Here is a 122,123-nt window from a genome sequence, read left to right on the forward strand (position 1 = left end):
GACTGCAGGCAGTAGCAAGGGTGCTCTCTGCCTAGGCCAGAAGTGCAACAGAAACTGGAGAATGGGTTGCCATTGGCAGGGAAGGTTTAATGGTAGTTGTCAGGACTTGGGCTGATCCTTGAAGGATGAGCAGGATTTAAATAAATGACGAAAAGAGGGTGTCCCTGGAGAGAACCCTGAAAACAGGCAGGAGGTAGGAACGAGGATAGCAAGGGCAGAGGAGTGGGCGCTGGCCATTGTCACGGATGGTGCAGTGACAGAGCGAGGCTCGGGGCCCCACACGCAGGCGCCTCGCTCCATCTGCCTCCACCCCACCCGCCCCACTCTGGAGGCTGGTCCAACTCCAATAAGTCTACTGGCAGCTGGTCTTCATGATGGAAATAATTATTGTTCTCTGAGCCCCAGACTGACAGCTCCCAATCCTGCCTGCTCAGCCAACTTGGATATTTTTTCACCTGGCTTGTTAGTAATGGTTTGTTGTTTGGCAGCCTGAAGTAACTCCCACTTTTCCTTTCCAATCTCAAGTCAGAGGAGCTCAGTTCTCCAAGAGCTGAGTGTCTCTTGAAGCCACACAGGGTGGTTATGCATTTCCCAGCGGCAGCCAGAGCAAACCGGCATGTTTTGTACGGTGCTTAGTCATGGGTTCCTCTCCGGGTCCAGTCAGGGTCATGACCAAATAAAGAATAGCCGTACCTTGAAAAAAGATTTCCCTACCTTGGAAATCTTTAGTTTATAAGCTTGTCCTAACCAAAGGCTCACCATTTTTTTCAATGCAGCTGCATCTGTAGGTGCAAGAACAGGAAAGCGCACGTGCAAAGGGCCTGCCATTTGAAATGGAACCAGTATTTATCGGGTTTCCCAGCACTGCCATAACTAAGTGCCACTAACTGGGTGGCTCATAACAGGAATTTATTCTCTCACAGTTCTGGCGACCACAAGTCCAAAATCAAGGTGTCGCAGCGCTGGGATCCCTCCGCAGCCTCTGGGAAGGGTCGTTCCTGGCTCCTTCCAGCCTCTGCCTGCCCCAGGTGCTCCTTGGCTTGCGGCAGCATCACTCCAATCTCTGCCTCCATCTTCACAAGGCGTTCTCCCCGCTGCGTCTGTGTCCGGATTTCCTTCTTCTTATAAGGACGCCAGTCATGCAAGGTGGTGTCACATAAGGACGCCAGTCATACTGGACTGAGAACCCACCCTACTCCATCCACGTCACCTTAACCAATTAGATCTGTGATAACTTCATTCCCAAATAAGGTCACATTCTGAGGTACTGGTGGTTACATTTCAATGTATCTTTCTGGGACACAATTCAACCCACGACACGTCCTTATTATAAAGCTATATTCCCTGCTGAATTCCACCTTCTCTTTTCCAGGGCTTTTTTTTTTTTTCTCTGAATTAAATCAGAATAGTGACCTGTTTTAAATAAAATGAAAACCTAAGTATAAATGGGGCCCGAGTCTCAATGTCAACTGAGAAGTGGTCAAACACTTGTCCGCCCCATACCTATTAGCCAGTGATGTATCTGCAAGAGCTAAATAGCAAGTTGGCGGGCAGATTATGATAGCTGATTCCTTTCTCCTTTCAACATATTTGAGGCCCTTCTCTGTGCCCGGCACTGTTCCAGGTGGAGGACACAGCAGTGAACAAAACAGACAGACACTCCTGGCCTCTCAGAGCGTACCTCCCAGCAGGAGGACACAGGCAGGCAAAATAAATAAAAATATGGTTTGGGTAGATAGAAAAAAAAAGTGAGATGAGTATGAGTGGGATTTGCAATTTTAAACGAGGTGGTCCGAGAAGGAAGGGCCAGGATAAGGCCGTGGGCAGGGAGAGAACAACACGTGCAAAGTTCCTCAACATTAGCCTCTGTGAGAACTCTGCTTCTTGCCTAGTGACAAGAGAAGCCACCGCACACTCCCAAACCTTCATCCTGGCGGCTGTGTGGAAACAGACTTTGGGGGCGAGAGCCAAAGCAGGAGACATCCAGTTCAGACGGGGTGACATCTTGGCCTGGGTGGCAGCCTAGGAGACGAAGATTGCCAGACTCTGGATGTGTTGAGGGAGGAATGGGAGTCTGGCCTCGAGATGCAGGACAGCGCAGACGCCGTGCGCTGCAGTGGGGGAGGACACGTTAAGTGTGGGCCACATCAACTCTACCATCCTAGAAAGAGCTTTCTAACTAATTAAGTGGAAATTGGTTCAAATAAATGTGGTGCCGAAAGAATATATTCAGAGGTATTCTTGGTACAAACTAGTCAAAATTGCCTAGAGGGAATAGAGCCACTAAGGTGGTGAACAGAACTAAGAGTGACTTGTCAAAGATGTGACTAGCAGCCATGAAAAGGGAGCCTTTTAACGCTTTGTTTCTCGTTGTTCTGGTTAAAAGAAGTTACCTCTGGAGGGGAATGTGGGGGGAGGGAGGGTCTTTTCATTGATACCTCCTGTACTGTTTTAATTTTTATTACCATATCCATATATTAACTTTATAACAAAAAAATTGGCAAGCATTTTAATGTGGTTTTAAAAACTTTGAGTCTAAGCTGAATGAGGTAGACTTCTACGCTCTTATATAAAAGAATGTCCAAGATAATAAATGACTTAAGTGACTGAATAATGATATATATACCATAATTCTGTGCATGTGTGTGCATATGTGTGTCCATGTATTTGTACAAAAAAAATGGTCTGGAAGGACAGATATGAACTTAACAGTGGTTACCCCAAGAAAGTGAGAGTGAGAATACCAGGGAACTTGTGATTTTTACATTATATTTTTCTACAATTTTGCTACTTTTAAATGGAGTACTTTCTACATGTTTTAATTGAAGGTGAAGGCCTTTCCTTGAGCAGGAGCTCAATTAAACCTCCACACAATCCAAACAAGAATTTTTGAATATTTTACAGAAATAGGCAACAGAAAAAAAAAAAAATAGAAACTTTTTAGTCTCCCTTAGCTCTTATTCCTGCTAGAAATAATGTGACTATATAATGTTAAGGTCTATTTAAGGTTTTTGATTTTTTTCAATAACAGTGTCAAAATGTTTTGTTTTTAAAGTTAAGCATGACTCTTGTAAGAATATAGGATGAAAACATGACAAATGTTTAACTCATTAATGAGAGAACCACCAGGGTGGTAAAAGAGCATTTGAAGAACTGAGTACTTACAGGCAATGAAGAAAGAATTTGGGAATAAAGTTGTTAGGTTAGATACAAAACCCATTATTGTTCTTCAGGGCAATAAAGCCAAAAACTTTGGGGTTATCTTTTCCACCAGACAGAATTTATTTGCAGCTCCTCTAGACAAAAATCTATAAGTTACATGTAACCCCACAGAGTCTGGGCCCTAATCAAGCATAAGTAGAAAATCAAAGAAAAGCCTCCTAAAAAATTTAATATAGTCTTTGGGTGGGTCTGTGGGTATGATATTGAAAGGACATGCAAATCCTCCTTTTGCCTTGTTTCTAAGTGTTGGATGCTTTTTCTTAACATAAGATACAAATTTACACATTGGCAACCATGGCTTTCAAGTTTCCAAATGAAGTTTGCTTTTAATATTAATCTGCTTTTCACCATGTTTTGTGTCTGTTTTCAATAAGGGAGAAAAATGACCAACAAGCAATTCTAGCATTGCAATAATGTTCCATTATAAAAATTAAACATATCTTAACATTGTTTTGATATTCACCTTGACGGGTACAAAAACATTTTATAAGCAATTTAGATTTTGTATCAGGACAAAAAAAAAAGCCCACATTATCTGCTTTCAGTTGATGCCAGCAGCAAAAAATTGATACTAATTGAAGTTTCAAATGTTTATATGGATTTTGGACATAACTTTGGGCAAATGAATTTCTTAGCTTCAGCTTCCTCCGTGAAAAATAAGACCTTCTTCACTACACTGTTGCATGCATGATTGTATGCTGACATATACAAACCTAGGATTATACTGTTGGACTCTTATTTTACTGTTATACTGATTAATGAATATATGCATATTCATAATTTCTGGTTTTGGACTTCCTTATTGGTTTCTTATTTTTATCATTTGTCTTTTGCTACATGGATGTGTGTGCTTTTACCTTCTTATAATTTAAAAAGCATCGGCCGGGCGCAGTGGTTTACACCTATAATCCTAGCTCTCTGGGAGGCCGAGGCGGGCGGATTGCTCGAGGTCAGGAGTTCAAAACCAGCCTGAGCAAGAGCAAGACCCCGTCTCTACTATAAATAGAAAGAAATTAATTGGCCAACTAATATATATAGAAAAAATTAGCCAGGCATGGTGGTGCATGCCTGTAGTCCCAGCTACTCGGGAGGTTGAGGCAGTAGAATTGCTTGAGCCCAGGAGTCTGAGGTTGCTATAAGCTAGGCTGACGCCATGGCACTCACTCTAGCCTGGGCAACAAAGTAAGACTCTGTCTCAAAAAAAAAAAAAAGCATAAACTACTTTTTGTAAAGAGTATAATGATATCTTTTGAAGTCCCCTAACATTGGATCTAAAATTTAACAAATCACTCTTTCCCTGTCTGACCAGGTGCCATTTTAAATTATGGGACTTCCATTCCTATAATTTATTGTCACATTTTCGAGAAATGCAGAAAACACCAAAATGTGAATTCATATAAAAGCTGTTAAAATTACACTTAGCTCACAACTATTCAATCAGCTTTTCAGTAGGCTCTTGAAAAGTTAAACATTTGTCAACAATTACTTTTTGAAAAATAACTATCTGTTAAACCAAACACATTAAATAATTCAACATCACAGTGTCAGACAGAGATGGACCCTCTGATTTACTTAGCACAGGCTTCCAGTCAGAGAGTATCACATGAAACACGCTGGAACTATGCTACATATTTGGATGAAACCAGAAGAGGTAACATCATTTAGAACTCTTAGATCTGTTTTGTGCATGTGCTGTCATGTATTTTGAAGCACTCTCAGGTTTAGCTTTTAATTTGCCTATAAGTGTTTTCTGTTATAACTTTATTATTAAGTGCAGTTTGCATGAAAGACCAGGAGACCCAAAAAACTTGAAAAAAATGGTTTTCAAAAATGGTGCAAAAGCAGAATATACTTTAAACCTACTGAATTGTACATTTTAAGTGCGTGAATCATATGATTCATGAATTATATCTCAATAGAGCTGGTTTCTTTAAATACTTTAAAAAGAAGAAAAAAACATAGAAAACATTCATGCTATTACAGTTTATATTGAAGCTGTCTACTTTCAAACTGCTGTTACTTATCGAAACTTGTTTTCATTGCTCAATTATTTTTCTATCTGTGAAAAGCAGGTATCGTGGGATAAAATGGAATTCATATCTTTTCCAATTAAAATTAATGGAAATATTTTTTTCATTTAACAGTTTTTCATTTAGCAGAAGCAATTCCAAGACAAATTAAAATAATTAAGCAAGAGATAAGTTTAATTACTTGAAACTGAGTTAAGTGGTCTAGACTTGGCAGAGAGGGATACACTGCGATGAGGATCGGTGTAAATGCTGACCTGATTTGCCCTGAGAGGAAGAGTTGAAATATTATTATATCCATGGAGAAAGATTTAAGACCTGAAAAATGGTAGGGAGCCAAGACTACATTTAGGATTGGGAGGGTAGAGAAGGCAGTGAAAGACAGAAAAACCAAGAAAGATAAAGAAAAGAGAAAATGGATGACTAAAAGCTGGAAATTTAGTTTGCTATTCCACCAGTTGGACTGTAGTTTGCTATTATTGAGTTCCAAATTTCAGGAAAAAAAACAGCTACATGCTCAAAAAAAAAAAAAAAAAAAAGCATAAACTACTTTTTGCAAAGAGTATAATGATATCTTTTGAAGTCCCCTAACATTGGATCTAAAATTTAACAAATCACTCTTTCCCTGTCTGACCAGATGCCATTTTAAATTATGGGACTTCCATTCCTATAATTTATTGTCACATTTTCGAGAAATGTAGAAAACACCAAAATATGAATTCATATAAAAGCTGTTAAAATTACACTTAGCTCACATAGCAACTATTCAATCAGCTTTTCTAAAGCTGAGTAATTTTTAGGAGTAATTTTCTAAACTCAAAAGTAACTTAAACCCATTCATTATTTTACCTAACTTTGTGAAAGACAAACTTTATAACAAACAACATTTCTTTTGTTTTTGCAGAGAAAAAAAAAACTGGAAAACAATTTAGTTTGAGTACTTTTCTCATAGAAAAGGAAAGAACTCAATAAATAATGAAATATGGGAAACATGAATGTTATCATTCATAAAGAATATCTTTTAAGGTAAATATCAAAGGTATTGGTCCACCAGAAACTTAGAATCTGACTGTGTAATGCCTAAAGTTTTGAAGCTAAATGAGGTAAATGTATCATTCTTTAATTATTCCCAGTAACATGACAAGAGAAAAATAAGTGCCTGGGTCCCCAAATCAGCAAGTGCTGATTCTGAACTTCAGGGATTTTTTTTCTGATAAAACCAAATGAAATTTTTAAGCAATTTTTCCTTTTCATAGTACATCTGACCCCAGTCAAGAATAAGAGAATAAGAGCCAAGAGAAATTTATTTAAGTATTAAGTACATGATTCTTGGTCTAGGGAACTTGCTTTTTTAAAAAAGTTTTCCTAAAAAGGATTATTCTACATTTTCATGCAACTTTATAAGTTCCTTTGGACATTTCTGACAAATAGAAAGATAAATCATTTTGGAAAACGTGAATAATTCCAGAAATATAGAGATTTTTCATTTCTAGGCCATCAAACTTAATTTCTTAATATTCATTCACCTGCAGCCTAAATTCTCCACTTTATTTTGCCAGATATCACTTATTGACTACAAACAAGGCAATTAGTTTTTCTGCTTCATGAGATCACTTATATTAAAATAATTTTTTTACACTGACGATGGTGACTGTATGTGAGAAGGCCACAGATATTACTCTGAGCCTTCCTCTGAAGACACAAAGCAAACACACTTTCCTTTCTCCCGATTAGGGTAATTTCCATCCTACACAGCTTTCCACAGCAGTAATAAACCAGTTTAGGAGATCCTGAGATACAGGGTCTGAATCTTTGAAAGCCAGACCACACCAATAAAAACCAAAAAAAAAAAAAAAAAAAAAAAGGAGATGGGATATGGCTGACTTTGGCTTATTCTCCCTTCAATTTATTTCCAGTTCTTGACAGCCTCATCAGAGCCTAAACATTTGGTGGAAGTACCCAAATAAAATTGACTTTTTAAAGCTTCTATTTTTGTCATTTCCTAGCCTCTCTATAGATTCCCCCTCCACCTCTAACTTATTATATAAAGAGCATGAACAGTGCTTGGCTTGTAGTATGTATTCAGCAAATGTTGATGATGACAATAATTGTCATTACCCAGAAACAGAAAACTGTTCACTATTTAAACCTTAAACTATCTTCTCAATGATTTCTAGAGAAAATTCAAGTGTAAGTTAGATTCTTTCAAACTGCTCTAAGAAACTTGTTTATTTTCAAGCCCAAATGTTATGTCTCTCTAGCCTAGATATATAAAACAGCTTTACTCTCAAGCAAAGACTATGGGGAGAAAAGGGGCAGGGGACTAGACTAGATTAAAAGAACTCAAAGAGACATAACAAAATGCAATGAAACTTGATTGGCTCTAGTTCCAGAAATTAAAATCTACCCATTTTGGAAATAATTGGGGAAATCTAAATGTGAGCTAGACATGGATGACATTACAGAATTATTAATTTTATTAGGTATTTTAATGGTATTGTGGTTATAAAGGAGGATGTCTTCAATCATACAAGATGTGGGCCAAAATATTTAGGGGTGAAGTGTTGTGATCTTTGCACCTGATTTTCAAATGGTTCAGCAAAAGTTATATATTTAAATATAGAGAAAAAGCAAATGTGGCACAATGTTAACTGATGAATCTACGTAAAGAATTCATAGATATTTATTGTATTATACTTCCAAATTTTCCATAGATGTAAAATTTTTTAATAAACAATTAGGAATAAAAAATTTGCAAAAAAAATAGTTTTACTAAAGAAAATACCCTATGTTTCCTTAAATATTTTACTGTAATAATATGCACTTATACATTGATATTATTTATTTACACTTTACAAAACACATACCTATTCAACCTGGAATTAACTACCTTAAACACATTATTTAAATTTCAGTAGTAATCCATGAATCTCTTTATCTTAAATATAAATCAAAATATCTCAATAAAATATCTCTATTTTAAATTATACAACTAAATGAAGGTGTATGGATCATGCTTTAGTATTTCCATAAAGTTTAAAATCTCAATAATTATTTTCAATATTTCTTCTTTGTTTTTCTTCCTTGTCTAGAATAGTCTGTTTTAAGCTCAAAGCAGCATCTTGAAATCCAGGATTTATGTCTAATACCTTCTTGAAATCTTCCAAAGCATCATCAAAATATCCTGTAACCAGAACCCAAGAAATGGAAAAGAGAAAAAAAGCTGAGTATTTTTATATATTATTCATAGCAGAGTTTGGATATACATACTTTTGCTTTTATATTTACAAGCTTCCAACCATTCCTAGTAAAGGGATTTTTTTCCTCTTAATGATGATGATATAGGAGTGTGTATATCAAAGTAATTTTGTGTGCCCTTATGGAATAATATACCTAAAATTAGCTATAGGCTTATTTTATTGAGATTTAACAGATAAATAGCATAAATCACAAAAGTTCAACAAGACTAAACCACCTATGGTTACATAATTGCAGTAAAATTAAGAAACAGAAAATTTTCTTTTTTTTAACACTTAAAATGAGAAATACTACCTATATAGTCCCTTTAATCCAAGGATCTTTTAAACTTCACTTTCTATTGTCTTGTGTGTCTTCAAAGAGTTTAACTCAGAAAAGTTTTACAGGCGACCATCAGCATTACCCTCATTTCACAGCTGGGAATGCACAGGCACAATGGAATGGGGTCACCCCCACTCCTGCGCCCAGGTCCAATTCCCACCCCAGTGCTCTGCTGTGATTCATGCCTATGGAAAGCCTAAAATAAACTCAGGTACGCTTCCTTTGTTCCATGCTGTAAGCCTAAATTTTGCATAACTTTAAAACTTGATTACCACATTAGTTTACAACATTTGAGAGCTCTGAAATAATAGAATACAGTCAATGACAAAAGCAAAAAAAACAAAAAAAAATTCTTACCCAGCCTATACAGTATCAACCCTCTGTTGTAATACGGAACTTCAAAATTGGGTTGGACTTCTATGGCAGATGTGTAGTCATCCATGGCTTCATAAAAATCAACCCTGAAGTACTTGATTTGCCCCCTGTTGTTATATGTAGTAGCCAAATCCTCAGGGCTGCATTTGCTTTAAACAAAAAGTTCACATTAAAAATACCGTGTTACCAAATTCCTCTCATTTCCACTTTCATTCTCTTTTGGGTATTGTCAAACTTCATAGGCTGTAACATGCAGTATCTACACTGAAAAACCAAGCTGAAGAAACAAGGTACAAATAAATAAACTGAAATCCATTTTTGTTTAGCCCTGTTATCTACTTTTGTAGTACTATACCACTACACTGTCAATCTGCAAAGCACATTAATTTTATAGAGTGTTCAAAGCCCCTGTTCACTGCCAACTTGTTTTGCTGGATATTAAAACGATTGTTCATTTTCTAAGCACACAGGGCAAAGACAGATCAGACACATGCTGAGCAAAGGGAAAGCCGGACCAAAGTTCGAGTTTGTTATGGACATGTCACAACGTGAATCAACTTTATTCTCAAATGTTTAAGTGACCTTAAAACAATGAAACTTGAAATCACTTTCTACCATTAAAGAGAGTTAACCGTAGGTGAAAATTCAGCACACTGCTCCCCAGGGAGTGATCTCCACAGGTATAGAGTTGCCCTCCCTCTGGCCTTAGCTGGGATACTCCCAACACCAGGCTGGCTTCTTCTGAGGAGGGTGGGCCCTTTTAGTCTCCCCAGGACTCTGGCCCACTTTGGAGGTCCTGCATGCAGAACTGGCTCTGCACCTGAGGGCTCTAGAGACTGCTCAAAGAGCTTTAAATCAGCAGACTTTCCTGCAAAGGACTGGATCCCCAGGCAGCTCTGACCAGCCACCAGCTCAACAGGTCACAGTCCCTTGCTGCCCAGAACCTTTCTTTACACAGGACAAATAATCGGCAAAAAGAACATTAGAGACTTTGCTCAGTCAGAGACGATTTTGTTTCCCTTTCTTTTTCTCAAAGTGATTCTCAAATTTGCACCAAACAGAGAAGATGCAGGTTAAATTTATCTGTAATTTCTTTATTATACTCCATAGTGCAAGGTATAGTCCTCAGAAAATGTAACTATAGACAGTGTTACTATAATAAAAGCTATTTCTCTTAACATCTCAATCCTTGAGATTTCAGACAGGAACTGTAACTACTGCTACATAAGAGGTCCTCACAGCCCAGGAGCCCCTTTCAATCTAAGTTTGCCAATAACGGAGAGAGACTGTCGCAATTTCAGAAAATTTTCCTTCTGTGGGCTGTGACTGAGAGAGACTGGGTACAAGGATACTTCTGGATGCCACTAGCACCTCTGTTAAAACCTAGAGAAGAAGAGGGCACACTTCCTTCATCTACCTGTGTTATGACACTAGTTAGTTATACGCTGCCCAGGAGACTATGAAGAAGAAACCAACCTTAGGATGCCAGTAAGGTTTCAGCCATTCAATTTCAAGCTTCAAAACTGTTATAAATTCTTAGTATTAACTATGTGTTCATTATATATTAATTCTTAATATATTCAGAGGCTCACAGAATGTTAGATTTAAAATTAGATCTCATTACAACAAATTCTACAAGCCTACTTTCTGTGTGGAAATTCTGTTTCATATGTTAAAGAAATGGGCTAACAGCTGAAGCTAAATTTTTTTTTATAATATTAAAATCATTGTAATGATAGTATTTCTTATATGGAATTTAACCAGGTTACCTAATCCAAATGTGGATTTTTAATATCTGCTAACTTTAACAACCACAAAAAATTTGGAAATTAGGTTTATGGCTAAGGCTGTGCTTTTGGATATTAAAAGAAAATGTTAAAAACCATTCAGAGTGAAAGGCAAAGATTGAAAATACTGTTTCAAAATGATTCAATGACCCAATATTTTAAAAATCAATGTAAACCCCAAAAGACAAATTTAAGGGAAAATTTGAAATGACAAAATTCAATTTCAATCCATGAGTTCCTAGAAGAATTTTAGAACTGTAAGGAAATTGAAGGCTCTTTTTACAGGTGAGAAACTGTAGCTGAGAAAAGGTACAAGTCATGTGGCAGAACCAAGACTGGAATTCACGCAAGCTGAACTCCCTTCTGCTAAGGCACAGCAAATTTTCTTTCCCATGCTGATAAGGGGCTAGTATTACATTTGCTACAGACACTTATTCCAAGCCTGAGATGTGTAAAGGAGGACTAACAAGACTAGACCTCAGCAAGATACCTGTTGCTGATAAATACTTTTTGAAAGCTACTACTAGATAAGTTTATTCTTAGAGCTTGAAACAAGGATAGGAAACTAAGTTTTCTATGTTTACTAATCTCTTCTTTTGGGAGGGGTGCATTGAGACAAAGATGGTGGTACCATCTTACTGCCTGTTCAGAAACTTCTATTAGTTAAATTCTGGTGTATCATTGAAATAAGAAAGCAATTTCATCTTTCTGGTTTAACTCCAGTTTAACAAACAGGGTAAGAATCAAGTCTTTAGTGTTTAGTTAATTAAGCCTCATACAAAAGAAAAGCTGGCATCCTGTCAAGAAAAAGGAAATCCTTGAGTAGAGAGGAGAGTAATGGTGCAGATAATTCAGAACTGTCAGAAAAAAAGAAAAACAACAAAAAAAAGCTGTTCAACCAACCCCTCTCTGTTCTTTCTTTTTACATCCTGGTCCACTTCATACCATCAACAAGCACAACAAAGGTAAAACTTGAAGCAACAACAAATGCTACACATCCGGGCAAAAACCACAAAGATGCCTTAGGCAAGCAAAATATTAGCAGGTGGGGCTCTTAACATCACAAAAAGAAAGACAACCAGACATTATATGCTTCCTGGTGGAAGTATCTATAAAGTATTCTTGCCATGTATTTAATCTGAATTGGATCAAATCTCAAGATTTAACTACCAATTCACAAGCAATATGAAACAGATGACTGTATTAAATGACATCAGAGAAATGCATTCAGTAATCTTAAATATGGAAACACTCAGGCCAGACAAATCGGGTCTCCTCAACAAATAAACTGAAGGGGAAAAAAGGGGAGGGAGGGCCTTATAGATTAAGAGAGACCTGATGTGTATCCTGACTTGAACCACTGCTAAACTAACCGAAAAACAAAACACCATTTTAGTCAGGAAAGTTCCAACACTGACTATTTGATATTAAGAAATTATGTGATAATACTGATGTCATGGTTTTGTCTTTTTAAGAATCCTTAGCCACAAAAAACAACGGTGAACTAACACTTTTTGTATTATCCTGGATGGAGCTGGAGCCCATTCCACTAAGTGTCACAAGAATGGAAAAACAAGCACCACATGTACTCACCATCAAATTGGTACTAACTGATCAACACTTATGTGCACAAACGGTGGTAACATTCAACGGGTGTCCGGCAGGTGGGAGGGGGAGGTAGGGGATGGGTATATTCACACCTAATGGGTGCGATGCACACTGGGGGGGGGGTAGGGACACGACTCGGGTCCAGCAAAGGCAATATTTATGTAACCTAAACATTTGTATATCCATAATATCCTGAAATAAAAATAAAAGAATCCTTAATATTTAGCAATGAAACATCCATGGAAGAATACTACGTCTGGGAGAACTGATAATGCTTAAGCCAAGTGGTAAATACCTGGATGTTCATTATACTCGTCTCTATATACTTAACTGTTTTTCATAACAAGTGAAAAACAAAACCAAAAGCCCTCGCTGAGGTTTTGGTCGGAGTCGCGGTACTGCGTCCTAGCGCGGCACCACCCGGCCGTGTCTCCTTCCCCTCCCCGGTCTTGGATACCCCGCCTGTTACAGTGACGAGTGGAAAAGCCCCGTCGGCTCTAAGTCTCTGGATCAGACAGTGAGCAACGTTGCAGGCAGGACACCGGGGCGAGAGGCAGCGGCCCGTGGCGGACAACCGCGCTGGGGGCTCCGCTCGCGGAAGCTCCTCGCACCGTCCCCGCAGACGGCTCCTTGCGGGTGGGCTCCCTCCCCGCGTCCTCTGCCAACCCCATCCTAGGCCTCGCCTTGGCCATTCTGGGAAAACAAGCATGCAGGTGCTGGGTCAAGACAGGTGAACTCAGGTGGACGAACAAGAGTTCCAGGCGACAACACCCGCGCACCCACCCGGGAAGACACGGAGCCGCCCCCCTCTCCGCCCACTTCTCGCGATAGTTACCTCCCGGGATTCGCGCGGAAGGAGGCCAAATAGGCGCACTGGCGAATGTAAACGGAGTACAGCGCCTCAGCCTCGGTGTACTCGCCCTTTTTGAAGTGAGCGTGGGCAAGTGCTAGGGTTGCGTGGCTTTCTTGGCCCTGCTGCCCTTCCATAGCGGGCGAAGATCTAGCTTTCGGTGTGGAAAGGGGGCTGATTTCTGAGCGAGAGGCGGCACCACGAAGCCACTTCCGCACCCCGGAATTTAACTTGACAGCAAAATTTGGGCGCTAGGTTTGTGCCTTCTGAGGACCCGTCCTCTCGCGAGATAATTGGTTGGCTGCTGGCAGAGTGCTTGGGAGTCCAGAGTAACTTTTACCGTCTTCTGCGAACTGTATTTTTATCGTTATTACCGTTGGTTCCGACTGCCCCGTTTCTCAGAAGAGCATCAGATCCACAGTAGCAAAGTGGGTTCCAAATCCATTGTCTGAATCGCTAAGGCGTCAGCCCTTAGTTATAGCGGATTAGGGACTGATCATGCCGGAAGCGGAAGCAGCCACGGTTTGTTTTTGAATGGCTAATTGGCCTGCGAACTTTTTGTAGCTCCAGGGTTCCAGTGTCCCCATTTGGCAAAACACCGCTTTTAGGGTGTTCTGAGTAGGCTTGGCTAACCTGAGACACTTTGTGTCGAAATTGCAAGAGCTTTATTGTCCCACAGCCCTAGGTTCGAATTCAAATTCTACTGTTTATTAGCTCCAGAACCCTAGAGGGCAAACTCTCCGCCTTTTTGACCCTCTGGAATTGTGTTAGGATTAAATAGTATATTGTGGGAGTCGAGGTCTATGATCTTAGTTTACATTCTCTGGCTGTTTATGCCAAAGGGAAATCCAAATAGTAATTCAGACGTTTCCTTCAAATTAAAATTATGTAAAACGTTTTGCTAACCGCAGTACAGAACCTACATGCTGTGTGCCTTTCCCCGGGTCCCTCAATTCTGTTTTACTTCCCAAACTACTTGAGGTCCTTTCCGTCAGAAAAAGTGAAGATGAAAAACAGTTGGGGCGTGATATTTGCATGATAAAGCCTCACCTGCGAGCAAGTCGGGCAGAAGAAACAGCAAGTGTAAAAGCTATGAGGTAGAAGATTTGTTTTGTTCAAGGAATAACAAAGATATTCATGTCTAACACCCAGTGATTTAAAGGGAAAATAGCAGGGTATGTAGTAAAGATTGGGAATTGGGGAAGAGGTGTTCTGGATAGGAGTAAAGTTTTTAACCCTTTTTGTCCCATGGCCCCTTTGGCAATCTGGCAAAACCTGTGTCTCCTAAATGTTTTCAAGTGCATTTAAAATATAGTATTACAAAGGAAACCAATTATGTTAACACATTTCATACCGCATAGAAATCTCTAAGTTATACACCAGGGACCGCACGTTTTGGAGCAAACTGCACGTTATTTAAATCATCATAACTAGAGAAAACTCGTGAGCGGTCCTTAACAGATGGCGCGGGGAAACCCAAGAAAACTCGTGAGCGGTAGGAAAGGTGTTAAAACACAGTTGCTCAACGTCTCTAATCATCAGGAAAATGCAGATCAAAACTGGGAGATATCACCTAACTCCAGTGAGAATGGCTTTTATCAAAAGTCCCAAAACAACAGTTGCTGGCATGGATGCAGAGAGAAAGGAGCACTTATACACTCTTGGTAGGAATGAAAACTAGTACAGCCTGTATGGAAAATAGTATGGAGATACCTCAAAGAACTTAAAGTAAACCTACCATTTGATCCTGCAATCCCACCACTGGGCATTTACCCAAAGGAGAAAAAGATATTTTATAAAAAAAGACACTTGCATTCGAATGTTTATAGCAGCAGAATTCACAATCACAAAGATATGGAAACAATCCAAGTGCCCATCAATACATGAGTAGATTAATAAAGTGTGGTATATTTATACCATGGAGTATTACTCAGCCATAAAAAATGGTGAACTAATACCTTTTGTAACAACCTGGATGGAACTGGAAACTGTCCTTTTAAGTGAAGTATCGCAAGAATGGAAAAAAAGCCACGTGTAATCACTTAAATTAGAACTAATATATCAATACTCATGTACACAGATGGTAGCAAAATTCAATCAAAATCAAGCAGATGGGACCAGGGAGGAAGGGATGGGTAAATTGACACCTAACAGGTACAATGCACACTATATGAGTGATGGACACACTTAAAACTTTGACTCAAACTGTACAAAAGCAATTCATGTAACCAAAACATTTATACCCCCATAATATTCTGAAATAATACAATAAAAAAACACAGTTTTTATAAACAAATTTACAAGACAGCAACATATACTTATTCACACATTAAATATCAAGACCAGTGGCAAACCCAAAGCTAGCAGAGGAAAAAAATAAAAAACATAAAAGCACATAAACCAGAATAGAAAAACGAGAAAAAAATCAACAAAACCAAAAGTTGGTTTTTCAAAAAGATTAACAAAAATTAATAAACTTTTAGCTAAATTGACTATGAAAAAAAGAAAAGACTCATTACTAAAGACAGAAATGAAAGTGAGGACATTACTACCAATTCTACAGAAATAAAAAAGGATTATAGGAGGGTACTATGAGCAACTGTATGCAAAATAATTGGATAACCTAGATGAAATCAACACATTCCTGGAAACAAAAAACCTACCAATATAAAATCATGAAGAAATAGAAAATCTGAATAGACCTGTAACTAGTAAAAGAGTATGCATCAGTAATAAGAACAAAAAAAACCTGACAAAAGCCCTGAACCTGATGGCTTCACTGATGAATTCTACCAAACATTTAAGGAAGAACCAACACCAATCCTTCTTTAAACTCTTCCAAAAAAATTGAAAAGGAGAGAAAACTTCCCAACTTATTCTATAAAGACAGCACTTCTCTGATACCAAAGCCAGACAAAGATACTAGATGAAAACTACAGACCAATATCCTTTATGGCACTGATACAAAAATCCTCAACAAAATATTAGCAAATTAAATTCATTAACATATTAAAAGATCAAACACATTGATAAAGTAGAATTTATTCCCAGGATGGAAGGATGAGTCAACACATGAAAATCCATCAATGTAATACAGCACCTTAACAAAATGGAAGAAAAAACTATATTATCATCTCTATTGATGTAGAAAAAAAATTGACAAAATTCAAAACCCTTTTGTGATTAAAAAACACTCAAGCCAGGAATAGAAGTCTACCTCAACATAAAAGCCATATATGAAAAACCCACATTGAACATCACATTCAATGATGAAAGACTAAAAGTGTTTCCTCCAAAATCAGGAACAGGGCGAGGATGCTCACTTTCACCACTTCTATTCAATGTAGCACTGGAAGTTCTAGCCAGAGCAATTAGGCAAGAAAAAAATAAAAAACATCCAAATTAGAAAAGAAGAAGTAAAATAATCTCTATTCACAAATGATATGCTCTTACATATAGATAACCCTAAAGAGTTCACCAAAAAATAAAACTATTAGAATAAATGAATTCAGCAAAATAGCACAATACAGAACCACATAAAAATTAGTTGCATTTTTATATACTAACAGTGAAAAAGCCAAAAAGGAAATTAAACAATTCCATCTAAAATAGCATCAAAAAGAATGAAATATTTGGGAATTAACCAAGAAGGTGAAAGACCTGTATGAGGAAAACTACAAAACACTAAAGAAATTTAAAAACAAAAGATATTCCATGTTCATGGATTAGAAGACTTAATATTGTTAAAATGTTAATACTATACAAATCAATCTACAGAATCAATGGATCTTTGTCCAAATCCCAATGTTTCTGTAGAAATAGAAAAATCCATCCTAAAATTCATATGGAATTTCAAGGGACCCCAAATAACCAAAGTAATCTTGAAAAACAATGAAGTTGAAGGATTCACAGTTCCTGATTTCAAAACTTACTACAAAGCTATAGTAATCAAAATAGTGTAGCATTGACATAAAGACAGTCTTTTTAACAAATGGTGCTGGGAAAACTGGATATCCACATGCAAAAGAATAAAGTTGGATGCTTACACCACATACAAAAATTAACTCAAAATGGATCAGTGACCTAAATGTAAAACCTAAAATTACAAACTCTTAGAAGAAAATGTAGTGCAAAAGACTCACAACATTGAATTTGGAAATAATTTTTTGGATATGACACCAATGGCATAGGCAACAACAAAAATATACTGGATTTCATGAGAATTTAAAACTTTTGTGCATCAAAAGATATATCAGAGTAAATAGGCAACCCATAGAATAGGAGAAAATATTTTCAAATCATATATCTCATAAAGGTCTAACATCCAAATATAGAGAGAATTTCTAGAACTCAAAAACAACAACAAAAACAACCCAATGCAAAAATGGGCAAAGGGCTTGAAGAGACTTCTCCAAAGAAAATACTCAAATGGCCAATAAGCACATGAAAAATGCTCATTAATCATTAGGGAAATGCAAATCAACACTACAATCAGATACCACTTCACAACCAATAGGATGGATACTATTAATATTAAAAAGATAGAAACAAAATAACAAATGTGTTGGTGATAATGTCAAGAAATTGGAACACTTTTGCATTATTGATGGGAGAATAAAATGGTGCAGCCACAGTATTCCTCAAAATATTAAAAATAAAATTATGATTCGGCAATTCCATGTCCAGGTATATATACCTCCCAAAACTTGAAAGCATGGTCTTAAAGAGCTATTTGACACCCATGTTCATAGCAGCAGCATTCACAACAGCTAAAAGGTAGAAGCAACCCAAGTGTCCATCAACAGATGAATGGACAAGCAAAATGTAGTACATACATTCAATGGAATATTATCCAGCCTTAAAAGGACAGAAACTATGACATGTGCTACAACATGGATGAACCTCAAGGACATTATACTAAGTGAACTAAGCCAGTCACAAAAAGACTGCATGATTCTATTTATATGAGGTACCTAGAGTAGTCATAGTCATAGAGACAGAAGTAGAATGGTGGTTGCCAGGGGCTGGGGTGAGGGGGATTAATGAGTTTACAGTTTCAGTTTTGTCATATAAAGAGTTCTAGAGATGGATGGTGGTGATGGTGGAATGTGTATAATATGAATGTACTTAATAAATGTAGTTAATACCACTTTAATTGTACACTTAAAAATGTTAAGATAGTAAATTTTATGCTATGTATATTTTATCACAATAAAAAAATCAAAAAATTTAGTGTGAATGCTGTAATTTTGAGATCTTTGCAACAACATTGTGTTGAAGTCATTATTTACTGTTTCTATACTGTTTCTACTGCTTCATAAAGTTGGTTGTTATGTGCATAGATATTGTTATATCTATGTCCACAGATATTCTTACAGGTTATATTTTTATTGTAAATTGCAGCTTTTAGCATTATAAAGTATTCTTGGTTGTGGTACTGTAATTCACCACACCAATGAATTAAAGAAAAAAATATCAATACATGTAGAAAAGACACTGAATAAAATTCAATGCTTTAGCAAACTAGAACCACAAGGGACATAATTAACTTATTAAAACCTACCAACAAAATAGCTACAGCAAATATAATAAGCAGTGGCAAAATATTGAAGGATTTTCTTTGATATTAGAAATAAGACAAGGATGCCCAATATCATCACTTCTATTATTCAACAGTGTATCAGGGATCCTAGTCAGTGCAATAAGGTGAAAAAAGAAATAAAAAGGGTAGAGATTGGAAAGAAAAAAAGAAGCAATCATCAAACACCAATTATAAGATTGTGTAGATAGAAAAGAAGTACAAAGGACCAACAGTAACAAATCATTTTTGTAGAAGAAAAACAAAATAGAAGGACTTCCTCTACCACACAGAAAGACTTATTATAAAACTATAATAACTGAGGCATTATGCTTTGGGCACAGAGAAAGACAAATGCAAAGACAATGGAACAAAAAGAAACCAGAAACTGTTTGTGTGTATGTATATATATATATATATATATATATATATATATATATATATATATATAGAGAGAGAGAGAGAGAGAGAGAGAGAGAGACTTGATTTTTTGAATACAATTGCACATCAGTGTGGAAAGGATGGACTTCAACTGAGTATCCAAATGGAGGGAAAAAAAATTGACCCTTATCTAACATAATTGACAAAAATCCACAGTTCCATGTGGATTACAAATTTAATTGTGAGAGGCAAAAGAATAAAGTTTTTAGAATATAGTATCTTCAAGACCTTAGGATAGAAATTACTTTCATAAAGTAATTTCTTTCTTTCAAAAATCTTCTATATCCTTATTTTTTTGTCCATTTCTATCAATTACAGAGAGAGGGGTATTACAATCTCTAACTATGATATGGATTTGCCTTTTTCTCCCTTTAGTTCTGTCAGTTTTTGCTTTGCTTATTTTTACTAGGTATATTAACAATTAGAATTATTTCTCTCCCTGTTGGATTGACCCTTTTATCATTATGAAATATTTTTCTTTATCTCTAGTAATATTCATTGTCTGTAAGTCTATTTGGTAATAATAGAAACACATAAGCTTTCTTATCCTTGCCATTTGCATGGTACATCTTTTCTCATCTTTTTACTTTCAACCTATCTCTGTTTTCAAACAGACTCTTGCTTTCAAAAATCTATTATATTTTGACAATCTCTTTTAATTAGAGTATTTAGTCCATTTACATTTAACATAATTATTGATACAGCTGGGTTTAAGTCTGCCCTGTTATTTTTCTCATGTATGATTTGTTCTTCTTTTTCTCTTTTCCTGTATTATTTTAAATTAACTAGTTAATATTACATTTTTCTCTATTAGCTTTGTTTTATTAATCAGCTTTATTGAAGTATAATTTACATTAATTTTTTAACTTATGAGAAATCTCTTTTTAAAATGTATTTCTTATTATAAATATATAATACAGCAATATATTCAGTTTCACCTGTTTATTTTTCTTCTGTTAAATTCAATTAAAATAGAAATGCCTTATTTTAAAAAAATAAAATTACCAATGTTAAGGATATAATTTGATGAGTTCTGACAAACATATATCCAGGTAATTACCATCAAAAACAAGATATAAAGCATTTATATCATCCCAAAAAGTTCCTTTGTCCCCTTCCAAGTCAATCCCCTATGCTTTTCCCTGACGTCAGGCACCACTTTCTATCACCATGATTCTATCTGTTCTAGAATTTCATATAAATAACATCATACAGTATGCCTTTTATGTCTGGCTTCTTACACATAGCACAGTGCTTTTGAGGTTCATCCATGTATCAATAGTTCATTCCTTTTTATTCCTGAGCAGTATTTCACTGGATATGGATAGTCCACAATTTGTTTACATATCCACATGGTGATGGATGTTTGGCTTTGTTCCAGTTTCTGGCGATTATGAATAAAACTTTTGCACATTTGCATGCAAGTTTTTGTGCAGATGTGTTTTGATTTCTCCTAGGTAAATTCCTAAGAGTGGGTTTGCTGGGTCTTACAGTAAGTGTATGTTTAAATTTAAAAAAAACTTTCAAACTTTTCCAAAGTGGGTGTACTATTTTGTATTTCTGCCAGGTATGTAGGAGAGTTTCGATTGCTCTCTATCCTCACCGACATTTGTCTTGTCAGTTAATTTTAGCCATTGTGGTAAGTGTATAGAAGTATCTCATTTTTATCTAAATAAATTTTACTCACTAGAAATTTAAACTATGCCAGATAAGAAATCAATAGTTAAATAAAATAATAACCCTAAGCTCTTAATATCTACTTTTTTATTTGAGTTTAGAGAAATCTCTTAAGAACAAATACCTTGTTATGAAAAAACACTTATAATACATCAGTTTCTTCACCTCAGTGTTTTTCTCCTCTCAAATCCAACTAAAATATAAATTAATGTTGTTATTTTTAAAAAGACAAGACTATACTTTATCATCTATAATCATGTATTTTTAAAATTTTCTACCATGAACATTTGTTATTTTATACTTTTAAAAAAATGTTAGTTTCAGTCTACGGCCACACCACCCTGAACGCGCCCGATCTCGTCTGATCTCAGAAGCTAAGCAGGGTCGGGCCTGGTTAGTACTTGGATGGGAGACCGCCCGGGAATACCGGGTGCCGTAGGCTTAAAAAAAAAAAAAAAAAAAAGTTAGTTTCCCAAGTGCCCATCAATACATGAGTGGATTAATAAAATGTGGTATATGTATACCATGGAGTACTATTCAGCTTTAAGAAATAATGGTGATACAGCACCTCTTGTATATTCCTGGATACAGCTGGAACCCATTCTACTAAGTGAAGTATCTCAAGAATGGAAAAACAAGCACCACATGTACTCACCAGCAAATTGGTATTAACGGATCAACACCTCAGTGGGCATATAGGAATAACATTTATCGGGTGCCGGGTGGGGGGGGATGGGTATATACAAACATAATGAGTAAGATGTGCAACGTTTGGGGGATGGTCATGCTTGAAGCTCTGACTCAAGGGGGAAGGGGGGCATGGGCAATATACATAACCTTAACATTTGCACTCCCATAATATGCTGAAATAATTTAAAAAAGAGTGAATAAGCAGCACAAAAAAAATAAAAATAAAAGATAGTCAAAAAATGTTAGTTTCTTAAAGAAAAAAGTTAATTGAGAATAATCTTAGACAGTAGGGGCAACATATATTGCTATTTTCATTTTAGAAACTCAGTAGTAAAATCATAGAGCTACAATATCATCAAATTCAATACATACTCTTGATTTTCTCTTAAAAGTCTAATAACATATTTTCTTCCTTCATTTCTAAATGAAAACTCAGCATGGCCACTAAGAAGTAATTCACTGCAACCTCCAATAATCTGACATTTGCCTAGTATCTTTATAAGGTCTTTAGAAGGGTTTTTTCCCCATTTGGTAGCAAAAGTGGTATTGTACATCTATTGTACCTCCTGCCCCTTCTCCCTTTACCCCTCTGAAGCTCAATACCCTCCTAGACAAACACCACCAAAATATTTAAATGAAGACTAAGCAAACACCATGTTATCCATAAGTTATAGATAAATGAAATTTGGAACAAAGGCAAGTCAATTTTTCTTCAATATTTATTATTTTTATATTTTTTCACTTAATGCCACATAAATCCTAAGATGTCAGCTCTTGGAATACAGACAGATAATTTCAAATATTTTAGCCAAAGAACTTATAATGAAATTAGCATTTGTGAATTATAGCAGGTCAACAATGCTATGCTGCTTGTTAGGCACATTGCTTATCAGTCAAAGCTTTATCAGTCGGTTCCATCATTTCAATGCTTTGGCCTACCACGCTACTTTGAAACATAATATAATTCAGGGCAGTTTTGTGATAAAGAACAACTCAGCATTACTCAAAGGGAGTCAGTTCATATTTACTGAAAAAATAGAATATAACTGTTTCATTATGCTATTTTTGATATACTAATTCTGCCTTTCCAACTTTTCTCCAAGTATTTGTTTTATATGGTCAATTTTCCTTCTCTTTGTCCCTTTTAATAGGGGAGAGTTTGTTAGTGTTGTTATCTTGAAATTTCCTTCCTGTTTAATAAAACCAAGTGGACCAACTCATACTATGAGTTCTTTCTCTAGTACCAATTTCAAGACAAAGGTCCCCAAGACATTATGGCAGATCATTAAAGCTTTCACAGATATAGATCCCAAAGAGTCTTAAGCTTTTACAATAGTAGAAAAGATGTATCTGTGTGCATATATGCATGTGTATATACACACACATACACATCATATACACATATGATAATTAGTTCTACAAAGTATCAGAGGTTGTTTTTAGATAATTTTTTTTCTGGATCAAAATTTAACAAGAAATATCCCAAGCAAATCAGGACCAATCTGAAATAATCAGTTGGAGGAAAAATTCTAGAGCTTAGGCAGCATGAACTTAGTGACTAATAAGAAGGCTCCAAAAGAGAGTTCCCCAAAGATATGTCAGGAGAGGTCTGAGAAGTCAACAGGTGATTCTGGAATTGAAGCAAATGGGAATATAACCAACAGGCCACAATAAGGGCTAGCAGCAGGACAATCTAATGAGTTCTCAGCTAATTCCTGTGAGAGTAAAGGGACAAGGAAAGAAGAGACACTCGGGCATTAAACCATGGACCAAGAATCACAACTCTGAACAAACTGTCCTGAAGGAACCTTTCACACAGGCAGAGCTAACAAGTGTGCTATCCCTACAGACCTGAAAATTTCTCTTTCATTGATTAAGCAGAGAATAGTCTTATCCCTGAAAATAGATAGTTCTATAGAAAGATGTAAATGAGTTCAATAGGAGAGATATTTTCTTAGATAGACCTCTTTGTTAGGATGTGATTTTTTGATTTGGGGAAATATTCCATTCTGGTATAGAAGAAAACAAATGAAATAGATGAAATTCATTGTGTTAAATTTAGAGAAGTTAGTAACTTATGAGACATATTAGACAAAGTAGAGCATATATGTGTGACCAAAGATAGAAGAGGACAGAACAAGAGATACCAAATATTCATGAAGCACTAAAAGTATGAAGAGCAACAAAGATCCTAAATATTCACGATACAGTAAGTATGCATGAGACATATAAAGCCCTCAATATGTGTAAGGTCTTTATTCAATTACTCATTGGTGACTTATTCTGGCCTGTCCTCTACAGTAAAATTCATGACTGCTTAGCACACTAACTGGCAAGCTACAGCTATGGCCAAGTGTACTTGCCCCTGAGCCCCTTCTATAGAGCAAGTGTGTATCGCTGGCCTCAGGCACGGTTCATCTGATTGCGTCCCCTGGCTCAAACCTCAACCCTGGTCCTCTTCATAATCCCACTATCAGTGGAAAGCTGAAGTGACAGAGTGGGAGTCAGGACATGAGAACATTATCTAACCCAGGAGTCAGGTACTATGGTCTTTCTAATCCACTGGCACCCTAGCCTTCTTTTTATCTTTTGTTTGTTTGTTTCTTTTATTTTGCTTTCTTCTTTTAGTGTAACCCTCTGACTGCACACTGATTTTATATGTTTATATATGTTTTTCTTCTTCTTTCTATTTTTTTTTAATTTCTACCCTATCCTAATAGTGTTAATCTACCCCATCACTTTCTCCTTGTTCCTCACTGTGCATTCCAAATTGATTTAAAAACCAAATTGATTTTGAACATCCTCATTTGGTTTGTAAGCCTCTCTGATCCATGTAAGCCTCTCTGGAACAGCTTGCTTGGTAGCGTATTTGGAGGCTACCATCGTACCAATGTCATTGTCCACAAGGCACATGAACAGAGACAGAGACTTCAAAGACTTCTGTTCCTCCCATTTATTTAGGCACTTGAGCCCACTATCTATCCTAAGTTCACCTAGGCTCTAAATGTGTCCTTACAGCTCACTTCTCAAACTGTAACAGGTTTAAATTGTCTCCACAGGACCAAAAACATGTCACATTGAGAGAGTGAACTAATCTAAGTATCATAGCTGCAATAACAAAGTTTAATATTTCTTTCCATTTATTGCCTCTACTAAACATCAGCCAAACTTCAGAAAATCATCTTAATGAAATAGCGCTAAAGTCTGGTCTTGAGCCACAAAATGGGAGCCCATGAGAAATAAACAGAGAATGTTATTAGCTATATAAAAGAGGTAAGAAATTATCATTACTGATCATAATTTTTCTCTTTTAAATTAATAATAATAAATCAAAACACATATATGTCAAGAAAGAATCACTCCCTATAACAAGAGAGTTATCTAAATGAAGGGTCCAGCTTGGTGACAATGTTTCAGCAAAACTATAAGTGAATATTTTTGTATAAATTCTTATCATTATAGATAAAGCCAAGTTTTCTACACAAAGGCATGAAACAGTAAATGCCAAATGCTATCCTTTGAATGAGACTAAAAGGGTAGATTTTGAAAAAGATGAAGAATAGGATATTAGAAACAATTCAAACTGTGAAAATTGTCTTAAAATGCCATCACTTCACTTTTGGAAATAAAATATAGATAACATTCAATACTTACTTACTTAAAGTAAATACCACTAGAAAGAGAGCTCATTTCAGTATTACAATTGTTTAGCCTCCTAGTAAAGGTTATGTCAATTCTCTAAATTGATCTTTGCTCCACTCCCATACTTCCCCCATCTCCCACCCCTCCCTCAAGAATTTTTAATGAATTAGGATCCTTGACACTCTGAGAAAAACATTTCTTATTTGGAATATTTCCATGCTGTCTTGTAAACAACCACAAGATAGATAAAAGACAGACAGAAAATAAGGTTGATTTTGATAAGTTTCATATGAAAAACAGCCTTTTATTGCATAGTTGAATTTCCACACAAATATTAATTATTTTATTATAATATATATTTTGTGTAGAAATACAACTATAAGATGGTGAGCTTGATTTTCATATAAAACTTAGAAAAACCAATATTACATATACAGTTCTAGCTATGTATATATGTGCTACATATATTTTACAATTATATACAGATCATCACTCCTTTATGCCACTGAACTGTGGCATAAGGGACAGAAGTTGTAGTTACTAATTTCCTGAGCAAGAACACAGTGCTTGCACACACTGCACATCCAGAACTGATACTCAGTGATTGGGCTCCCTGTGGCAACGCATGTTGGCAGTTTTCCTTCTCCACTGTAAAAATAAGAGGAAAAATAATTAATTATATTTTAAAGCTTCTAACTAGTCTAAATTTATTAAACACACTTTAAAAACTGAAGAATAAAAAAATTCAAGATTAACTTCCAATAAAATACTTTCATTTTGAAAAGTTTTTTCAAGTAAAAATTTTTACAAAGAAAAAAATAAAACATTAATACGCTCATAAGACTAAATAAAACAGGGTATAATGTTAATGTAAATTGCTTAAAAATGTAGTGCTTTAATTCCTATATTATACATTATACAGACAGAAATACAAGCTTCTATTAAGGTAATCTACTAATTACAATCAGCTTACCCTTCCAGAAGGCTATCCAATTCAGATTTTCTGTTATCTTTTGGAGTATGTTTGGTGAAGATTTCTAGAGCAAGGTCTTCATATTGCTGTTTCTGTTCTGTACTGAGGGTGTCTAAAGATTCGAGTTTAATGAATGCTTTGGAACAAGTACCAAAAGCTCTGCTGGCACATGCACAGAGTGCTAACAGAGAGTAGATCTCAACAGCAGGGATAATGTCTTCATAGTCTCTCAGGTGAAGAGCTAGGAAAAAGAGGACAATTTGGGTTTTTAAAAATAATCAAAATATCATGGACATATATGGAAAGAATCTATGTTACAATGTTTTAGTTTAAGCTACATGAACTTTAACAAACTTAAAGCAAACAGTGTAGAGATGAGAGCAACAGTAGGAAGAAGCAGGCTACATGATCTCCTAGGTTCTGTGAAGCCAGTTAACAGCTCAGGTCCTCTGAAATGGTGCACATGGCTCTGCCAACTTAGAAATATACAATACACACAGATGAAAACAATTTTGGGGTCAAAACACCCTTCTTTTATTCCATTAATGTTAGAAATTTCTGTGGCATTCCAGAAAAAGTAAATTAATATTATAGTACGTTAGTTGTAATTCTCAAAATGATATGTTTCTTTTTGTAAAAAAAATAAATAAAAAAAGCAAACTAGTAGTGAAATCTTGTGTTGTGTTCTCTCTTTGTTTCTTTAAAGAGATTATTGCTTTTCTGTCTTACTGAAACAATAGGACCTTGAGAAAAAAGAAGTGAAAGTGAGTTTCTAAATGTTAATTCAGATAATTTATTTTGATTGTTATCACACCTTATTTTTAATTTTTCTATACTGGAAATATAACCTTTCTTAAAAATATATTATAGATTTAATATCATATTTGGAACCAATTTATATCTTTTTCTTCTCTAGACCTGGCAATCATAAAAATATCTTATTATAGTATATTGAAAATGTCATAAAGCAACTTTAAAACAATATATTCATGTATTTTATAATTAGATTTCTATAGGCTGGGCACAGTGGCTCACGCCTATAATCCTAGCACTCTGGGAGGCCGAGGCAGGTGGATCGCTAGAGGTCAGGAGTTCGAGACCAGCCTGAGCAAGAGCAAGACCCCGTCTCTACTAAAAAAAAAAATAGAAAGAAATTAATTGACCAACTAAAAAATATATATATACAAAAAAACTTAGCCAGGCATGGTGGTGCATGCTTGTTGTCCCAGCTACTCGGGACGCTAAGGCAGTAGGATCTCTTGAGCCCAAGAGATTGAAGTTGCTGTGAGCTAGGCTGACGCCATGGCACTCACTCTGGCCTGGGCAACAAAGTGAGACTCTGTCTCAAAAAAAATAAAATAAATAAATAAAAGATTTCTATAAACTGGTTCTCAGGTAAAGTGTTTACAACAAAGTTTAGTGGAAGAAATTTATATGAAATACAATCATTCAATTATACTAAACAACCCTCTAATTTCACATATGGAGCATAATAAGGTCACAGGTAATAACTTACAAGGCATATATTGTTTCAGATCATTTTATCACTAAAACCAAAAAAAAAGAAGCATATGGATATCTTCACCCAGCAGGTAAAGTATCTCAAGTTAAAGATCGAATTTTTATTTTAATATATAAGTCTATAAATGTTGTATAACTTATATAAAAATACAACTATAATAAATAATATATAATTTAATAATATATTAACCACAAAATTAAATGAAGGTCGGTTATAAAATAAACATATAAAAATAAAAATCATTTCTATATAACTAATAACCAATGAGAAAAAAAATTGTACAGTCCCATTGCTAATGACAACATAAATAGGAATAAATTGCAAAAGAAATGTTCAGAGCATACAAGAAGAAAACTACAAATCTTTAGAGAGAAACACAGATAACACAAATAGGTTTTTAAATTTATGTTTCTAGAATGAGAGGCCAAGGCAAGATGGCTGACTAGAGACATTGTTTACCAGATGGTCCCAGAAGGAAGGAAGGGTTTCAGACAAAGGAGAGGGGAAAAAGGACACAGTTCAGGTGTAGGTCAGAAAAAGAAGTACGAAAGCCCACCAGGGACCTCACAGAGGGAAACTGCCAAGCAGAGGAGGAGGAGGAAAAAGGAAAAGAGGATATCAGTGAGGATTAAACCCAGATGGGCTCGGAGCCCAGTGAGTGGTAAGGGGGAATTCCTTGCTCCTTCCCATACTCCAGTGATCAGCAGGCTACCAAATTACCTGGAAGCTTTTTCACTTCCAGGAGCCCAAGCACTGGGGCAACCATGGAATTGTGAAGAAATTGATGTTTCTGATGAACATCACATATTCTTACTCAGATGTGTGAGCTAAAAAAGTTGATCTCATGGAGAGTAGAACGATGTTTACGAGAGGCTGGGAAAGGGGTTCAGGGAGCAGTGAAGGCAGGTTGATTAATCAGTACAAATCTACAGTTAAATAGAAGAAATAAGTTCTAGTGTTTGATAGCACAGTAAGGTGACTACAGTTAACAATAATTTATTGTATATTTCAAAATAACTAGAATAGAAAACTTAGAATGTTCCCAACATGACCGGGCACGATGGCTCACACCTGTAATCCTAGCACTCTGGGAGGCCAAGGCAGGTGGATTGCTCGAGGTCAGGAGTTCAAAACCAGCCTGAGCAAGAGCAAGACCCCATCTCTACTATAAATAGAAAGAAATTAATTAGCCAACTAATATATATAGAAAAAATTAGCTGGGCATGGTGGCGCATGCCTGTAGTCCCAGCTACTCGGGAGGCTGAGACAGTAGGATCGCTTGAGCCCAGGAGTTTGAGGTTGCTGTGAGCTAGGCTGATGCCACGGCACTCACTCTAGCCTGGGCAACAAAGCAAGATTCTGTCTCAAAAAAAAAAAAAAAAAAAAAAAGAAGAATGTTCCCAACACACATGAAAAAATGATAAATGCTTGAGGTGATGCACAGCCTAATTACTCTGATTTGAGCATTACATATTGTATGCATCTATGACACATTGTATGCATATCACATGTACCTCTTAAGTATGTACAATTATTATGCATCAATTAAAAAAAAAGTGCAACATTTTAAATGGTGCTCCTGGATGAGGAAATCCATAAACATATAAATGATCCCAATATTCATGTATTAAATTAATGCAATTCTAATCTAAAATTCAGTGGGACTTCATTGATTGAGGTGTGACTTCTCCCACCCTCAGAAAGGTTGTAAAGTTGCTCTGGATGACAAATACAAGAAAATACCCAGAATTTCTTTTCAAAAAGAGGAGTAATAATGGAGATCTTAAATACCAAATATTAAAATGTAAAAGTAACGTGACTAAGAGGATACTACTAGAATAGAAATACATGAATAGAAAATAATGGTCTGGTAGGAAGGAATTAAGAATATGTATAGGCCGGGCGCGGTGGCTCACGCCTGTAATCCTAGCTCTCTGGGAGGCCGAGGCGGGCGGATTGCTCGAGGTCAGGAGTTCGAAACCAGCCTGAGCAAGAGCGAGACCCTGTCTCTACCATAAATAGAAAGAAACTAATTGGCCAACTAATATATATAGAAAAAATTAGCCGGGCATGGTGGCTCATGCCTGTAGTCCCAGCTACTTGGGAGGCTGAGGCAGGAGGATTGCTTGAGCCCAGGAGTTTGAGGTTGCTGTGAGCTAGGCTGACGCCATGGCACTCACTCTAGCCTAGGCAACAAAGCGAGACTCTGTCTCAAAAAAAAAAAAAAAAAAAAAAAAAAAAGAATATGTATAAATTTAGTTTCATGAAGGTAGAATTTCAAATCCATGAGGAAAGAATAAATTCTTAATAAATGGTTTTATGATAACTAAGAAGCTATAATAAAATATAATATTTAATAGCCTTGACATGATGCACTTCCTAAGCATAAGCCCTAAGTGAAAAATATGAAGTAAAAGGCTGACAGATACGACTCTAACAAAACACACTATTTACATCATCATCACAGCCACTTTGAGGGCTCATGATGTCCAGGCAATAATAAGTGAATTTTCTTTCAGAAATTTCTAACTTAATCATTAAAACAACTTTAATTCCCACTTGACACAAAAAGAAACTCAAGCTTAGAAAGGTTAAGTAATTGTAATTTATAAATGCTAGGGAAAATCAATATATACGAAAGAGCTCTAATAGAAATAATGAAAAAATAAAAATCATCCCTATAGAATTCCAGAAACAAATATTAATAAAAGAATTTCTCTAAAAGGTTTTTTTTAAAGATTATGCCATTAGAATACAGGTTCATGATCTATTAGGATTAGGGTATGACACGCATTTGACAATGATCTGAGCAGCAAGTGGATGGTTTCACCAACGTGACAGAGGGAGGATGGGGTGGATCGTGATAGTGCCTGCGCTGCTGCCGTGGCCACGCTGAAAGAGCAGTGATGGTTCAGTCATTCATATGCTTTTGTTTATAATACAATTCTCATAATTATGCTCTTTGGAGTTAACACATCTAAACTCTAAAATACTGTTATTGTTAAGAAGAAATTAAAATCCTGATGCTGCATGTAAATAATCTTGTATAAATTATAGTACAAAAATACTATGGATGTAGCTATTAAAAATGATCATATAAATCTGAGTTTAACAATGAGGAAAGAAACTAGAACATACTGTTAAGAGTAAAAAGCAAGCTCTAACAAAAATAGGAATATTGACCAGTGGAACAGATCTGAGAATCCTGATATAAAACCATCCTCATATAGCCATCTAATCTTTGACAAAACAGACAAAAACATACGCTGGGGAAAAGAATCCCTTTTCAATAAATGGTACTGGGAAAACTGGATAGCCACTTGTAGAAGGCTAAAGCAGGACCCACACCTCTCACCTCTCACAAAAATCAACTCACGCTGGATAACAGACTTAAACCTAAGGTATGAAACTATTAGAATTCTAGAGGAAAATGTTGGAAACACTCTCCTAGACATCGGCCTGGGCAAAGAGTTTATGGAAGAAGTCCCCAAAGGCAATCACAGCAGCAACAAAAATAAATAAATGGGACATGATGAAACTAAAAAGCTTCTGCAAGCCAAAGAAACAGTCATGAAAGTAAACAGACAACCTATAGAATGGGAGAAAATTTTTGCATCCTACGTATCCGATAAAGGGCTGATAACTAGAATATACTTAGAACTCACGAAAATCAGCAAGAAAAAATCAAATAACCCTATTAAAAAGTGGGCAAAGGACTTGAACAGAAACTTTTCTAAAGAAGACAGAAGAATGGCCAACAAACATATGAAAAAATGCTCAGCATCTCTAATCATCAGGGAAATGCAAATCAAAACTACAATGAGATATCACTTAACTCCAGTGAGAATGGCCTTTATCAAAAAGTCTCCAAATAACAAATGCTGGCGTGGATGCGGAGAGAGAGGAACACTCCTACACTGCTGGTGGGACTGCAAACTAGTTCAACCTCTGTGGAAAGCAATATGGAGATACCTTAAAGTGATACAAGTGAATCTACCATTTGATCCAGCAATCCCATTGCTGGGCATCTACCCAAAAGATCCAATGACACTCTACAAAAAAGACACCTGCACTTGAATGTTTATACCAGCACAATTCATAATCGCAAGGCTGTGGAAACAGCCCAAGTGCCCATTAATCCAAGAATGCATTAATAAAATGTGGTATATGTATACCATGGAGTACTATTCAGCTCTAAGAAACAATGGTGACATAGCACATCTTATATTTTCCTGGTTAGAGCTGGAACCCATACTACTAAGTGAAGTATCCCAAGAATGGAAAAACAAGACCACATATATTCACCAGTAAACTGGTATTAACTAAGCAGCACCTAAGTGGACACATATGTACTACAGTAATAGGGTATTGGGCAGGGGGGAGGGGGGTGGGTATATACATACATAATGAGTGAGATGTGTACCATCTGGGGGATGGTCATGCTGGAAACTCAGACTTGTGGGGGGAGGGGGGAAAGGGCATTTATTGAAACCTTAAAATCTGTACCCCCATAATATGCCAAAATAAAAAAAAATAAAAAAAAAAAAGCAAGCTCTAACATGGAGAAATGTCTAAAAGGAAACTTATCTAAATTTAACTGATTATCTCTCAGTTATAGGATTTATTATAAATTATTAGATTATTTTACCTTTTTCTTTGTATTTTTCTGTTTTGGTTGAAATTATTAGATAATTTTTATAAAAACAAGATAAATTGTATGGCAATATATATGTAAAATGTGGAGATACTTTACGGCATATTATTGTTTTAAAAAAGCACTCCCAATATTGTAAAAAACAAAATTATTTTTGAAATTATTTTAAAATAAATATATTTAAAAATTAAAAATCTTAAAAATATATGTACAAATATATCTCCAAAAGGATATGAACTTGATTATTGAGTGTTTAACTTTGAATGGCCACATGAATGTTATACATGTTCTTTTTGCTTATCTAAAACTTCTGACATTTCTATGAACTATATTTATTGTTTTCTATGTATTAAAAAAATAAAAAGAACTTCAAACAGTGGAATGCACAAAACAAATTGTACATAGCATAATCTCAAACATATAAAAATAAACTCACAGAAAAAATGTTATTGAAATTAATATAAAGGCAAATTGAAAGAGCTGGTCTTTCATACTCAATTTAAAAATTTTCAGACATACTATATACATTAGGTGACATGCCCACCTGTCTTCAATGCAGTGTCAACATATCCCTCATAGAGCTGCCTCTGTGCAAGTATAAAGAAGTGGTAAGCCTCAGCCCCTCGCCATGCGTTATCTGTGAAGCGACTAGTTGTAGACAGAACTTCCTCTTCCAGCAAACCAGCCAAAGCAGAAGTGGCCTACAAGTAAAGCCAACACCCACTTTCTGTCAGCACAAACAAACGCACACAGTATCAACTCCCACATAACAATAGTCATTACAGTTAAGTCTGTAAATTTTTAGACATTAAAATATATAAATGAGGAGGGAAAAAAATATCTAAATGAGCAGATTTTATCATTATATAACTGTCATGACTGATTTAATTTTTTATTCTAATTTATATTTGTTAAACTGGTATGATCAAATTTTAAAATACAACTGACTAAACTTTAAGTTAGTAAGAAATTTATTTATTAAAATGGTATACATATTCTATTACATGAAAATTTTTAAAACTCACTTATTAGAAAGGAGATTTACCAGGTAACTAAAATTTTTAACAAAAATAGGAAATTAAAGCAAAGACTACAGATTAGTATTGTAGAAAAAATAATTTTCAATATTGCTAAGTAGAAATTTCTAAATTTGAATAATAATTCTAAGTCATTTATTTTCTTCATATCATTTAAGGAAACAAATGTAGACATACAAATTAAATGACATACCCATAAAGAAAAGTTTGGTAGTTTTGTTTTTTCTTAAATACTTCAGATGATCTAATGGTATAAAATGCTCTACCTTACCTCTGAACTCTTTCCTTTAACTTTTCCTCGTTGGGCATTTTTCATTTGTTCATGGTATTGCTCTATAAGTAAGGCTGAGAGTACATAGAGCTTCTTAACACGTAAAGGTTTAGTTCTTTTCTTTGCCTCTTCATCTGCAATCTAAACATTTAAAAAATTGGGGAAAGATACTTCTTAATCTATATTTGTACAAATATAATCATTTCCAAAATTAATTGAAATTTCATTCTCTAAAAAAAGAGGAAAAATCAATAGGATGGTATATAAACACCACCTGTTTATGACAAATATTTTTAAATTCCTTTTTATTTTCCTTAGTACATATAAGTACTTAGTTCTTTCCTTAGTATTTAGCCCTTGGAATTAGAACGCATATCAATCTTAGAACATAACAGGTGCTGTTAAATAGCTAAATCAGAATGAAGAAAGTGTTGATAAAATGGCTAGTATTTTCCACAACACAGAGATTTTAAAAATAATGTTCCAAATACACAAAAGCACAATGGTGTTAACATGGTGCATCCTCCAGAACTTTATATTTATTTAAATGATTTTGAGGGAAAGTTTTCCTTTTTTCATTAAATCAAATGGGAAAAGAATAGAATAGAATGTAAAATTTGTATATATTAATACTGTACTATTAATAGTGACCTTTCCTCCAAATTGATACTATGTAAAGTGTAATATATAAAACTTGTACATTTAAAAGGGCTCAAAACTCTATTATCAAAAAAATTTAATTCCCACAGTTGTAGGAATTTGTTCTTTGTGGCCCAGCAAATTCTTTAACTCTTTGTTAACTTTAGTATTAAATATATAATTGTTTAAGTATCAATAAGTTGCTAGCATTAGTAAAATAGCCTTGTTAGTAAAAGGTAATAATACTAAAATAATGCATAGTTCTAGTAGTAATAAAACCAGAGGGGTTTTGCTGTAACAAATATTTGTTTCCAAAGAAAATGGAAAATGTATACATAAAAAGATTTGTAACTAGAAGAAACCAAATACTCACCAAGATTATTACATTACCTTAAACATGAGTTTAGCAGCATCAAAAAAGTAATTGGCTTTCCGATAAAGTTCTATGGCATCAAGAATTTTATTCTTTTCCAGCAAATGAGATGCATACCTAGCTAACAGAGATCCAATTTCTTTCATACTATGATTTTTAGCCAATTCAACAGCTTTGTTCCACTAAGAAAACAATTATACCATTTGGTCACCCAAGTATTTACAATCACATATGTCATAAAATTCACACAGTAAAGCTTTAAGTTTATAATAAATACTACTACTTCAAAATTAAAAACGGGTATGTTTTTATAAATCACATAACATAGAGTAACATGAGTTCTATAAGGTAAATCTGTGTCAAATGATTAAATGAACTAGGACTCTGATTTGCTTAAGAAGTGCATCTGAAAAAGAAAGTTCCAAAATTTATAATTATATTAATCTTATAATTGCATATTTACACAAACTATGACCAAGAAAAAGATACACTTGTTTATATTTTATAGTAAAACAAATATGCAATTTCAGTTAAAAGATGTCCTATCAGATTTAACATTTAAAAATTATTTTTATAAAGCAAATGGGGCTTTAAAAATACTTTAAGGAAAATATTAAAAGAATACATTGATAGTCAACAGTTTCCATAATAATTCTACACTTTAATTTTATTAAATTGCAGCTCTTAAAAATATCAAATACATGTTTCCTATAAAGGGAAAGGAAAATATATTTGCCAAAATAAATATTGATAAAGTAACTCAATTCCTTCCTCAGGCAAGGACTGACCATTAACTGGTCCTTCTTTGGAAACAAAACCCAACCCTAATAAAATGCAGAAAATTATGAAATTACTTCCAGACAAAAATTTGCCAGACTAAAAGCACAGGATCTGTTCATGCTCCCATATTGAGTTAGTTATGAGTGGGTCACCACTCATGGTAGCACTTTAAGAGGAAAGTGCAAACTTCACCACTTTTTCAGTCCTCAACCTTATGTCAAGCTCTCTGATGCTTTACATTAGTAATAATCTTTAAAGGATGACTACTGTGACTTTAATTTTGCTTTGAGTTAAAATATACCTAAAACACCAAGCTGCACAGACAGTAAATTTCAGTTCCTTACTTGGTTGAGATGTACACAGGTATCTACAGCTGCCTTTGGTTGATTACATTTCAAATATGCAGTCACTGCTTGTTCACACATTCCAACTTTCACAAACATTTGTGCTATTTCCTGAAAAACAAAACAATATTATCAGATTTCACAGACCAAGAAAACCACTTACATTTTAATTGACCAAAACTCCATAGGGGCATATGAATATTAAATTTTCTGGTAGTTACAGATTTTTCTCGTAAACAGACACAGGGGCAAAGGCTATAAATCAGAACGGATGCTCAGGCATCACCTTCTATAAAACCATAGCTTCACAGGCTCAGGCTGTGGGTCTGATTTTTAACCAGGCCCTGAAGACACTACACTTCCTTCTTCTCTTGGTTAAGTAGCTAGTGTACAGGTATGTGAAGCTCCAAAACAAATCCCACACCAGTGGGTGAAAAAAAAAACTTTTACAGCAATTGGTGATATACTCCATGTTAACCATTAATTAGAGGCTTAAGGGAAACCTCTCAAAGAACTCTATAACAAAATGCCCAAGAGAAGTCCACCATTCATCAGTTCAGGAAGCTAGACCCAAAACAGAGCTCCTTTGGAGGGTGGTGGCAGGGAGAACCACCACTGCCACAAATCTTATTTGTTCAGCTGCATTCTCCATTTTCAAATCAATTTTTTTCTTTCAGAATATCTGATTAGCCAGAGTTTTTCTCTCCCTAAACCCCTTTCTACAATATTTTTGGAAATATAAAAGTATATTTCATATCCAACTATCTTCTTAAAAGTAATGCTTATATTTTGCTGATTATAAAGTAATACATTCTAATAGTAAAAAAATTTGCAAAACATGAAAAAGTAAAGTTACTCATAACCTTACCATTCTCAATATTCTGGTGTGAATTCTTAACATTTTGTCCTATGAATATATATGCATGTGTGCGTTTGTGTAACACTGTGATCATACTACATATAATTTTGTATCCTGCACTTCCTGCTTAAATACTACGTACATCTTCCCATATTATTAAAAATGCCTCTATAACTAGATTTAAAATTTATAGTACTAACACAATTTTTTTATTATTTTAGTTATTTAATTATTATTATAGTTATAATTACTTATTATTTACTCAGTAATATTAATATTCTGGATACTCTATAACAAAATCTTTTTCTGCTTCATCAGGGACAGCTAACAGAAGACACAAATGTGGGATACACTATTCCCCATAACCAGGGTCCTAAGTAATTTCAGTTCTTTCCTATATAAGAAAACACATAGGATTGAGAATGAGTTTGAGTTAAAATGCCATTATTAGAGAGAAAACTGTTCTAATTCACAATAGGGAAAAAATGAATTATCAAAATTCCGTACTTATCTAATAATTAACAGACAAAATATTTGAGGCAGAACTTACAACTGATGTATGTCCAGACTCTGCAGTTGAGAGGTACAGTTCAGTAATTTACATATTAGATAAACAAATAAAATACAAACTCATTTACAGTATTCAACAATTACTTAAAAGAGGCTTATAAAGAACATTCAAAACAAAGTTAGTGAACATTTTTAGTTTTTCTTTTTTAACATTAAATACTTTATTGTTAATATAAGCTAATAAAAGTTAAGCTAGCTTTTTAAACTGAAGTTATAACAAATTTCAAACAAATCCAGATTATTTTGAAGCAAATCCCTGACAACATATCATCTGTAAATATTTTCTGTATTCAGCTAAGCTTTAAGAGCAATTTTATGAAACTGAAAAAACTACATGAGACTGTGTCAGTAATAGGAATATGACTGATTTTTCCCCTCCATTTTCAAGCATTCCATAATATTGACACATTGTTTTATAATTAAAATAAAAGCATCATTTCATGTCTAAGATACTGTAAAATTATAGATTAATTTTTAATTTTCTTTATTCCAGAGGATATTTTCTGATTCTAATAAATCTAATAAATGTTATAAATGTTTCTAATATTAGATTCTAATAAATCTAATAAATGTTATAAAATAACCTAACAACTCCAAAAACTAAAATTTGCAATACCTACTGGAAGCAATTTGTGGTTTTCTGGAAGTGAGCTGGCAAGATTCTCTAATCCCTCATAATCTTCTAACATAAAATAACATTCAGCTAAGCGTGCCTGGTTCCGGCCTTGTACATAATATTGTACAGCATTCAACCTATGGAAAGAAAAAAAGAAAAACTTTTAAAACTAATGTGAATCTCTTGATCAATAAGCACTTTCGCCAAAAATATTCCTTCATTAGAATTACCTTTACTAGTATTACTCTGTTCATCATCTTCCCTTACAGAATAACTTTGAAGCATATAAATTATGAAAGGAACCCTAAAAACTGTGTAGCATATTCTAGTTGTGGCATTCTTTGAATATTGTTAAGAAGCACTGTTTTAATCCAATGTACAGTACTCCCAAACACTGACATAAATAGGTATATTGACCAAAATAAAGAATAAAAGCCAATGATTTCTAAAAATAACATGTAATATTAAAACAACCAAATATAAAACACTTTTTTTACTTCATTCAGAAATAAATCATATAATGTCTTGGAATTGTTCACTATAGTCTCAAATAGTAGAAAGCTGCCTGGGGCTAAGTGTAGATTTTATGTTTGTAAACTCCAAAGTTTTACAGTACTCATCTCACAGCTACAAAGATCTCTGACTTTCCAACCTGAATCCTGAACTATTTGAATTTTAGGATCCAGGAAGATGATCTTCATTTTCCCAGCATTATTTCCTAGAGGAGTACTTGATTTGACTAGCTACTAAGTGTTGCATGAAAGCATGAGGTGCTCCAGATAAGTTACATACCACTTTTGTCGATCAGCAAAGTAGTCTCCAATGGCATTGTGGGCTTGTTCAAGGAGACTGTCATCTGCATCACCAGATCCAGTTTTCAAGAGCTGGAGTACTCTAAACCAATCTCCCAATTTCAGCCGGAGGCCAATAGCAAGATCTCTATAAATAATGGCATCAATTCATTCATCTATCCAACAAATATTTATCAAGTGCCTACTATGTGCTCGGTACACTTCTAGGTACTGTGAATACAAACGTAGCACTTGTTAGACAGACAAGGTAGCTCTCTAAACATTTTAGAAACAGCCTGATCAGGTAATAGGTGGGTAAGGAGGATTCAGATGTTATGGTTTGAATGTGTGGCCCCTCCAAAATTCATGTTGAAACTTAATCTCCATTGTAGTGGTATTAAGAGGTGGGGCCTGTTGGGAAGTCCACCCTTATGACTTGAAATTGCCCTTACAGAAGAGGTTTCAGTTTGCCAATTTTTGCCCTTCTGCTTTCTGCCATGTGAGGGCACCGCATTCAAGGCATCATCTTGGAAGCAGAGCCAGGCCCCTCACCAGACACCAAACCTGTCCTCACCAAAATCTTGGACTTCCCAGCCTCCAGAACCATGAGAAATAAATTTCTGTTCTTTATAAATTACCCAGTCTCAGATATTTTGTTATAGTAGTCCAAATGGACTGAGATATCAGAAAAGGTAAATGAAAACAATGTTCTGCCTTTATCTTCCTGAACTTCCAATTTATTTAGCAAAATAATGATTTAAATAATAATCACTTCTTTTCTGTAATTTCTTATACATGATCATGTTTATTTCAAAATAAGACACATAGCATCATAATCACATGCTGGTTTTATGTTTCTTTTCAGAGCTTAATTATATTTGGGCTCTCCTGGAAATATAAATAACATTAATGGAAATTAAATATGTTTACAGCTGAAATGAAATTCATACATTATTTTATATACATCACAAATAAAATATAAAAAATAAAATTGAATCCTTAACTACTTTTGGTTTTTATTTTATGCTTCTTGACAACAGAAAGTTAAATAATGGCCTAAACCAAAAAAAGAACCGGAACAATGAGCTGTGTAATAAATGATAAAAGCCCTCAGTCTCTGGAGTCCTATCACGTTTTTCCTACCAAATGAAAAAAGATCTCCCACAGAAAGCCATTATTAGATGTAAAAACAAAGATGAAAGCTGCCCCCAAATTATAAAACATAAATTAATGAGGGGCATGTGGAATATCTAGGTTGTAATCTAAACTGAGAATTAATTTCTAGAAGAAATGTTACGATACATTTAACCTATTTATATTCCCCATTTGTAAAAAAAAAAATATGACTCTAGAAGTACTTGGGGATGACTAAGCCATCATAACTTACCTTCTGTCCATATCAAGATACATTCTTTCAGCCTCCTCGAACCTGCCAAAGTAGGCAACAACTTCAGCCTGCTTCATTGAGTCACTCTGTAGATTGCTCAAGCGCTTCACAAACTTAATGCCTTGATAATCTTTGCAGCGTACAAATGCTTGCTCTGCAGTGTACAGGTCCAGTTTCTGAAGAGCTGCTTCAGCCAGTAGGTGCCTTTATTAAAAAAGAAACAGAAAAGCATATTGCAAATTACTGATAAACTAGTCTTGAATCAGAATTCAATTATCATACCTACTGTTTCTAGTGAAACATGGTGGAAAGTGATTATTTTAACACATGCAAACATTTTTCATATAATATATTGTTTATATCAAGACCTTCCAAATCTAAAATGAGTTTCTCCATTTCAAAAAGAAGAGTAAGAATAGGAGTCTATTTCCATCAGGACACTAGTAGGGGAGCAGGACATGACAGAGTTGAGACTTTAAAACCCTACACCTGACATCTTGGGAGGTTTTACTTTTTTAAAAATACCAAAGTCGGGGGTGTGGATTGTCCTCTATGAATTGAGATGCATCTTCAATTCCAACCTTCTCAATCAGTGCTCGACTGTCTCGCAAGGACCGAATCTCAAAGTTAATTAGATAATCTTTGTTTGGATGTTCTGGATTCTAAAAGTAAAGATGAAAACAAATTCAAATAGTTGCCTTTAGGGTATTTCTTTTTTACAATTATAAACAAAACAAAATAAAAAAACGACATCATATTGTGAGCAAAACTAAGGAAAAAAGAAACCCCCGTGGTTAGGTCTTTTAAGTTATCAAGAAAACATCCAAAACCCACAAGTCAAGTTCCTCCTGAGGCAGTCAGGCTGCCTATGGGGAAGAGTGGACAATGGTAGACGGGGTCCTGCTTCCCTTGGGTCAAACTAGGTTTTCCCCTTAAATGAGATAACACATCTCAAACACTCAGTGCAATGCCTAGATGTACAATTCACATTATTCATAGTCTCAGAACTGACCTAATGCTCCCCTACTTTAGAGCTCTGAACAGGTATACCTACTGACTGAATCATAGCATCCCCAACTCTTTTTTGGTTGCTGAATTACTACTTGCCCATCCTGGGGCCAGGAACTGTGTCTTACTGGCTCTCAATATTTTCTAAATCAATGAATAGATGAACTTTGGGTAAATCATTTTCCTACTGAGATCCTTCCTCATCTAAAAAGCTTCAGAAAAGTCAATATGATCATCAGGGCAACACCACCACAGGTACTGTCAAGCAGTCTAAAACTTAAGGCAATCAGCACTATGAGCCTTTCTTGAAAAATACTACTGATGACAAAATCCATGCAACTAAAAGGTTAAAAAAATTAAAAACTCATGTATAGAGAAAATGTAGTAAAAAACTAGCAATAGCTTTGAATTCATTTAAATATAACTCTAAACAACTGGAAATTAGGGTTACAAAACAAAATAAAATGTTCTAAATCTTGACAATGTAAAACCAATAATATGGCTAAAAAAAGAGAAAAAGAGGGAAAAAATGTAAGAATGCCATCTTTTAGAGTGCAAAGTCAATCAATACCATTAAAAAATAAAATATAGTTTAAATTCTTTAGTTTTTCATAATTTTTCTTCTTAACACAGGAAAATCATATTGTTTATGGTTAAAAATATATATATATATATATATATTACCTAAAGGTCTAGAATTCCTTTCAACTCATTTTCAGGTTAATTAAAATTAAACATTTAAATTGGGCAATGATGCTATTTTTATAAAATTACTTCTTTTCATATATCTAATCTATCAGTCTTTCTCTTTCTCTTCTCTCTTTCTCTCTGTCTTCCTTTCTTTTTTAAGAGATAAGGTCTTGCTATGTTGCCCAGGCTGGCCTCAAACTCCTGGGTTCAAGCAGCAAGCCTCCCTCAGCTTCCTGAGTTGTTGGGCCTACAGGTGCACACCACTGCGTCTGGCTAAATCTATCTTTCCATATACAACTTACAGCTCAGATTCAGACTCCATTGTTGATGGTTGACTTTTAACCTCTACCCCTCCTTCTTCCCCTGGTGCTAAACCTGGAGTAAGCTGATATAGAAAGCCCAGCGCTCCCTCCTTTGGGGCCAGTGAGGTTCAACAACATAATAAGCCCCTACCCATGGAAACCCTCACCCCAGATGCACCCCCTAACTACAAAAAAAAAAAAAAAAAAAACTCAAGCCAGTCTCCTTTCCCTATTCTTTCGAGTCATTTCAGACAGCTTAGGAAGCCTACCTTTTTCCCCCTCAAAAGCCTCATTGTGGAAGATACCTCCCTGATATGTCCCTTGTATCATCAACCTTGAAATCCAAACCAAATTTTGGGTGGGGGCTTATCCTGCTGCTGCAGGGTGGTTACAATACAGAAAAATGAAACTGGTTCACAATAAAAGGGCTGCAATTTACATATCAAACCAAAATACAAAAACAATCTTCAAGTTGCATCTAACTTCTAGAAATTTAAAATCTACTATCCCAATTCCAAAATATATATATATAGTACATTTTAAAAAGTAAGTGCTTTGGATAAAATGAATGTAAAACTGCTCTCAATATATTCTTAGAGAAAAGAAGTCTCAAAGGATGGTCAATGAAGGCCAATGTAGAGGATCAAAAAGATATCTGTTCTGTATTTCTGTTCACGTATAAAAAAAAAAAGATATCTGAAGTCAAAAAGGATTATTTTATAAACCTCGAAAAAAATGGAAGGATACTGGATCTCCAAAGAAAAAGTTATTCAAGTATCCTAGAACTAAAAAAAGGCTAAAGTAAACTTTTAGATATTTCTTCAGTACCTCTTTATTATTACTGTAAAAATGATGACATGTAGCAACCATTTTTTGAGCTCTTACTTGGCCTTAGCACTGTGCTAAGTGCTTTTCACACATTATCTTTCTAAATAACAATCATAAAAATACTGTTATTATCCACATTTTATAGAGGTAAAAACTGAGGCTCGTACATTTTTATCAACATTTTACAGGAAAGGATAGTGAAGCTCAAAAAGATGATGGCCCCCACCTAAAGGCTGCACAGTAACAGAGCAGAGCTGGACCTGAGATACATCTTACTCCTGGGTACATGCTCCTAACTGGGACACTACACTGCTGGTTCAGAAATGAAAGCTCCCAATCTACTAACAGAAATATAACTGTTTTTAAAGAATTACCTTTAATATCTCATCCAAAAGAACAGATTTAATTTCTAAATTCTCAAAGTTACAAATATATCCAGAGGTCTGAATGGGTTCCTTTAAAGACAAAAATAAATGTTACATTTCATTATACAAAATTTCCTCTTCTTTAATGAATCATGATTTGACGGTTTACTATCAAAATTTTCAAACAAATAGAAGAATACAGAGAATGTCATTAACACCCATATACCCATCACCTAAATAATTATTAGCATTTTGATAAATATACTTCACTTAATTTTTTGGCTGAAGTACTGTGAAGTAAATGTAAATTACAGACATTATGACAGTTCACCCCTAAATACTTCAGTACATATCTAAAAGATAAAGACATTCTCCCACATGGCTACATTACTATTATCACCCCTTAAATAATCCATATTAATTCCCTAAGAACATCTAATATCTAGTCCAAATCTTCCTAATTAATATAAAAATGCCATATATGGCTTAATAATTCTAATTCATGCAATTTAATATTAAATTCATAGTAAAATTGATAAACAATACATTTATATCTAAGTACCTCTATCAAAGAAATCCTATGCCTTACAGAAAAGTCTCTCCTCTGTAACATGAGCCAGAGCACGTTCCTGATATATTTTGTACCTAAGATTTATTTGCCGATATGTAAATACATGAGTCTGTTATATGCCTGTCTCTTATCCTACATTATGTATGCTTGTAAAAATATAATATAAGATATGCATATTACAATGTAAAGCAACTACTCTAAATCCTTACTAGAAAAGATATAAATATTATATAAAAAATAAACTGCCAATATACTTAATATCTGTAAGAATACTATAAAAAGAATAGGATAATACTGTCTGATAATAAAAATAATACCAGAATATAATTTAAAATATATATATATATGTATATCATGATAAAGTAGAAAGTAACCAAGATCCAAAGGAAATAACGTATCAAATTTATAACTGAAAGTTCGTCCTTCACATATGATAAAAACTAGAAAAATAGCTGGGCACAGTGGCTCACACCTGTAATCCTAACACTCTGGGAGGCCAAGACCGTCGGATTGCTCAAGGTCAGGAGTTCAAAACCAGTCTGAGCAAGAGCGAGACCCTGTCTCTACTAAAAATAGAAAAAAATTAATTGGCCAAACTAAAAATATCTAGAAAAAATTAGCTGGGCATTGTGGTGCATGCCTGTAGTCCCAGCTACTCAGGAGGCTAAGGCAGAAGGATTGCTTGAGCCCAGAAGTTTGAGGTTGCTATGAGCTAGGCTGACGCCATAGCACTTTAGCCCGGAAACAGAGTGAGACTCTGTCTCAAAAAAAAAAAAAAAAAAAAAAAAAAAAAAGAAAGAAAGACATCTGATATGTAATCAGATATTTCTTACAAATTATAAGAGCTTTCATATACTTTGATTATTTTTCTATTGTATGTAAACCACAAATACCTGTATAAACATGTTTACCATTAGAAAAAGTTTTTAATTTGTTGGGTTAGATAATGCAACAAAACTACTTAGTCAAAAGATAAAGTCACAAAAGATAATCTGTGGATATAAAATAATACCAAAACAAAGAAAAAGGGAGAAAGGTAAAGAGAGGGAAAAAAATTTTTTTTTTGAGTCAAGGTCTTGCTCCATCACCCAGGCTGAAGCACAGTGGTACAATCATAGCTCACTGTAACCTTGAACTCCTGGGCTCAAGAGATCCTCCTACCTCATCCTTCCAAGTAGCTAGGACTACAGGTGCATACCACTATACTTGGCTAATTTTTTTTTTTTTTAAGAGATAGGGTCTCACTATCTTGTCCAAGCTGGTGTCAAACTTCTGGCCTCAAGCAATCCTCCCACCTCAGCCTCCCAAAGTACTAGGATTAAAGGTGTGAACCACCACACCTGGCCTAATTTTCTTTATTTTTAAGAATTCATTAGACATCTATCCAACATTTCATTTGTATAAGAAGTTTTATACCTGTGGTCTCCAAAGCAGGGAGCACTTGCCTAAGCAGTATGCAAGATACTTCTTTTTATCAAAAAGTATCTAAAGCTTTACTAATCTACACCAAGAAACACTGGCCCATCTATTCAGCACACAAGTTAGAAGGCCTCATAATAATATGTACAATATAACTGATATCCTCAAGTACCCTTACTTCTTCAATATTAGCATACTGTAATGTAATGAAATTGGCATACACCTAATTAAGTGGATTTAGGGGTTACATTATCTAATTTTGGCTAAGTCTCACAAATTGGACAGGTGGCTTAAAAAGCTTTTAGTAAAGAATTTGTGAATGAAAAGTAATAGTGATAATGCAAGCACAAGCAAATAAGAAAAGGCAGAACTGATATCTCTCTTACTCCTAGCACAAATTCTTGGGTCAGTCACATTACAGTGTGAAAACAATGACAACCTACTCAAGTCCTACCAAAAAGCCAGCTGCAAAGTCGCAATTATCAAGTAGAATATTTGAACCATGGAACTTGTATCCACTAAGTTAACAAAACCTCACTCTACAATGTGCATTATGCTGATATACTAGCTAATCGTAGTATGAACCATAACAATTAGCATGACATTTAAAAATAAAGTTTATGTCACCCTTCAAAATTTCTCTTCGTGGAACATGATTCATAACATATCAATATAGTAGGTCATGTATACAATTTCTAAATGTATATCTGAGGGTATATATTCAAATGTTTAAAAGCCTCTGGTTTATAAAAGATGCAAATGTACAAAGATGAGAGCCTGGTTGATAATATGATATGAAAGAAATATGAATATGAAATAGAAGAACCAATGAGAGGGAAGAGCCAAAAAAAAAGAATAAAAGAGCTCGATCAGTACCTTGAGAGGGTCACTGGAGATGACAATGATCAGGCAGGGAATAGCAACATTACTCATTTCCTAATTCTCAAAGAAAATGTGCTTTATCAGTGAATTAAAACTTTGCACATAGGTGGCATCTTTTTCTCACAAAGAATCTGAAGAAAGATTTGCAAGTTAAAGTGTGCATCTAGAGTTTGTAATAACTCTCAAATGGTTAAAAATATAGTTATTAACCATCAAACAATAGCTTTTCTCCAGAATAATAACAGTGTCCTGAAGGAACATACTATACTGTAGCTATGCAGATTCAAAAAATTCTGTTTTGAAGAGTATGTTCTTACATGATCAATAAGCAGCTAGAGGAACGAAAGCAGAGTAGCCAAACAAGCAGGACTACAGTGAGCCAGTGTCCTCATGAATGAAAAAAACAGTACAGCATCATTTATAAAGTGAGAAGGTTGTAAGAAATCCATCTAGCTCTAAATCTAATAGAAATTGAACTACATGCCAAGCCAGTAAATAAACTCATATAAAAAATAATGTTTTTTAAAAAAGAGTTGTTCTGTTAAAGCCACTTAAGAAACACTTTCCACCAGGCAAAGATTCCACTTGGTATTAGACTGACGATGCGTGCAACACACACATTATGAGCAGCCAGATACGACAAACTCTCTCTTCTCCAGGCATATGATAGTATGAACAGGGCCAAGGATAGAAAAAGGACTCTAACATTCAAAGCATTCTACTCCCATCCTCCAGGTTATCCTGAGGTTACCTGCCAAATTTTCACAACTGTTTTGTGGCAAAGGTCTTGGACTCCTGAAAGAAGCCCATGTTCATGGGCAAATGCAGCAGCCCTGAATGCATTTCCTTTGAATCATTTCTCTAAGAATTACAAGGATCCTAAGACTCCTAAAAGTTTTGACATAGCCTTTGAGAGCAATTTACATCAGGTCATTTGCCAACCCAAAGATCCTGAGCAGAGCTCAAATGAGGAAATGTGAAAACAATTTAGGATATTAAAGGGGCAAACAGTTTACCCCTAAATAAATTACACCAGAAGATCTCTGGCAGCTCAGTGGCCCAAGCACGCAATTTCTTCCCAAGAAGGAAGCTTACAGATGAAAACAAATGGAAATCAATGACATAAAGCATTTAAGACTATTTACAGTAGTAGAATACAGAAGTACAGAAAATTCCAAATTGAAAATCCATTACTAATTCAAAAATCGTTTAAAAGATTTATCTTCTTAATGATGGTTTGATTAGGTTATCACTCAAATCATTTCGTATTTCATAAACACAACAGCTAACAGCATGTCCAGAATAGACTAACGGGAAGATCCAGAGTATGAAAATTAGCTGATGTGAGGCACAAACAGAAAATCAAAATGTAACCTTAAAAATGAGTGGAAAAGCGGACTCCTGATATCTAACAGTCTGCATTTACATATTCATAACAGTATCTGGGTTAAGAAAAAACATAGGTTGGCGGATGATACAGTGAATGTAAATATTAATATAAATAAGGAAAGCACAGAATAAAGTTAATAGATAGGCAGAAGAGACAGAAAGGACAAGGCAATGTCAAAACTACACTTTTTTGGTTAGGTTGTTTTAAGAAATTTTGGTAAATAAGACTACTTATTTTCTTTTTTTTTAAACTTTGATAAATAAAAAAAACAAACAAAAAAAACTATGTAGTCACCATGGTTCCACCTTTTAAAAAGAACAAAGAAATGCCTAGGAAGTACTTTTCAGAGAAAGCAGAAAATATTTAAAAGATATGTATTATTCCCAGTTAAGACCAAATATTTCAAAAGCCTACAGAAAAGTTTCTATTTATTTTCAGAAAGTCATGCAGCCATGTTGGTATGGCTGGTGTTCAACAAACTTCTTAAAGAGACAAAGGGGAAATATCCAGGTTTTTATATTTGGCCCATTATTTATGGACTGTTAACATTCATTTCTTGTTTTTACCTCAGGATCCAAGTTTCTGAAAACATACATTCTTGTCTTCTCCATCATGGCAAACAAATCAGGATTATCTTTGGCCCACTTCATATCCCAGACATCTTTTCGCTCCAAGTTTAACAACTCGCCAATTACTTGCTGTCCTGTACTGTCTGTTACTCGAGCATCCAAGTCAAAGAAAGTTAGAATTCCTGAGATGTCTATGACAGCAAGACGACTAAAAATAATGCAATTGGAGAAGGGGAAAAAATTGTAAAATTACTATCAGTGATCGTAAGAATAATTACCTATACTACTGTTTTTCATAATCCATTTATCAGAAACCTGAAATATGATATGACAGAAATGGCTTTTTAAAAATTTTGTTTTGTAAATTTGATAGAAAATATAGAGTACTCTTCATTTTGCTCCCTTGCGAGGAAAATGTATCCAAAGAGATTAAACCAACTGGTATGAAATATAAAATAGTCTCAATACCATTAAAAGCTCTAAAGCTGTTTTACTGTTAATAGAAAAAAAAATGCATTACAATTTCTTTTTTTTAATTTCAGAACATTACAGGGGTACAAACATTTAGGTTACATATATTACCCTTTCACCACCCGAGTCAGAGCTACAAGCATGTCCATATGTCCAATTACAGAAAGACATTTAAACCAAACACATTATAGTAAAACCACACTGAATTTTAAGACAAACAATCCCAATAAATAACTGCTGAGTCTAACATCTATGGGAAGAGAGTTTTCAGGCTTACCTAGAATTGCAATTCAAGGATAACTGGTAGGCTCGACAATTAAGGGAATATTTTTGAATCAAACCAACGTTAGGAAGACTGTATCTCTGAATGGTGCCAGATTCACGACCCTAAGGAAATTACTTTTGATTACCAAAGCATATTTGCCATAATAACATTAAACTACAACTATAGGTCTCTCTGTATGTCCATATATTTGTTTTAAAATCAAAGTGATAGGATCATAGCAAATTCCCAATTCTGATAATGAAACGTTATTAAGTACATATTTATCTAGTAATTTAATTAAAACCTTTTTTAAAGCAGTTGAAGGTGGTCTAACTTTTTTTTCATGTAATGTTCAAGAAAGAAGTCAGAAACATAGCTCTTTGTTAATACACAAATTTTTATATCACAACGTTATTTACAGCTTTTGTCTAGGTTAATATTCAGGGTACATTAAAAGCTAAAACATACAGCACTTGAATTAAATTTCACATACATATATGAAAAATCAATAGAAGATCATGATATGAAATAGTAGGGTACTGAAAGTCTAGGTTTTTATCCTATTGCCATCTATCTGATACTAGTTTTTGGCAAGGAGAAGATGATCTGAAAGCAGTGATACCATGAGTATTAGTTTAACACATTGACTGCCACACTAGAAAAAAAAATTTTTCCTTGGGGCCACAGTGTTTTATTATGAAAATAGAATGAAAACTTTGAAAACAAAATGATTCTTTCTAATTGAATGAAAAATTTGTTATTTTTTGTTTTTTGTGTGTGAGTTATATGCAACTTGATAAATAGTTCACGCAGCTCAAAGTAAAGAGATGTGTGTATTACATATGTTTCATGAAGCCCCGGGTTCAAAAATAGTGTGAGTTAAATACAACTCACATGGCAGTTAATGTGTTAAGTATGTTAAAAACAAAAAACAGAATATAATTTTCTATGCAACTCTGGGCAAACCCAATCAAGAGTAAGTACAACAGACAAGAAAGAGCTGTGGTTTTCAAACTCTTCTGTGCCTCAGGCCATGACAATGGGACAAAGTGGAAGGCTGCACACAGCCAATCTTTACCTCTCCCCTTTTTATTCAGAGCATCATAGCTTTTGCAGCAAGATTCTCAAGAGTGCCTAGCAGAAAGGCAGCAATACTACAGAATCCTATGCTGTTAAGAATTTTTCCCCCATAAAATGAGCTAATGGCTAAAGAATGTAACTAGAACTGAAATATACACTTAAGGCTCTGTTTACATAATTCCAATGCAATAATCCCACCAGCATTACTGTATTAAAGTAAACATTTATTTCTAAAATTAATACATTCAAATGTGAGAGCTCAAGAAAAGACACTATGCCATTGATTCTATTTGAAAAATTGGGCAGAAATTTGCCATGGACTTCTCTATTTTACTGGCTGACAAACATACCACCTCTTCATTCTATGCCTTGTGAAAGTGGCTGAGCCAAAGTACTTTCTTCAAAATAAAATAGCAGGCTATATAAAGGAGGAAACTTTCTAAGACCTACTCCCACCACGCAATCTACTCCACATCTATTCACCTTTATGGGGCTCATTAACCACAGTGTTAAAAATTCTAGGTGTACTTTATCTTCTCAGCTGGCCATGATTCTACTGCTTTTATCAATAGCTATTTTTGCAAATAATTAGTAATTTGTGAGGCAAGTTTTAAAACTTTCTTATTTCTTATATTAGATTTAGTAAAACCTGGGGTGCCCACAAAATGATATTCAATTCCAAAACTCATTGCTTTGCCCTATTTCTATAATTTAAATAATTATTTTTCATAAAATAAGGTTTTTACAACTTACCACAATCAATATCTTATCAGATGCAGTTATAGCACAAATTGGATCCCTTGTGCCCTAAAATAAATTAATCAATCAATCATTATTATTTAATAAATAGTTACTGAATGACAAGGTAGCATATAATTCACTAAGAAAGAATATGTCAATAATATATTTATTAAGTTAACATACAATTATTTACTGAGCACCTACTATGTGCCAGCCACTGAACTAAGCACTAGAACTACTCAGTAGAACTAAAGTCTACTGAGGAAGATGGTGAAACTAAACACCTAATCACAGTACAGTATGATAAAAAAGACATACAAACAAGGGTTATGAGACCACAGAGGAAGGAGCATCTAACTTACACCAAGATGGGCAAAACCCAAGCTTAGTTCTAAAAGATGAACAAAACAGCAGAAGGACTAACACACATCAAAATGATGAAAGGTAAAATGTCATAGCACTGCAACAACCTGGATGGCTCTCCAGTGCATTGTGCTTAGTGAAAAAAGCTAATCTCAACAGGTGACATATTATATTAGTATGATTCCATACATAAAACACTCTCAAGATGACAAAACTACTGAGATGGAGGACAGATTAGTGGTTGCCAGGGCACAAGGACAGGGCTGGGTTGTAGGTAAGAAAATGAAGAAGTAGCATGAGGGGAGTTCATTTATGGTGATAAAAGTTCATATAACTACACACACACACACGTAAGTACACATAAAAACAAGTAAAAACTGAATACGAAATAAGGTCATAGTCTAGACAACAGAATTGTACCAATATTAATTTCCTGGTTTTAATATTCCATGACACTTACATTACATGTCACCATAAAGGGAAGCTGAGTGAAGGGACTATTTTTGCAATTTCCTGTGAGCCTATAACTATTTCAAAATAAAATGTTTTTAAAAATCAAAAGAAAAAAAGCTAGCATGGCATATTCAGGAAACTACAAGTGGTTTGGCATAGTATCTGAGGAATGTGCTGGGGAAGAGAAGTGGACCAGGGAGGAGTAGCTGAGGCTATCTTTACTTTATTCTCAAAAATATGGGAATGTATCAGAGGTTTATAATGTGAGAGGGCAGGGGCTATATGATCAGATTTACATTTTAGAAAGGCTGCACAGGCCAGTGGTCTGACAGCGGCCAGCAGTGTGGTAACAGATTGGCAGAGTGAGCATGGGGAAGACTGACAATAGAGAGGCTATACAGTGCTACCCTGTATGGGGAGCCACTAGCCACATGTCACCATTCGAATGTAAATTTCAGCTAATTAAGGTGAAATAAAGTTTTAAAATTCAGTTCCTCAGTCAAACTAGTTACATTTTAAGTGCTCAAAAGTCACATATGGCTAGTGGCTACTGCACTCAACAACACAAGTATATAATATTTGCATTATCACTGAAAGTCCTATTGGGCAGTACTAGATGGAAAGTTACTGCAGTGATCTAGGCAGGAACTAATGGTAGACTTAATTGATACAGAGATGGAAAGTAGGAGGCCAATTCCAGAGAAATTTATGAGACAGAATCAACAGGCTTGGTGATTTATTTATTAGGTATAGGGAGCAAGAGAAAAGAGTTCTCATGATTCTTGCATAGATAACGGAGCCAGTTGCTGACATATAGAATATATATGGAGATATGGATTTGTAGCAAAGATGAGGTCAGCCTCAGACAGGTTAAACTTGGAATACTTTTAAGCCACTCAATTTCTTGCTGTCCGGACACCAAGAAATATCCAGAAATTCGAAAAACTCAACATTGGAAACATATATATTGCAGTCATCAGCATATAGTTAAAAGGGTAGGTTTCAATAAGAACACTAAGAAGAGACTATTAATAAGTGAAAAAAAGTAGACTGCCTAACATGGACAATAGGGAACACCACAATAAGACATGGGTAGATGAGCCCTTAACAAGGAAGACTAAGAAGAAAAAAGTCAGCTAGGGATAAAGCCAAGGGTGTGGTTTCACAAAAATCAAGAAGAAAGAGTGGTCAAAAATATTAAGTGTCATACATAGATCAAATAATATAAAGACAGAAAAAGACCTATTTGGGGCAATTCAAAGGCATCTAGAAACCAGAATGCAACGAAGTGAAGATGGAATGCATGGTGAGAGAAAGATGAATAAATACACGATAGTATTTCAAGAAGCTCAGCTATGCAAGGATGAAGAGACAAGGAAGTAGCTAGAAGAAAATATGTGGCTGACAATGCAGACTTTTGTTTTTAAGACGGGAGTGAATTCATTACATTTTATGCAAAAGTGTGGGGAAAGAGCTGGTTGATGATGAATCAATTCAAAATTTCCTAAAAGTTCCCTAATGGAAGGGACTGTGTCTTAATCACCAGTGGATTCCCAGTACTTACTCCAATGTCTAGCACACAATAGACATTCAACGAATACTTGTTGAATAAACGGATGGAGGTGTAGATAACTAAATAGACTCCTGCATAGTCTAGTGAATAGGTCACTAGATCTGCTGCCAAAAGACCTAACTTGAATCCTCACTTTGCTATTTAAATCACTGTATGATCCTGAGTAAATAAGTGAAGTTTTCTAGCAGTTTTCTAATCTGAAGATGGAGAGGATATTACATGCTATGTGACTAACAGAGCTGTGAGCCTCAGATAAGAAATTAGATAAGAAAACACTTTATAAGCAATAGGCACTGTTTTAAATACTCTTAGAAAAATCATCAAAAGTTGTTTACTAAAATATTAAATTACATGAACTTGTAAAAAAAAAAAAAGCATATTTCCAGAAAGGGACAGTATACTATGTTATCTGCAAAAATATGTACACTCATTAATAAGCCAGAGGTGACAGACCAACCCATGGTTGACTGATAGATAAAGAGGAATAAACAGATGGCTGCTGAGAGGGGAGGACTGAGAAGGGGAGGAAGAACTATGTTCCCCAATATTTTTAGATAATATGCTTTTCTAAGTAGTATCATATTAATAGCTACTCATCACCAACTACCACTTCTATTTAAGAATTTTTAAGATCTAGAAAAAGGTTTTCAGAATAGAAAATTTTTTAAAGAATTGTTAAAATAATATCCTATTCATTGGGAAAAAAATTCTTTTTCAGGTCTCAAAATAAAACTACAATATTTCCAAATCTATAAATATTAATATATTATGGTAAAAATAAAATCACCTACTTGAATAGCTTTACTATAATCAAGCACCCCATCCACTGATCCAATAGGAGTATCATCAACATGATAAATTCTGTAAAAACAAAAATTCAGAATTTCAAAGAAAGTTTAAATAAGTATTTTACTATTTCATAATCTCCAGAACAATTAAAGGATTGTATGACACCAAAGAATAGTGTTATTTAACATAAAAATCCTGATGATTTTCAAGAGTTAAATCCTATAAAGGTAGAAACTATCTACCAGGTGTTTACTAGTTATACAAGCGATATGTTCCTGAAAGTCATGCCAAAAACCATACATTGCCAATGAATTTCATTAAGTCCTGAGAGATATTTGACATTACTCTTCAGCTGACCGTTAGTCAGGATCAACTTCTTAGATACTTTCTCTGTTGTTAGTCCATAATTTCCCTTCTATGAATGTGTTTAATAAAATTAAAACTTAACATGGATTTGGAAAGCTCCAATTAATGGAATTTTTGTTTCTAAGTAAAGAAGCCTTCCCTATCCTTCCTCTGTTAGAAATATGCATCACATTTGGATGTCCACCATCTCTCTAGGACCCATCCTGAGAGATATTTACATTATTATAATACCATATTTTATTATATTATAATCCTTATTCACATCACAGTGTCACTACTGGTTTACTTGTCTCTCCCACGAGGTATTGAGTTTCTTAGAAGCAAAGGATATATATCTCCAGTCCCTAGCACAATGCCACACATTGTCAAGTGCTCCATAATATCTACTGAATAATTATTAAAATGAATGGAAGTGAATAGGGAAGACAGATCAAAGATCAGCTCTGAGGCTCTGGGCAAATTACTTAACTTCTCTGAAGCTCAATTTCTCCATCTGTAAAGTAAACATAACAAATTTCCCTCTGCAGTGTTTCTGAGAGTCATAAATAAAATGATGTTTGTAAAGTACATTAGCACAGAGCCTGACACATAAAAGGCATTCAAGAAATGGTAGCTGTGGGCCAGGTGCGGTGGCTCACGCCTGTAATCTTAGCACTCTGGGAGGCCGAGGCGGGTGGATTGCTCAAGGTCGGGAGTTCGAAACCAGCCTGAGCGAGACCCTGTCTCTACTAAAAAAAAATAGAAAGAAATTAATTGGCCAACTAATATATATAGAAAAAATTAGCCGGGCATGGTGGCGCATACCTGTAGTCCCAGCTACTCGGGAGGCTGAGGCAGGAGGATCACTTGAGCCCAGGAGATTGAGGTTGCTGTGAGCTAGGACACCACGGCACTCACTCTAGCCTGGGCAACAAAGTGAGACTCTGTCTCAAAAAAAAAAAAAAAAAGAAATGGTAGCTGTGGCCAGGCACAGTGGCTCACGCCTGTAATCCTAGCACTCTGGGAGGCTGAGGTGGGAGGATCGCTCAAGGTCAGGAGTTTGAAACCAGCCTGAGCAAAAGCAAGACCCCGTCTCTACTAAAAATAGAAAGAAATTAATTGGCCAACTAAAAATATATAGAAAAAAATTAGATGGGCATGGTGCCACATGCCTGTAGTCCCAGCTACTCAGGAGGCTGAGGCAGGAGGATTGCTTGAGCCCAGGAGTTGAGGTTGCTGTGAGCTAGGCTGCTGCCACGGCACTCTAGCCCAGGCAACAGAGTGAGACTCTGTCTCAAAAAAAAAAAAGGTAGCTGTAATATAATCACAGGAAAATCATCTCATTTTCTATTTTTTAAATGTCATGAAATTTTATAAATGTAAATTTGAAATCATAATTGTAATAAATATAATAAAGAGATCAATATAATATAGAGATCAATATATCAATACATCAATATAATAAAGAGATCATATTGTAAATAAATTTAATAGACATGTTAAAATACAAAAACATGTCATACCTCTAAACTGGTACATGTGTCTGTATTTTAATACATTTCTATTAAGCATATCCAGTCCTACTTATCACAAAATAAAATTCAAAGATGTTAGAAGAGGAGGTCCCTCAAAAGATCATTTGGTCTGGCTCCTTCTCTTAAAATAAGAAAGACACCATAAGAAAGGCCATTCTGAGTAAAGTGGTTCAGAGTCAGTAAACCTGGCTTTTTGTCCCATCCCTACTTATCAGCTGGTGTGATCTTTGACAAATAATATATACTCATGTGTCTCAGTTTCCTCTCTGTGAAACAATAAAAGTGCCAACTAGATTTACAAAGTGTCTAGCACATAAGGAGTACTCAATAAATGTTGGCTCTTAACAACATCATCAACCATATTTTATAGATGAGAAACTTAGGTCCAGGGAGAACCTGCCCAAAGTTAATAAAACCAGTCCGAATATTCCAGATACAATTATAAGGAAATGCTGCCTTCCTGATATAAACAAAAACCAGAATCTCTTTAGCTGGCCAAAAGAGGACATGCACTCTATGGAAAGGCTAAACTTTTTTGTCCCAACTTTGTCCCAAGATCCACCTTGTTCTTGAAGACTGCAGGTCTCTGCTTATTACTGCAACCACAATAAGTCCTACCAGCACAAGGATCTCAAAAAGCCCAAAGATTCTTTCCATTTAGTCTGAGAAGACAAAATACAATGTTTTTCAAGTGTTTTTTCCTGCTTCTACATGAATTCACACATCCAAAATCCTTTTACTGGGGAGACAGCATCTATCTTAGTACATATTGTGAGTCTTAAAGGGAAGAGAAGGTTGCATTAAGATCTCAACTATATGTAGGTGAAACTGGGGTAAAAAAAAAAAAAAAAAAAAGAAAAAGAAAAAGATCTCAAGTATGTGTGAGTGAAGATGATGATTTGAAAAAGCAACCTGGGATTTCTGACATGACTCCCCCTACCTACTCCCACCAACACATCCTTATTAAGAATCATTAGACTAAAACATTCAACAAAATGCTTTACTTAAAGGTTTACGGTAACAACAAAAGGGCAAAAAACAAAGAGTATCACTAATAGAGACAATATAAATTATAAAACGCATCTTCACCTTGAAACTTACTATAGGGAATCCCTGCATCCTGGCTCCTGACCTCACTATGTGGCAGGGCCCTCTTTACCCTACTTACCAGAAGTAATTCCAACTCCACACTCTTGGAATCCAGGGAAAGAGAATGAAGCCAAATCCCCAGTTCACCCCACCTAAAAACCTTTTCCACATCTATGTCTAAGGACCTGCCTTCTCCTCTGGTGATTGATACTAGTATCACCCCACCCTCCTAGAAAGATCTGTACCACTAACCCATAGGAATGAAGGTTTATTTAGACACTTGGACCCCCAATGGAATAATCGTATTTCAGTAGAGCATAATAACCCTAATCTGGTGAGTGTAGGTGAGTGAGGGCATCTATTTCCTTATAAAAACATAGATTTCCAGCCTTTATCTCATGCTACCTCTCTTTTATTTCGATAACTAAACAGAAAAATTTGAAAGACATTCAAATTAATGGAAAAATATTTCTACTAATCAAGGTACTTTACAGTCTCCAACTATGATAATTTATAATTAACTATGTCTGATTTAAATGCGATATGGTTGAGCTACTAAAAATTATGTAGCAAAAGATATACCTTTCTCTCCCTTCTTTTCGAGACCGCGTGATCTGATTAATTTCCAATGCTGTGAGCTTCTTTGCCACACGATATTGCCAGATATAAAATGCTTCTTTTGAAGCTGCTATCACATGAGTTTTGGTCATTGCAACAAATAATGGTACTGTTAAAAAGAACATTAAGACAATTAAGTTACAGTTACACAGAATGTTTGTGCTATGAAGGACTTTAGTAATCACTGAATCCAACCTCTCATTTTACAGATAACATACTCACACACAGTCTCTGAAATCAGAAAAGAATCAAAAGCTTATAGGAACATACAAAAATATTAACTCAACAATGGATAAAAGACTTAAATACAAGAGCTAAAACTAGGCCGGGCGTGGTGGCTCACGCCTGTAATCCTAGCTCTCTGGGAGGCCGAGGCAGGCGGATTGCTCGAGGTCAGGAGTTCGAAACCAGCCTGAACAAGAGCGAGACCCCATCTCTACTATAAATAGAAAGAAATTAATTGGCAACTAATATATATATATAAAAAATTAGCCGGGCATGGTGGCGCATGCCTGTAGTCCCAGCTACTTGGGAGGCTGAGGCAGAAGGATTGCTTGAGCCAGGAGATTGAGGTTGCTGTGAGCTAGGCTGACGCCATGGCACTCACTCTAGCCTAGGCAACAAAGCAAGACTCTGTCTCAAAAAAAGAAAAAAAAAAAGAGCTAAAACTATAGAACTCTTAAAATAAAACTTAGGAATAAATCTATATTTCCACTTAAATCTTTGTGACCTGGGATTAGGCAATGATTGATTGGTTTCTTAGATATGACACCAAAAACACAAGCAACAAAAGAAAAAGTAGATAAACTGGACTTCATCAAAATTAAAAACATTGTGCTTCAAAGGACATCATCAAGAAAGTGAAAAGACAAACCACCGAAGGGGAGAAAATACTTGCAAATCATATGTCTGATAAGGAATTGTATCTAGAATATATAAAGAACTCTTGCAATTCAATAATAAAAAGACAAATAGCCCAATTTAAAAAATGGACAAAGGATCTAAATAGACATTTCTCCAATGAACATATACAAATGGCCATTAAGCAAATGAAAAGATGCTCAGCATCATTAGCCATCAGGGAAATACAAATCAAAACCACAATGATGTACCATTTCACACCTACTAGGATGGCTAGAATCAAAAGGTCAGGCAATAACAAGTGTCAGTGAAGAGAGGGGAAAATGGTGGTAATGTAAAATGGTGCATTCACTTTGAAAAATAATTTGGCAGTTCCTAAAAATGTTAAATATAGAGCAACCATATGCCCCAGCAATTCTGCTCCTAGATATATATACCAAGAGAAATGAAAACACATCTCCACACAAAAACTCGTACAAATGTTTATAACATCATTATTCATAATAGTCAAAAAATAGAAACAACCCAAATGCCCATTAATTGATGAATGGATAAACAAAATCCCAATCCTTCCTCCCATCCCCACTACAATATTGCTTGGTTCAGGCCTTTGTTCTTTCTCCTCTTCTTGTAAGTTTTATATTTCCACCTTAATTTAGAAAATAAAATTCTCCCAAGTGCCTTCCTAAGAAATAAATTCTTCTACCAAATCCAAAAAAGGTCACAAAAATAGAGAAAATTATATTTCTCTAAATGAATAATTTTTTATTATTACTAACAGATATTAGGAACATATTCTTCTACACATATGTTTTTTCATCTGTCCCACTTCTTAGAGAACATTTAAGTGAGCTCCTACTGTGTATCTTTTTATGAAGTAGATAGCCTCATCAAATCTATCTTATGGATAAAAAAAATAGAAGATTAAAGAAGTAAAATAACTTGCCCAAGGTCACAAAACACAAAATAAACAATATAACATTAAACACACACACACAGAAAATATATAAAAGCAAAAAAAAAAAAATTCCTTCATAAAAAATCATTTTAGGATCTGTTTTCTAAATTTACAAATATTTAAAACAGTATAATACCTTATTTTTCAGTTTATTACTACTAGGTGAAGCAATCATTAATGGCCAGAATAAAAGAATGATGTTAATAGGAGCTATCATTTACGGATTTTTTGCCACCATCCAAATAAAGGATAGTTAAGAAAGTAAGAAACTTAAAAACTAAACAAAGAATTATTATAGAAATTAGTGTGATGGAATGATGTTAATTAAGTGGATTAACAACTCAGGGATTCAAATTCAAGAAGTTGCATATGCTAAATACTCATATACTAGAGTCATTTAAAAAAAATTTTCCCATACAATTGTCAAAATTTTTCTACTCAAAACACATACTACTACTGACCTCTGGAGGGAGCTCAAAACCAAGTTTCTTGGGGAGAACAATTCACTGAAAACCAGGCATGGAGAATGGCATCAAAGCCTCCAGGAGGCGCTCACGCCAGGCCAGGCTTTGCTCTTCTTTCCCTGATCCTGTTCATCCTCACTAAATCCTAAGGCATTTGCTAAATATTTAGTAAATTCCATCATGGATACCCTGATGCTGGAAACTATTATGTCCCTAGCATGATTTGAAGTACACTGGAAAATCTTAACTGCTTTCTAATAAAATCCAACTTTTCCTAAACATATAAAAGCATTTTCCAACCTCTGTTTACCTACAATTTTAAATTAAATTCATGTTTCTTTCTTTCTTTTTTTTTTTAAACACTGTTCCTAAGGAAATGTTTCTTTCTTTTTGATACATCCTAAATACTCACAAGAGTTTATCATTAGTCTGATTACTTCAAAATTAAAATGTTTGTGGTTCAAGGTAAGAGTCAGACTTCTTGGATTCAAATCACTGGTCCTTCAATCTGTGACCTTGAGTAAATTATCTGTTCTCTCTGAACCTCAGTTTACTTACTATAATTTGAAGGTAAAAAATAATACCAACCCTATAGAAGTGTTTTAAAGTTTAAAAGAGATAATAAAGTATAGCACAGTGCTTAGCATAGAATAAATGTTTAATAATTTTAAAAGTCAGTATTCATTGAATTTTTAAAAATGTAGACCAGGCACTGTTCTAAAGCACATTATACATATTAACCCATAACTGCTCTATAAGGTAGGCATTATTATCCTCACTTACCAGATGAAGAAACTAAGGCATGAAATAGTTATAATTTGCCTATGTCACACAGCTACAAAGCATTAGAGCTGGACACAAACCCAGTCAAACTGGCTCTTAACCACTACAGCAGACTGATCCTCATTAAGGATTAAGTAGTATTAATTCAATGTGGTTGCTTATTATTTTTACTTTCATTATCTACATAGCTTTTTATAATAAAACCATATACAAATTCTACAGTCAATACAAAAAACAAACAAGAACATATTTAAAACCTATGTTCTTTTGAATCAATATGGTAGTAATTGTGGCAAATTCATATAGGTAGATAATCCTGTCTGTATATATTTTGCTAGATCTTTATTTAAAGATCCATCCTTCCCAGACTAAGATTCTAGAAAAAAGAAGACCAAATTTTAACAGGTAGAATGTTTTAGGAAAAGAACACAACCAAGATAAAAGCATTTCAAGCCCTTCTCAACTATGCAATACCTGGAAAGAAAAAATTCAAAATATCTAGAAAGGTTATTAGAAAAAAAATGTTAAAGAAAATAATTATGCTTCTATCAATTGAACTTTATAACACTAATAGGCAGTAGTTACTTGCCAAGTAAGGATGTAAAACAATTTAAAACAATCTAGGAATTCACATATAAGTGAAAGCTGCTTATAATATTTTAATACTTTAATACTAAGGCCTGAAATAAATGTCTACATCTGTAATGTTCCCCTACTTTCCTACTTATTCATTTCTTAGCCCTTTAAAGAGCTGGTAAACTGAAATTGCACTGAAATGTTTTCAACAAATTAACTTTCTCTGGAATATATGGAAAACTTAGTGCATGGGTTAGAGACCATCATTAGAAAGCTGCCCACGTGATCCTGCTAAAATGACTACAGCACAGGCAACCTGGGACTAGAAAGCCACTTTCCATGCCTTCATTCCTCTAAAAATATTGTTTTCTCTCCTTAAAATGCCACCTGAAGAAATACTTAACCTATAAAACTCAGCTCCAATGAAACCTTCTCTAATTAGAAAAGACATCCCTGACATCATTATGCACCAATATCCATTTATCCAGCATCTAGCATAATACCTAGCACACAACAGGGAAGCAATAAGTCATTATTCAATTGATTGACTGTATTTTAATTATTTGTTTAGACATCCCACAGGAAATGTCATAATTAATTTCTTATTATTCCAAATGACCAATACAGTACTTGACACAGTATATACTTATTGATAGTTTGATAAGTAAATGAATTATCATTTTTTATTTACATGATAGAAAATAAATATTTTCCATGCATTCAATAAACATTTATTACAGGCTAAGCATAGTGTTAGGTCATGGAGATCTGGAAACTAATTAGACATAGATCTTTAAGAAGTTCAAGTCTAGTGGGGAAGACAGATGAGAAAATCAGTAATCAGAGTGCAGAATGAGAAGTACTTTGGATGGAAGTACACCAAAGGTATTATGAGGGCTCAACAGAAGAGCATCAAAAAAGGGTACCTGACTCCAATGTGTAGAGTACAACAGAGTCCCACACACTAAACTTCTATAATAATGTATAAAGTTCTTTTTAAAAGTTACTAAAGAAATTGTCAAGAGGAAGAATAGATAGTAGGCGGCAAAACAAAAATAATACATTCTAAAACAGTATCATTGGCATACTTTTTTTGTTTTAGCCTCCAATCTTCACGAAAATTTGGCATAGAGGCTTAAAAAGGAATTTTACAGGATATGTATGAAATAAAAATGTCGAGTCTTTGGCTGTGTTTGCTACAGACCAATGAAAGAACTGTTTGTTAACATTTCAGCCAGTGAGACTGCAAAAAAAAAAAAAAATAGTTTTGAGACTCACAAATACAAATAATCATGCCCTCAAGTATTTGCCATTTTATAAAGGGAAAGGATTTACATTTAGCTTTATTAAAAAAAATAGTCTACCTGTGATAAAAATTACTTTGAGGCTAACCCTATAATCATTATAATTCTATGTTAAATAACTTTTGATATTAAAAGAAAAAGCATATAATCTGAAGAATGACAATAATTTATCCCTGAAAGACGATTATGCTTCTAATAAAATATTAACAGAAGACATTCATGTGATAAGAGTCTGTAATAATTTTAAGCTAAACTTCTTATGAAGGAACACTAATATATGTATACATGTGAACATATACATATATAAAACATGTAAACATGCCTATGTAGCAATGAATATAAGACATGAAGTTGAAATGTTTCAATATATCAAAGTGAGTGAGATACCACACCCCTAAACCATAGAGTATAAAGTCTTTGAGGCCATTATTTCTCACATTTGCTTTTATCACCCAAAGAGCTTAGCAAAATGAAAGGTAGACATTAACATTTGATTATTAAGACTGAATGTCCAATCTGAAAAAAAAATGACTACTTCTCAGTGTCAGAAAATAATTCAATGGGTTTTCAATTTCTTAGATTTAATAATTTTTGTAATACTATATCCAATATACTACCATACACTTTAAAAGAAAACTATTACTTTTGGAAGTTACAGTGAAATGCCAAGAAAATATCTGTTAATGATTTTTAATAATCTGCTTAAAATAAGCTTTGGAATTTTTTAATGGGTTACTTTCATAGTTATTGGATATAGGGAATGGTAAATCTAAAGGAGCAAATGTCCTTTGAAAACAAAAAGTCAGGAATTTTTTTAAGCTGTCCCTATTAATAGACTTTTCATGAGAAAAATCTGGAAAAGGCAAACTCACTTTTACAAGCAGCTAAAGTGTTTTTATGAAAGAGAGGTATTTACAAGCAGTTTATTAATAATAAAAATGGTTTAATAGTAAAATTCTTTCTATAATCCTAAGTTTATTACATACTAATCATTAGATTGCATACCAATTTCTGTACAATTATATTTCCCATTTAAAGCAAATGATGGCAGTATAGCAGTTGCAAAATTACAGAGAATTTTAGATAGAGTAACCTTATAATTTATTGTATGAACCAGGATGCTTTTGAGAGTGAAATGGTGCATTATTAATAATTCTACCATGATGGTAGATACAAACTGGTACTGGATCTGACAAACCAGTATGGTCATCTTCATTTAGAGAATATCATTCTAATTAATAAATACCATTGTTAGGTCTTTAGTGTTGCAAATAAAACCCGATTGGAGATAGAATAAATATTAACATTTCCTTACCAATATCAATGTATTTGGGATCCAAGGGTGTGCCAATAGAATTACAAAGAACTAACACAAACTGTGAACAGATAAAAAGAGTATCAGAACTTCTGCTTATGAATAATAAAAGAAATATGCTTAACATATACATGCTTATCTCTTTTTCAATATCACTATCTGGGAAATAACTGATAAAATTGTTAGGTACAAAAAATAGCAGACATAAAAAAGATTATTACAGTATTAAATATAAAGAAACATGAACTAAAATTAAACCAGGGCTGATTTCTCTATGTAATGGAAGAGTGTTTCCAAAAAGACACTTAAGAAACACAAGTACACTGGCTACTTTCCACCATTTATATTCCCAAAATCCCTGATCAGCTAAAATCTCAAAACTCATTTTTAATCCTATATCCAGCTAAATAAGAGCTAACTTAATTTGTTACCATTGCACCAAATGTCTCCATCTCGTTCTCCTCCTTTGAAGCAATATATAAATGACATGAGAAATTCAGAAAAAAATCAGTTAATTCAAAAAGATATGATCCAACCTGGTCAAAATGACTTATGTACAAATAATTATCAATGACTAATATTAGGGAAATAATCAAGCATAATGCACACTTCAAGTCATATTGTTTTAAAGTGATAATTTCATTTTTCTTACTGTTAGTCATCTTTTCAGTATCTTGTACTAAGAATACCATCTACTTAGATGTTTTCCTAACTAAAATAACAACTTCTAATAAGCCAATTCTTTATGTACTATTTACATATAGACTGTTCCTTTCTTCAGCATCTCAACACTTATTTAATAATTTCATAAATATAAACTAAATGATAAAATTTATAGTAAAAGTATAATTATCCCTTTCACTATTCAAAATAAGCTTATTTGCTGCCACAAAATACCATAAATAAATTGTATTCTTATACTTACTTTTCATTTTTACCAGTTATATATGCTCTTAGTTTCAAGAATCAAATAATTTTAGAACTTCTTCCTAAAAATGACATTCTTAAAAATGATCCTAAAAACGATCATTTCCTGCTCCCTTTAACTCATCCTTTTGCCATTTACCTCCACAAATCTAAGTCATGTGTTTTCAGTACTACTTGTTGTTTTCTTTCAATTTACTGCTTTATCTATTGCCTTCCCACTATGAAAGATAAGTATTCAGCTTTCGTACATCCTTTTGCCCCACCCACCCCACCCCACCCCCACCACACAGGGGCACATTTCCATCCCTCTATCTGTCCACTTTTAACACAATTTTGTCCGATCAGAATTTAGAGTTTAAGATGTTTATTATACTTCCACTAAAACCTTTTTTCATTTAAAAAAAAACAGTGATTACATCATTTTGTCTATATAAATGCTACTCACAGCTGAGCCATCAAGCATATCATGATTTATTTTCCTTTCAAGCATATTTTGCTTTCCCCATAGTTGATAATTGTCTTTCTTTTTTCCCTTTGCTTAGTTTTCTATGTATTAATATTAACTCAAATCCCCAAGAGTGTATCTCCTCACAAGGGTTCAAACATATTAGGTAGTCTATTCATTTCATCCTCTCAGATTTCTTTTGGAGTCCTCTGACCTCCTCTCATCTGACTCACTAGGCATGCTGCACAACCGCCACCTGGGACACTCTTCACCACTGGTGTTGGGTTCTGTTTCTTCCTCTCTCTTAGTTTACTCCTCATTTTGGTAAACAATACCCTGAAGTAACTTCCTACGATAAGGAAGCTTGGAAAATCAATTTTTGGTGACCTTGCACATCTAAAAATTTCTGTATTCTAGCTTCACATTTAATTACTATTGGCATTAAGATACAGAGTTCTAAATAGGAAATCATTTTCACTCAGAATTTTGAAGGCAATTCTCCAAAGTATTGCTATTGACAAGTAGAATGCTATTATGATCCCTGATCTTCTGAAATCTGTTTTCCTCTCTGAAATCTTACAGAATATTTTTTTTCACCCCACCACTTTGAAATTCCACAATGATGTGTCTTGATATGAAAATATTTGTATTCATGGAGCTAGGTACTTCCAATCTAGAACCTCAGGGTCACTTTCTTGTATTTTTTGTTTTTCCAGATTTACTCCTCTCCATTTTGCCTGTTCACTTTTTTTTGGAAATATTATTCAAGTGCTAAACTTCTATGACTGGTCCTCTAATTTTCTTATTTGTTTACTCCTCTTTTCAACTTCCTTGTCTTTTTGCTCCACTTTATAGGTGTTTTCCTTCATTTTATCTTCTAGCCCTCCTGCCAAAGTTTTCATTGTTATTATATTTGTAATTTCCAAAAACTTCCTTTTCTATAGTATCCTTTTCTTATTTTATGGATGTAATTCCTCTTAACTCTCTGAGGGTAATACTAACAGTTCTTTTGAAATGATTTTTTTTTAACAAGCATTCTCCCTGCATAGTTTCGGTTTCCTACAAGTTCTTTTCTACTTGTGTTTATTTTGGTGTCTGTCTGTTAAACTGCATGCTTCCCTCAAATGTCTGACAATTTTTATGTATCTACTTGTACTTAAGAGGCACTAAAAAGCTGTTTGGAGGGTCTTTACTGTAAGGTGATAGACAAGGCTGCTTCCTTGGGGACTCCCAATCTCAGTACCTTTAGAGGTCTGTTCTCTTGAACAGGTCTTTTCCCAGGACAACTCATCTAATCCCTTATCTCAAAGCTCAATGCTTGGCTGCCAGTGTTCTGGAAACCAAGAGGAAAAAGGACACCGGAGTAAACTGAGTAGCAAACTTTTAATTTAATTGTCTTGTTTTCGGCAGATATACCCCACCCTCAGCTACGCTTGGTACCCTTCAGTGCAGGGACTTTTTGATCCCCTTCAAGAGTAAACCCCAGTCTTAACAGGTGGTAGACAGGCAGCTGCCTATGGGGTCAGGATAGGGGAGGAGATCTGGAGATCTACTGCTTTATGTGCCTTTTTTTTTTTTTTTTTTTTTACATTTTCTCCTTCCTGCATAATCTCTGGTATTTCCAAATTGCCTTTATGTTTGTTTCTTTCTCCCACCAGGTACCCCAAGTCCTGTGCCTCATCGAGATTCTGTGATATAAACTGGTTGCCTCTTTATTTTCTCCATGAATGGCGTATAATTCAGATTTCTTAGGTCTGCTAAGGTAATTACCACTAATCCAGCTACTGTTTAACCTACAAAATTTTGTTGCCATTTCCCTTCCCCTTTTGGTCCCTATGGGCTTATTACTTTTTAAAAAATACCTTTAGTGTTCTTTTAGCAAGTTTCAGGAAAGAACAAAGTCAAATGTGACTGTTCAAATGGTCACCTTTAACCAAAACTATACTTTTTAATGCGATAAAATAATTTATAAGAAAGCCAGATATTGGTAGTCCTTTTTTGAAATATTTACATATTTCTCCAAATATTTAGATTATTAGTATACTTTTTAAAAAATACATTTTATATTATTTATTTTATGCTATGATATATTGATTTTTAAAGCACTATAACTCCAAATAGAAGTAAATTTCTCATGGACAAAAGCTACCCAACTGTTATAAATGTTCATTGTTACATAATTTCTTCAGGATTTATATATACCATGTTTTCCCGAAAATAAGACAAGGGCTTATATTTATTTTTCCTCAAGAAGACACCCTAGAGCTTATTTTTAGGGGATGTGTTGTTTTTTTTAAGTAGGGTACAATAATCTACATTTATTCAAATATAGTTAAGTCTTCAGGAACATCATCATAATTCTCCAAACCCCAAATTCCATCCTGAATTTCTTGGGACTCTTTCTTTTAGTACCATTGGCCCCAATCTGTCATGTCAAGCAATAGAGCTCTCATGGGGCAGATGAGAAGGGCTGCTTGTCTTCTTTACTGCTCTGCGGTGAAATGCATGGGTTGTGCAGATACACTGTGTAGCCACGCCCATCACTAGGTCTTATTTTCTGGGTAGGGCTTATATTGCGCCAATGCTTAGAAATCCTGCTACAGCTTATTTTATGGGTAGATCTTATTTTTGGGGAAACACGGTACTAGGCATCTGAATATTCATTTTTCCTAATAGAATTTTAAACTCAAAAAGGATTATGCTATTTTAAATATATTCAGACCACAAAAAGGTTCAGTACTAAACTGGTGAATTTTTTGTTTTGTTTTGTTTTTTTTTTTTTTTTGAGATAGAGTCTCACTAAGTTGCCCGGGCTAGAGTGCCATGGCGTCAGCCTAGCTCACAGCAACCTCAAACTCCTGGGCTCAAGCAATCCTTCTGCCTCAGCCTCCCGAGTGGCTGGGACTATAGGCATGCGCCATTATGCCCGGCTAATTTTTTCTACATATTTTAGTTGTCCAGCTAATTTCTTTTTATTTTTAGTAGAGACAGGGTCTCACTCTTGCTCAGGCTGGTTTCAAACTCCTGACCTTGAGCAAACTTCCTGCCTAGACCTCCCAGAGAGCTAGGATTACAGGTGGGAGCCACCACACCTGACCCTGAAATGGTGAATTTAAATGGCCAATGATTAGCTGACTGGAGGGAAAAAATCAGGGGACACAGAACCAGTGCAGTCACAAAGTTTTCCAAAACAGGTCTAGACAAACATGGCCAATGGACTCAATACTCTGCTGTACTTGCCAATACAAACACCATGCTTGAAAAACTAAACAGTTATATCCCTATTCTGCCGAGCAGTTAACCCATCCAGATCGCAAGATATCAAGGAACACTTACCTGAGGATGATTTTCATCAGCCTTTGTAGCCAAAATGCAGAAATCACCACAGGTAGTAATAGAAATGAGACTCTTCACATATTTAACATATTTCTCATTGTTTTTTGTATCCCAAAAGACAACACAGTACTCTGGACGATCCGGTCTGGTATATGCATAAACTACAGTATTTGAGCAATAACCCCACTGGGATGAAAAGAAGGAGGAAAGGAAATCAATGGATGGAGGAAAGGAGAGAGAAAGGGAAAAGGAATATTTAGCATTGGGAAAGAAAAATCATATTTTACTTTTACTCTAGAAATATTGAAGATATATGGTTTATCAGTGCTGGTAAAATATATTCTTCAGAAATAAAGACAAAATTCAACCTTCAGCTTAATGTCTTTTCTCACCAAAATAACAAAAATATCTGAAATAAAGACATTTACAAAAGAATATGCTACAGAAATAAATTCAGTTTGTCTAACTTATTTTAATCTGTAAAATTTAAATTTCAATGAAGAAAATTTTCAATAGTCAATAATAACTGCTGCAGGGAATGACAGGAGAGCAATCCCTACCAAAAGTTTAAATTCTGCGTCCCCAACCCAAAATTCAAAAATCGTTGCTTTGCATTTTTCCCCCACCCTTATTTTTTTATATTTGTTTTTTATCAGAGTAACATATATACATAGTTTACAGTCAAATAATTGTACCTGGCTTATTTAAAACAAACAAAACAAAATGCAGACCCCTGACCCAATTTCCAATCACAAATAGCTATGTACAACTCTTTTAGCTGTACCTGTTCTGGTATTTATCTCCACATCACGTTATCTATTGATTACAGAACTTGCATACTTACAGCTTTCCCTCTGTATAACTCTCTCAATATATTTATATGTAATTTTGAATAAATCAACATTCAATGTCAACATTATTATGATAGTATTTGCTACTACAGCCACAGTTCTCATGGGTTCCAGGAACCTTAATTCTTTGCCTTGCCTTGCCAGCCCCCGAGCTAGTAGTGAAGGCTTGTCACTGCTGCCAATCACGGGGTGCTTGCTTCAGCATCCCTTGCTGCTCCCTTTTAACCCTTCCCACACCTCTGTAATAAGCCCTTTCTCAATCTCTCTTTAGTGCTCCTCTGAGTGTGTCATCTGTTTCCTGCTGAGAACCTGACTCATGAGTAATTTTACTAACTATATATAGCATTCTAGAAAAGTTCACTAGTTCTAAGGTCTTCACATAAAAAAGGCTCCTTTCTGCTGGCTTCTAAAACAAAACAGCTTTGAATATACTTTGAGCTATAATAAAGTGATTTGGTAAAAAAAAAAAAAAAAAAACACTGTTTATTTTACTACTGCTCTTAATACTCACCTTATAATTAGGTCGAATATTTGCAAAATATATAAAGGAATCAACAGCTAGTGCAATTTTCAGTCCACCTCCCTCCCAAGACAGTCCAGACATTTGCTTTCCAGGAACTTTCAAAGTACCCAGATGCTGAAAAAAAAAATCACATTTACCCTAAAATACCTATTAACTCAAATATAAATTAACCCTAATCACTTCACAGAGATCAAAAGTAATATAAAAATTATTTTGTGAAAGGTTACTACTTATTTTAAAATCATTTCCTTCAATTTTTATGATGAAAAACGTGCATATGATAAGTGAAAGTTACAAACTATATCCAAAAAACTCAGTATCAAATTTAAGATGCCACAGATCAAAATATGTATCTTTATTTTTATATACAACTAAGGAAAGAAAAAACACACTGCTAATCAAAATATGACAATTTTGATTACAAGATGCATCCCAATTTTAGACTTATAAAAAATTATACTTTAGAATCAATGAAATATATTATTAATAGTAAACCCAACCCTGAAGTCTCACCTTTCTCTTCCACCCCTACAACCAACTAGCCACCAAATCCTGTTGCTTTTCCTCCTTTCCACTCACCACAATTACCTTTTTACACTTTTTTTAGAGACAGGGTCCCGCTATGTTTATGTTGCCCAGGCGGGAGTGCAGTGGCTATTCACAGGCATGATCCCACTACTGATTAGCACAGGAGTTTTGACCTACTCTGTTTCCAATCTGGGCTGGTTCACCCCTCTTTAGGCAACCTGGTGGTCTCCCCACTCCCAGGAGGTCACCACAGTGATGCCAAACTTAGTGCAAACACCTGAATGGCATAGTGCGACATAGCCCAGAACTCCTGGGCTCAAGCCATCCTCCCATCTCAGCCTCCCAAGTGGCTGGGACTACAGGTCCATGCCACCACACCAGCAATTACCTTTTATCTTGACTGAACTATAGTATTAGCATCCTAACTTCAATTCTTACCTTTTATCTCTTCTCTTATTCCCACCTTCTACTCATGTCCCCAATTCAGTCTCTACTACACTGTCACAATTATCTTTCTGGAACACCAATCTGATCATATCCTACCTTGCTTTAAAAAAAAGTTAAATAATTTTTTAAAAATCAATAGCTCCCCCCACCATCAATAGCACACAATGCCTTTTTCCCACCTGGCCCAAAACTACATTCTTTGGCTTAATTGCCCACTATTTAGCCATAATTACTATGCACCTGTTCATGAAGGAACCACTGTGCCTCCATACCTTTGACCTATATAATATCCCTTCTGCCTAAACCTCCTCTCCTTTCCTCCACCTCTGTCCTCGCTGGTCCTTGTCCTCCTGGACCTTCGTCCTTTAAGATACAAATCAAATGTGATTCCCTAATGAGTCTTGCCTTCCTTCTTCCCTCTATAGTTCCGGAGAATGAGATGAGACAATGAGCTTCTTGAGAGCACTAACTGCATATATTTACATTTATTTCCTTTACTTGGTAAACAGGTATTCAATAAATATCTGTTAAGTAAATAAATGTACTGTACATTTAAATTAATCTCTTCATATACTAACACAGTACATGTTATTACTGAATTAATGAGTAAATAAATAAATACAAACACTTTTTTAATGTAGCCATAAAAAGATAAACATTTTTAATCTACACGTCTCATTTGACAGAACAGTATAATCCTAAGAATTTCAATAAATTATACTAGGATCCTTTGTTCTTAAGTAGATATGCTCTAAAGTCAAATTAAATGTTGCTATGGTTTGAATGTTTGTCCCCTCCAAAATTCATGCTGAAATTTAATTGCCATTGTAACAGTATTAAGAGGTGGAACCTTTAAGAGGTGATTAGATGGGATTGCTGCCATTATAAAAGGGCAAGTTCAGTCCCCTCTTGTCTCTCTGTTGTCCCTTCTTTGCCCTTCCACCATGTGATGACACAGCAAGAAGGCCTTCACCAGATGCCAGTGCCTCAATATTGGACTTCTCAGCCTCTAGAACTGTGAGCCAATAAATTTCTATTCATTATAAATTATCCAGTCTGTGCTATTATATTATTGCAGCACATAATGGACTAAGACAAATGTATTAAACTCCATTTTGCTAGGGAAACCAATGGGGAGGAAAAAAACAAAGTTTTAACCTAACAGGATCCAATCTGTCTTACTGCCTATATAAGATCAAAGGGGAATAAGCAAGCTCCCACAACAGTAGTCTTAGAATTGGTCCATTGACAGTGGGAGAAGAATAAGGCCATCTCCTAACTGCAAACCACCCAGGCGGTGGCAGCAGCAATGAAAGAAAACTGACTTTTGGTAAGCACTAAGTGCCAGGCACTGTGGTAGGCATTTCCTCATTGTTATCTCCTCTAATCTGCACTACAGTACCATGAGCCATTACCTTTACTTCAGAAAATAAGTAAACTCAATCTCAGGGGTTAAATAACTTCTCTAAGTAAAACTACACTGTAGAAATAGAGTTCAAAGCCAGGTGAACTTGACTACAAATCCATGCTCTGTTATCCCCCACCCTGGCTAAGACCACAGTGCAAAAACCAGGAGATCTCAGCCCTCAGAATCAAAAGCACATTCTTCCCTGAGGTTTTCTTCAGTTTAAATCCTTACATAACTCCCTTCCAAGTTATCTAACCTGTTTTAACATAACATAGATACAAAATACAAAAAAAAACAAAAATAAATTCCCCAAATACTCACTCACTCACTCAAAAAATATTAAGTGGCTAATATGCCCTGAGTAACTATGCTAGATACTTTTAATTATAACTGGACCAAAACCCACTTACAGTTTTTGGTTTAAGCAGACACTTAACACACTGTTTTGCAAGATACAACAAATAGTCTTTAGAACTCATGTTTTTCTACTTGGAGAAGGCCAAACTAATGAAAATAAATAGATAAAGCAATATAACGATAAGTAAGCCAATGGTGACCAACAAAAATAACCAATAAAGAATATGAATCAAAAAGGAGGGTGTAAACATAAAAATAAAATAGAATTCATATTTTTAATTATTTAGGAAACTTGAAAACGATGCTTTTGGTTTTCCTTAGCTTTTACATCTACTAGAAATGTTAGCTGACAGTGTATAGAGAGCACCTACTCTCTACAGTACATTCTACTGGGTAACTATGAGATACTGATTTAAAAGCATCAGACAACACCATTTCTTACCTTTATAGAAATTATCAAAATACATAAAAATATTAATATTAAAATATTAAAACAACTAGTACAGGCTTTTATATAGCCAAAAATACTTATTATTATAGTCTTTGGTGAATTTATAAAAACCAACACAGTCCAAAAAGGACAAAATAATACAATATTGGGTTAGAAAATAAGATATGCAAAAATACATTAAGCTTAATTATTAATAAGCTCTCACTTTCAAAATTCTTTAAAATTCACAATTTATTAATTATCCTACTTGATATTTTCTAATGCTACTTCAGAAAATTCTCTTTTAAAATTAAATTTATTAGTATTATTGAAAAGGATAATAGCTATATGTGCATTTATGAAAACAATGCTTATATTTTAGTGTAGCATCACCTAAGATTAGTTACTAAGACAAATTTTCTTCAAATAATTGATTACTCTGTAACAAATTAAGACATAAGTGTGGAGGAAGGACATACAGCTACATATGTTTAATATCTAAGCACATTTAAAATATGGCATTGAAAATCAGAAAAATTCATCTGAAACAAGTACATTACACTAAAAACTACTGAAAAGCCAGCTGTGAAAAGAGACACGCATTCAGATCACAGAGAAAATATTCTAAACAACTAGTCCATGGAGAGTTCTTTTATCAAACTTCTGGTTTTCCAAATGTATAAAATTATAACATTTTATTTTATCATTATAAAATTAGAAGGTTATAAAATAAATTCCATGATAAAATATAACAAAGACATATAATATAAAGATGTTATTGAAACATACACTTGATATCTATCCTTATTACTCAAAATGTCCCTAAGAGAAAATGTGACAAGTTTATACCTTTTCCTCCACACTTTTTTCCCCTACCTTACTCACTGCACACTTAAATGGAAAGAAAGAAGATAAAACTCTAACACCCTTACCTCACCAAATGGAGTGTAAAACTGCACAGTGTTTACATCTTTATCCTGCATGACCACCTTCTGGGAGCCCGCCACGGCCAACACGCTGCCGATGTGGTTCCACTGGATACCTACTACGTACATGCCAGTGTCAATCAAAACTGGATCTAGTCAGAAAGAGGAAAATGAGGTAACTCTGGGAAAATACTTAGCCTAGAGAACTTTAAAACCTTAAGAACAATTTTTAAATATTTTTTAAAATGTTCCACTTTTTAAAAATATTCCACATTTTAAAAAAACAGAAAAAGTACTTACTTGGGTCAGTCTCGTGTCTCATTATTTGGCATCTTCCATTGTCAAAACAAATAGCAAGGCAGGGGCAATCCGGCTCCACATAGCCTTCTGTGCCATGGTACCAGTGAATTCCAGCAATACTGATGGCTCCAGTGACATTCACCAAACAATTCAGTTTCATTTTCATCTAAATAAAATTGGTTAGGGTTAATATTTTCCATTTTAAAAGAGATCGGCATGAATACAGTATTGTAGAAAAGAAACTGAAAGTCGGATTTAAAAATCTGGTTGCAAGTGTAAGCTTAATCCCTTACTGGGATACCATCCTTAGACAAATCACTTCACCTAAGTCTCCATGTTTCCCACATGTAAAATGACGATAAAAAGACATGCACAGAGTTTTTATGAGACTCAAATGAAAAGAAGTATATAAAAGTACTTTGAAAATAGGAGAGTATCATTTAAAAAGTTATTTTACTTCCACCAGTTATTGGATTTATTTAACGTCATTAACCCTCATTAAAAATAAAACTGTCCCATCAGTAAATGAGAGATCTATTCTAGCTAAATCTTACAAAGCCAGAATTTTTCTCCAGATTATACTACCCAATCCTATTATAATTATCCTTCTTTCCAAGAATTGATTTTTCTCTCTTACTGTTTAAGTCTCCCATTCTTTTTATAAACAACCTTTCATATCTTGCTAAAAAAAATCTTTGGTAACTGCATGTAAACTTTGGCTTCAGCTACTAGAGGACACAAAGCCTAAACTGCACATCACCCTACTCATTATTCCTCTGCTTCAATGCACTGACATCTTGTCATTTCCAGCTACCAGAAAATTGAACTAAAAGCTATACTCCAACATACTGCATTAATTTGCCTTGAAGAAACCAAGACTTTTTTTAATTAAAAAAAATTTAAATGATTGGAAAAAAGAAAAAACCTGAATTGAAGACTTTGATTAGACAAACCACCATAACAAATAAATGTGTATATTTATGAATGATATGTACAATAACCATATAAAATTATAAAAATAAAACCAGTAAATACATCTACTCACTATAAAATTCCCTTGATTATCATAAATGTGTATTTCCCCATTTGCCATTCCAAAAAGTAAGATTTTACTATCCGCGGACCATGCTACATGGCATAGCTGTATACCCTTCAGGTCTTTTCCCCAAATACGATTCCCTACAATGAAACATAAACATAATTATTAAAAGTTCAAAGTCATGATCTTCTAACAACTGCTTTCAAAATCTTTGTTTTCCTATAGAGCTCTCACATTGTTCATGGCATTCATTCAACTTACTTCATCAATAAATATTTATTGGGCACCTGTATGTGCCAAATACATGAAGAGACACTTGAAATAGCAGCTGTTTCAAACTTTGCCCCTTTCTTCTAAACTCTGACACAGGATCTCACTCTCAATTAGCAGATGAGCCCATCTTTTACTTTGGAAAGAAAATAAAAGCTACCCAAAAAGAAATTCTTCATTCCCACCTTCTAACATTCAGAACATAACTATACCACACTTACACCTTCTGCTTTGCCCCCTAAAACAACAAAAGAGGTTATCTCCCAACCAGATCCCTATCCAAAGTTAATACTTCCACCTAGTCTCTGATCTAATCCCTTCTGAGCTTTGCAAAGATCTCCCTCTATTGATCATTCTCATTTTCTATTCTCATTAAACTCCTCTCCAAGGCCTGCACCCATATCTATTCATGGCCTCGAATAAAAACAAAGCACAATAAAATAAAAAACATTTCCCTTAATCCTAAATTTCCCCTCTAGCTATCACCCTACTTCTACCAACTCTTTGCCAACCAGACTTCAAGAAAGAATCTCCACTTCTTGCAGTCTCCACTTCCTTGATTCCTACTCTACCTTTACCCCATCCCAATCTGGCTTCCAGCCCCCAACTCCATTGAAACTGCCTTCATGGAGGTCACTAATGGCCTGTTGCTAAAGCCAACTGACACTTTTCTTCTTTTTTTTTTTTTTTTAACATTTCCTCCTTCTTGAGATTCTCTTGGCTTCCATAAGCCCATGTACTCCTTCATTTCCCAGAGTTCTGCTTTTCAGTAACCTTTGTGAAATCTCTTCTGCTCATTCCTTAAATGTTGCTGCTTCTTAACTCCACAGATGGTCCTTAGGTTTCTTCATCTATTCTAATGGTTTATGTTACCATGAATATGCTGGTGGTTCCCAAAATTTTGCATTCAGTACATATATTTCTGAGGTACAAACATATATCAAACTATGGTCTGGATATATTTACTTGGATGGCCTATAGCATAGCAAAATCAGCATGTCCAAAGCAGAAATATTCCCTTAAAACCAGTCTTTCTCTACACTCCCTATTTCAATGAAAAGCATCACCATCTGTCCAGTTGCCAAAACTAAAAATCTGGATATCGCCCTAGATACTTCCATCGCCTGATCTCCAATCCAATCAATAATGAGGTCCTATCCATTCTAGAATCCACTCACTTTCATTCCTTTGTCAATACCCTGATGCAGGCTTCAATCCACCATCATCTCTTACCTGAATTGCCACAGCAATTTCCTAATCAATATACCTGCCCACTATCTTCTTTTCCTTTCGTCATTCTTCATACTGCAGTCACAGAGCTGTTTCTAAATAACAAATCTTACCACATTGCTCTGTTCTTAAAATCCTTCACTGGCTTCCCAATGCTTTCAGAGGTAAGTCCATACTCCTTAATATAATTTACGATCTGCATGATCTGGCCCTGTTTATCTCTCTAGTTTTATTACATACTACTTCACTTTCAGTATTACACTCTACTAACTGATAATCAACTTTTTTCAATGGCCCAAACATGACTATCTAAGTTCAACTCATCTGGACCTCCTCGAATGCTATTTCTTAGGCCTGAGACATTCTATACATCAACCTACCTTGTGGCTAATACCTCAGCATAGACCTCACTTCCTCCAAGAAGCCTTCCTTGATCCCTCCAACTCTGCATTAGATGATACTTCTACATGTTCCGGTATTTTCCTTGTCTTAGCACTTATCACAGGGTATTGTAATTGCTTGGTTATTATCTCTCTCTCCTGATCTAGGTCTGTTTTACCCTTTGTTCCTAGAACTATAGCTGTTGCTTTAGAGGCACTCACAAACATTAGTTGACTACATGAAGTTACATACACACATACAAATGAAAATAATTTTTTTTTTGAGACAGAATCTCACTTTGTTGCCCAGGCTAGAGTGAGTGCCGTGGCGTCAGCCTAGCTCACAGCAACCTCAAACTCCTGGGCTCAACCAATCCTTCTGCCTCAGCTTCCCGAGTAGCTGGGACTACAGGCATGTGCCACCATGCCCGGCTAATTTTTTCTATATATATTAGTTGGCCAATTAATTTCTTTCTATTTATAGTAGAGACAGGGTCTCGCTCTTGCTCAGGCTGGTTTCAAACTCCTGACCTCCAGAAATCCACCCGCCTCAGCCTCCTAGAGTGCTAGGATTACAGGCATGAGCCACCGCACCCAGCCTGAAAATAATTTTAAAATACATAATTTCTCTATGGATAGAGTTTCAAATTAAACAAAGGTGCAGATTCTCAGAAGATCCAGTTTTACCTATGCACTAGAATTTGAAAAACATGGGTTTTAAGGCTATAAAATACAACCAAAAATGACATATTCAGGTCTATTAAAAATGACCGCAGATTGTTATAATTCCATATACTTCTTGAAACTAAAATCTACATATTTATTCAGTCTTACCAGAATAAAGATAAATTATATAATTAGGCAGACATACTTAAAATAATGCTGAAAAATTAATTCACTTTTTTCAGTGCCACTGTAGAAAATTGAAAAAGAATAGACTTTTTTTCTTGCATATACTTAAAAACAAATGGTTAGAACCAAAAGGTGGTTCTTGAATGTCATCAAATTGTATAACAACTGTTTTCTCTTTTTATGTCTATTTTTCAATTAGAATGCTAACATATGATCATTAACTTCAATCTCTAAAAATAAAAACATCAGCTAGATATTGATCTTAGTTCTACGTCCAATCAATGCATTACCATCCACCGAACCAACTATCACGGCCCCATCTTCGTAGACAATGCAGATCTTCTGTCCATCAGCATTCCAGCTCATACTTCTCACCACTGACTTATTTCGATTATTGATCATCTCCTCATACCAAGAGCCTATTTTCACAAATCAAAAATATTACAAGTCAAGATTTTCTCATCAATTAAAAGGTGCTTAAGAGTTAAAAGCATTCCAAAAAGTATACTGTGAGATAAATAATTGCAATGTTTTCTACAACCTGGGACATTAAACTATAAAATCTTCAAATCCAACATAAATAAAATGCAAAATTAACTTGGGCCCTAACTAATAATTGCTGAAAAGATTATCACAGAAAACATAATAAAAGTCTGTCTTTTTTCTTTTATTCTTTTTTATTTCCCTGTCTCTTTCTTTCAATTAAAAAATAAACTTCATTTGCTTTGGCAGGGCCCAAACAACTGTATTTTCTGAAAGCTTCATCCACTTGAACAACACACTTCAGTAATAGCCAAAAAAAAAAAAAAAAACCCTAGAATAACCATATATATATATATATATACACACATAAACTCTGCAATGATTAATTACATATATATTAAATATAGCATGTTAGTTTAAGTGTGCTTGAAAAAATTCTTTGAAAGTTCCTATTACATTAGTGATATCACATCACTAACATTCTAGTTATATGCAGGGTTGGAGTGAGATGTGACTTGTCTTGTAGTATAACCCAAGTAAAGGCAAAAACCAGGCTATTTTGTTTTTGTTTTTCTTAAAAGGCTTTACTATACTCTGATATGAAGAAGTCTGGCCTACAGCCAAGCAACTACTACTGTAATTTGGAATAACTAGTCAGAGTAGGGTATTAAAATCAGGACTGAAGCTCAAAGAAGAATTATCTTAGTAACAAATAATGTTTACTCCAATCTGTTGTATTTTCACATTCTACCCCCTACACGTACACACACACAAACATTTTTAAAAATTCAAGTATTACAGTATATTTTTTAATGAAGAATTATCAAATGGTATACCCTGAACCTTTTTAAAACAGCACACATGAACTAAAGTATCCCTTTTGAGGATAATGGCTAAGGCCAGCCTCAGGAGAATATGTATTGTTATGAGTTGTTTTTCTGATAAAAGCGATACATCCAAGTTAATCCTTCCCTCACTCTCTCTCGAGTACTCTCTTGTGGACAAGAGGCACAAATTATGAGCCACTTAGTCAGAGCTAAGATAAAATCTGTATCCATGAAAGAAAAGGAAGCTAACTGCCATATACAGGAAATGAACTATTGCCTTTGACTTCTTACTAAATGTGTTTTTATCTACTGAGCTAACTCTAGCCAATGACCACATAGGAACTAATTCTTATTGGAAATCTGAGGGCGGGGGGAAGAGCTATCTCAAGTAGAAACTATTCTTTTGCTAAGAGTCTAAGTTCATTTTGGAGATAACCAACAGTCACTTAATTCACTTTCTTAATACAAGGTCACAATTCAAAGTGAAAAGCAGGCAGCAATAAATCCAGAAATGTCATCGCTGTGCAGTCAGGCTGAATTCCTGTTGCTAGGTAAAAGGAGTCTATTTTGGAGATGTTATTTTCCCATCCAAATACTGTGTTCTAGACTCCAATATGTGAAAGATTAAATAAGCTCTCCTAGCATACCTTTATATAACATCCACACAATGATAAGTCCATTTTGATCACTAGTAGTCAACTTCTGATACTGTTCATTCCATATTACAACTTGAACAGAACCTAGAACATTACGAAACAATTTAGATACTTTAAAAAGGCTACAATTAATTTCAAATTTATATTTTTATATACATAAACACCAAGAGCACAATAAAATCAATACAGTTCCTATGCAACTAACCAGTCTTCAATATTACTTAAAAATATTCATAGGACACAGTTATTAACATCGCTAATTTTCTATAACAATGCATAATACTATTTTTCATTATCTATCCCTATATTTCATGCCAGCAAAGGTGCCTATCATGGCCAGTTCCAAGAGCTGCTGTATATCTGATGACAAGAAACAAATGTAAGCATGATTTACCCAATTGGCCTTACTCCCCAAAACAATGATGTCCAAAGGACAACATACCTAAGTACTTGGTATTTTGGGTTTCTTGTTATTATTTGGTGATATGTCCCATAATCTCTCTCCTTCCTCCCACTATTTTCCATTCCATTAGTAACACAGTCTTAAGCATATCTTAAACCTCTTAGTTATATAAATAATAGATTTCTTATCATTCTTTATCCCTAAATACTTTAATGTATATTTCCTAAGAATAAAGACATTCTCTTTCATAACCATATTACAAATTAGGAAATTTAACACTGATACAATATTATTATCTAACTCATAGTCTGTATTCAAATTTTATCAGTTGTCCAAATAATGTCATTTTATAGATACTTGTTTTTCTTATTCCAAGATCCAATCTAGGATCACATGGTGCAATCAATTGTTATGTCTCTTTAGTCTTCTTTAATCTGAAATCATAGGACAGATTCTAAAAAAGGATTTTATATAGAACTTCTATATATAAGAACTATATATAGAACTTCTATATATAAGAACTATATATAGAACTTCTATATATAATCCTTTTTTAGAATCTGTTCTATGATTTCAGATTAAAGAAAACAGTATTTTTTAATATATGAAATAAAAGCTACTTTTTTTCAGATTTATTTAAGATGTTGTTTAATCCTGTTAAAGTTGTTGAATGACTCTAGGTCATGTTAACTCAATAGAAATGATTACAAACAGTCCTCAACTTAGGATAGTTTGACTTTATGATGATGTATATAAAATGCACATTCAGTAGAAACCGTACTTCATGTACCCTTGGCAACCATTCTGTTTCTCACTTTCAGTAGAGAATTCAATAAATAATATGAGATGTTTCATACTTTATGATAAAATAGGCTTTGTGTCAGATGATTTTGCCCAACTATAGGCTAACATAAGTATTCTTACATACTTAAGGTAAGCTAGGCTAAGCTATGATGCTCAGTAGGTTGGATGTATTAAATGCATTTTCAACTTACAATATTTTCAACTTACAATGGGTTTATTGGGATATAACCCCATCATATAAGTCAAGGAGCATCTGTACTTTAAATATTACCATTATTTAAAATGTTGACATTTCTGCATTAAGTAGATGTTTTCTAAATGCCTAAATGCCATTCAAACATAATTTAAAAGAAATTACGTGACTTACCACTATGTCCTTCAAGATTCTGATTCATAGAAAGGCTACTAGGGGCTGCAAGACCCCTCAATTTTGTATCATCTTAAAAAAAAAAACAAATTACTATGATAAACACATAAAAGAGAAAGATTATAAGATTTTTAACATTCCTTGGGTTTTTCTGTATTCCTGGCAGGTATTAAAAAAATTTTAAATATGCCTCATTCTGATCTATTTTTCTCATGGTACAAACATGAACAATAATACATATCCCGGCCGGGCACGCTGGCTCACGCCTAGCACTCTGGGAGGCCGAGGGCGGATTGCTCAAGGTCAGGAGTTCGAGACCAGCCTGAGCAAGAGCGAGACCCATCTCTACCAAAAATAGAAAGAAATTAATGGGCCAACTAAAAATATATACAAAGAATGAGCCAGGCATGGTGGCGCATGCCTGTAGTCCCAGCTACTCGGGAGGGTGAGGCAGAAGGATTCATTGAGCCCAGGAGCTTGCTGTGAGCTAGGCTGATGCCACAGCACTCACTCTAGACTGGGCAACAGAGTGAGACTCTGTCTCAAAAAAAATAATAAATAAATAATAATAATAATAATACATATCCCTTGCAAAGATATTATTCTGGTAAAATGAAGCAAAATGTATAAAAGAACACTATTTACTCATGTATTGAATATATTAATAATCATCACTGCTACTTATTCCTTCCCAAAAGATCACAAATAAAAATAATTATGTCCCAGCTACTCAGGAGGCTGAGGCAAAAGGAGGATCAATAACTTGAGCCCTGGGGTTTGAGACCAGGCTGAACGATACAGCAAGACCCCACCTCAAAAAAAAAAAAAAAAAAAGAAATGTTTATGTTTTACAGATTAAAACCACTACAGTTTGAGTGATCAAATAGCAAAGACTTTGGAAATGGGTTTTTACTAGATTTTTGAGAATCTCATATTCACTCATTAACTTATTCATTCATTCAACAAATATTTATTGAATGTGTATACTGTGCTATACACTATAAAGGTTCTGGCTAAAAAAAAAATGATGAACAAAACAGTCATTTCCTCTTTCCCCTTGGAAAGCTTGTGGTAAGATACAGTAGTAACAAAGGAGCTTAAATTAGACTGGTGAGGGAAGCAGAGAAGACTTTCTGAAGAAATGCTATTTAAGCTGAGACTGAGGGATAAACTAGAGATGGTCAGGTGAGGTAGGGAAAGAGAAGGAGTATTCCAAGCTACGAAAGACAAACACAAAGGCTCTGAAGTAGATGTTTAGGGCCTTTCACAAATGGCAAGAAGGCCTACATGGATAAACAAGGGGGAAATGGCCTAAGATGAGGCCAGAGTAATAGTCATAGGGAAAATTATGAAGTCTTTGGAGGAAATAATAAGAATTTTAGATTTTATCTAAACTACAAAAATTTATTTAGTCTCCTACAGAGAATAATATTAAAATGCCATCTCAATAAATTAATAAATTAATCTTCACTTAGAAAATCTGATTGTTAACATGTAAAAAATAATATTTAAAACTTTCATTTAAAAATATAAATTTTATAAAAATCTTAAGAGTTTGTGAGAATAGGAATTACAAAAGTCAATGCTGGCTGGGTGCAGTGGCTCATGCCTGTAATCCTAGCACTCTGGGAGGCCAAGGCAGGCAGATTGCTCCAGGTCAGGAGTTCGAAACCAGCCTGAGCAAGAGCGAGACCCCATCTCAAATAGAAAGAAACTAATTGGCCAACTAATATATATAGAAACAATTAGCCAGGCATGGTGGCGCATGCCTGTAGTCCCAGCTACTCCAGAGGCTGAGGCAGAAGGATTGCTTAAGCCCAGGAGTTTGAGGTTGCTGTGAGCTAGGCTGACACCACTGCACTCACTCTAGCCTGAGCAACAAAGCGAGACTCTGTCTCGAAAAAAAAAAAAAAAAAAAGTCAATGCTAAAGAAAGCTCAACTTTCTGACAATATGTACCTTAAAATATCACAAAAAATATTCTTTATTCTGCCAGGAAAAAAATACCAGAATTCCTCTAAAAACCACCAATTCTAATTATCCAATTGCTGTTTTGGTAATAGAGAAATACACATGTACAGTTTAACACTGCAATAATCTGTCAAGCAACTAACATAGAATGAATGCTATTGACATATACATTAGGTTGAACATGAATTTTTTAACATGAGGTTCTTTCACTCATTTTTTAAAAATTGTACAACACACTTAAACTTTATTCTAAAAATATTCTAAAAATACTAATCTAAAACATTTGATGGAAACACTTTTCTTAACTTCTAGCTCTGAAAAATCCATTCTAATGCCTTTAGCAATAGTAGCTATAATCAAGTAAAATCAGTGATATGTAATCCAAAAGGTTTACAAGACCTAACATATCTGAATATGTGATGAAGTATTAATAGTTCTGTCTTTTGTTTATATGGTCTGAAATCACAGTTCTGCATGGTAGACATGTTTTCTCTCTGTTAAACCATAAGGTAAGGTACTCTTAACAAAATATGTGCTGATATATAAGAAGAATAGGCTTTGAAATTTAGTTTGATTCTCAAAAGAATTTCTGTGTTAGTAAAAAAAAATGAAATTCAGCTTGACATACTGAACAAATATCATCCACATATGAACATGTCTCTTGCTGGCAGCAACTCCATAACTTGATCATGCAAAAATATTCATAAAACCCATCTGAAAGTTCTCAGATATCCATAAAAAGGCCAAAAGCTTTAAATAAAGTAGAATAAAGTCAGCAATATCCCAAGATTCCATAGTTACATTACTAGATTCCACAGAGCCAATAAGGTAATGAAACCAAACCAGTATGGGAACAAAAATCTGGTAATACTAAGTCTTCTAAAAGCTCATACCAGTAACCCTTGGATTTAAAAAGCCTGCTGAAAGAAGGCACCAATAAAACAAAGCATTTCAAACTCATGAAGAGGAATTTCAAAATAAAATCAGTAAGTCCAAAAATCCAAAGTCCATGAAAAGTCCAAAGAAGGATTTTTAAATATTAAGGTGTAATAAAGCAAATCAGAATAAAAAGTATAGTATAGGAGAACAGAAGATCTTGCATATAATACCAGTAACCAAGCACACTAAATCTTTGGAATCTTTCCCTTAGAAAAAAATTGACTGATAATGCTGTTGTTTGCATCCATAAAAGTTGTTAGTAGCCCAATTCCAAAAGAAATTCCTGTTATATGCTGCACAGTAAGTTTGAAACCTGGAATGAAAATATATGGAAGACTTTTTGCAACACTTGAAAAGATAATAGAACTCTAAGGAGATGCTACCATGTTCTCCAGACTCTCTGGCAGATTCAGCTGGCTGCCTCACTTCTCTGTGTGAATGACTGACTGCAAAGGACTATGTACACATCCCTGGGTACAGCTATGGACACCTGACCTTATATTTCTGGTCAATCTTGTTGCCGTGGGCACCTTGGAAGATTGAGGCATTCTAGCTACCTGCAGTTCCCAGAGGACTGTGCAGACAGCTACCATTGGCTTTCAGGGACCTGAATACTTTTTCTCTGATCCAAACTTTTGCTTTCAGAGCTCTCTATATCCTCTCATGACCGTGAGAGGACTGAGGCGTTGGCAGTAGCAGCAAGAAAAGTGAATAGTCATTAAAAATGATGCCACAGAGAGTGATGTATTGATGTAGACTGAGGACTGTTGTACTATACTATTGTAGCTAAGCCAGAAAACAATGTACATACAATGTTGCATCCTTAGCATAACACAGTCCTTGATACATAGTAAGCACGTACACGATATCTGGTGATTGTTACTGGAGGGATCTGCTGTATAACCGTGATTATTATTAAATACAATATATCAATCTAGTCAGAATCTCCCAGCCATATTTCTCATGTTTATCTCTTTCAGCATGATTCATAACTATGAAGTTCCAAAACAAATAATTTACTCCATTTTCCAAGCTTCTCTAGAATCTATTTCCCATCTTGCTAACTAATTTCAAAGAATACTCTAACCAAAGTTCATCAAAAGCACAGAGCAGAAAAAGAAATAGGTTTACAAAAGAAGTCTTCGATGTGAAACAAAATGAATGCATTTCTTTTTAGAGTGCAGTGGCATCATCATAGCTCACTGAAACCTCAAACTCACCGACTCAAGCAACCCTTCCACCTCAGCCTCCCGAGTAGCTGGGACTACAGGCATGCACCACCACACCCGGCTCATTCTTCTATTTTTTTGGAGAAATGTGGTCTCGCTATTTTTGCTCAGGTTGGTCATGAACTTCTGGCTTCAAGCTATCCTCCTGCCTTAGCCTCCCAAAGTGCTAGGATTACAGGCATGAGCCACTGTGCTCAGCCACATTTCTTAATGCAAGTATAATAAAATTTGCTGTATGTATTCTAAGCAAAATAAGTATATATACATATATATACACACACAAATACATACATACATTTGACAAACATAACAGAGAAAAATTATTTTAACACAATTTTAAAAATTAAAGCATTGAGAGATTAAACTACAAAACATCAGAAGCCAAACTTTGCTACTTAAGTATCTCCCAAAACCTCTCTTTTATTTCTTATAATTAATCTAGCACATTAAAGCAATTACTCTCTTCTTTGCTTAGGCTGTCCATGAGCCCTTTGTGTAGTGGTCAAAAACAAGGACTTGGAAGTGAGACAAACTTAGTTTCAAATCCTAACTCTGGCCCTTACTAGCTGTCTGACCTTGGTTTAGCTATTAACTGGTCAGAACCTCAATTTTCCCACCTATAATACCTACTGCTCAAAACTATTGTGAAGTCAAATGACAGTGAAGGTTAAACATCCAGTACATGGAAAATGCTCAATAAGTATTTATAATTCATACCACATTCAAAGTTGTAAGGCAGTGCTATTCAAAGTGTGATATAAGGACCGACAACCCAGCATCACTAGAAATGCAAATTCTCAGGCTCCATCTCAGATCTACTCTGGGGGGTGGAAACGAGAAATCCGTTTTAACAATCTCTTCCAGTGATTATACTATGCCCAGTATAATTTGAGAAGCAATGCTGTAATCCAAAATGTAATGTAGTTTAACCCCCTTCATTTTACAACAGAATGAACTAAAATCCAAAGATATTCACCTAGTTGCTGAAAGTCATTCAGTAGTCTTGTGGCAGAGTTGAGATTCTAACTCTAATTTGGTTATTTAGATCCCCCATCTAGAGCAATACTAGGGAGGCTAAAGATATGTGACAGTGTTAGCTGTGATTCCACAGAACTAAAAAAGAAAGAAATCAAGCTGCAAAGCCAAGAGACCTACTGATAAAAATGTTAAACATATCTCATTTTCTGTTCTTGGGCACTAGGTACATAACCATTAACACACCTGATAAGCAGAAAGGATGATACAGGCCTGTAAATAATCTGCCAAGATTTCTTACTGAAATGTTTATTTTTACTAGACTTCTAATAATGTAGTACAATAGACATAGCATAAGACAACATAGTGACTTAGTTTTCATTCTTCATTCTTTTTCATTTTCCATCAATAACTTCAGCAAAAGCCATCTGATGTTCACATTCAACATTCTCTGAACTTCATTGCACAAATACTCCCAGAAAAATTCCACCAAATGTTTAGGGTTTTTTTCCCTCTTAAAATAATCGGAATTACATAATGACAAATATCATGAGCAAATCTCATTGAACAAATGACACCAGCCAACTTTCTACCAATTTCTAACATCTGGGCTTGCATTCATTTACCTGTCTGTGTCTCTAATTTCAAAACTTTCAGTAATCCATCTTCACCACCACATGCTATGAACCCTTGGTCCTTGTTCCAGGATACACATTTCAGCTTCACGTTATTGGGAATGGCAATCTGTAAAAGCAACCACAGACACTCCAGCAACTTTTCAGGAAGGAGCTGGGAAATAAGTCTACAGGAGATGAAGGCTGAAGAAAACCTTCCAAGAAGAAAAACGGATGGCCTTGCAGGAAAAAAAAAAAAAAAATGAGCTGTTAATGAAAATTGGCATGGTTCCCTGAACTGCCCTGATCTCTCCCATTTGGGAAAGAAGCGCACCAAAGAGGGCAGTGACTGAGCAGGATGCTAACGGGGGAGTCGCCTGATGGAATTTTTAAAAGTAAGGGGGGGAGGAGGTATAAATATTTATCCACAGTCATTACTCCCTTTCCCTACACTACACTTAGGCTACTCTTTTGTTATTTCTTTTCTCTTGCAGGAGCCTGTGATGATCCAAAGAATTTAAGTCACCTAGATCAACAACAGGGGGAGGAGGAAAGATAGGGTAGCACGTGATGATCCGTCCCACTGCCCACCCCAAAGGACCTAGCCAGGGGCAGGAGAAGGAGAGGGCTGCGAGAGGGTGCGAGGGGGCTGCCGGCTCCGCCAAGGACTCTCCGGAGCTCTGCAACCCACAGGAGGTGGTCCGAGGTAGGACGAGGCGGGAAGGTTGGCAGCGGGATGGTGAAGCCGCGATCAGGGCGGGTTGAAGCCGCCTAGCTTCACGGGAAGGATGCGGGGATCGCCCGCAGGCTGCAGGGATGGAGGAGGAACGAGACTGCCCCCTGGAATACTCACTTTCTTGCTCAGGTAGAAGAACATCGTGGGAACTCCAAGGGGATGGCCACAGCCGTCAAGGCCCGCAACAGGTAACTGCTTCTACATCTCCAATATCGACTACCAGAGGCTCCGAGAAGCTCCCGTCGCCCTGGCAACCGCCGCCGCCCGGTCGCATCCGGGGCGCCCAAGGATACTTCCGGTGACGCCCCAGCACTGCGCTCGGGTGTCGTGCGCCTGCGCGGACGTCGATGGGCTACTGGGAGCCGCGGGGCGCTGGATCGGGGCTGCGGCTGGGCCTATCTTGGCCTCAGTTCTTTTATGGGTTTTATTAGGGGCGAGTCGGCGACCCGCCACTGCCAGCCGTGCGCCCCCCTCAGCGTCCTGCCTTGTCGCTTCCGCTTCGCCACACCTGGGCGGTCGCGGTGGAGCTGAGCCTCGGATGTCAGTATAAGGCTAAGGAGGAGAGATGCCCGTTCAAAATGAGGCCACAGAGATTTGGTATTTTGTAAGCCCCATAGTCCCAACATTTTTGAAAAGGAAAAATTATTTACTGTTTTTGGTAAGCTGGCGCCGTAGGCCGAATGAAAGTGCAGGTGTGTGTTTGAGATCTTTCAAACCTTCCTTTTTGCCTTTGTGTACCAGAGAACTCTCTGGAGCAATGTGAGGGTAGGAGATTTTCTTTTAACAGTTTAATTAAACTGTTACCTCAGCACCAAGGTCCTTTTAATGTAATTTGTTTGAACTGTGGTTAGTTACAGCGTACAGTTGCCCCCCACTTTAAAATATTTAAATTGGGATTTCCTCGCCTGAGGTCGACTGTTTTATAGTCTTCTTTTTTTTGCCTTATTTATTTCTTCATTCTCCTTTGTCCTTTTTGAATGCCTGAGAATTACAAAGTCCCAAAATCTAAGGCATAGGACAGAAATCCAAGTAGAACCACTCTCTTGAAATTATTTGGTCTCACCCATTTTTTTTTATTTATTTCTGGTTTTCCTTTAACCATAATCTGCTGCTACCACTGTTGATTTGTGTAATCTAGCATGTAATTTATGCATCAAAAAAATCAATTTCCCCACTTGGAGTCTTTCCCCATCTCGGGCAAAAAAATCTTCAGGGCCGGGCGCGGTGGCTCACGCCTGTAATCCTAGCTCTCTGGGAGGCCGAGGCGGGCGGATTGCTCGAGGTCAGGAGTTCGAAACCAGCCTGAGCAAGAGCGAGACCCCGTCTCTACTATAAAATAGAAGGAAATTAATTGGCCAACTAATATATATACAAAAAAAAATTAGCCGGGCATGGTGGCGAATGCCTGTAGTCCCAGCTACTTGGGAGGCTGAGGCAGGAGGATTGCTCGAGCCAGGAGTTTGAGGTTGCTGTGAGCTAGGCTGACGCCATGGCACTCACTCTAGCCTGGGCAACAAAGCGAGACTCTGTCTCAAAAAAAAAAAAAAAAAAAAAAAATCTTCAAATCCTTTTACCTGGGTCTCTTGCCTTGCCCCGCACAGTCTAGAATTGACAATAGTCCCTAGTGCCTGTCCTATAAAATCTAAACTCTGTCTAAAATAAGATCTTACCTAAATCTTAAAATGTCTTTACTATGGAGCCCCCCACTCAAAGCAAGGCAATACACTTTCTGCGCCCCAGCATGCCATCTGGCTCTGCTTCCCAGGCTGTTTTATACATTCCCTGATGTTCCCACCCTCTTAAGAGGCCAGTTGTACCTAGGGCAAACAGCACAAATCAGGTCTCTCTGAGGAATTCTTTCCAAACTTACCACTTATCCCATTCAGATGTTTCTTTTGATTTGTTTGTGTATCTCTTTTTTCAGCATTAACCTATAAATACCTAAGATACATTGGCACCTGCTCATAGGCTCCCTGTGCTGGACTATGAAACAAATTAGTATTATCTGAGCCAGGAGCTTCCAGTTAACTGGTCAAGGCATGATTAGTTGAAGCTAGTTACTGATTATCTTCTCACTCTTGAAAACTCATCTCTTTTTAAATACTTTCGCCTTTTTCTTGCAAATAAGCTCTCATTTATTCCTTCTACACCACCATTTCTTGTGGTATACTAATATGTATTACTAATTCTATGCTCAAATAAGTTTAGAAAATAATACTGTAACTCTGTGTCATGCACTTTCAAAAATTTTGAAAAGTAACAATAGGTGTTTTCCACATAATGTGTGACTTGGTGTATTTATTTTTTGTTTCTTTGAAGTTTATATTTTCGTCTGAGCCACAGGGAGGTCCCAATCTGGGCACTATAAAACAAGACTGAGACCATAACCAGCCCCTTTTGTGCCCTTTCCCACCTGTGCTGTATGTATCACACTCTGTAAACCTATATCATGCTCTTGCTATATAATCCTATCTTTCTCTCCTCAATAAACCTCATTTTTGTGCTTGCCTTAAAAAAAAAAGTTTATATTTTATCTGTAGGTTATGTTTGCTTTTCAGAAGCTTGTATTAATGTAAAGCTCATCATTATTTTATCTAAATTTAGATAATTTTATATTATTCCCTCTCCTACCACATGCTTGATTGAAGCCTATTTAACCTGAATTTATATTTTACATTTTAGTATGAGATTAAAATATAGGAAGAGTCTCAACATTCTGTCCTTTGACAAGAAACCATTATACATTCAAAATAATTGTTAATTCAGTATAATTTAAGGAAATATGCTTAATAGACAAAATTGATAAGTCACCAGAAAAACAGGCATGACAATACTATGTAAAGATAATAACTTTTTTATTATATCAAAGACAATGCAAACCAAAAACATTGAGTAATACACAATTTAAAGGACTGTTTTGTCCTAGAAGTTACAAGCTTTAAAGGCAAAAAAAATTATATGTATCAAATATATAAGTGAAAAAAGGTTTATCATTAACAATAAAAAAGGCACCATTAGATTTTGTTGATTAATAGCAATTTTTTTTGTTTGAGACAGAGTCTCACTTTGTTGCCCAGGCTAGAGTGAGTGCTGTGGCATCAGCCTAGTTCACAGCAACCTCAGACTCCTGGGCTCAAGCAATCCTTCTGCCTCAGCCTCCTGAGTAGCTGGGACTACAGGCATGCGCCACCATGCCCGGCTAATTTTTTTCTATATATATTAGTTGGCCAATTAATTTCTTTCTATTTATAGTAGAGACGGGGTCTTGCTCTTGCTCAGGCTGGTTTCAAACTCCTGACCTCGAGCAATCCACCCGCTTCGGCCTCCCAGAGTGCTGGGATTACAGACGTGAGCCACTGCACCCAGCCAATTAATAGCAATTTTATAAATATATGCTTTTATCAATTGGATTCTAAAGCAAAATGATAAAGTAAACTTAGGATTTTTTGTCCTTGGTAAAAAGTTTAACACCTAAATTTGCAACTATACTCTTTAGTTGTACATTTCTAAGACCAGAATGAATTAAAAATGGAATGGAAAAAAAAATGGAATGGAATGTTCATTTGATCTATGTTAACTATTTTTAGATGTGTTTATTACATATAAGCCTTTGATCACAGTTTCAATAATGCTCCAGAAAAAATAAGCAAAAAATAAAAAGTTTTAAACAGTTCTAAATTATATTGATCTCAATGTAACTAAACTTTGTATACATGTACATAATTTGTACAGTTTGCACTCTCAGTAATAATTGGTTTATATTATAAATACTATCAAGAGAAAATAGACCTAAAGTTTTCTTTGTGAATATGGTTATCTTACGAATAAAAACATTTAAAAACTAAATGGCTCAATTAGTAAAGAAATATTAAACTTTCATTCTATTTTCTACTAACCGTTTCACAGTCATAGCTCAGAGACACTAACTTTGCTCTTAATGAGGATCTATACATTTATTTCCTTAGAAATAAAGATACTGGAAAAATGATACTGATTTTCCAGAAGATCCTCATACTATTTGTTCAGTAATTTTCAAGCATTTATACAGGTAATAGCAAATTATTTGCAGGAATGCTGGAGATACAGTATACAAAAGAATGAGTGCTAAATGCACCAGGTTGTCCTCATTTCCAAGTGAGAAATTTGAGCAATTTAACGATGTATTTGTCCATATTCATTTATCTGCAACTTCTTCAAAATGCCATCTAGTGGCTAGTTGTTAAGGCCAACACTATTTATTTTTACTCATTAGAAAATGTAAACACACTTTCAAACACTTCAGTACAATATAAAAGAAAATAATTATGTCCTAAAAGTGAAGAAAAAGCAAAACTGTTTTCTCACCTAAAGCCTAATTTAATCTAAAACTCAGAAATTCTATTCTTCGGAGCTCATGATAAAATTAGACCATTGCAGTGGTCTTCAAATAAGACCATATAAAATTTTTGCTCATATAAAATTTAATTGGAAAAGCATCTCTTAGTGGGATGGATGAGGGGAGCAATGTTTATGAAGTCTTGAATAAAGGAATTGTTGAATTGTCCCTTTGTTTGGCTCTCTCTTCAGATTCTACTTTTCTAAGAAATGCACCTTAGTAGATTCAGGGTAAATGAGAGGTACAACTTTATAGTGTACAGTTAGGAGAACAGTGATTCTGAAATGGGAGATGGGAAAAAGAAATGCCAATAGATTCCAAGTAGCATCTTAAGCAAGTGAAGGACTTGGAAATTGATTCCTATAAAATTGTACACCCCCCCCAAAAAAAGTATCTGCATGTTCCTAGGCTATACTTACCACAATCTAAATTCTACTACCCTAAGGTACATCAGAACAGAGTTGTTAATTTGAGCTATTCTAAGAAAAAGTACTTTTCCTGAGTTACTCCTTTGGCTAAAGAACTGATTTTCAAAGTTTCTGTTGACTGTACCATGTTACATTTTGAAATCTGCTTTCTGACCACTTGGCTAGCCAAAGTGTATGACTCTGTGTAATCTGAGATATCATACCCTGTTAATCAGCTAACTTGTTCTGTACATGTACAGATTGTGAACTAAGAAGGCCATATTAAGTAATCATAGCATAATCACTTCATCTGTTAATGTAAGAGCCCAATTAGGAGTATATACTGTTATGAAAAAGCACTAGGGGAAAAAAAGTTAGGCAGCTTTTACATGTAAATATTGAATGGTGAAAACAGTCTATTAAACCATTAAAAAAGAACTCTAAATTTAAAAAAAAGTTATGTGTTACTACTGCTCATCTTACAACTTAACAAATAAGGCACTTGCCTATGGAATGTCTGAAAATGTTTGGCTCAATTGTAGTACCTAGGTTTGCTTCAAGCAGAAGCAGAAAACCTTCTAGAAAGGATATGTTTGGTGTTCAGTCTCTGGAGATATGAGCTGACCTTATCCTGGAATGCCAGTGTGGCTTCGCATCCACAAGCATCTTCAGTGGAAACAAGTCTTCGTGCTTCTTCAATGGCTGAATACAATGACAGTACACAAAGTGTCATAGTTATCTAGGAATTATAACAAATCAAGAAATCTACAATTCAATATTTCCATTTTTAAGACTTACCCAAATGCATTTTCCAGGAGGTAAAATGACATAAGAGCAAACAGAAGAGAAAATAACTTTGGAATGTTAATATCACAGAAAGATTTCTATTAGGAGACATTGAGAAAATGTTTATAATTTTCAAAGCTGAGTGATGGTTATATGAGGGCTTGTTATTCTCTATACTTTTGTGATCGTCAGAAATTATCCATGGTATAAAGTAAATTTTTAAAAAGATAAATGGTGTAGGGGGAGGCCAAGGATACAGATATAAGACTGTCTTCTTATAATATTATGTTCTCATTAAGAAATAAAAATGAGGATTACAGTCCTTTATATAGCCAGACTATTTCAAGGATTAAAACTAGGTAGTTCCTATAAAGGATATCCTATACAGGACTGTTATTCTGTTGAATGGTTTTAATTGAGAGTTCTAGCGCTTACCCATAAATACTGTGTAACTAAAAATTCAGGTTTGTATTGACATTTAATCAAATGTAAGAAAGTGATAAAGGTAACCCCTAACTCAGTGGGGCAGCTATTCCTAAAAAATATCAGAGCCCCTAAAGTTGCAAATAGAAATAAAAATAACTTCCCAGGTCTGAAGACTGGTATATAATCTTCCAATTGAGTAGTACTATTGCCTGAGGACAAGGAATGGTCCTTTGTTGCAATATTTTCTCTGAAAATATTCTACAAAGATAAAATACAGAGCCAGGAGACCATAAATTCACTTAATTAAATGTAATCTACCCACCTGTCCAAATCCTATTGAACCTTTTAGGGACATTCAACCCAAATCCCATCTTAGTTAATCAGTAAACCAGAAAGTATCTATTGAATATCAACTACATGCCCATCATCCCCATACAGAGTATAAAATGGGTACTTATGATACTTGTCCAGTGCCTGTCTTGTCTGATAGCCTCTAAGCTCTATGAAGGCAGAGGCTCAGTGAGATATTCTAATTAAAACATTCCATAGAAAATTATAAAACTGAGATGTAACAAAATTGAAAGTTGAGAGATGGATCCATTTACAACAACACCAAAAAAGAATAAAATACTTAGAAATAAATTTAAAAGAAGTGCAAGACTTGTACACCACAGGACTGGGGAAAAGAAGTGAATTTGGGGGCAAAGGTAGCAGAAAAGACAGAATGAAGAACAGTAGTTACCAGAAGCTCTAGGGAGCTGGGTGATGGGCAGTTATTGTTTCATGGGTACAGAGTTTTAGTGTGGGATGATGAAAAAATTCTACAGATGGATAGTGGTGATGGTTGCACAACAATGTGAATGTATCTAATGCCACTGAACTGTGCTCTTAAAAATGGTTAAAATGGTAAATTTCACTTTATATATATTTTACCATAATTAAAAAAAACACACACAAATGTAGACAAGGAGACTTTAATTAGGAAGGAGAGAGATAGGGAGAGAGAACAGAATCAGATCGTGGAGGGCAGGCTGTCTGGGGGAAGAGTATAGTTATTCTATTCTGCAGACAACTGGGAGCTACTGGAGGATTCTGAGAAAGAGAAAGAATAGTAACTGTGCTTTAGACACAAAGAAAGAAAAGCTTGCTCCTAAAAGATTTCCCTACCAAACGAAATAGTTTTAAAGAGCTGATCTTCACCTGAACATGTCCTCTTGTCCTCGTTCAGGGTGTAACCGGGAAAGCAATCACAGTGGTAGGACGCCGCCCCGTCACTCACGCAAATGTGCTGGCACCCGTGAGAGCCCAGAGTACACTTGTCACGGACTGACCACAAGTGGTGCAGGAAAGAAAATATTTACACGTTCATTAAATAGAAAGCCAAACACAAACAAGTAGGTGAGAAAAGCTTCAGTTCGAACGCAATGAGTGTAGGGAATGACCCTTTAGTAGTCATCAACAAGCCCCACGTGGCAGGAGCAAGCCTGTTTTCCTTCCCCACAGCTCACATCCCTTTAGCCTCACCGTGTATCTCATACACTCCATTCCTTTTTGTCTCTCGCAGATATCTCAGGGTGTCTTCTCTTTTTTTCTGCCCATGGCACTGAGCCTTGATAAATTCCAGAACTTACCTTCCGTCTTTCCCGATTGACTATCAGTGCTTCCAACATCTCCAGCTATTCATGGACGGTCATCGCCATCACCAAAAATAATTTATTAGGGACCTAATTGCACGTGGAGCTAAGCGTAATGCTGCACAAAAAGGACTATAACCACCAAGGCCCTGCCTCACACACGCACACACGCACAAGCAGAGATAGAGAAATAATACAATGTTAATAATATCGATAATGATGATGTGCGTGATTGGATAAAGTACTATCTTTCACAAGCAAATAACATTTCAACAACCGAGACATTTTGCCCAAATTTGAGTGGAGAGCAAAGTGCCATACTAATACTGTCCAAACTGGCCCAGGACAAATGAAAACAGCAATTCTTTAATAAGCCCATAAATGCTTCCTGGGAGACATACATTCTTCCTCTGCCATTTCAGGGGCCAAAGTCTATTTATTCTCCTCTAACTCTCCTCTTAAATGTCATTCTGTACTCAAAAGCCTCCCATGGCTCATTCTTGCCTATATTACCACTTTGCATGAATTGCAAGGCCCTATATAATCTATCCATAAAGTGCCTTTCTTTCCAACTTTATCATGGATATTCCCCTGCATCACTACAATTTAGATTTTTTTTTCCAGAAAAATGCCTAATAGAGTGTTTCATTTTTCCCTTCATCCTAGCTCAGTACCCACTCTGAAGATAAGAATTGAACATGACTCCGGCCCCTGGCCCTGATCTGGAGCTTCGAATTTAATTTATCAAGCCTTCCTACCACCAACAAAGGGAAAAGCGTCCATTAAAGGCAGTCTGACTCCTGGCGTGTACCCCCAGCTTTAGAATAGTAGTCGTTGTTACTTCGAAATACATAAATACTAACTTTCCTGCCATCTAGCGCCTATGTAACTGCTGGAACAAGTACCCAAGTTCAAATCCTTGCTCTGCTACTTACTAGCCAAGTAACTATGGGCAAGTTACTTAATCTGTGTGTGCCCCGGTTTCCTCCTAAAGTTGCTGTAACGATCCAAGGCACTACTGTGTCTAAAATGCCTAGAACCATGCATGGCCTATAGTAGGCATGGAAGAATGTTGGCTACCATCATCTGGGACTGTTGCCTGGAGTAGTCTGCCTAACTGAGAATTTTCTTTGATTTATGGGCCTTTTTAAACATAAATTGCTTGATTTTATTCAAAATATCTGTTAGCTTAAATGGAATTTTTTATTATTTGTTTTGTTTTCCCAGGTCCTCAATATTCCTGGCAGCCTAAAGTACCAACTGAGAAACTTGTCACCAGTTTGCAAAGTGCAGCCGCAGATGAGTCCTCTCCACCCGACTGACTTAGTCCTGCTGCCCTGAACAAACTGGCGCAAGCCAGTCCTCTGCCAGGGCCATTTCTACTGTTCTTGATCTAACACTTCACCACCACTCTGTGTCCTCCCCAGACGCCTGCCTACCCCGCGTCTACTGCCCTTAGTTCTGTCTGTCCTCTCCCTGGCTTAGTCTCCGCTTTTGTGAGGAGTTGGTTCTTGTTCAACCAGGCTGTAAGTTGCTAAGAGGTAGAAATTTGTGCTTCTTTAGATCCTCACAGTGTTTAATGACATCCTGGGAACAAAGTAGGCACTCAATACTCTTTTATTATTTCGTTTTTTTAAAAAGGGAATTGGTGATAGGCCATTTCCCTTCCTCTATCTTGACATGATCCCATGATATATCTCCTCAAGAGAGAAATATATATATATATATATAATCCAAAACATATTCAATATGCCAAAGCTAAACACAACCTTGAGAGCTCAGAATTTCTCTTAGGAGTGTTTTTACATGTATAAATGCCACCCTGTCCTGCCAGTGAGTTTAAATCAAATTAATGAGGATTAGCAATACTGGCATAGGCCCATTAGCCAAGGCATAAGGCTCGGTTTCACTGAAGATTGATCGTCTAGAAACTGTCAGGGAATGACTTGCTTCATACTTACTGGAAGATTTGTGTGGGTCTAATTCAGGCATGTACAAAGTCTCCTTTACTAACATGATCCAGCTTTAAGATTAATGCTACAGAAAAATTCTAGACCAAGCTTTAACTGGAATAAGATCAGTTCAGCCTATCACCCCAAATAGTTACTGTCCAAATGACTTCCTCTAAAGTTTACTATTTGCTTAAAAGTCCCCAATGTACAGAGCTATAAGATTTTCCTGGATAAGGACCCTACATTTAATTAGCTTTTCCCATATGCTCCACTCCCTTCCTACTTCCTGGTAATTTTCTAAAGTCATCTATGTTTGCAAAATCCAGTGAGCTTACCACCCTCTGAGCAATGTGTGCTTTTGCCTATAAGCATGATGGAATGTCTGAACCCTGGTTCTTTAAGTTATCTTTAAGTCTCCTGGTGAATTTCAAGTTGGTTTCCCTGCCACAGAAAGAGCCAAGTATAAAGAATTTGTTCAGTGGACCTTACCGGTACATGTTTTTTTATCTGCATTCAGAGTGTAGCCCTCATAGCATTCACAGTGATGGGATCCATTTCTGTCATTCACACAAAGGTGCTGACACCCATGAGTACCCAAAGCACATCTATCTTGAGCTGTCAAAAAAAAGTCCAGGAGAAAAGAAACAGAAAGTGGAAAAAGAGTGTTACCTAGAGATAGAAATCTTATTTGCAGCTAGAAATATATGAGAGGAAAACTTATTGGAAACTATTCAAAGCCATTGGCACTGTTTGTTCTAACTAGAAATTAACTGAGTTAAATAAAATCCTACATAATTATTCTCTGATCTTGCCCAATTCCTTTTCAAAATCATCAGTATTGAGTCTTTATAATCTAAGTATCTCATAAATACTCAGCATTCCTTTTAGCTTCATTGTGTTTATCCCAACTCAGAGGGATATCAACAGTCATGTGGCTAATTACTAGATTCAGAAAAACAGAGAGTTTGAAGAAATTGTGGTTCACCTCTCTCCTATTTTATAATGAGAAAAATGTGCCCAAGGGAGACCAATTGATTCAGAACAGCATAAGAACTCAAGACCCAAATTTTCTTTCAGTGCACTTTCCTCTGCACTGATACATTTTTAAACATTTTGTTTCGAGATAATTGCAGACTTATGGGAAGGTTGCAGAACAATGCAAAGAGTTCCTGTACTTCACTCTGTTTCCCCAGATTTGAACTTATAGAGCTATAGCATGATTATCAAAACCAAGAAATTAACATTGTTATGATATGATTTACTAATCTACAGACTTTATTCAGATTTTGATGATTATTCCATTAATGTCCTTTTTCTAGTCCAGGATTCCACATTGCATTACAGTCTCATGTCTTCTTAGTCTCCTCCAATCTGGGACATTTCTTCAGTCCTTCCTTATCTTTTATGACTTTGACAGTTTTTTAAAGTCCTAGAAAATTATTCTGTGAAGTGAGAATGTTTCTCAGGTTGAGTTTGTCTGATATGTCCTCATAATTCTGAATTTTTAGCAACAGTACCACAGCTGTGCCATTGTGCCCTCAGTACATCACGTCAGGTGACACATAATGTCACTCTGTGTCATCGCTGATGATGTTAACTTTGATCCTTTGGTTAAAGCGGTATGTTTCTCCACTTATAAAGTGTCGGTGCGGAGCTATGTGATTTTAACTTACCGAAGTGTCCACAGCATTTAGAAAGGGCTGTTAGGGCTGCGTACAGAGCAGGAAATGAGCAACATATTTACATGTTTGGGTAGGTATATGTTGCCATATCTAACATTTCGGGTAAGACTGAGAAATGGAAAAGTTCAAGGACTGCAAGAAAGGAAAACAGACCAAGTTCCCAGCCACTGTAACCTACCCTTCCAAGCCTGGATAGAGGCAATAGACAAAACTCCTCTCCCACTCACCTGAGCAAGTTTTCCTGTCTTCATTCAAGGTATAACCTTCATAGCACTCACAATGATAAGAGCCAGTTCTGTCGTTCACACAGACGTGCTCACATCCATGAATGTTAAGAGCACACTTATCGATAGCTATTGAAAGATGACCAGGACAAATGTGAATACATGGAAAGCATGCCAGAAATGAATAATTAATTATGGGCCACGCTACTTACACACACACACACACACACACACACACACACACACACAGAGCTAATCAAACAAGGAAGGAGAATAGCTTGGCGCAAAGGGTATTGGGCAGGGAGTTGGGAACTAACCCTCTAACAGCCCCCGTGACATGGATAAGTCTTTTTTCCCTTCTTTCTGTCTCAGTTTCATTATTTACAAAATAAGCAGGCTGAATTAAACAGTCTGTAGGTTTTCTTCCTCTCAAAAACTTTTTCTAGGATTTAAACAAATAAACAAGAATCTAATTCCCATTCTTCATTGACTATATTAGTGTGCATGCACCAGATGAGTGAGGACCTCTCTCAATTTTCTTCTACTTCCAGATTCCATGAGCATCTGTGACCATCAAAAGGAAGGGGATAGTTTCTATTTAATTAGATAATATCCAGGAAAAATTCCAATTCCTCAAAAGGAACCAAGAATTTTGGACCCCTCTCAACTAACCTTTTCTCCTACTAACACTTTTCTTTAAAACTAATAATAAGTACTGTAATCAATTGATTAATGCATCATCTCACTTTTCTCCCCACGTTCCTTTTCAAGGAAAATTGTTGACGAACGACAGTAAACCAGCCAAAAGGCAATTAGGTGAAAAGGGGTCTGAGAGTCAAAGCATGAGACCAGTCCAAACCCTTAAGAGCGCAGGTCCCCGAATAACTGAATCAGCCGTGCCCCCCCCCAGCAGTCTCACCTGAACACGTTTTCTTGTCAGCATTCAAGGCATATCCTTGGCTACACTCGCAGTGGTGTCTGCCGTCCCCGTCGCTGATGCAGACATGCTGGCACTGGTGTGTGCCAAGCACACATGGGTCCACAGCTGTGCAGAGGACGTTTACAACAGTCAGCAGCAACGTGGGAGACACATTTCTGATGCTTTCTCCCATGTCAAAAAGACCTCATTCTCCAGGCCCCTCTGATTCTCCCCATACTTCACTATATAAAAATTGGCTATTTGTATTCTGCCTCTGGCTTATTAGAAATACCACTCTTAAACTAGAAATGTTGCTAATTTTACATTACAGCTCTTGCTGTAGACTTTCTCAAAGGAGAAAGAGAATTTGGAATTTGGAGCTGAAGCCAAACACTTACACGGGTCAAGCGTAAGTGATGTTTTATTTGGTTGATGTTGTATTTGGCTTACCCACCTGCCCATGAAAAAGATTTTTGCTTCCCCATCACACAAAATGGGAGCGGCAACCAAGTAGTGCCTGAAGTGCTATGAGCTAGTTGCTTTATTGCAGCCAGAATCTGGTTTCCAAGGGCTCTATAGTGTGTGTCTGAACAGAATCCCCACACAGGCATGTCTCTAGGCCTGGAACTCACTCACTTGGGCAGTGATACATATTTGAATATGCAAATGGTGGAGGGCAATTCAGGTAACTGCCTTCTGAATACGTAATATGGGTTCGTGAGCCCACACATTATATATATGTCTGCAACCCTGGGGCCTCTAATATAAGGAGAACGAACTCATACACTAACACACACAGGTAAAAAGAAAAGAAAGAACAAAATTAATGAGATTGCATTAGCTAAACTACACCTCCATCATTTTGTTCTACTGGGGCCATTCATTGGATTTTTCCCTAGTGTGTCTTGAAAAATGAATCAATAAATTTAGTCATTTCTGAGAATCCAAGGAGGCCTGTTGGAGGAGGCTGGCACTCCTGTGGCAGGTAACCCAGCCTCCATTGCCCTTGGCGACATGACAAGGCTAATATTTTCCCAGGAATGGCCTTTTCATGGAGTGATCTTTCCAACCCGTTGACTACAACAAGCTACCCCTCAGTCTTTTTTTCCATAGAGAGGGCATTTTCCCCCCAGAACAAGCAGGTCTTTTGTACCAAAAGGAAAAGATTACCACTCACCACTTGTTACTTTATGGCCTTCAAGCCCAACCCCAGGTGCTAGCTTGGAAATCCAGCTTTGCCACAGACCAGCATCTTGATGGAAAAGCCCTCACCCACAAGCATGGGTGGGGAGGGAGTTTCCTGGGAGAAAGAAAGCTACTTTCTTTTTGGAAACCAGCGAATGCCAAGTAGATGCCACCAAAGCCAACGACAGCTTGTGAAGGCCCACTGTCCTGGGACAGGAAAAACAAGGGGAGCCCAGCCAAGTCTGGCTGAAATAAGGCCAGACTTTGCCCCAAAGACTTTATCTCCCTTCTCTTGACAAACCAGTGATTTCTGGGTTTCACGTTAATTTAGATATAAAGTGTCCTTAGAATTTACAATTGTAATTATTGGTTCACTTGTTTGTCTCACTCTCACCCCCAGAATGTTACTTGATGGTAGGGAGGGACTATTTTTACCTTCGTATCATCACTGATCAATAAGTGCATGCCGAATAAATAAATTTGGAATAAATTATATAGCAAAAGGTATCTATGTTTAAAAATTCACCCAAACTAGAAATTTGCCTGCACTTGCTTGGATAATCTGATAGAGGGGATTGTGGGATTAGCTCACGCCTGTAATCCTACCACTCTGGAAGACCGAGGCGGGAGTATCCCCGGAGCCCAAAAGTTCGGGGGCTCCGATCCATGATGTGAGCTATGATCGATCATGCACTGCACTCCATCCTGAGCAATAGAGTGAGACTTTGTCTCAAAAAAAAAAAAAAAAGATTATCTCCAAATGGTTAAAAAAATGAAGCATGAGTTACACAAATCATAATTCTGATCAATGACTAAAAGTAAACTCCAGCATTGAATCGATTTGTATTCATGGATTTGGCTAATTCATACTAAAAATTCCAGTGAAATTAGCCTGTTCATATTCAAACTCCATCTTAAAGGAAGAAAGGAGTAGAAGGAGAGTAACAGAATGATTTTTTAAAAATCAGCTTCTTGCTCTCTCTCAGGGGAGCTGAAACCCTATTCGTCCTGGTCCGTAATCCTGTTCTTCAACAAAGAATAATCAGAGAAAGAGTCGAATTGGAAAAGGACAGTCAGTATTCACCAAAGGTACACTGGGGCTGACAGTTACATTGGAACCTAGGCCTGTTGAGCCATGGGCAGACACCTCTCCATGTCATCTATGGAACAAGCAGAGTTCTGTTAAACCTAGAGATGGTAAAACTAAAGAAAATATGTAGTGGTGGCGCAGAGGGGACAAGAGAGGTGTCTTGAGTTTTGTTTTGTTTTTTCTGACCCCATCAGAAAACAGCAAGATCATTTATCCTGGATATTTGCAGACCTTCACATTTCTAATGCAAACATGAAGATTTTATGAGCAAACCAAGTTATATATAATGCAGCTCTATATTCCTAAACCAACAGAGTGTGTTTAAGTTGGTTTTAAAAAACACCAAAAAGGAATTGCATATATTTAAGTTTTCCATAAAATTTCCACCAAAGGGGCAGGCGAGGTGGCTCATGCCTGTAATCCTAGCACTCTGGGAGGCCGAGGCGGGAAGATTGCTTGAGGTCAGGAGTTCAAGACCAGCCTGAGCAAGAGCGAGACCCTGTCTCTACTAAAAACAGAAAAAATTAGCCAGGCATTGTGGCATCATCCCAGATACTCGGGGAACTGAGGCAGGAGGACTGTTTGAGCCCAGGCGTTTGAGGTTGCTGTGAGCTAGGCTGATGGCATGCACTCTACCGAGGGTGCCACAGTGAGACTCTGTCTCAAAAAAAAAAAAAAAAAAAAATTACATCAAAAAAGAAGAACTGTCTTTTTTCTGGGTGTGCAATGTGTGAATATAACAACCTTTCTCATTGGATGCAAAGATTTACCAACTTACCACAAAAGGTTTCCTGGAATCTAGAGGAAAGTTTCTCAATGACCCCATAGGTCTCCACGTAGAAAACATGCTCGTCTAGAGGTTCACTGGCCATCATCTTGAGGGACTCCATGTCCGCGCGATCCACACCCACAGCATACAGCTCAATGCCAGAAGCCCGGGCCCGAGCCGCCACCTCGGTCACCTGGTCCTGGGGCCTCCCGTCTGTCACGATGATGGCCACCTTAGGGATGTTGGAGGTGGGCCCTCGAGCTCCCGCCTCCACAGTGAAGGCTTCATCCATTGCCGTCTGGATGGCCAGCCCCGACATGGTGCCTGTTGACAAGGGTGTGATTCGCCCCACGGCCTGCTTCAGGGACTGCTTATCTGAGTAGGTCTGGAGATGGAACTCGATCTTCACCGTGCTGGCATAGTTCACCACTGCCACCCGTGTGTCGGCCGCCCCGATGTCCAGAGTGTCAATTATCTGGGAGACAAAGGTTTTCACCTTGGTGAATTCCAGGGGCCGCACACTACGAGAACTATCAATGATGAACACCAAGTCCAAGGGCCTGCTCTTGCAAACTCCTGCAAAGAAGAGCATGGGGAACAGAAAAGACCGAGAGATAATCAGACCACAACCAGAAATAAGACACGCCTCACTCCCAGAGAACCCTGGGACTCCAGGAGGCCAAGCACCATCCTCTAACCCCAACACTCACTGCCTGTGACCTCCTCCAAGACCATCCGCCCTTCTGGTGTTGAATGCACCAAGGCATTCAGAATTGTCTAGTGAGAATTCACATAGAGCTGTGACATTCCCCCAAATACATCTCCTATAGGCTGGCTGAGCCCTGAAATTTCACTTAGAATGTCATCCCTCTGCTTAAGGTTTTGCTCTCAAGGTTCTTTGTAATTCCTAGGAATGAAGAGATCCCAGACCTTTTTTAGGCATGTTGTCTATCTGAGGCAACAGGACAAAGTGCCCCTGAACAGGGTGAGAGGCCCTGAACCTTCAGGGCCAGCCTCACTGCACAATACCACCCAGGCCTCAGGCCATGGCAGAACTTGAGGCAAGGCACTCTGGGCTTCCTTCTTTCACTCCACTTCCAAGGGGGTGAACACTGCTCCAGGGTAGCCCTAAATTCTCCCTCCATCTGGTCATTCATCCCTGTTTCGTGAACTTTTGGGCCCAACTAGAGCCCTGAGCTAGTTGAAAGTGGAAAGAGGGATGTCAGCTTAATCTGATACCTGGCATGTCTTGCTGTTTTAAGCAGCAGAGACTGTGACCTGGTATCTAATCCTCCTGCCCCATCAAACTCTCCGGCTCATCTCACCTTCACTTCTTCATTCACCAAATTCTTTTAAGGGCCTACATGTATGAAGCCCTGGAGCTACAAAAGCAAATTAGCCAGATTCCCCACCCTCAAAGAACTTACTTCTTTTCTACACAAAAGTGCCTGGTACACAACAAGGTTTGCTTTTCATCTATTCTTTCCTGTTTCCCGTAACCCTGCTTGCACTCCCCCCGACCCTGGCCACCAGAATCAAATCCACAAGTTAGGACAAGATAAGAAAGAAGCTGGTTATTTAAACTGCTTTTTCAAGCCATTCCCCCTTCTCACCCAACACACACACACACACACACACACACACACACACGTACACGTACACACACATGCACACACGCACTATGCATATGCAGCCCTAAATAGAAAGGAGAGCCTTTGGCATGAAGTGTCACTCAGGGCTTTTTCCTTTCGGGATAAGGGTCTAGAAGAAAGCAATTTACTCAGTGAGTAGGGGAAAAAAAGTAGATTCAAAAAGAATTCCTCGGCTAAGCAGTTTATGGAGAAAAAGCTATATCTGGAACAGGGATTATGCCTCTGTATAATTTTCTTTTAAAAGCCAAAAATTATCCTCTCAGTTTCAGCCCACTGCCTGGAGGTATTCAATTAAGAAAATAAGTAACATCTTACTTTCAGTAACAATTTAGAGATCACAGAGTACTCTATGAAGTCAGGTGTGCAGAAGTTGTTTTTATACCCATTTTACTGGAGAGAAACCTGAGGTTCGAGGAGGTGTGAGAGCTAGAAATGTGCAGAGCATGGATTGGACCCCAGGTTTCCTGACTCCCAGCCCTGGGGGGCTTTCTATGCGCCCCAGTTACCCCTGTCTGAGGCAACGTTTTCCACCACAAAAACCAACATTATCTCATGTACCCAGGAACCATCCTACTTGTTGACATTGAGCCACTACCTTGAAATATGCTGTATGTCATGTATTTAGTTAAGTCAAAAGGAATTAAAAATCTTTCTTTTTTTAAAACAACTCCTGAATTTCATTTCATCTCCTGAGATTCCCGTGGATCAGGAGAAAGGAAAAAGGACTGTGTTGAAAATCCTTCCTGGAGATGGGTGAGGAACTTTTTGCATAATTAGAGTAAAAGGGAAAAAAAAGTGATATTATGAACCCGATGCTTGACCATACCTTCACTATCACCCAAATGGTGCCCTTATAAGTATCATGGTTGCATGTGTATGTGTGTGTGTACATATGTGCGTGCATGTATGTGTGTGTAAGTATGTGTGTGTATGTGTGCATGTGTATTGGGTGAGAAGGGGGAATGGCTCGAAAAAGAAGTTTAAATAACCAGCTTCTTTCTCATCTAGCCCTGACTTGTGGTTCTTTCTCCGCTTGGTTCTTCACACTGAATCTCTATTCAGGGTGGTTTTGGGGGGTGTGGCAGGCAGAATAATGACCCCCTCAAAGGTGTCCAGGTCCTAATCCCAGAAAACGTTACTTTACATGGCAAAGGAGACTTCGCAGGCATAATTATATTAAAGACCTTGCAATGAAGTGGTTATCTTGGATTATTTAGTGAGTCCAGTGTAATTGCAAAGGCCCCTCAAAGTGGAAGAGAGAGACAGAGGGAGGAGGTGTGAGTAATTCAATGTGAGAAGGACTCAACCTGCTGTGCTGGCTCTGAAGATGGAGGAAGAAGGCCTTGAGCTAAGGAACGGGGCAGCCTGCACAAGCTGGAAAGGCGAGGAAATGCATTCCCTGCTAGAGCCTCCTGTAAAGAATTTGGCCCTGCTGACACCTCGATTTTAACCCAGTGAGGCCAGTGTCAGAGTTCTGACCTACAGAACTCAAGACAATAAATCTGTGTTGTTTTACGCCACTGAATCCATAAGTCATTTATTACAGCAGAAATAGAAAACTAATGCCTGAGGCTTCACTAGGATGGCAGGAAATTCCATGAAGATCTGGTTCCTTCCTGATTTGTATCCCCTCAGCAATGATCATTCAACATTTTAATTATTTATTTTTATTATTTTTTTTTTTTTTTAGAGATGGGGTCTCACCATATTGCCCAGGCTGGACTTTAACTCCTAGGCTCATGATCCTCCTGCATCAGCCTCCCGAGAAGCTGGGACTACACTGCGCCCAGCTCATTGGTTAGTATTGAATCTCACTCTCATTTATTAGGTAGTAGCAATTTGATTCTCAAGAACAAAGAAAGCAAGAATCTAAATCTCCTAAAATATTTCCATACTTACTTTATTGCCAATTTCTTATAGCCCTGCTAGAAATAAAAGCCATAGCACAGCTTAGCAATTTCTGGTTGCTTAAAAAAAAAAAAAGAAGAGAATCCGGAAAAGGGTAGAATGTGGCATTTATGAAGGGATTATCGTTCCTGATCAGGATTGTATTCCAAGTAATAAAGGACAACTGGTGCAGAATCCCTCCTCTCTCTCCCAGCCCATCCCCGAGGGAGGTGGGTCAGCACTACAGGTAAAGTTAACTTCTAGAAGAAAGTCTTTTCCCCCTTTCCTGGCCTGGAGCAACCAGCTGGCTACCAACTGAATCTAACCCTTGTGAACCCTGGCACCTCCCGTCTCAGTGGCAGTGCTTTTTGCCATACTGAGGGTGATGCAGGAAAGAGTCCCTTGGGCTCCTTCCCAACATACCCAGAAAGGTGCAAGAGGAGATAAACAGTGCAAATCAACCCAAGGCATGTATCCCAAGGCCAGATGAGACTGGACACCCAGAAAATGGTTTGGTCAGTTGCAACGTTTCTTTAGCTAGACTGAGGCTGGACTTTTTGGTAATAAAGATAAAATTTGTGTAAGCTATATTGAGCTTGCAGTGGAAAGAGCCCTTGCTTGGGATTTTGGAGCCCTGAGTTTTATTCCGGGCTCTGACACTGGTTTGCTGGGTCCTTTTACTTTGATAAGCTTCAGTTGCCCTGTGTGTGCTGCCAGGGGCTGTGTCAGATGATCAGCCAGCTTTGCTGGGCTAGGACCTTGGCCCTGCTTCAGGAACCAATTACTGGCCAAAAAGGGAAACAGAAGTGCCTTGGGTCTTTGATGCTCTAAGAGAGCATAGTTTGGGGAGCGGGGCCCAGTCAGTTCGCCAGAACATCTGGTCAAGGGCAGGAGAACGGGGTTGAGACTAGGATGGTTACAGGACAGGTCCTGGGGCATTCCGGCGCCTCAGGTTTCCCTCCTGGTCTCACGCCCCTACCCCTTACCTTCCAGTCTGAATTCCGGGCCAGATCCTGGCTCTCACTGGGGCAGCTTGAGGGCTACGGGGAGGGGAGGAAGGATCATGCGCTCATCCTGGATGGAGTTGGAGCGAGTTCCAGGGAACCGAAAGCAGAATCTCAGGAGGGGCTCGTTCAGCTGACCGAGAGATCAGGACTGGGACAGCGCAGGGAGGCAGCCCCAGCGTTTCCCGGCTCGCTGTGCAAACCACGGGGGGAGGTTGCTGGAGTGTGAGCTTCCGGAGACCCAAACTTCTAGCCTGGACATATGAGTGACCCTGGGCATCCCCCTTCCCTGCTCTGGACCTCGGTTTCCCTGCAGGATTCATCCGAGAGGGGATGCTTTCTCCCACACCACGGGTTGCCCGAGGCTGAGATGCAGCGAACGCTTGGCAGGTGCCGGAGCTTTTCCTCCTCCTTCGATGCCCGCTTCCCCCGCCCCGGCCCAGCCCGGGCTCTCCGTCCATCCCCCGCGGGGCCGCCCCTCGGCGGCCCCTCTCCGTCCCCCTCCATCCCTCTCCGGCTGGGGCCACCCCCGCCCGCCCGACGGTACCTGCGCCGCGGGCGCCGCCGGGCTGGCCGGCCCCGGAATGGGGCGCGCGGGTGGGAGCCGCGGGAGCGGGACTGCGTCCGGGGCTGCCCCCGGGGCCGCGGGTCCCCAGCCTCCGGAAGCCCGGACGGGCCAGGGGCCCGGGGGCCGCGAGGGGCGGCAGCAGCAGCAGCGGCCAGAGCAGCAGGAGGAGTCCCGGGAGGTGGCGCGTGGGGGCCGGGCGCGGCATGGTCTCGGCGGGCCTGTCGATGTCGCTAGTCCGTCGGGGGCCTGGAGCGTGCGCCTGGGCGGCCGATTTAAAGGTCCCGCGGCCTCGGGCCCCGCCCCGCCCCGCCCCGGGGCCATCAGCGCCAGGCTCCCTCCCGAGAGCCCTGCTCGAAGCCAACAAGGAGCCTTGTCCGCGCATTCCAGTGGCAGAAGCGGAATGTCTGGGCGAGGCGGCCAGCGGCGCGGTGGTCACCGCCCGCCCCTGCCGCGCGCCCCGAGCCGGCCGCGGCCGGTGGGCTGGGCTGGGTGCCTCCTGGCCTGGCCGGGGGGCTCTCGCCACTCTGGCCTCCCTGTGAAACCCGGGGTGGGGTGGGGGGGTTACCTACCCAGGGCCACAGCCTGCCAGACTCTCACTCCCCCACCCCACCCCAGGGGCTGCGCCCCAGGCCCCCTCCGAGGGCCCCCGGCTCTGCCTTCTGGTCCTCTCCAGTCTTGCCAGCCCCCAGCTCGAGCCTGATGAAACCTTGCTCCTCACTTTACATTCCTTTCCCCAGCCAAGGAACCCAAGTTTGCTGTGGGCTCTTGGTTTGAAAAAAAGAAAGCAAAGGCCTCACAGATTCTAGCGGCATGAATAGAAACGCTTTCATTCCCGCTTCAAACATCCATAAACATTTATTACTTATATTACCGGGAATAGAAAGTCAAACATACGTTCCCCCAGAGACCCCAGGTAGCTGAGAGACAGCCTGTACCCACAGAGGCTTCAAAAGGCTCTCCCTACACCCATTTCCTCTCGGAGGATTGGTGGTGGTGCCCGGCTGGAGCCTGCCCAAGGGACCCCCCAGGGGACTCACCGTCCACGGGGAGGGAAATCTGCATAAATGCTCTGCCTGTCTAAGGAAACAGCGTGGATAGGAAAGAGAGATTGGTTCTGCTTGCGGAAAGCAGGAAGACGTCTAAAACCAGGTGGCATTGGAGCTGGGTCTTAAAACCTGGCAATGAGCATGTTCCAACACACCCTATCTGGTCTTCCTGTTTCATTATTTCTCCTCTACAATCCATCCTCCACACGGTAACATAAAAAAATCACTTTTCATGTTTGTACACCATGCTCATAGCCCCATGATACCCAATAGCCAAGAGGTAGAGGCAACCCAAGTATCCCTCTTTGGATGAATGGATAAGAATAATGTAGCATCTACACACAGTGGAATATTTTTCACCCTTAAAAAGGAAGGAAATTCTGACACATACTACAACATGGATGAGCCTTGAGGACATTGTGTTTAGTGGAATAAGCTAGTCACAAAAAGACAAATACTGTTTGATTCCATTTATACGGGAAATCTAGAGAAGTCCATCTCGTAGGCACAGAAAGAATGGTGGCTGCCAGGAGCTGGGGGAGGTGGGAATGGGAGTTGTTGTTTAATGTATCGGATGGGTGGCAGTGGCAGTAACAGTGAGGAAAAATGTCCCTCGACTCCCAGTGAGGAGAATTCACTAATTTAGAAGGACTTTAGAAGAAGCTAGAAGTTTATGATAATGAGAAGAGGACACTAAGAAGTTTAAAAGAAGCTTTGCCAAGGAGAGAAGTGTTTGATAAACACAATATTTACAAGCTCTGGTGGACATTTGTCATTTGTCTTGCTTTTTGGATGATCCCTAAAGCCTTTGAACACTCTATTAGGATTCTTGAGAGAAACAAAACCAATAAGAGATACACATCTATATCTACATAATATACACACGGGGCAAGGGAGTGGGGCTAGAGAGTCATCATGAGGGATTGGCTCATGCAATTATGGAAGCTGAGTAGTCCCACAATCTATCTGCTGTCTACAAGCTGGAGGCCCAGGAAAGCCAGTGGTGTAACCCAGTCCAAGCTTGAAGGCCCAAGAACAGGAGGAACCAATGGTGTAAGTCCCCATCTGAACCCAAAGGCCTCTTAGGAGTGCTAATGTCCAAGGACAGGAGAAGATGGATAGCCCCGCTCAAGTAGAGAGCAAATTCACCTTCCTCTGTTTTCTTGTTCTTTAAGGCTCTCAACAAATTGGATAATGCCCACCCAACATCGGGGAAGATGGTCCGCTTTACTCAATCTACTGATTGAAAAGATTGGGAAGAGTAATGCTAATATCTTCCTAAAACACCCTCTCAGACACACCCATAAATAATATTTTACCATCTACCTAGGTATTTCTTAGCCCAGTTAAGTTAACACATTAAAATTAGCCATCACAAACACCCTTACTAAATTTGGGGATTTCCAACTTTATGAATCAGGACCTCTCTAAGAAGAAGAATCCAAAACTTGCTTCCTTAGCATCTCTTGCAGCTGGGATGTATTGAAGTGACCCAGACCTTATCAAACAGATGTGGTGTCTGTGCCCAGCAGCAGTGAGTGACTCTAGGTCTCCCATAGAGCAAATCTGCAATATAATTTGGTAGTGTTTCATGACTACGTGGCTTCCAAGCTTGACTCTCACACACTTCCAGAAATTCCATAAGCCACTTACTATCCAGGGCTACATCCGGGTGGTGCAGGCTGTATGAATACACTGCACAACTTCAGAGAGGCACCACTCACATTCACAATCAGCACATATTTATAACAGTTGGAAATATTAATGCACTTCAGTGGCAGTGAGGTGTTTTGAGGAATGGATGACTTTTTTATTTTCACTTTTGGGCTACAAGTGGAGCTGATGATATGCTTAATATATCCTTTTTATGCTTATTCCAGCCGGAATGGGTTCTGTTTGCAACCAAAAAGGCGGATACATTAAGTTTGCACTTTTTTCCATTGAAAACCACTAGGGGGCATTATATCAAAGAGTTCAAAATATTAATTAAAAAATCTCTTAGCTGCCTGGTGAATGTCAAGACACATTAGTTGTCACCAACTCAGATGATTTCAGGTGCTGGTGTATTAATGTTATGCCATCTTGAATGAAATGGAAACTGTCTGATAAGTTGATGTCTCTAGAGTTCTTCCCACCAGAGTTCACACGGTAGGGCTGTAGTTTTACATCTAAAGTCCAAAGATTGTTAAATAAAGCAAAGGTGGCTCTTCTGGCAGAAGGGTCCAGGTGACTGCAGGGGCTCCTGGCATGTGACCAACTCAATTGGCTGCTGGCCCAGGCAGTAACCACGCTGTCAGGTGTTTATATGAGAATATTACAAAAGCCACATTTTCTGCCACTGTAGATGACCTTATATTTCTTTGTCAAGAAAAAGACTCGAATAGTTTTTTGGTAATCTAAAGATTTAGGTAGTAAAAAATCCAAACAGGAATTTCTTGAACTATTAAAAAATTTAAGAAATTAATGATTACTTTCAGCTTTGCATCACTTCTGGTAAGCAAAGGATTCGATATGTTGGGAGAGTTATTTTTCTCACATAACTAGGATTTCAGCAGTAGTGTGAGACTGGCAAGCTACCTAAGGAACCAGTTTTCTTCTGCTCCACCACCCATCCGGTGTGGATTTTGTCCCCAAGGCTGCTGGACCTCCAAGGAAAGAAGGAAGAGGGAAGGCCAGTGGGCAAAGGTCTAAATGTAGAGAAGTTCTGCCAACATCTCATGGCCACCCTTGGCCACAAGGGACTGTTGGAAAGGTAAGTTTTTTAGCTTTTTAGGACTATAGAGAAGAAGGCAAAAGAAAAACTGGATTGGAATGGGTGTTGACAGCTAACCAGTGGTATTTGCCATAGGTATACAGTGAAAAGGAACTATCCGAACTATCCTTGTTCCATTTTGGTGAGCACCCTGTTGCTAATGTCTTGAATATACATAGCCTTGTAGCTATTAATATAAACATTGAAAAACATGTATATGGACACTGAGTATTCTATTGAAAGCATGTTTCTAACTTTAGACAGTCCCCTAAGCAAGTTAAAAATGTTTTGGATTCCACAGATGTATTAGAGAAAATGTCAAAAAGATGTCCACCTCCCCCCCCCCAAAAAAAAAAGTCCATCCCAAAGCTTCTTAAATCTGGTAAAAAAAAAAAAAATGCCAGGCCATGTACTTAGAGAACAAATTTGTTTTGTTTTCAAAACCATCTCAAGCTCAAACTGGAAGTCTTTTCTGGAAAGTACAGGGCTCTTTACTTGCTGTATGTTTTTTCACAACTGATCCAGCTGAGTTAAACCAAGTAAATATGCAAAAGTGAATGTGTTCAATGGCTTACAAGTTGTGTCGCCGCCTTTGTTTTTTAATTGCTGCAGGGGTTAATATGGTGATTTTTATTAAATATTTGAGAATAAGCAGAAAACGTGGGAACTAAATCTAACTTGCGTGTTCTAATGCTTGTGCTTGTTTTTAATGCCAGCTTCCTCACTACATGAGAGTTGCTTATGAATGGGATGAGGTTGAAAGCAAAGGTGACTACTCTGGAAAAGGGAAGGACTATTTCTGAAACATAGGAAGCATGTTTTATTACTGCCAATAAGTTCTGAAGAGGCTTATTAATGACCTACTACTATTAACTAACATTTACAACTTAAGACATATTGCTATTAAGAACAGTAAAATTAATATTTGAAAAGAGCAACTCATAGTACTTTTGCTTCCTTTAATAAAAAGTTCATTTTAATTTTTATTGTTTCATTTTACAAGTACAAACATGAGCCTTAAATTTCACTAGTTGACAAAAATAAAATATTAAGTCCATCAATTCAGTGATAATCATGTAACGTCTTCCTCAGAGTAGGCTTCCCCGAGGCTATATCTTAAACAAATTTTTCAAACTTATTTTTCCCACTATCCACTGTAACAGCTACATGATACATTATGAGCCAGTCACAACATAAATATATAATACATATATGCAGCAGAAAAGGTAATTTTATAAAACAATATTAATACTTAACGCATATGATGCACTCTAAGATTTCTATTTTATTCAACTCCATTCATTTGTATTCCATTTTTTTTAAAAACAATCTAAATAGAATTCCTGATTCACTTAAATAGATTCTTTTCTGCTGCCTTTGCCCTAAATCTGCTATTAATACAATGTCTGTTTTGTGGCATTAGAGGGCCTTACTCACTTTGTAATTATTTAATATATATCAGATACATTTATTCTGTCCAGCTCCGCTAGAATGCATGCTCCAGAAGCGCAGAGGCAATGCCCGCCTTATTCACTGCTGACTTCCCAGAAATTGGACCTTACCACGTGCAGGTTCCCAGGCTGTGGTAGGACTGAGGCATCAAGAAATGGAGATTGCCGGGCGCGGTGGCTCACGCCTGTAATCCTAGCACTCTGGGAGGCTGAGGCGGGCGGATTGCTCAAGTTCGGGAGTTCGAAACCAGCCTGAGCAAGAGTGAGACCCCCGTCTCTACTAAAAATAGAAAGAAATTAATTGACCAGCTAAAAGTATATATACAAAAAATTAGCCGGGCATGGTGGTGCATGCCTATAGTCCCAGCTACTCGGGAAGCTGAGGCAGGAGTATCGCTTGAGCCCAGGAGTTTGAGGTTGCTGTGAGCTAGGCTGACGCCATGGCACTCACTCTAGCCTGGGCAACAAAAGTGAGACTCTGTCTCAAAAAAAAAAAAAAGAAATGGAGATTACAGAACAGGGCTGATATTTAGTCTTGCCTTGGCAGGGTAGTCAGTAGGCGTGATAGATTGTAGGAGAGGAAACAGCCCGGCAGTGCTTTTCCCCTGACTCGAGTGATGGCGAGGGAAGGCTTTGCTCCGTTTCACTTCACTGACTGGCAAGAGACTGCCCTGAGCTGGGCACTGGCTCCACAGACCGGCCCTTCCTTGGCCTTCTCTAGCGGGATTCATGACAAAAACATCCAGTGAGCTATTTACTGAAAGTTCCAAGAGAAGCCTGCCCATTTCCCCACCAGCTTCAGTCCTCTTGGACTCCAAGTGCAAAGGAAACCGAAGGGGAAGGAGGCCTGTTGTAGACATGGCCTAACGCAGATAGATGTCCTGCAACTGGACTGCGTCAGAATCATCCAGGACGCCTTCTGAAAGACAGATTCCTGGGCTTTTTAGATGATTGGGGACTAGCTAGGAATCTCCAGTCTCTGGAGGCAACTGCTATGCTGAGGGACTCTGTGGTATCTGGTTCTAATGGTCTCAGCAACAGGCCTGGATCTACAGTAAGAGCAGGTACAAGGAAATGGCCACCCTGCAGGGGAAGTGCATGGTGATGCCGCACCCCTGTTACAAGTGGGCTTTGCTGAGGGTCTGGATCTAGGGCTCATGAGACATCTGGGGCCAGGGAGTGACCACCTTCCCTCCTTCTCTTCACCATACTTTTTTTTCTTTTTTTGAGACAGAGTCTCACTCTTTTGCCTGGGCTAGAGTGCCGTGGCATCAGCCTAGCTCACAGCAACCTCAAATTCCTGGGCTCAAGCGATCCTCCTGCCTCAGCCTCCCAAGTAGCTGGAACTACTGGCATGTGCCAATGAGCCCGGCTAATTTTTTCTATTTTCAGTTGTTTGGCTAATTTCTTTCTATTTATCGTAGAGACGGGGGTCTCACTCTTGCTCAGGCTGGTCTCGAACTCCTGACCTCAAGCTATCCTCCCTTCTCAGCCTCCCAAGGTGCTAGGATTACAGGAATAAGCCACCACACCTGGCCTTCACCTTCTTAACTCACTCCTCCATGCCTGTCCCTCCACCATCCCAGGAAAGTGTTTTCCTAGGCACATAATGACTCAGAGCACCAAACCAAACACCTCTTGGGAAAGTTCAGACAGCCCAATTTTTGTCAAATGCCCCAATTTTACCCCCTTCCTTACAAATCTGTCTCTTGTTCCAACCCTACTCCTGAGCAATAAAACTACATTTGTAATTCTGCCTTTTGGACTCCTCTATTTGAGGGTCACAGGAGCACCTCAAGCTCAATCGTATCTAAAAGTGAACTCAACATCTTCCTCTTTATTAATAACAAACTCCTCTCTTTTTTGCCCCATTCCTGCCACTATTTTCCTGGCCACACAGAGGAAACAAATCTTGACGTTCTCCTTCCCCTCTTGAGCCCATTATATTAAATAAGTTGCCAAGTCTTCCATCCACATCTCTACAGTTCAAATCCTATCCAAGTCTCAAGGCCTGTCTTAAATTACCTCATTGTAGGAAGCTTATCCTTATCTTCCCAGCCAGACAGGATCCTTGAAGGAGGGAGAAGAGAGGACAGAGGAAATACCTGAAGGAATAATGGCTGAAAATTTTTCTAAACATGATGAAATCTATAAACCCACAGATCCAAGAATCTGAATGAACCCCAAGCACAAGATACATGAAAAAAAAAAAAAACACCTACATCAAGGAGTATCACAGACAAATTGTTGAAAAATCAGTGCTTTAAATTTTTTTAATTATCTGAAGAAGAAAAGTGTTGCATACAGATGAACATGTTTAAGGGTGACAGCAAATTTCTCATCAGAAACAATGTGTGCAAGGTGACAGTGAAGCAACGTCTTTAAAGTACTGAGAGAAAAAAACCCCAAAACCTATGGACCTAGAATTTTATATGCAGGGAAAATATCTTTTGAAAATAAAAGTAAATACACTTTTAGATGTATTATACAATAGCCAAAAGAATTCATCACCTGCAGAACCACACTGGAAAGAAGGTTACAGGTAGCCTCTCTGTGCTTTCCATGGGTTTAGTTACCTGTGGTCAACCACGGTTAGAAAATGTTAGATGGAAAATTCCAGAAATAAATGACTCATAAGTTTTTTAAGAAAACAATTTATAAGTTTTAAATTACCCACTGTTCTGAGAAGCGTGATGGAATCTCAAGACCTCCTGCTCCATTCATCGCCCCCAAGATGTGAATCATCCCTTTGTCCAGGGATCCACACTGTATATGGTACCCATGTTAGGCACTCAGCATTCATCTCAGGTATCAGATCGACAGATCACAAGAAGAAAAAAGGTGGCCAGGCACAGTGGCTCACGCCTGTAATCGTAGCACTCTGGTAGGCCAAGGCGGGAGGATTGCTCAAGGTCAGGAGTTCAAAACCAGCCTGAGCAAGAGCAAGACCCCGTCTCTACTGAAAATAGAAAGACATTAGCTGGACAACTAAAAATATATAGAAAAAATTAGCTGAGCATGGTGGTGCGTGCCTGTAGTCCCAGCTACTTGGGAGGCTGAGACAGTAAGATGGCTTGAGCCCAGGAGTTTGAGGTTGCTGTGAGCTAGGCTGATGTCACAGCACTCTAGCCCCGGCAACAAAGTGAGACTCTGTCTCAAAAAAAAAAAAAAAGAAGAAAGGTGAGTACAATACAATAAGATATTTTGGGGTAGGGGGAGAAACCACATTCACATGATTTTTTAATGGTATATTGTTCTATTTTATTATTAGTTATTGTTAATCTCTCACTGTGCCTAATTTATAGATTAAACTTTATCATGCATATGGATGTATAGAAAAAAACATAGTATATATTGAGTTTGTTACTATCCAGTTTCAGGCATCTAGTAGGGGTCTTCAACCATATTCCCTGCAGATAAGCAGAGACTACTATATAAAGCTCTTTTCTAAGCAGACATGAAACAAAGTTACTCTTTTTCTGTTTTTCAGGTCAAATACTTTTCTTCTCCCGCTCCAGCCCTTCCTCCAGCCATTCCTCACTCTCACACACCCTCACGATAATATTTGCACAGTGATTTATAGTCTGCCAGCCCTTCCAGGTCTGTTACCTCACTTGATCCTAAGAACAACTCCAAGAAGTACATAGGTGAGGGGTTTGCATCTTCCTGGTTTCTCATTTGCAGACAGAAGCCGGGACTCCAGTTAAATTTCCCAGCATCCGAGAGTGACAGCTTGGTGAAAACAGGAATTGAATTTCAACCTTCTGACTCCAGACCTTGTGCTCATTCCTCCACCCCTGTGCCGCCTCGCTCATGCGCCTGGCATTCCACATTACTGGGCAACGTTCGTCTTGCTTCTAAATTATTTTGTCATACCAGAAGTCATGACTTTTACACGGAAACAAAGCAACCTCAGAAAAGCAAAGGTACAGCTTTTTCCTTCAGTCAACTCTGGAATTGATTTATACTACATTCCTTCTTTGAAAGCAAAAGGAGTCCTGAAAATGGCACATCTATCTATCCTCTGCCTACAAGGGACATTGGAACAATTAGACTCAGAACAAAGCTAGTTCCTCATGACTGTGAACAAATTAGTCACATACTGAAAAACAAAAAGAGTGGTACATCACCAAACAGAAGGAAGAAAACGTCCAGTGTATCAACAGGTCTCTTGGTTTCATACTGCAAGAAAGTTTAAATGTAAGTGTAATGTATGTGCTAGTATATTCCCAATTATATTGAAAATAATCTATTAGTGGTATAAAATTTGTGTAGACAGATTCTTTCATTCTGTAAGTATTTACTCCCCTCTCCCTCCTCAGCTTTGTGTGGTCACTGTGCTAAGTTTTGTAGATGGAAAAAAAAGAGTAAGAAGCCCTCATCTTCACGTCATTCATTAGCAAGGACACAGGGACCCAGTATAACATGAGCTGCAGCGGACATGCATCCTAGGTACCGGAGGAGTGGAGAGGAGAGGAAGCAGCTAATTCATCAAAAATCATTCTCCAAAAACTAATTCATTAAAAGCTCATTGCCAAATGATCAAAGGAAAGGCCATGGGTCGGAAGTGGTGGCTCACGCCTATAATCCTAGCACTCTGGGAGGCCAAGGTGAGAGGACCGCTCAATGTCAGGAGTTCGAAATAAAGGAAAGGCCAATTTACAGAATATAAATATTTAAGAAAAGTATCACTGAAAAGGAGTTTTTTAGTCAATTTACAGAATGTACCTAATTGACTAAAAACTCCTTTTCAGTGATACTTTTCTTAAATATTTATATATATCTAAATAGATGTATTCTTTTGAGTACTTACGATGTCTGCCACTGTGCTAAGCACTACACGTTGTCTTCATCTTACGAAGTTATTGTGCAAATTAAAGCTCACAGAGAGAGGTTAAGTAACTTTGACACACTCACCTGGTACGTCAGTGGCAGAACTGGGATTTAAAACCAAGTTTGTCTAAGTCCAACATCTGATTTCTCAACAACTCTTCTATACAGCCTGCCTTATAATATTTATTGTCATGCTCTAGGCACTATACTAGGGGCTGCACATGAATTATAGCATTGAGTATTTGCAACTCTGTGGAGTTGTAGACCCTTTTTCCAGATGAGAAAACAGATTTAGAGAAGTTGTACCATAAGTCATTTCAGGATTCTCATCCGTTGGGGACCCTCCAATAGTTTTCCATCCCACTAAGGGTAAAAGACAATCACTCCAGAGACATATGAAGACCAACCAAATGCCTCTCTAAGCTCATCTCCCACCCTCAGCCTGCTATTCTCTGACGCACCCAGCACACTCCTGCAGGCTCCCTCTTCCTGGGGCATCCCTCCCTCATCTCCTTCAGGTCTTTTGTCACCTTCTTTTCTGATAATTGCTTAAAAAATTGCACTCCCCCCAACCAATCCCTATCCCCCTTGTTTTAAATTTTCTCCATAGGTATATCACTAACTTACTATATAGTTTATTTTAAACCATGTCTTCTCCCAATAAAACAAGACTGGGAATATCTTTTTTTTTTTTTTTTCACTGTTTTGTCCATCGCTACATCCCCTGTACCTGAAGCAAAGTACAGGCTCAAACTATTTTGGTTCAATTGAATTAAATGTTTGCTCAAGATTATACGCAAATCTGAGTTGGATATTGAACACAACAGTTAACTCCTCAGGCCACACTCCTCCCATGACATCAGATGTGCCAGTGGTGCCGGTGGTGCCAGGGAGAAGTGCAGGTTGGCGAGCTCCATTTGGGGAACACGGGCCTCACAGGGCTCTCGAGATGAGTTGTTTGGCAGGCCTTGGAGAACACCTGGAACTTTATAGAGAGTTTGAAGCCACATATGGAGGGGTAAGTAAAAGCTGAGGAAGTAAATAAAGCAAGGAGGCCAAAGCCAGGGCTCAGGGTGGTGTGGACCAGAGGAGAGAGGTGAAGAAGGAGTAGATGAAAAAGATAGCCAAGCCCTTGGCCGGGCGCGGTGGCTCACGCCTGTAATCCTAGCACTCTGGGAGGCCGAGGCGGGCGGATTGCTCAAGGTCAGGAGTTCAAAACCAGCCTGAGCGAGACCCCGTCTCTACCATAAAAATAGAAAGAAATTAATTGGCCAACTAATATATATAATATAAAAATCAGCCGGGCATGGTGGCTCGTGCCTGTAGTCCCAGCTACTCGGGAGGCTGAGGCAGGAGGATTGCTTGAGCCCAGGAGTTTGAGGTTGCTGTGAGCTAGGCTGACGCCATGGCACTCACTCTAGCCTAGGCAAGAAAGCGAGACTCTGTCTCAAAAAAAAAAAAAAAAAGATAGCCAAGCCCCAATAAAATGTTTCTGAAAGCCAAGAGAAGGTTGTTTTTAGTTTTTTTTTTTAAACTTTATTTTATTGTCCTAAGAACATTTCCCATGACATCTCCCCTCATCACAAATGTTAAGTGTAATTGCTGTTGACGGCAGGTGCAATGCTGCACAGCAGATCTCTGAAGCTCGTTCATCTTGTTTAACAGCAACTTTATTCCTGCTGATTAGCGGCTCCCTACTTCCCCCTCCCTCCAGCCCCTGCAACCGCCATCCACTGTTCCACTCGATGAGTTAGACTATTTTAGATGCCTTACATAAGTGGCACCACGCAGTATTTGTCTTTCTGTGACTGGCTTATTTCACTCAGCCATGATGTCCCCAAGGTTTATCCGTCACCGCATGTTGCTGTATTCCCTTGTGTGTATGAACAGAAGACCCCCCTCATCCCCAGTTGCACTGCCCAAGGTTTGTTACCTACAGTCAACTGTGGTCTGAAAATATTCCATGGAAAATTTCAGAAGTAAACGGTAAGTTTTAAACACTGTGTCACAATGCCTACGTCGTTCACCTCACTCCATTTCATCACGTAGGCATTTTATCATTTCACATCATCACAAGGTGAGTGCATACAGTAAGATATTTTGAGAGACCATGACATAACTTTTATTAGTGTATTGTTATAATTGTTCTATTTATTAATATTTTACTGTACCTAATTTATAAACTTTATCATAGGTATGTATGCATGGGAAAAAAACAGTATATATAGGGTTTGATACTGCTAATTCAGTCATTTATTGGGGCTCTATCCCCCATGGTTAGGGGGACTGCTGTACCATATTTTCCTTAATAATGGACATTGAGATTGTTTCCACATCTTGGCTATTGTAAATAATGCTGTAATGAACATGGGAATGCTAATATCTCTTTGGAATCTTGATTTCTTTTACATAAATACCCAGAAGCAGGATTGCTGAATCATGTGCCAGTTCCATCTTTAATTTTTTTGAAGAACTTCCAAACTGTTTCCATAGGGGCTGCATCATTTTGTATTCCCACCAACAGTGTGCAAGGATTCCAACTTGTCCACATCCTCGCCAAGGTTTTAAAAACCATCTTTGCAGGTGTAACGTGATATCTCATTGTAATTTTGATTTGCACTTCCCTGATGACTAGTGACATTGAACATCTTTTCATGTACCTATTGGCCATTTGTATGCCTTCCCTGGAGAAATGTTTATCCAAGCCCAAGCCTAGCCCATTTCTTAATTGGGTATTAGTTTTATTGCTATTGAGTTTTAGGAGTTCCTTACGTATTTTGGAGATCAACCCCTTAAATACATGGTTTGCAAATATTTTCTATTCTCTAGGTTGCCTTTTTTTTTTTTAAAAGAGACAAAGTCTTGCTATGTTGCCCAGGCTGGGTACAAACTCCTGGGCTCAACCCATCCTCCCAAGTAGCTAGGACTACTGGTGCGTACCACCACACCCAGCCAGTGGTTGCCTGTTTATTCTGTGGTTTCCTTTGCTATGCAGCATTTTAGTTTGATGCAATCCCAATTTTTTGTTGCCAGTGCTTTTGATGTCACATCTACAGAACCACTGCCAAGACCAATGTCATGAAGCTTTTCTCCTGTTTTCTTCTAGGAATTTTGAAGCTTCAGGTCTTATGTTTAAGTAATCCAACTTGAGTGAAGTGTAAGGGTCCAATTTCACACTTTTGCACATGGATATAGTTTTCCCAATACTATTTCTTGAAGAGACTGTCATTTCCACATGGTGTATTTTTGGCACCCTTGCCAAAGATCAGCTGATCACAGATGTGTGGATTTACTTCTGGGCTCTCTATTCTGTTCGATTGGTCTGTATGT

General features: G+C 37.0%; 3 protein-coding genes and 1 non-coding gene across 6 annotated transcripts; 1 reads left to right on the top strand and 3 right to left on the bottom strand.

Moving 5' to 3' along the window:
• Positions 1–7,036: 7,036 nt before the first annotated feature.
• TTC32 (tetratricopeptide repeat domain 32) lies at positions 7,037–13,722 on the bottom strand. 2 transcript variants are annotated; one of them, XM_012787733.2, is made up of 3 exons: positions 13,434–13,722; positions 9,186–9,352; positions 7,037–8,433 (listed from the first exon to the last, which is right to left on the bottom strand). In XM_012787733.2, the coding sequence occupies exons 1-3, from the start codon at positions 13,583–13,585 to the stop codon at positions 8,294–8,296; spliced, it is 459 nt and encodes a 152-aa protein (XP_012643187.2). In that variant the 5' UTR covers positions 13,586–13,722; the 3' UTR covers positions 7,037–8,293. The 2 variants fall into 2 exon arrangements, with proteins under 2 accessions (XP_012643187.2, XP_075856681.1); XM_076000566.1 differs by lacking the exon at positions 13,434–13,722 and adding an exon at positions 13,210–13,405.
• A 7,745-nt stretch (positions 13,723–21,467) lies between these two features.
• On the top strand, positions 21,468–21,586 carry LOC142870096 (5S ribosomal RNA). The gene has a single exon (XR_012918661.1). It is a non-coding gene; the product is annotated as a 5S ribosomal RNA (ribosomal RNA).
• A 4,075-nt stretch (positions 21,587–25,661) lies between these two features.
• WDR35 (WD repeat domain 35) lies at positions 25,662–88,465 on the bottom strand. Of its 2 annotated transcripts, XM_020288654.2 has the most exons (28): positions 88,269–88,465; positions 87,428–87,545; positions 81,689–81,760; positions 80,106–80,198; positions 78,439–78,567; positions 75,423–75,556; positions 74,378–74,543; positions 74,084–74,229; positions 69,970–70,095; positions 68,608–68,793; positions 64,331–64,363; positions 63,900–63,960; positions 57,603–57,747; positions 54,054–54,123; positions 50,886–50,939; positions 49,065–49,174; positions 48,314–48,524; positions 43,495–43,575; positions 40,818–40,954; positions 40,293–40,496; positions 38,907–39,053; positions 38,119–38,251; positions 36,070–36,180; positions 34,963–35,127; positions 33,934–34,074; positions 33,170–33,326; positions 26,450–26,690; positions 25,662–26,124 (listed from the first exon to the last, which is right to left on the bottom strand). In XM_020288654.2, the coding sequence occupies exons 1-28, from the start codon at positions 88,290–88,292 to the stop codon at positions 25,974–25,976; spliced, it is 3,546 nt and encodes a 1,181-aa protein (XP_020144243.1). In that variant the 5' UTR covers positions 88,293–88,465; the 3' UTR covers positions 25,662–25,973. The 2 variants fall into 2 exon arrangements, with proteins under 2 accessions (XP_020144243.1, XP_020144244.1); XM_020288655.2 differs by lacking the exon at positions 64,331–64,363.
• A 3,838-nt stretch (positions 88,466–92,303) lies between these two features.
• Positions 92,304–108,942, bottom strand: MATN3 (matrilin 3). Its single transcript, XM_012787730.3, has 8 exons — positions 108,691–108,942; positions 103,610–104,176; positions 100,557–100,682; positions 99,641–99,766; positions 98,221–98,346; positions 95,346–95,471; positions 93,525–93,635; positions 92,304–92,359 (listed from the first exon to the last, which is right to left on the bottom strand). The coding sequence occupies exons 1-8, from the start codon at positions 108,914–108,916 to the stop codon at positions 92,304–92,306; spliced, it is 1,464 nt and encodes a 487-aa protein (XP_012643184.2). The 5' UTR covers positions 108,917–108,942.
• Between the last annotated feature and the right edge of the window lie 13,181 nt (positions 108,943–122,123).

This window comes from Microcebus murinus, chromosome 3 (genome assembly GCF_040939455.1).
Source record: "Microcebus murinus isolate Inina chromosome 3, M.murinus_Inina_mat1.0, whole genome shotgun sequence".
NCBI lineage: Eukaryota > Metazoa > Chordata > Mammalia > Primates > Cheirogaleidae > Microcebus > Microcebus murinus.

Coding starts and splice junctions, on each gene's coding strand:
- TTC32 (XM_012787733.2), bottom strand. CDS start 13,585: ATGGAAGGGCAGCAGGGCCAAGAAAGCCACGCAACCCTAGCACTTGCC. Junction 9,353..13,433: donor TTCCGCGCGAATCCCGGGAG/GTAACTATCGCG, acceptor TTTTGTTTAAAG/CAAATGCAGCCCTGAGGATT. Junction 8,434..9,185: donor GTTGATACTGTATAGGCTGG/GTAAGAATTTTT, acceptor TTCTGGTTACAG/GATATTTTGATGATGCTTTG.
- WDR35 (XM_020288654.2), bottom strand. CDS start 88,292: ATGTTCTTCTACCTGAGCAAGAAA. Junction 78,568..80,105: donor TGTGTGGATGTTATATAAAG/GTATGCTAGGAG, acceptor TTGTGAAAATAG/GCTCTTGGTATGAGGAGATG. Junction 38,252..38,906: donor TTTGCTGATCGACAAAAGTG/GTATGTAACTTA, acceptor TTCTTTCCATAG/GTTGAATGCTGTACAATATT.
- MATN3 (XM_012787730.3), bottom strand. CDS start 108,916: ATGCCGCGCCCGGCCCCCACGCGCCACCTCCCGGGACTCCTCCTGCTG. Junction 98,347..99,640: donor AGACAGGAAAACTTGCTCAG/GTGAGTGGGAGA, acceptor TTTTTTTGACAG/CTCAAGATAGATGTGCTTTG. Junction 93,636..95,345: donor GGACAAGAGGACATGTTCAG/GTGAAGATCAGC, acceptor CATTGTATTCAG/CCATTGAAGAAGCACGAAGA.